Raw genomic sequence first — 144179 nt, forward strand, 5'->3', positions numbered from 1 at the left:
TGTCTAAAAGTAATGGATCACACTTTTTAGCTTTCAGCCTTGTGGTCGTGAGCTGTGTGTAATTTTTTTCCCAACCTATTTAGACCGTGTTACCATATCTTTAGGGTCTTGGACTTGAATTTTTGAGTTCGACGTATATCTAAGCCCTGCCATGCTTTGCGTGAATATAAAAACCTCAAGTACACCATCTTTAAGCAGCTAACATCAGTATTCCCAACACATTCATGTCATACGTTAGCCTTTCCTAGGCCAACCGGAAGGCTATCCCAGGATTCGCATTGCAGTTTCTGCCTGTTTCTTCCCACTTTGAAGCTTTTCGGTGATTTCTACCAGCATTACCATGGAAATAGGCAAAAACTGACCTGTGATTAGCTGTAACACCTGAAAATGCATTAAGTTACATTTTGCCCCCATCTATTAGGATCATTCTGCTATCCACCGCCCACCACAGTTTTTTTACATATACCCTTCCGTGTTATTTATTTCAGTGGCGTCAAGCAGGTCTATATGTAGACTGTGCTTTTGTTAAGTTTGTGCAGGTCTTTCACTAGGATTTACCTGAATTATCGCCCAGATAATAATGAGTTGTGCTTCTGCTTGTGGAAATGCTTTGTTCGGCGGCACTCAAGTAATGCGAACTATGCTGCAGACTCGTTCAAGGTTTGCCCAGCGCTGTGATAGATCTGCAGTGTATCCAGTGACAAGATGTGACTATAGAGTCCAAGGGGAACATATGAACTATTCCAGGGGCAGTCCCCTGACTGGCGCCTCTCTCCCAAGCTCTTTGGACATGTTCCCTGACCTGTTCTTAAGTATCAAGGTTAAATAAATATAGTCAATGTCATTATCAAACCCCAAGCAGCCGCTTCACTTATTGAATAGAACTCTTGAATATTATATCATTTATAGTAAATCACAAATAATAACAAATAAGTTTAGTTGTCGATTGCGGCCTGCTTGTCGACACTTGTAAAGAGAAGACACAGTTTCCGACATTAAGTTTTACGTGGAATCCCCCAAACCAGGATAGCGTGTTGGCGACTGCTTGTGTGTATACTGGGGTTTATTCACTAAAAGGAGAGTTGTGTATTAGCTGATTGACTTCACTATTCATTATGAAGGTCCAAACTCCAATGTGCTTCTTCTGCAGGAGAAGCTTGGAATGCCCTGTATAATGAATGGCTAAATTAGTAAAATCACCTTTTCACTTATACATGACTGCTTAGACCCATAGCACAGGTCCAGTAAAACCAAACCCCTGAAACTTCTTTGTGGGGTAGGGCATTTGCCCAGAAATTTATTAAACATGTACATTCCCCAGGCCGTCGTTATAACCAACATTCCCACATCCCCACTGCCAGCTACAGAGCTCTAAGTCCAACAGGCAGTTCCTAACCACCGATTGACCAAAATTCCCATCAGTGCCATAAACCATCCGCGGGACAAGCCCGTTATGGGCAAAACAATCCAATGTTATATGTAAACCGTGCTGGCCAGGGGACTCAGACCACAGCTGTGACAACTCAAATGACACTGGACTCATCAGAGAGGAAACTAGAAACATAACAATTTAATACACTCAAAGTCAAACATATCTAATCGAAAATACTAGAAACAACTGATGGCTGGCGGGAGGCAATATCTGACAGCTTGCTGGTGACACAGGACAAGAGGAAAGAGTCACTTACCACCATCAACGTAACCCTTCTAGCTGCAACATTGTTGCAGCTACCCAACAATGGTAGGGTAAAAATCATAATGATGATGGGGTCACCAGGTCTGTGTGTCTATGGTTGAATTACATTGTCAGATTTTCTATTAAGACATCAAGTACCACGTGGACGTACGTTCTTACAAAAGAACACAATTTAATCAGCTTTTTAGTGTAATGCATGCCAGTTGATAAGCTGAAGCGATTACTAACTTCCATGAGATATCCAAATAGGGCACAAATAAAGCCTTTATAATAACACAAAAGCACACAAAAGTGGTCTGTGTAACAAATGTTCTGTCTTAAAAATGAAACTATCCTGCTTGGAAGATGTCCTTGTGCAGATCACTTTCCTTAGTTAATCCGGCATAAACCTTGCCAAATATCTGAGAGCATTGTTGGAAGGCTGGCATTGGCTGTTACTTAAATTACACTCCTCTGTCCTGTTTATCTCAGACATATTGCACCTTTGCCAAGCCTGGAGACTCTTGGGCTCAGACCACACATATTTTAAATAAATATTAATTCATTTTTGATTCCTTTATGAATACTTCAGAGTCACAGGAGTCTTTGGTCACAAGCAATAACGTACGGATCAGCCAATGCATGTACGATACTCCATTAGAATATAAAAGATACATTTCATATTGTTTCCTGGTGTAGAATGTGTGTTGTGTTGTAGTTTAATTTGTTGTGTAGTTGTATTTGTTGAAGATATATAAATCTTCAATGGCCCATATGGTGTAGGTGGTGTCCAATAGGCTCTGTCTATTTGGCAGTTGTATGCACATGTAGACCCTTTTAATATGCCACTTATGGTATCTACTCCAATTATAAAGTTTTGGTAAAACTGCTTTTACATTTAAAAAAAAAATCTTAAAATGGGGCTTATATTTGTATAAAGTTTAATGTTTGCAAGTCTTTGTACCGCAGGGCACTGTGGGGCAGTGATGTATTTTAGGATGGTCCCTTCCAGCCCCAAATCTACCCCTGCTTTGAAGTACATGCATGTGAAGGTCAGGTGCTCCTCACATCTCAATGATACCTCGTTTTGCAGATTTGCATTACTAAGATGACTCTTCCTTTCCAAACATAGCCAGATCCTTCTGCGTCTGGTCATTGCCTACTCCGATGTTGCTCTTTGCTTATATTCTGTTTGCTGAGCTCGACTCCTTATGTCTTTATTTCTCCTGTGTTTATTTTCTTACTTAAGCTTGTTTTAATCCCATCCTAGCAGTTGTCACCATGCCCATTTTTCTGTTCCCATGATTGTGGTGCCTTAGCTTTTATTCTTTGCACTTACATTGGTTGCATTTGTTGCCTCCTCGGTGCATCCCAGGTGTACATACCCTTATCTGTTATGGCCTCAGTAGCTGGTCCTGGTCAGTACCTTTATTTAGTATATCATCGTCAGAAAATGTTACACCACATACGCTTCAATCCATCTAGCAGGTTATAGCTTGTGACATGTTTCTGCTATCTAGATCCCATTTACACAGGAGTTTGGTGTAGAGTGTTGACTTTTATCATCCTAGTCAGAACTATTTTTGTTACAGCCCCATTGTTAATGTATTTGAAATTTGCTCACTTTAGTGGGAATTCACCCCATAAAATTAGAACATTTGCAATGTGGATGTGATCATTTACACAAACTATTTACACAAAATTGTATGAAAGCTATTGAACAAGCTGTGAATGGTATTTTATCTTAGTTACTTTTAAGTTTAGTGAATTAATTATGATTGACGCAGTGGCGACTCTAGGAACAATATATAGGGGGGAGCACATAAGATAGACTGGAGGGCATTAATAATTTCCACTATTAAATCAAACCACTAAAAAACACACACACACACATATATATATATATATATATATATATACATATATACACACACCGTATTTGCTCGATTATAAGACGACCCTGATTATAAGACGACCCCCCAAAATCTGAATATTAACTTAGGAAAAAAAGAAAAAGCCTGAATATAAGACGACCCTAAAGGAAAAAAGTTTTACCAGTAAATGTTAATTCATGTAAACTATTTTTTTAAATAAAAGCTATGATTGAGAAAAATATTTTTTTTGTTTTTATTTCCTTGTATTTTCCAACCTGTCCCCCAGTTACGCACATCTGCCCCCAAGCTTGCCACACCAATATGGCACTGTGGCCCATGATATGCCTTTTAACCCTCTATATGCCACTGTGACCCATGGTATGCCTTTTGACCCCCTATGTGCCACTCTACCTCCAGAAATGCCTTATACCCCTATATCCCATTCTGGCATTTAGGGGGTTAAAATGCATATTATGGGGCAGAGTGGCATATAGGGAGGTATAAGGCATTCCAGGAGGCAGAGTGGCATTAAGGGAGTTAAAAGGCATTGTATAGAGCACTCTGCCTCCAGAAATGCCTTATACCCCTATATGCCACTCTGGCAGTTAGGGGGTTAAAAGGCATATTATGGGGCAGAGTGGCATATAGGGAGGTATAAGGCATTTCAGGAGGCAGAGTGCTCTATTAAATGCCCCCTTAACGCCACTCTGCCTCCTGAAATGCCTTATACCTCCCCATATGCCACTCTGCCCCATAATATGCCTTTTAACCCCCTAAGTGCCAGAGTGGCATATAGGGGTATAAGGCATTCCAGAAATGCCCTATGCCCCCATTTAACACGCACACGCACACACACACACACGCACACACACACACACTTACCGGTGCTTGCAATTTCCTGCTGTATTGCCGGAGCGGCGGGTTGACGTCTCCTTCTGCTGCAGACGGAAGGAGGTGGAGTTGGCAGCGGGGGTTTGTCTGCGTCCGTCGCGCATACCTTCCCCGGCTGTCAGAGATCAGAGTTGATTGAACTCTGATCTCTGACAGTCGGGGAAGGTATGCGCGACGGACGCAGACAACCCCCGCTGCTAGCCACACCTCCTTCCGGCTGCAGCGGACGTTGTCTACGCGGATCGCGTAGACGTCAACCCGCTGCCCCGGCAATACAGCAGGAAGCACCGGTAAGTGTGTGGGGGGAGGGTGTTAAATGGGGAGGGGGGACAGGAGGATCCAGGTCCCCTGCAGCGGTGCGGGGGATCTGGATCTTAATCTCATAATCAGACCTCTATTTGAGGTCTGATTAGAAGACGAGGGGTATTTTTCAGAGCATTTGCTCTGAAAAAAACCTCGTCTTATAATCGAGCAAATATGGTATATATATATATATATATATATAATGCCAAAAGTTATGTGCTATGGAATGATACTTTTGTTATTGGACTAACATAATACTTGGTCATTCAACATGGGAAGCCTGAAGCCACAATTAAGTGCGACTAATCCCTGAAATAAATATTATGGTATATAACACAATACCTTAACTTTTCCACTAAATGATTTCTAGGCCTTGAAAGTTTTGTCCCCTGAAGTGACTACAAATCCAGGAGGGTGTTTTATCTCTGGATAAGTAAAACTGAAATAGTTCCTACCGTAAATTAAGTGCCAGGAAACAGATTACCAAACACGCTCTGCCACGACGGCACACAAACACACACACCAGGAAAGGCTGTGCAACAATGACACCCAAACACACACAGCAGGACAGGCTCTGCCACACCTACACCACAATAAAATGTATTTTCTACACTGCTTTGTCATTCATTGTATTTTTGCCCCCTTGTGTATTGATGACCCAGCCAGGACCCCTTTAGTATTGATTAATGTGCCCCCCCACAACCTTGTGTATTGCCCATCTTTGTGCATGTATGCCCCCACACCCTTGTATATTGATTTATGTGATGCCCCAGCCAACCCCCTCCCTTGTGTATTGATGCCCCCACCCTTTTTGTATTGGTTAATGTGATGCCAAACCACCCTCTTGTCTAGTGATGCCCCCACTGCCATGTGTATTACACCCAGCCACCCCCCTGTTTATATTGATTTTGTAATGCCAAAACCCAGCCACCCTCCCTTTTGTATTATTTAATTTTTAATGATGTCCCAAGGCAATCCCCTCCCCGCTTGAAGATGGGTCTATTTTCTTATAACCCCTAACTATTATTTTGGTAATATTCACATTTTTGTGGGGGTTTTGTCTTGCTGTCATTCTACAGGAGGAACTCTTCTGTGAGCCCGCCCCCTTGAACACCACGTCTTAAAAGGGGCGTGGTGAAGAGCTGAGGCACTACTGCATGCCGGCCGCTTTAATTTCATTAGGCTGCCGACAGAGGCTGTCTCACAGCGGCTGCTTTGAATGTTGATCTGCCAAATTTCCCGGTCAGGGGGCAACAGGGAGCACAAAGAATAACTTAGGGGAGGGGGCAATTGCCCACGCCACTGGATTGACATGATTTTGTCAGTCTGACTTTTAATTAATTATTGAAACTTTTTGTTTAAAGTACATTTCTGTTCTGTACATTACATTACATTACATTACATTTATTTATAAAGCGCCGGCCGATTACGCAGCGCTGTTACATTCATTAGAAAAATGTATAAACACATACAAAAACACATACAATAACAAACTGGTGCAAAGGAGAAGAGGGCCCTGCTCTTGCGCGCTTACAATCTAGTACTATTGTTCCACAGTTTCTTTCCTATGTTCTTGTATATATTTCTGTCCTCCTGTCGATGGATGGGTAGAAGCCACCTGATCCTTCTGGCATATGATGTTATATACACATATAAGAAGACAAACACTGGAATGCTACCTCTGCCATTACATATAAGCCTTGCTACTCGAGAAACATTCACTCAAAGTTTGTATAAACAAACAGTGGGCACGAGGTCCATAACCTTGGCGGCTACACATCCATGGGAAGACTTTTTTGGAAGCTATTTTCTTGGGTTCTCACATTCAAAAAAACATTTGGTCATTTCCAACTTGGGCAGCACAATATTAAAAAAAAGAAGAAATAATTGACATAGAACAGCTAATATTGGGTGATATTACAAACTAGACTTACATAAAAGAGTGGGTTCTGATAAAAAGGGGAAGTAATTTATCTAAAACACGCGAAGGTCCAAGTACAATGTTACCTGGTTCCATTGTCATAGACAATAGATGTGAAAAAATGTAAAGTAGACATGTTAATTGTTTAGTTTTATTGTTTAAGAAAATGCATAGTTAGTGAACAAAACAGGATCAGTTCTTGTAGGTTCACTTGCAAACAGTTTTTTAAGGAACTCGGCGGGTAGGTTGTGTCAAACATCTTGGAGAAATAACCACAGTTCTTCTGTCACTTCTCTCTCTCCATGTAATCCCAGACACACTCGATGATGTTAAGATCAGGGCTCTGTAGGGGCCGCACCATCACTTCCAGGACTCCTTGGTCTCCTTTATGCTGAAGAAGGTTCTTAATGGCTTTGGCTATTTGTTTGTTTGGGGTCATGTGAGAGGTAAGGAGATTTGTTTTGTCTGTGTTAATATTTTCGTGCACACCTAGAGACCCAGAAGTATTTAATCTGGTACTGGATTGGTGGATGAATATAAAAAAATTAAAACATTAAGGTCAATGTGACCTCCAATATGTATACATTTATAAAATGTGCCAATATTAATTTTGTATGTTTTTTTTTTGTATTTTTATATACATAGGGCACATTTACCGCTTTACTTTCTATTAAATACATTTTTTTTTTACTAACATGAAACCAGCATGTAGTTGTGCTTTTAACCCTTTAACCTACAATTAAAGTGTTAAAGATGTTTGGTCTACACACAGAACAAAAATTCACTCTCTGTCACTGATGACCTTTGCTTTATATATATATATATATATATATATATATATATATATATATATATAAAGCAATAGCTTCTTCATATCCTGTGTAAAGTTTTCAAACTATTCCTCTAGGTAACTGTATAAGTGTGGTCTTCCTTTGCCTTTTGGGGCTTCTTGTCTTTGTTACGAAGAATCTTGATCTGTACATGAATAAGTATCCGGCCTCTCCAATAGAGCATTGTTGGTGACCTAGGTCACGCTAAGACATATATGACACATTCTCGCCTAAATCAATGACACCAATCGAATTGACAGTATTAAATGTATCACATGGAGGCTTCAATTGCACTGTGGGTATCAGCACTTAGAATACACAGAAGGACACGTTTAACATAATATTATTCCCATCTGTTATTAGTTATATCAGCAACAATATTATTGGCCGTATTTTTATACTAGGAAAGTGAGTGCCAAAACTGTAGAGTATTTCCTGTCTTCGCTGCAGTGTCGCGTTCCATTCGTTTTTGCAGGGAATAGAATAGCATGAAAGTCTTATGTTCTTATGTTCCCTTTGTGAATCCCAGACATGTTACACATCTGTCACATGTGAAAGAGCTGCTGCCACAATAAACGGAGTTCCTTTCCATTTACCGTCTCTCTCTTTTTCACTGTAAAGATTGATCTTTTACAATATGCAAAGAAAAGGTGAATTATTATTATTTTTTGTCATATACACGCATGAAGATGCAGGCTGCTTGATAAGCTTTATATATTTTTACTTGCAGCATACTTAGTATATAGGAGATGTCCTTTTTATGACGATGATGATGATGTTGAACATTTTGATATATAGGAGATGTCCTTTTTATGATGATGATGACGATGTTGAACATTTTGATATATAGGAGATGTCCTTTTTATGATGATGATGATGACGATGTTGATAATGATGAAGCATTTAGTCTCATTCAATCTGGGCAAATGTCTGGTGGACCATACACTTACCTGATGTGCTGCTTCAGGGGCAGAGGTCTGGTGCTGTGTCCATTGGCTGTATATGCCTGGCTTCTTTTATAATATGGTGGCACGCTTATACACACTTGCTTACAGATGTAAAAGCACATTTTTCAGACGTACACCATGTGTGCACCAACTTCTAGGTATAGTCAACCCCAAAGCAAACGACACACAAAACTTTTATTATGGCTTTCGGCCTGTAAGATTATAGCTTGTCACTCTCATGTTTAATCTGCCACATCCTGCTAATGTCATCCTTTTATAACCGTCCTAGTGTCAGAAGTCCTTCCTGTAGCGCCCTGAGTGAAATGCAATATGCTCCAGGCATACTATGACTCCATGTATCTGTCTGCCAGGGGCACCTGCTGCACTGGCATCATGGAGGAGGCATGTTCTGCTATGACACTCCATGGAATGCTAGCTCCGTGTTTCAGATTCACTCCGGTACACAATCCTGAGGTAATACTGACTCCTGGAGCCAATGATGTGCCCAAGAACACATAAAAGCATTGGCTTCCCTTTCGTTTTTGGCACAACTTCAAGGACTCTCCCAATGAAGAGATCTTAGCTGCATACTTGCAAACTCCGCATGCTGTGGGGGTTTAAACAACAGATTATTTATGAGCAGGTCTTCATATCTCGCATAGTTACAATGTTTAAAGTGAACATTTAAACCTTACATGCTACCAAGATTGGGTGCACCTGCCACCTGTTAATTGCTGGTGAAAAGCTCTGTTATGACTCTCTAGAGGAAGGGGCTATGTAACACTCACAATATGAAAAGCTGTCAAACCTATAATGAATGACATGATACAGAGGAATACAGAGGACAAATATTTTGCAATGTCTTAAGGGCGCACTCAAACTGTCCCCGTGGAATGACTTATGTAAAGTCTCGTCAATAAGAAAGCAGATAAATGGTCTTAAATACTATACTTTTACTGTAGATAACATACAGGGAGAATTCTTTGAATGCACAGATACTTAAATTTCAGATTACCCGATCCTTAAAACTGGTAACTCACACAAATAACAGTGACATGTTTGCACATTACTAGACGTGATCTATAAATTCCGCCTGAAGGCTTGGCTCACGAGAGAAATGGAAATTAGTGGGATTCTCACCGTCATATTAATAGACCAACCTCGCAAAAGGTTAATTTAAGACATCAGTGGTTTCATTGATAAGATGTCATGATGACATGTCAGGCATAAATAAATGTACAAAAATAACAGGAAAAAAAATAAAGTGCTTAGAGTGGGGAAGAAGTGGACCAAAAAAAAAATAAGGTGGTTCAGACACCCATTCAGGTCAATAGATTTGCTTTGCACCGTCGATTGACTTGGATGATCCGCATTGGTTAATAGGGGTTTGGGTACCCTGGTTAAATGCTGAGGTTTTCTTTTTTTTTTTTGCAGGTATGTTCGTCAACTCGTATGCCCTTTCCTGCAACCTGCCAAAAGTTCAAGCCAAAAACAAGTATCATAGGTGTTAAAGTGTGAATGTTATACTTGTATTTTGTTCATTTAGCATTATTATGAAATTTAATCTCCACTTAGTTACTTCTCTGCAATATGTTGTATAATGTTACATGAGCTGTGTGTGCGATCCACATGTATGTACAACCACATATGTTGGATACAGTTATTAAAATGGGTGGAAGATGTGAAAAAAGATTATTTCATTTTTGTTTCTTTTACTATTTGGTTTAGTATATATATATATATATATATATATATATATATATATATATATATATATATATATATATACATATATAGGGAAATAATAAATAAAGTATGTTTTTTCAATTGTATCATCTAATGGAAATATTAGTATGTATATATATATTTCATATACATTGGCCAAGTCTCTCTCTCCAGGAAAAAAAGTGAACAATGAAACCCTGCTGCCAATAGATTAAAGAAACACATAGCTTCAGTCACCCTTTGGACCATCTAAAAATGTTAATCCGACCACTGAAGCCGGCATTTGGTATGAAAAAAAACCCTAAAACTGCTGAACAAAAGTATATATATTTTTTTAAACCAAAAGAAGTTTAAAATGTTTTATTTAACCCTTTCAGTGCCAATATCTGCCAGACATTGCAGTAACATTGCAATATTTAATGTAGATTTCTTTCGCAGGGTATGTGCACGTTCACAAACAACTCATGATTTGTATTCAGCAAACCCCCAAATACAGCAATACCCCACATGCATGGAACTATCATGCTTTTCAGACATTGCGGGGTCAAAATTGAAACATGTGCATTACAGTTTTCAAATTGGGATTTTGACAGATTACTGGGTTGATGTCCCATTTGAGGCACAGCAGAGGTCCCATATTTAAATTGAACCCCATCGAACAGCAACAGCAGTGCACCCATGATCAACACAATTGTTCTGACGTGGGAACATTTTTACTCAAGACGTACCGGGTATGTCATTGGTCCTCTAGGCACATAATTTCCTCGTGTACCCGATATATCATTGGTCGCAAAGGGGTTACTATACAAATAAATCCATTCCATTGCAATTACTAAATCATCCACATTTTTTTTGATCATCATTGCTTAATTTCCACTTTCCTCCACCCATCCCTTCTTGCTTACAGAAAAATAGTGTCTGTTATTTTTGTCGCTGACACACTGCCATCTACAGAAAAACATTGCAGGCACATGGTAAGGGTGCGGCTTCTTAGAACAATTACTTCAAGCTTCCTTTGATATAAAGATACTTTTAGCTTGTTAATAGGATACACAATAAGATACACAATAATTCAAAAAGCTACCACTAAGGTTCTGTAGAAACTCAAATGCTCAGAAAAATATTTTTCAGCTGACAAGAATCATCGAACCATGATAAAAGTGTTTTTATGTGTAATATTTTAAGAATGCGTATTAAAGTACTCACAAAGCACTTTTATTTATATTTTATTACTCACAAAAATTATTTTTTCTTGACTGGGGCTTGCCGGGACATTAAACCGCCCCTTAAAGTCTATTCCATTCAAGGACAGAAAGGGCCCTGACATAAAAATGTAACCTTGTGAATTGTTAAAAGTAGTCTTTTTAAAAAAATATTTTAATAACACATCTGCATTTATGTAAACTGCCTCTTTTAGTTGGAAAAACAGTTAGGCTGATGCTAGAAACAATAGAAAACAGTTATTCAAATATTCAAATATAGCATCTAATGTAGAACTTTGCTCCCTTTGCAATGTATGAAGTGTCTAACATTTAACTAACTGTAGTATAACTACAAATCATTTATTAAGCACTATGCTTGCAGTATGCATTAAATTGTATTATTTGTCGTGACAGGTAAGATGATAACTGTAGGTACAACAACAACAACAACAACAACAACAAGTATTTATATAGCGCTTTTCTCCCAGTGGATCTCAAAGCACTTTACAGGTATATGTATACGAGAAAGAGTGAATTATCTGAAGGATTGGGAGAAAAGATGGGTTTTAAGTCTTTTTTTAAAAGTCTCTAAAGATGGAGCCTCTCTGATTGAAAGTGGTAGAGAGTTCCAGAATGTGGGAGCAGCATGGCAGAATGTGTTGGAGCCGGATTTTGTGCGCACTTTGGGTAATGAGAGAAGAGACATATTTGTGGATCGGAGGGGGCGAGCAGGGATGTAGGGTGTTAATAGCTCTTTCAGGTAACGGGGTCCCTGGTACCTGGAAGTTTCTGAGTATTATAGCTGGTTACTGGGCGTTTTATCTTCTGGTGAGGTTAAGGTTAGATCCAGTAAATGCCCACCTGTCCACCCTATAGCTAGCCATACCATTGAGTGTGACTAACACAACTTGGCTTTTACCTGCCCCCTTAATAATAATACTTACACATATACATTCAGGCAGACACACACACTTACACTTATACATTCATGCCTACACACACTTATACATAGACATTCACACACACAAACACTCACACATTTGAGGACTGGATCTGCTATACGAGCCGCAGCAAAGGTTACCAGCCCTCAGGGCATTTGCCAAGTGGGCCAAATGGCCAGCCGAGGCCTGGTTTCTGCCTCTGGCAGATGGCATTTTGTTTGTTTACTGCTAACAATAAGCCTGTAGTCAAACAGTGACATCTAGTGTCTCAAATAAGTTTTTACAGTAAAAAGGAACATTTCTACAAACACATTCTTTAGTAAAAGCAAAGCACTAAATAGTAAATATATATAGAATATATTTGACTAAGTGGTATAATAAAATCCATACATCTTATTGAAGTAATTCACATTTATTATATTTATATATAATGTATATTAATTATCATTATTAGGATTATATATTTATTGAGAACCTTACAAACTATGCACCACACTTGGTAGGGGGGCGGTGAATGATGAATTGAGCCACAAGTAGAAGCCTACAGTAGAACAGCTACTTGAAACTTCTTTTTGTTTATAGAACTATGCATTCTTTGCTTCCGGCTTATTATATATAATATGTAATGTAAGGAGGAGAGAAGAAAGAGAGGATATGTTAGACATTTAAGTACATAAAGGACATTAATAAAGTACACGAAAAACGTATATTAAAAAGGAAGGAGTTCTGTTTGTACCCCACGATGCATGACAGCTAGAGGGATGGTGGTAGACAAATGGAACAACCTACCAGCAGAAATGGTCGATGTTTATATAGTGAGGGAATTTAAACATGCATGGAATATAAACGAAAACTAAGGGAGAAGTAAGCCCTTTTTAATTAAAAAAGATCACTTATTTAACATGTCTATGTCATTGTGTTTGTTTTTTCCCCAAAGGGAAGTGGGATTGTTATAGTGTAACATCACAGTGAGGGCTGGGACCAATCGAATATTAGGCTGCCTGCTCCATGGATTTCAGCATTACTTTTATTTTACTCTTAGAGAAGCTCCTGAATGGTCTGTGACATAGATGATCTTCACCGTCCAAGGCTTTCCTCTTTAATTGAAGTCACATTTACAATTGTGCTCAAAAGTTTGCATATCCTGGCAGAAATTGTGAAATGCTGGCACTGATTTTGAAGATATCACTGATCACGCATAGTGATCTTATGAAGCCATGTATTATTATTTATTATCACATAGTTGTTTGGCTCCTTTTTAAATCATAATGATAACAGATATCACCCAAATGGCCCAGAGCCAAAGTTTACATACCCTTGAACGTTTGGTCTTAATATAGACACACAAGGCGACACACACATAGGTTAAAATGACAATTAGAGGTTTCCCACACCCGTGGCTTTTTAAATTACAATTAATGTTTGTGTATAAACAGTCAATGAGTTTTTTATCTCTCACACGGATGCACTGAGTAGGCTAGATACTGGGCCATGGGGAGCAGAAAAGTCAAAAGACCTGCGTAACAAGATAATGGAACTTTAAAAAGGATATAAAAATATATCCAAATCCTTGAAAATAGAAACTTTAGGCCTACCGCGATCGCAGGTAGACGCCACTACTACAGCCCGCGGCTTCGGCCTACTCCGCAGGCTTGCAGAGTTTCCAGGAGACCTGCAGTAACGGAGGACAGCTGAGGAGAGCAGGTAAGGGTGAGAGGGGCATGACAGAAAGCTGCACATGGGGCGCTCTTGGACTTTCCAGCATGACAATGACCCTAAGCACAAGGCCAAGTTGACCCCCCCAGTGGTTACAGCAGAAAAAGGTGAAGGTTCTGGAGCGGCCATCACAGTCTCCTGACCTTAATATTATTGAGCCACTCAGCTACGCTGCTTTTGGCCGCTACAATATGGAAACAATTTTACCGTGTATGTGGATGGGTGATCGGGCAAATGGTTATATAATGTGTTAGAATAATCATGCGGTTAATTTGGCTGCTCCCATGGTATACACATTAGGTGAGTGTTTAATGCATATGTCCAAAATAATGTAGCACTAACCAGGATTTTTTTTTTTAAAAAGGACTATATTACAAATACGGTAAGTAATTTAGAGCATACTGAATGTTTTAGTCCTTAACATGCATTTTATCACGGGTCTGAAATCCTGAATTTGGATAAAACCGTGTGCTGGGTAATTTTTTAAGCTCTCATTCTCTCGCCCACTCTTTCACTTTTCCTCACTCCTTTCTCTGTCTCTCACTCTCTCATTCCATTCAGGAAATGTGTCGTTGTATCTGAGTTCTCCATCTAGCCTCCAGGTGTCCTTCCATGATTGTTAATAAATATTTTAAATTCTTTATATTATGGATAGGTCGCTTTCACGAAGGTAAGATTTACCATTGTTAAACATATTAATGTGTATAACTGGCTAAGGAGAGACTCCATTAAGATTATTGTTTAGTTGTATTTTTTAATAGCAGAAATTGATTTCTTGTTTTTGCATTTGAGGTCAGTAACCATAATTTGAATTCCAGTTGTCATTTGGCAAGACAGAAACACCAAGAAGCCAACCTGGATTATTACCGGGTTCATAAACTGACCCCTTATCCTAACAAATTAGCTTTAACTAGTTATCGCTCATGCTTACAATAAGCTGTGATAGATGCTGCGTTGCTAAATTCCCCTTGGTGGTACTTCTCTCAGTGGACACATGGAAATCTTGTATCAACAACCTCACACCCCCATTTATATAATTATTATATCACTATACTTGGGTATTACGGAGGATTCAATACTGAACCTACTAAATACTAAACCTGCTGTGACCCAGGAGGTGCAGATCTTGGAACCAGCTCTTTTGGAAGGACAGGAGATCCTTGGGTTGCTTTCAATCTCCTCCACCCATTTTTTCCTCTATCTTTCCCTTCATTTTTCTTTTTCAGAAGGGGCTGTTTTGATCCGATGAGTGATTATGTGGAACTATGTTATTGCTAATTTTCACTCTCTCCTGTAATAGCATGATACTGCCACATAATCTCAGAGGACTCTAGAACATACCCTCATATCTACAACTACTACTACTTTTAATATTAATCATGCATGGGATAGTGTAATGGTGTGTATAAGCGGATGCCTGAAGAAAGAGTTAACTGCTTACAAGAGTCTAAGCCCAGTACTCCAATCTAGTTGATTGGTATCTGCTGCTGTAGCAGATACTGGGGCTTAAGCCCTTAAGGACAATGGGCGGCCCCTAAACCCATTGAAAACAATGCATTTTGAGCCCGTACATGTACGGGCTTTGTCATTAAGGGGTTAAAACAAGCGCACCTTCACTTGAACATTTTTTGTTTTTTTTATTTCTTCCATTTGTGGATCTCAGACAGGATGTGACAACACTAAGCAGCCTGGGTTTATGTTGTTTGGAAGCCTTTTATTTTGCGATTAAGTGGAGGGATAACCTAGTGGAGGTGAGGTTTTGTTATGTGCTTGACCTGTGAATGTAACAGTGTTGCATACTCCGTTACAGGCATAAAGTTATCCTAAATCTAAGACAAGAAAAGAATCTACATCAAGAAAAATCTACAGACTAGATGAGAAAATTGCATGATTTTACTATTACCATGACGTAAAGTCATGATTTTATTAAAGACACGGAGGCGAGTATTGCTTAACTCTTTCTTTACTGACACCAATAGCAGCAATAAAAATATGAACAGAGAGAAGAAAAAACAATATATGGCCCCAACAGCCAATCATCACACAGCACACAATATAACACCAGACTCCTCCCGGAAATCATCCTCTTTCTTTGACAGGCGAACTGGGTCAGCACCACAAACGAAACGTCCGCTGTGAGAGAAGCCCAGAAGAACTTGAACGTCTGAAGAACCAAGCCGGGAACGAATAAGTCGCATAAAACCGTGCACCAACAGATCAGGCTGTAGGGAAACAAGAAAAACAAGAATCCGCAGGTTAAATCCAGTGCATGGAACCGGAGAGGTAGCAGGACACCCATCATAGATACATAGCATAATCCATATTAAGAAAAACAGGAAACGCATGATCAAATAGTCCCATATAAAACAAGAGACAAAGAAATAAATAATAAACAAGTGACAAACATAATGATACTAGAATAAATAAAGAATAAATAAAGAACATCCCGTCCATACAAACCATAAGGAACAGGGCGGGAACAAGTCCCACGTAGTGGACAGAAGGGGGGGAAGCAATACTCGCCTCCGTGTCTTTAATAAAATCATGACTTTACGTCATGGTAATAGTAAAATCATGCAATTTTATGGCAAGACACGGAGGCTCCTATTGCAAGTTCAAAGCTGAGCAACAATAGGAGAGAAAATATGAGATGAAGGACGGAAATAAAACTCCTTAAAGGTAGATGGTCTGGACCAGTCCGCAGCCTTCATTAAATCCTCCAAACGGCCACCAAGACTGATGACTTTCGTGGCAACCGCACTCCTAGCGGAATGGGCTCCAAACAACGAAGTGTCGACCCCCGCAAGACCCAGAACCCTCTTCAACCAACGAGCCAAGGTCGTAGAGGAAACTGGACCGAAAGGAGCCTTGAAGGAGATAAAGAGATGGGGATGAGACGGGGAGCGCAGCCGCGCCGTGCGCAGTTCATATTCCTTAAGACAAACGACAGGACACAACGCAGGAGAAGAAGGAAAAGCCGGGTAAGACACAGATTTAATAGAAGTCTTAGTACGCCTGGAAATATTAAAGGTAACCCCCGAAGGATCAAAAGAACGATTATCAACATCCAAGGCGCGAACGTCTGCCACCCTCTTGCAGGACACTAAACACAGTAAGGTAAGTAATTTAGCCGACAAATCCCTGAGAGAAAGAGACTCATTAGGAGGCCAAGAAGCTAAAAAGGAGAGAACACAAGAGACGTCCCAAGTGGACGAATATCTAGGACGGGGAGGTCTGGAAAGCCTGGCGCCTTTCATTAAGCGACACACCAGAGGATGCTGCCCCAGCGGACCGCCATCGAGACCAACATGAGAAGCCGAAATCGCCGATCGGTAAACATTGATGGTACGGTAAGCTCTGCCCTCATCAAAGAGCGACGAGAGAAATTGGAGAACCGCATTTAAAGGTGCAGAAAAGGGATCCAAATCCCGAGCCAAGCACCAACCAGCCCAAACTCTCCAAGCTGATCCATAAGCCTTCCTGGTTCCTGGGGCCCACGATGCCGCCAAGAGGCGCGAAGTCGTATCCGAAACTCCGTGGATTGTCCAAGGTCCCCGGAAAGCAGTCACGCCACCAGGCGAAGCGACCCGTCCAGGATCAGAGGATGGGAGTGGCCCTCCGGACTCAGCAGAAGGAGAGGATAATGGGGCAGCAATCTGGGTGGAGCTACCGACAGCTCCAACAACGGAGGAAACCACGGTTGAGATCTCCAAAGTGGGGTGATGAGCACCAGTTGAACACCCTGGCGACGAACTTGTAGCAAGGTGCGCGGAATCATGGAAAACGGAGGAAAAGCATATTGGGTGCCGCCGGTCCAATCCTGCGTGAACGCATCCACCGCCAACGCGCCTGGATCCGGTCTCCAGCTGAAATATCGCGGAAGTTGTGCGTTGAGTCTGGAGGCGAAGAGGTCCGTACAAAAAGGACCCCAAAGCGACACGATAGATTGGAACACCGTTGGATCCAACCTCCAATCGCTGGAATCCCGAAGATATCGAGAATACCAGTCGGCCACAGAGTTGTGCAACCCGGGAAGATATTCCGCCTGGACCACAATGTTCCTGTTGAGACAGAAGTCCCAGAACTGATGAGCCAAATCCGCCAGGATCTTGGAGTGGGTACCGCCGAAATGATTGACGTAGCGCACCGCCGAGACATTGTCCATCCGGAGTCTGATGCAAACGTTGGCATGATCCTTGGAAAAACTGCGGACAGCAAAGGACCCGGCTAGTAACTCCAGAGAGTTGATGTGCAGGTCGGCCTCTTCTGGGGACCATCTGCCCCCTGTAGTGAGCCCTTCGCAATGAGCACCCCAGCCATGCAGGCTGGCATCCGAATCGATGGTGAAATCCGGACGAGGACCCACGATGGCCTTGCCATTCCACGCTTCCAGATTCCGGATCCACCAAAGCAACTCGGTCCTCGAATCCGTGTCCAGAGAAATGAGATCCGCATAGGACGCCCCCTCGCGAAGATGAGCGATTTTCAGACGTTGGAGCGCCCGATAGTGGAGCGGAGCCGGAAAAACCGCTTGGATCGAAGATGTGAGCAGACCCACAATCCTGGCCAGGAAACGAATAGAGATGGACGGGCGCCGCAGGGCACGAGTCAGTTCCTTGCGAATAGAGCGAATCTTGGAAATCGGAAGACTGAGCATCTCTTGATCCGCATCCACCAGGAAACCCAGAAACTCCATACTGTGGGAAGGCGTCATACAGGATTTCTCCTCGTTGATGAGGAAACCCAAATCCGAAAGAAACGAGATCGACAAGTGAAGATGGGACAGCAGAGTGAGACGGTCCTGAGCCATGATCAGAATATCGTCCAAGTAAATGATAAGTCTCACCCCTTGCGTGCGAAGCCATGATACCACAGGACGAAGCAACTTGGTGAAGCACCATGGAGCCGACGAGAGCCCAAACGGAAGACACGTAAAGCGCCATTTCTGCGCTTTCCAATAGAACTGCAGGAGATCCCGAGACTGTTCCGCCATGGGAACCGTGAGGTAGGCATCCTGCAGATCCAACTTCACCATCCAATCGTTCCTTAACAGTAGGTCGCGGAGCAGATGAATCCCCTCCATCTTGAAATGCCTGTAACGTACCAAAAGGTTGAGAGATCGTAAATTGATTACCGGGCGGAAACCGCCGCCCTTCTTTTGAACCAGAAACATGTTGCTGACATAACCTGGGGTGTCGCCTGCGACCGGTTCTATAGCGCTTTTTGACCACAGAGTGGTCAATTCGGTGTCTATGAGCATCTGCTCCTGTTGAGAAAACATGATGGGAGAGGGGAGGATCGGCTGACACGGGTAAGATATCAATTCGATTGAGTAGCCTCGGACACAATCTAGAACCCACGAGTCCGCTGTAACATTTTCCCAGGATTGGAAAAAATGACGGAGACGTCCGCCCACCTGAAGCGGGAAAAAAGGAATGGTTAGTGGTGTACTCACCATAGGGACGTCGATGACCTCTTCCGGAACCCCTGGACCGCCATGGTCTGGCTCGAGAAGGGAAGAATGGCGAAGGTTGTCTGAACTCCCGTCGTGGAGGGAGTTGTGTAAAGGAGCCTCTGGAAGTTCTAGAGGAACTGAAGGCATTACGGCCGGCCAGACGGCCCCTGAATCTGCCGGCCCTGGTGGAAACCCGAGGTTCAAACACTCGTTTCATGGACGATTGGGCTTTGTCTAACGCAGTGAAAGCCCCAACGAATTGCCCCAGTTCTTTAATGAAGGAATCCCCAAACAGGAGACCCTGAGCATCCTTACCCGCCTCCGACAAGGCGAGATTGGCCAATTTAGGCTCCACCTTTAAAAGAATGGCCTTACGCCGCTCAATGCAAAAGGAAGTGTTCACATTCCCAGCAATGCAGATAGCCCTTTGGATCCACCCCAAGAGGGTGTCTGGGTCAACCGATTCCTGTTTCTCTTTGGCATGGGATGCCAATTCAAATAATTTCGTCAATGGGCCAAAAACATCCAGGTGTTTATCCTGGCAGGACTTAAGGGCAGACTCCAAACCCTTCCTAGGGTTCCAGCCAGATTTGGCTAAATATTGGACCATTTTCGGATCCACTGAAGGGGTTTCACACACCTTATTGGGGACAATAGGGCGTGGGCACTCCGCTCGTAATTTATTTCTAGCGGATTTAGATAGAGGGCGTCTAACCCATTTCTCAAGATATTGGGCAATGTGAGCAGAAGGCACCCATTCGGATGAACGTGGGTGGTGAAGGCTTTCTGGGTCAAACAAGCAATCTCCCTGGGGGTCAAGAATCCCTGGTGAGGATGAAGGGTGAGAGACCCCAGGGTCCTCTTGGTTGGGGGAACCGGGTTCCAAGGAATCAAAAGGTTCCTCATCCAACTCCTCATGCGAATCAGAGGAATCCTCAACTGGCACGACCTCCTCAGCGGAGTCAGGCTCCGAATCTGAGTCCTCGGGGAGTGTCTTAGCACACTTCCACCGCCGCGCCCGTTCTGCCTGGCGCGGGTAGGCTCTTTTGCGTGCTGATGCCACGCTATCTAGGGCGGTATGGACCTCGCCATGTTCAAGAATTCTGGAGGTCGGGGGATCAAGGTGCCTTTGTTTGGCCACCGCTTTTTTATGTGCCGTCACTTTAAGAGGTGCCGAAGCACCTTGGAGAGAACAAGTGTTGATTGCTTGAGCAATTGACTGCGACAAGGTAGATGTCATAGATCCCATAGCAGCCAAGATGGCATCAGACACAGATTTTTGAAAGTCTATATGAGGCCCAGAAGTAGAAGGGAGATTACTACTCCCACTAGGCCCAGGCAAAACTGGGTCTGACTCCAAAAGAACATTATCAGCCTGAGAAGGCACTTCTTTAACAGGCTTAGGCATATTAATGAGCTTATGAGCACAGAGACCCTGCAGCAACAATTAAATAATTAAATAATGACCCGGTAACCAAAATAATAACCGGGAGGTGAATCAAAAGATTCTCCGAAAATAAGGGCACCAGGTTGGGAGCTTACCCCTGCCTGGGCGTACAAAACGGTGTCCGGAGGAGCGAGAACGGCGGAGGAACAACCCTGAGCGGCTGAGACGCGTGGAGGAAAAAACCGCGAAGAACTTGACGAGAAGCGGTAGCCGCGCGCATGCGCGGAAAAACGATAGAGCGTCAATGAGAGACGCGAGTAAGAGAAAAAGCCACGGCAAGCTAGCCGGGAGCCAGAGAGACGAGAACAACAAGGCAGGACATGCCGAGCAGGAAGGGTAAGTAGTAAGGGTGGAAAAAACGGAACCCGAAACGGGAAGAAAACCAAATCAAATAAACAAGCTCCAAATGAAAGGGAAATCTATAACGGGAAAAACAAAGCCAGATAAATGAATAACGAAATAGGGACCTGAAATATAGACAGGCAAACAAACGGAGACACGGTAAAACAATAAAGAAATTAGGCAAGATAGATCTAAAATATAATATGACCACACGGTAGAATAATGGAAAACACTGGATGATACTTATCTGATCCAGTGAGCAGCAAAGAAAGAGGATGATTTCCGGGAGGAGTCTGGTGTTATATTGTGTGCTGTGTGATGATTGGCTGTTGGGGCCATATATTGTTTTTTCTTCTCTCTGTTCATATTTTTATTGCTGCTATTGGTGTCAGTAAAGAAAGAGTTAAGCAATAGGAGCCTCCGTGTCTTGCCATAAAATTGGTTCTTATCTGACATCAAATCCTATGTTTCTATGTTTACGTATTGATTTTTAAAAAAGCATCCCTGAACTATAAATTAAATTGTTACAGATTATTTTACACAAAAGATGTTGTGTAGGTGTGAGGCTGAGAATAATTCCTTTACATGTAATACTAGTAAATACATACCTGTTTTTTGCATAGATGACGCTTTCTGTCACTTACTGCACTGATCGTCACTCACACAGCACTCACTACCATCTCGATACTTATCGCTCATAATAATCATTCGTGTCACAGTGTTCAAGTACACAACAATGTGTCGCTCAAACACTTGTATTTTTGTATTTTTGGTGAGGATGTCACCTCACTCGCGGGACATGTTCCACTTCAGGATATCAGGATGCAGCTTCCAGAACGTAGTGAGGACAATGTCACACAGCAAGTGGGAAGAACAAGCGGAGAACCCGGCGCAACATGATAAAAACTCATTGGCAAATGCTATGGGATAATGGTAAAAATATATATATTGTATTACTAATGAGAGTGTGCAAGTGCAAGAATTTATCCATGTTTAATAAAAGAGAAAAGCTTTATTAAAAAAAATCAAAATGGATACATTAAATAAATATGGAACATAAACAATACTTTTATTCATGACTGTTAATAGTTTTGGATCATAAAAAGTATGTTTTCCTCTTTACAAAATTGTTTCAGTTCAGCGATATTCTTGGGGCGTCTGGTGTGAATTGCTCTTCTGGGGTCATGCCACCGCATCTGAATCACGTTGAGGTCAGGACTAGGCCACTCCACAAGGCATATGTTTTTCTGTTGAACCCATTCTGTTGTTAAATTACGCCTGTGCGCTGGGTCATTGTCTTGTTGCATCGCCCAGCTTCTGTTGAGCTTCAATTGATAGACAAATGCCTTACATTCTTCTGGAAAAAAACCTAGAGAATTTATTTTTCGATCGATGACATCAAGCTGTCCAGGCCCTGAGGAAGCAAACCAGCCTCAAAACATGATGCCCCCGCTACTATACTTTAAATTTTGGAGAGGTTTTGATGTTGGTGTGCTGTTTTCTTTTCCTCTACACATGGTCTCATGTGTTTCTTCCACACAAGTCAAGTGTTTTCTCTCTCGACAGAATATTGTTTGTGTGGAACATCCAGGTGCTCTTTTGTGAACTTCCATGCAGCAATGATTTTTGGATGCAGCGTGGTGTCCTCTCATGAATACCATTGTTCTGACACTCTTGGATACTTCTTAAGTTTATTGAGCATTCTGCACTGTTGTCTTGCACTCATCTTTGCAGAATGCTTCTCCATTTATAGATGATTTGTCTCACCATGGACTGAGGAACATTAAGGCTTTTAGAGATAATTTTGTAACTCTTTCCACCTTCTGCATATTGTGGTTTGATTCTGACATAAGGACACAATATTTCCATGCCATACACTGGCCCGTATCCAGGATTTCACCCGCGCTGCATCCCTTTTCTGGAATTTCCTTCCCTATTCCATCAGACTTTTTCCCTTGTAAAGCTCTGTTTTACGAGAAGCTTACAATCCTTCTTCCTAATACTCTCAGCCGGTATCCAAACAATTTATCTAAACAACCAACAACCTCTACAGATCATCCTGACTCAACCAACTCATCTCCATCCAAGCTGTCCTCTCCTCCCTCAACCACTGACTAGATTGAAAGCTCACGAGCGCCCTCTTCTCCTTTTATACCAGTTTGTTGTATGTGATTTTAAATATTCTACTGACTCTGGTGTTACAGCGCTACGGAATCTGTTGGCGCTATGTACATAAATGTAATGTAATGCATATGTTTTTATTGCTGCGCCTTGCAGCGCTGGAGTTTTTGTTAGATTAGTCTGTTTTCTCTTTTAGAGGTCATTACGGCGGCTCAGTATTCTCCATCTCGCATTACTAAACAGATTGTCATTATGGATGAGACCATGTCACATTTTTGTGGATCGTTAATGTACAGAGTGGACACAGTATGGACACTGTTCTCCACACACTGATAAGCATATTATGTCGATAAAGACTGATTTGTTGCAGTAGACTTCCTGTGAATTTCTTTCTGTCTGTGCCTCGAGCAAATCCTGCCCTCTTCACCGCCATATAATAGACCATCAGGTCGCACATTTCCTGTGCTTTAGATTATCTCAATCAGCAGAACGTTCGTTAGGGACAAGACAGCAGGTCAATTCGCCAGTATTGGTATATCAAGGCAAGGGCACATTAGATATATACATACATTACATTTATGTAGCACCAGCAGACTCTGTAGCGCTGTTACAAAAGGAAAGTTAAAAATATGTAACAAAGACAATTTTTAAAATGAATAATTAGATCAAGACATTCCGGCACAAAGAGAGAACATGGCTCTGCTATTGAAAGTTTGTAATCTATTGGACAAAAGGGGAATAACAGAGGTGCACAATGCATGGAAACCCCAAATATTTTGTATCTTTTTAGAAATATTTATTACCTTTCCCCAAATGTAAAACATTTCTTTTCAAATGCCATTAAATTCTAAAATTAAACCGATATTAAAACATTCTATGAATCAATCAAAAATACCCTATGCAATGGAAAGAAATATGAGGGGTCTTACACTAAACACCGCACAATAAAATGTTAGTTTTAATTGAATTTTTGCTTTATATGTGTCCAAGTTCCAAAAAGAAGAGTAAGCAAAAATATTACATTTTTTATAGTTAATAATTACAAAAATACATTAAAGTGTAAATTTAAATATTACATTATAATGCATTTTGATACTTTTTGTTTAGTAGATGTCCCATAGTTTATCAGTCTTTCTAGTCTTTTTATGTAGGAAAACAACTGAATTCATTATAAAACACTGCAAAATATGGCTTTGCTAGTATTCTACAATTCTTCAGTCCCTACTTCTAACCCTGAGAGAGCATCTTCGTGTTCGTCTTTGTGGGGGAAATTTTCGCATTCCACGAATATTCGCCCGTTCTTGTGTTCGGTTCGGGCGAAAATTCGTGTACATTCTTCGTGGTTTTTTTCTTCGTTTTTTTTTGTAGAAGGGGTTAATGCGGTGCGCACTATGCAGCAGCTTTGGCGCCAGGATTTAAATGTCCGCACAAGCAACTCTTATGGTCGCCGGCAGGGGCCTCTTCTGCCATCAACCAATGACGTGCACCTGCACTTTATTGGTTGATGGCAAACACTTTTATTAAAAGTAAATAACACACCAAAATTGCACAGAAAAATTAAATAACAGTATTAATATATTTATATGATTGCTAACAGCAATCACACGCCTATCATGCCCAGGCAACCAGTACATGCTAGAACCTGGGCATGCTGTTAGCAATCACACTACTATCATGCTAAGTCAGCCAGTACATGCTGGAACATTCACTCTCCCGCACCCCCTTACCTCTCTTACAGATTTAAGTTGCGGGCCCGCGGCGTACAGCCCCCTCAAACCCTTTAGGTCCGCTACTGATTAAAAGGAAGGTTTAAAACTTTGTAATCTTCTGAGTAGAGACATAGAGAAAGCAACTGAAGAAGAGATTTGCTATTATGTGGGAATGTTATTCACAGCCATTCCCTCAGACATGTTGTTTTAAGAGCTCAGGAAATGTATTTGATGGCACGGTTTGCATTATTGGGATCACACCTTCATTGTTGACAATAACAATTCTGCTAAAAATGTAAACTGAAACTCAGACTGCTGGGATATACGTACACGAGCTTAGAATGGATCAGCAAGGAGCGCTGTAAATTGTCCATGTTTGCAGGTTTTGCTTTGTTACTTAGAAACATTTCCTGCATATATGTGGAAACATTATATATAATATTACAAAAGAAACAAGACAAAACGCCTGTGCTTGTGCTGGGACTCCCGAAAACGTGGCCTGTTTGTGCCCCACAAAGACTGGATTTCTGCAGCCCTGTTTTACAAATTATTCCCCAGTTGCACTCATATCGAAGTCTGCTTTTCACATCTTACCAAAAATTAGGATGCAACAAAATGGGAGTCCTAGTCCTAGGTTATGCAGTGGTCCATAAAAACCTCTGATAAAATTATTTGTTTAATAATAGTACATACTACATGATGTTTGTGGTGAGACAATGAAAAATCTCATGCAAGTCTCTTTAAATACACTGCAAGTTACCGGGGCCCCCCACCAACAAAGAATGAATGTTAAAGTATTTTGTACGTATTTTAATATGCATTCTGCAACCTGTGAAAAAAAGCTCACTTACCTTTAAGAGAAGCTGCAGCTCTAGGTCAACAGCATAACACCACTTCCAAGGGCTGTGTCAGCGTTGGCTGTGTGAATCAATAGGGGCAGAGAATCTTCTTGAACCCCCTGGAAATCTGTAGCTGGCTGGTTTATAGCATACACTAACGTTCAAAAGTTTGGGTCACTTAGAAATGTCCTTGTTTATGAAAAAAAAAAGCAGATCCTGTCCATTAAAATAACATGAAATGGATCAGAAATCCAGCACGGACGTTGTTAATGTTGTAAATGATTATTGTAGCTGGAAATGGCTGATTTTTAATGGAATATCTTTATGGTTGTGCACAGTGTAGCAGAGGAGACGCTGTTACAGGGTAGGACTGTGTGTCCCCCATGGGAGTAAGCCTGTCAGTCTCAGAAGAGTTCTTTGCCTTCCAACTAGTTCCCCCGAGGTTGAGCCTTTTGGGTTTGAGCTGCGGTTGGACTTTTGATGATCTTCTAAGACCAAGGACTAACTCCAAGGGTGCACACAGGTAGGTCCAACCTGGTCTTAAATTGGCATAAGGGAGCCAGAGTTCCGAATAGTTGAGTAACAAGCTGAGTTCAGGAAACCGGATTTCAGCAGAATAGTCAGTGTCAAGCCGGTCAAACACAGGCGCACATAGCAATAAAACAAAGACAAGATACACTATGGTGAACATAGGTACGACCATCACAGGACAAGGTGTAGTGGTTCTCTGATGGTTTTTATAGGAACATGAGGGAGGGAAAGGGAGTAACGTCGCTCAGTTCACATCGCTCCATTTATGGCGCTGCATCACAGCCATCTTGTGTGTGGCGCAGCTGCGTGCAAGGCCGTAGCCTGCCACTGTGGTCAGAGGGCGCTGGATGAGGATCCACCGGGCATCATGGAACAGTGCCTGAAGGTCTTCCTCATAGTCGTGGATAGACAACAGGCACGTTGTGTTCGCTAATCCAAGTTTAAGTTTAAAAGGTTAACTGGAAGTTAGAAAACCCTTTTGCAATTATGTTACAGCTAAAATGTCCTTATTTCCATGAAAACAGCTGAGTGACCCTGAACTTTTGAGCTGTGTGTCTGGGAAAGAGGCAGATGTATAGGGGGGTCAAATACGCACTCAGCTATCATTTTTATTAAACTACATATGATGGCTGGTGTGTCCCTTTAAATGGCCATACTGACAAGAAAAAACTGTATGTTTATTCATTTTAAGACACTTTGCAATTTGGTATTTTGTGGATAAACTTTATTTATATTATAACTGAAGAATCTTCACTATTTATTGTATGTTAAACTGTCTTGACATGTCGCAGACCAAGCATGGATGTATTTATGAGGTGCTGGAACGCTTGAATGGAAGTAATATATATCGGTAATATTTATTTTGCTTAGCGTAATATCTGCTTGACACTATCACTTTTATAGCCAATGTATAACATATGCTTGTATTAAGTGAGATTGTCTGTTTTGCCACCCGGTCTAAAGCATGATTGGAAACCAGACAAATCAACAGATCTGTTACAAATAAGATCCAACGCTTCAATCTTATGGCTTGAAAGGGAACCAAATGGTCTAAACGTTTTTATTTAATGATAAAACAGATCTAAAAAATCCCCAGTTGGCCATGTCGTAAGATTCTGGATGACATTCCACGTTCCAGACACCGATGTGTATAATGATAACAGAAATATACCACATCCTGCCTCCCGGCATCTGTGATTCATCACGGAGCTTTAGAGGCAAACAGTCCGGACTGCCAACTCCCGCAATACACACAGCGTCCAAAAGTCCAGTGCTGACATAATAAATAGGGAACCATTATATGGATCGCTGTTCGTGCATTGTTGAAAAATATGATATAAGCCATGTTTAATGTTTGTGTCTTTTAACGGCTAATAATATACAAAAATCAAGTGTTCATTTTTATGACAATTGAAATGTAATTTTGAACTCTAAGAGCAGCATAGTTTTCATGTTAATTGGTAATTTTGATGTACCTGGATGATCAGTGAATTCTTTACTCATCAACAATGTTTGTCCTGATCAGTGTTCCCTCTAAGCTGTGCGCTTGTGCGCGCGCACATAGCTTTCAGAGGGAGCGCACACGAACAAAAATTGTGCGCACAACCAGTAGCGTATCGAAAGGTGGGGGGGCGGTCCGCTACCGGTTGTGTGCAGAGGCGGCCTTAGGCGTTGTGGCGGACTACTCCTCTGGCGCCCCCCCTCACTACCCCCCCTCTCTGCCCCTTCAAACTACCCGCCCTCTCTGCCCCTTCAAACTACCCCCCCATGCCCCTTCAAACTACCGCCCCTCAAACTACCCCTTCAACCTACCCCTCCCCTCTGCCCCTTCAAACTACCCCCCCTGCCCCTTCAAACTACACCCCCCCTCTGCCCCTTCAAACTACACCCCCCCTCTGCCCCTTCAAACTACACCCCCCCTCTGCCCCTTCAAACTACACCCCCCCTCTGCCCCTTAAACTACACCCCCCCCTCTGCCCCTTCAAACTACACCCCCCCACTTACCTTGTTGCCGGAGTCCTGCGGTGAGAGCGGGAGGCATCCGTCTTCTCGCTCTGCCGCGGTGGCGGCATTTCATGTTGAGAGCCGGAATAGTCCGGCGCTCAACATGAGATGCCGGCACAGCGACGGAGTCACGGAGAGTAAGGGGCGCCGAGCGGTTCCCGAGAACTTCACGAGCAACCGCTCGGCGCCCCTGACCGGGACTTAGATTTAAGCATCGTTTTTTTTTTAAAACTTTATTTAACATGAATGATGTTAAATAAAGTTTTTAAAAAAAAACGATGCTTTAATCTAAGTCCCGGTCAGGCGCCCCTGCAACCATGGCGCTCTGGTTGTGTGCACAGCACCCCTCCAGAGATGGACAGTAATGTCCGCCGCTATAGGAGCAAGCTCGGTTGGGGAGATCAAGGATCTCCCTCCAACCGGCTTAAAATCAATCAAGGGAGCGGGAGATCTGTTAATACAGACCTCCGATCCTGCTCCCTTACGATGCGCGTGGCAACCGATGCTGTGCGTCGGGATTTGATGTCAGATCCCGGCGCACAGCACTGAAGCCACGCCCACCGTCTTTACTGCACCGGAAGGAGAGGACATAGAAGAGGAAGAACGAAGAGGAGGAAAAGTGACAGAGAAAAGGTAGGAAAACATTCTGTGAGAGTGAATTAGTAAGTGTGTGAGAGTGATGGGTGTTATGCTGTAGTTTAAACTGAATGTTTGTGAATGAGTGTGTGTGTGATAGCATGGATGTGTAAGTGTGTGTGTGGGGGGGATAGCATGGCATAGGGAGGCTGTAATCATATTCCTATCATGCTCAGGTTCCAGCAAGTACTGGCTGCCTGGGCATGATAGGAGTGAGATTGCTGGTAGCAATTATATATTTTTTTGTTCAATTTTGGTGTGTTAACCACACCTTTATTAAAAGTAAGTAACACCAAAATTGGACAGAAAAACTTGATAACAATATTTATATATATATATGATTGCTAATAGCAATCCCACTCCTATCATGCCCAAACAACCAGTACATGCTAGAACCTGGGCATGATAGGACTGTGATTGCTGATAATTTATATTTATATATATATATATATATATATTAAAAAAAGTGGGGTTTTTTTGTTTTTGTTTTTAAATGTGTGGGGGGTCATTTTCGGTTTCAGTCAAGTGAATGCTAAATTTTCAGGTCCAGAATTTTCATTTCGGTGCATCCCTATATATATATATATATATATATATATATATTAGGCCAGACACTAAAGTGGTAGGCCTACACCACATGAATGTTTGGCTTAGTATATAGTGATTGGGGTTATGCTGAATTATTGTCAATGTCTGGCTCAATGTATAGTGATAGGTGTTATGTTGTACCACGGTCAATGTGTGCCTCTCTATATAGTGATAGGTGTTATGCTGTACCACCGTCAGTGCGTGCCTCAGTATATAGTGATAGATGTTCTGCTGTACCACTGTCAGTGTTTGCCTCAGTATATAATGATAGCAGTTATGCTGTACCACCGTCAATGTTTGCCTCAGTATATAGTGATAGCAGTTATGCTGTACCACCGTCAATGTTTGCCTCAGTATATAATGATAGAAGTCATGCTGTACCACCGTCAATGTTTGCCTCAGTATATAGTGATAGGTGTAATGCTGTACCACCGTCAATGTTTGCCTCAGTATATAGTGATAGGTGTAATGCTGTACCACCGTCAATGTTTGCCTCAGTATATAATGATAGCAGTTATGCTGTAACACCGTCAATGTCTGCCTCAGTATATAGTGATAGGTGTTATGTTGTACCACCGTCAATGTCTGCCTTAGTAAATAATGATAACAGTTATGCTGTACCCCTGTCAATGTTTGCCTAACGATAGAAGCTATGCAGGTGCCAAATACTCTAGGTACGCCCCTGCGCACAACAATTTTTCCCAATTTTTTTTTTATCCTTTATGCGGCCTGGAGCCTCCGCTCGTGATCCGCTCATAATTTACTTATGCAGTGAGAATTTCACCTTTAAAAAACATTACAGCAAGTAATACTGTTGTGTAACTAATACTACATTATCACACTATAATGTAGTGTTATTAACCATGAGCGAGCTGTACCAAAAATATAGAATAACAATTTAAATTTAACGTTTGCAGAAGCATATTGTGCGCACAAAATTTTGGCTCTGGGAAAATTTTTGCACAAGAGAAATTTTCTGCGCACACCACCTAAGAAATATTGGTCCTGATACCCCCGTCTATGAGGAATATGACACATATAATGTACAAGAAATCATAGAAAGATTTAATGACACTGTTCAGTATCTAATCTGTCCACTTTTTCTAAATATCTACTACTTCTGCTGGGAGTCTGTTCCACTTATCCACCACCCTTTGGTTCTGATGTGTCTTCTCATTTGAAGTAAACAGCCCTATGGTATTTGGGGTAACACTTTTATGTGTTTTATGTTTCATATCCTCCCTCTCTTTTCCTTTGAAGAGAGTGTTACACTCGTCTACCTTTTTCAGTGTTTTGTGAACCATTTTGTATGAATGAAAACCCAAGCTGAACTTGACGCCTCTTCTGTCCTTGGGCCCTTGCTTGGCATGTGCCACATCATGGTCATCTCTCCAATTCCCTTCCATCTTGTTTTCAAATGGACTAATAAGCAATATAGTATCCAAATTTTAATGTTTCCATAAATTAGATAAGAAAAATGGATATAGTCGTATTAGCCCAAGGTCAAAAGGGGTTGAAGTTCATACCTTTTATTGGGCCTACATAGAAACAGATGTAGAATTTTAAGCTTGTGAGTAGGGCCATCTTATCGGTTAGTCTGACAATTCTAGTTTTGAATATATGTATTGTATGTGCTGCGTAAATTGTAGGTGGTCTATAAAAAATACAATAATAATAATAACAATAATAGTTATGCATGCTTTCCAGTTCTCAGAGGTATCTTCTTGGATGATGGAATGATTCCATCTGAAGTCAAAGGTACACAAAAGGGTTCCAAACACTGTATCTGCTCATAATTTGGGCATTGTTGTTATTGTCATGAGAAGGTGCCCAAAATACATCAGTAAAAGTAAAAGTATATCTTCCCACAGAGCAGGATTTCAGGTCAAGAAGATGTACAAAAAAAGCCAGGGAAAAAAACCCAAAGTGGCTCATCTACTGGTTCTCAGCCTGAATTAATTTCATGATATGGTTCTGTTTAACAAACACACTTGTTTGTTTTTTCTACCTGTACTTCTCCTTCATCTAACCGTGTGGCAGAAACCGGTCTGAAATAAATCAAGAGTGTGTCTGCACCGGGGCTCTTTGGGTTAGAAGGAAGGGATATGTGTTAGCAGGAAACAGGATACATAATGTAAATATTTGTGCGTTTTGTCTCCATACAAGCACAACCAAAAGAGCTTTTAACTAAAACCCAAAAAATAAATACATTCAATAGGGAAATAGAATTTGACAGCAGATAAGAACAAGTCAATCGACTACTAAAGTAAACTAAACATTATGTGGTTTTTGGTCTTGACTTGTATTCAGGATAACATGTCCCTCATATGTTTAAATTCACTCACCTCATATTAACCTTTACCACTTCTGCTAGGAAGCTGTTCCACTTATCCAGCACCCTCTCAGTGACGTAAAACACATAACAAGTAAGTTTCATCCATGTGTAAAACATAAATTAAGAAAACAGTTTACATTGTGTATGGAGTTCCTTTTGTACATTCTTATATGAAAATCTTATTATCACTATATATATTACCTTGGCTAAGAAGAGAACAATTAATCTTTCGTTAATCTTTCATTTTAGGGCTACCTGATGCATAAAGGGGTTGTGTATTAAAAAAGTTTAAATGTTTTATCTCCATTGTAGTGGACCGTTCCACCATACCGGTTAAAGAGATCCTCTGGTTTAGGGAGCTTTAAACTCAATGGTTTGTATATTCTAAAACTGAGAATGGCAAAACAAATGGCTAACTATTTGGGCTTAATGCCATTATAGTAAGCCATGGCCTAAATTTCATTTCATTTTGTCGTCGTAGGTTAGTAGGTCACTCAATGACAACAATTCAACAACAATTCCTACAGCAATGTGTCTATTCACAAAAAGTTGTGCTGCTGTCATGTTGAGCCAACTGCCAAGTTGGCTAAATCCGGCATCTCAAGTACCTGATCGAGTCCCTCTGTCAACTTGGTGCCCGAGTTTAGATCTAATTCCAAATCCAGACCAAACTTGTCATATATTACCAGCCGTGGACTCATTTTGGTCAGGTACAAATCTTATTTGTGTCATGTATAGCACTATGGAATATGATGGCGCTATATAAAACAATAAAAATAAATTAATAATATTAATAATAATGTAGAGCTGGATATATCTTTGTAAAGAGTCATTTGGAGAAATTCAGAGAAATGACTGAAAGATCTAGTCATCAAATCAGGCAACCAAATGGCAACATTAGCTCTTTTATGAGCTGAGAGCTGAAGAATCCAATGCATGACATGTGTAACGCAGGCGTTTGACCATTGGTGATGCTATTGAATGGAATTATCACATTATACTCATTTTATCACTATATAAGCCATCCATCCTTCTTGCGTCCTTCAGAGCTGCGTGGGCCATTCATATTCCACCAGCCCTAGTGTGATTGTTTGCTCCCTGTGCTTGCTCATGGACATAGCGCTACTAGGGTGGCCTCGCTTTATTTCTGTCATTCAAGGGCACAGTATGGAGGAGATGAGATTACACACAGGTGTATATTAAACGTATATCTCACATACACAGTGATTCACATATGCATTGCATACATATAAAATACATTTTATATTATATCAATTATTAGAACGCCTTGGGAACATGTTGATTTCATATTTATATTATAATATACATTCAATCATTACCAAACATGAGCAGTTTCAGAGAATTAGCCTCTCTATTACCAAACATGAGCAGTTTCAGAGAATTAACACCTCTATTACCAGGCGTGAGCAGTTTCATAGGATTAATGCTTTTATTACCAGGCATGAACAATTTCAGAAATGTAACCCCTTTATTACCAGATATGCGTAGTTTCAAAGAATAAACCCCTCTATTACCAGGCGCTACACACAGCCACGCAAAACAAACACAATCATATACAAGCAGATATCACACACAGCGGTTTTCTTACCAGGAGGGACTCATTCAGGAGAGACTTCTGAACTAGACTCAGAGGTCTCATTCTGGAGCAATGCATTGTGGTTCCCTGGAACCCGGGATATAAAGTCCAGGTCATGTGCCACAGGGCCATAACTTCAGTGAGGCTAGAGGGGCTAGAGCTGGTCCTGGTGCTGTAAGGTGATGGACTTAGTTGAACCACTCAGCAGCCTCATAGTGCTTCTGGAATCAGATGTGATGTCAGTGTGCGGTAGGACTTCTGGCCCTACAGTGGGTACCAAGAGCTTGTGCCATGTTAGCCGTGGAAAAAGAAGAAACGTATCATTTGAGGCGCTCATTGTTTACGTTATCTATGGCCAACATGTGCGTCATAATGTATCACTCTCTCTATTACATGTATCAACCGGCACAGTATGTCAGCAAGGCCAGGTTACCACAGTCAATAAGTACAGACAACCGTGCCTAAGTACAGACAGTTAACATTAGTGCACTGGAGCACACTGTAATAGCATGACCATCAAAATCATTTCAGAATTGAAGACTTTTCTCCATAAAGAGGATTATATTATTTAACTATTCATGATCATTTTGCATGAACACACAAAAAAGGTGTTATAATGAAAATAATAAAAAGTAAAATAGTATCATTAATGTAGGAACAAAGTGGTTGTTAGAACATTATGCATATTGCATAGATGTTATTTAAAGGTGACATGTACATGTGATTGCCGCTATAAATATGTAACGGTTCCCCATAGAATTCTGTATGATGTATTGTTCCATTTCCTCCCCTAATGAACTTGGAAACACATCCTACAGATATTATCATTTGGAAAGTTCTATTTCTATTGAGGCATGGAAACATAAAATATTGGACTGCTAAATTCTAAATATACTCTGCTTAACAGTAAAGTATAAAGTCATAGGTCACTCTTATTCATAGATTATTTTTCCTTTTGCACCATGCTGGTACTTCTTCGTGAAATCCTTTTTGATAATACTATAGCAAGCAAGTAAAATGTAATTTTCAGCTCTAATGGGTAGAATTATGATACGCACATTCTCATTTCATTAAAATGTTTACTTATAAAGGGCCAGCCGATTCGGCAGCAATGTATTCTGGTGCAGGCTGGCAGGTCCAGCGGGGCAGCAGTCCCCCCACGCCAAACTGGAGGCAGATCACCGTCTTGGGTGATCAGGTCCCCAGCCTTCATAGATTGCCCTCTTTTAGGTCACAGAGCACAGGGATATCATGTTGTATCTCCTTGGTCTGCAGTGAGGATGGCTGCTCTGGGTCAGACCTAGGACAACTCCAAGGGAACTACGGTAATAATAACATTAAAAGTGACAACATACAAAACCCTGACAATAAACAAGTATAGAAGGAGATGAAGGGGCTCTTGTTGCAGGTAAACCCTTAAATATTGTCTCAGTCCTGTACTTTTTATTAAGTTTTCAGTGTCTGTGACCTTTATCTTAATGTAAAATATGCATATTTAATAACATTCGACGTAGGTGGGATATCTTGGAAAATAGTCTTTTTCTTCACGTGCGTCTTTTTTTTACTTCCATTAGTTATTTATCCATATACCGTAGTCATCTCTAGCTCTGTCTTCACCGCGTCACTTGACTTTCACTTATTTGATTGACGCATTAAATTGACTAATACAAAATGAGCCATCATAGGCACTTTGATTGTCTACTAGATGTTTTTTTCCTTTTTTAAGTGAAATAAATCATATTAAATTACTTGTATTAAAGTAAAATTCATTGTTGCTTGAGCACTAATCTGTCCTTTTTAAAGCCTTGTCAGGAGCTCTTTTTTTCACTTTTTAACAGTTGTGGGTATTTTTCCAGCTCCTGTGTTACTGCACTATATCTCCCATGATCCTTAGCCAATATTTGGCTTCGTACTGCCTGCCTGATGATTATGGGAGATATAGTTCAAGAACAGCCAGTTAGGGTAAGGGGCTGAGTCCATCACAAGGAAGAAATTAAACGCTTATTCCTAGACTACTCCCATTGAATGTTTATAGTATGAAGGGGTTAACAGTGAGTAAGAGTCAGTTAAATCATGGGGTCAAAGGTGGTCCTGAATATCTTATGGAATCCTTTAGAAGTTTAGATAAACACCAAAGCACAGCAGCAGAAAGCTATGGCACATTTACAGATGGAGTTGAGGGTCTTGCTCATGAGCGTGCAATGTAGCCTTCTGGCAATTTCATCTAGCGTCTAGTTCCTGGCGAGAATGGGGGGCTTTCCGAAGGCCCCACTCATAATCTTACATTCTGAAAGGAATTCTATGGGTAACCAAGATGAAAGGAGCAATAAAAAAAGAATAATAGTAATAATAATATCATGTTCAGTTATGTTTCCCAACTAGGCACAGTATGGTCCAAATGAGGAATATCTAAACTTTTACTGTGATAAATGAACCAATGTAACAGTGTTTGCAAAGTAAAATAAACAATATACAAGCGCAAGAAATGTACAGTAGTGGCTTAAAATACTTAAAATTGCATGATTATTCCTCCCCTTTCTTTCCCCTGTTGTTTGGTTATTTGTTCAGGCAGTCTTGGTTGGGGTCAGGTGAGAAGAACGGAGAGGAATCCAATTAACAATCCAGGTTTAACCACCTTTTAAACTTTCTTAAGATGAAATGGTTGTTTACTTTCAAGACAAATATCTCCAAATTACGTATACTGCTAAATAAACAACAAGAACAAGTTATAGGTAGTTTTACTAATTTAGTTAATTTGTGCCAAAAGTTGACAGTTTCTCGTTAATTTATTTTCGGATCCAAATGAAAAATAAATACTAAACATTCTTAACTTTGAAAAGACAAAGGAGTCTTCAGCTCTTCTGTCAGTGGAGCAATTATGTGGAATGGCTGGTAGATCAGTGCATCCCAACACCTTTTCAACACATCCTTATCTTCACACCCTCTTCCCGCAGCACAGAGGGGATGCGTGTATCAGGTCCACCTAATCACTCTTACAGCTCCTCATTTTCTCCAGATTAAGACTAAAACAAAACACTATTCATTATTTTCTTTTTAATTACATACCAAAAACAACCACCTCCGTCCCTGAGAGAGGAACACCCTAGAGGCAACAGATCCTATGATATGCTAAATCCATTGTATGGCGGAGATTCCTGTGATTCTTATCTCATCGAGTATGCAACCTTCAAATTAGGACTAATGAGGCAAACTAATCATTAGTGCCGTAGTACATACATTCAGGCCCAGACTGGCCATCTGGCACAACGGGCAAATGGACGGTGGCCGATAGAGCCAAATACTTACAGATATTGCAAAAAATCGTCGGAGGAGCTGGGGAGCTGCGGCTTCTACCTAAGTTATTTTCTCATTTCTAAAGAATGTGTTTTAGCGGGGTGTCAGAAATCTTCAAATGCGAAAACAGAAATTTATCATCTTTTATGTTTTTTACTTTCCTGTAAACCGCCCCCCCCCAGGTGCGGTGACACAGGTAGGATCAGCGAAAAGATACTGTAACGGCTTTAAACATAAATGAAACGGTTAATTACTCTATTTGCTAAAAAATCCCACTTTTTAAAATCTGTATGTTATGGAATGCAGGCAGGGTGCAGGCTACTGACTGCGTGGCAAATAAATTTGGGTCGGATTGGGCAGCAAATATCTTTTTTTACTGTAGCTGTTTCACGCAGTCGATCGCGTATAACATTCATTCGGTGAAACCAGACCGCAGAAACCCTTATACTTTATCTCTATTGATTTCAAAAGAATCACAAGTGATGGAATTTAGCTGTGATTTATAGTTGTGATTTGCTGCTCGGTGAACCCAAAAAGTCTAAAAATTGCAAATTAACTGATGCTACAAATCTCGTTAATATAGCATTCATATACTGCTTGCGGTTTGCTTGTGGCGACACAGTAACAAGAGGCGATCTGAGCAAAGCGTATCAGGCAGGGAAAGGGTGTCTTTTCCTTAAAAGGGACATTGACAGCTTTTAACGTTGTTTCATTTTTTAATAGCCTATTGTTTTTTTTATTTGCTAAGAGTATAATTATTTTAGAGATGGTTGGTTTTACCCGTGAGATACGGGGCAAAATTGAGTAAACTAAGTACTTCTCTAAAATCTAAACCTAAAACCCTCTCCTCGCCATATAACAAATCCCGTGAGGACCAATATGCTTCTATCAAAGCAGAGCATACATTTAATGGGACTGTCTAATGTCCCAGGCAGCCTCCTCAACAAAGAATGCATATTAACACTCAATGAGTAAATGTGGGGGCCGACTGACGGTGAGTACATCGAGTGGGCACCGGCAGCGGGAGGTGGGTTCGGCACAACTGGGCAAACATTGGTAAAAACTGGGCCAACATTGGACTGATATGCCACAACAGCTGGGGCCACCACTGATCTAGTCAGACTAGACCATGGGGGATGTGCAGGATCTGGAGTGTCATAGGCTATGGATCTCTGCCTTGGATGATGGGTGATGCAGTTATCTGGAATGTCAGACACCCGCCTGCCCCAGCTAATAGTATACAAAGCAGATAAGAACCCCCTTGGCCCACCTAGTCTGCCTATTCTCCCTGATGTAAAGACTAAGTACGTACGTCACTACATCACCAATTGTTCTTATCGAGGACAACTACAGAACCTAAATCTCAAAGAAAAAATAGCTTTCACATTTTTAGAAAAAAAACAACAAAAAAAAGTATCATTACAGCCCTTCTGGACTAGTGGCGATGTAATGATTCTGGTGGGGAAAAAACAAATCACCTTTTAGGTTCTTATGTGTGTGTAGAAAACATCCAAATCAATGTTCCAGGTGGGGGGTGACATTCTCTAAGTGATCCCCTACCTGCCGGCCTGATACTCTGCGCTGGCTCTAAGTAGCCGGATCATCCCTTTGCGCTGCGGTGTCCCTTTTTTTCCGTGCCTCCTAATCCCTACATGTTGCTATATTAGTCTGAGTGGCTGGAGCAATCTCAGACCTCCATCTGGGAGATTAATTCTGATTTATCTTCTTAACACACACTCCCTGTCCTTTAGTCTACAGGGTCTGGTTTTAAAGAAGCCAGAAAAAAAGAAAAAGAAAAAAAAATAAACTTGTAGTTCAGGGAAATGTAGAGGGCAGTGTGACAGCTTGTGAATTTTGGATGTAATTTGGGGAGGAAGTGGGTGTTCTCCAGGAGACACACATTGGGAATTGCTTTCTTGTGCTTTTTGCAGCACCAGGGGATGCACTCTCATTGGGAGCCACTCCTTCACATGCTGTCTCCCCGACCAGCCCTCTCTGCCTCTGACTGTCTGACTCTCATCTGGATCACATTGGCTGCAGGACCCTCTAGTCCTTACTTTTTAAATATACATTGTTCCCCTCCCCCAGTTCCCCTCTGGTTTAAATTCCACTCTTAGATTTTTTAATCTTTTTTGCTTTTGTTTTGGATCTTTTTTTTTGCTCATTTTGTTTTGGATTGTTATTTTGCTCATTTTGTTTTCTAAACAAATGGATTTCCAGAAACACTCTTTTTTTTTTGTTACAATTCTTTTTATCTTCTGCACTGGGAATACTCTGAGCTCCAGAAAACTTACCCTTAGGAGACAAGGTAACAACAACATTTTGTGATTTTTATCTATCTATCTAGAAATGATCTGCTAATCCAATTGATGTAGGATGCAGCTCTTATTGTGTTCAGCCTCCTGATGTTGGCTGAGCTTGATTTGAGTTGCAGATCACATCAACTAACTTTAAAGATTGCTGAAGCTATGAATTAGCAGAACATCTAACACAAAGCCCTTTAGTGAAATATACATTAGAGCTATAAGGGTGACTTACTGTGTGATGAAGAAGTTTAAATAGCATGTAAGAAATGGGCTTCTCACTTCCATTTACTGCTGCATTCTGGAGCATCTGTACCCAATAAGGACAGGCATGAGAACTGAAACTTAAAATACAAGGGGGTAGAACAAAGACATGTTTGGTATTAAGCTAGTAAAAAAAGCCTTTGTCTGGAAAATATGTGCTGTTAGCATATGCTGGATACCTCTTGAAGCACAGTTTCCTGCACTAAAGTCCTTGTTGTCAGTACCCAGCATCCAGCTCATTTAGAAGTCACTGTTGTTTGGTGTTAGGGATTTATTCACTAAACAGTGTGTGACATTTCTTTAAAATAATTAACTATGCAGGGCTAGCTTAGAACTGTTTACAGTAGAAGCTTGGTAAAGGTGGACCTCCTAACAGTGACAGAAGTCTCATCACAGGTACAAGAATAGTTTAAGTTAAGAGATGCCTTTCACAAGAGATGCGGGACTGAAAAGATTGTAAGCTCTTTAGTACCATGAACTAGATCAGCGTGGAGAAAGCCCTTATATGATACGGACTGAAAGCTTGTGGAAGCTTTGAGTTCAACACCTTGCTGTTAAGTGGCCATGTGCAATGTATTATGTAAGCTGTAAAGCTGCTGCAACTGTTCCTAGAGGTAGGTTAGCAAAGGCAGCAAGGGGTAAATTACCCCCTGGACTGCTTTAATTTAAACATTTTGGCTCACTTCCTGAAGCATTGTTGTTTTCTACTTGCAATTTTGCATGTATTTACCAGCACCGGTGAACAACTTAGGGCACAATCAATATCCTGAGCAGATCCTTTCTGTGCTCCTTTTACTGTCTTTTATTCATTTCTGTAAATGTGTTCTAGACAGGACTGGACAGTGCGTATCAGGCATGTTATGTGATATTTCCTAGACTACAGTATTGCTGGATTGTCTGGTTGGATTGGCACCCCTGGCTGAATGCTGGTTCTCTCCTCAACGCATTGTTTAATGTTTCCATAAGAATAACAAAAATCCAGTTATTATAATCAACCTTTTGATTTTTAATGTAAAAGGGACATGATGAACATTTAAAGGGACCTCTCCGCTATCAAATGCATTAACAAGGATATGATGGCTGGAGTGTCCTTTTAATTGAAGAGAATTATAAAAATGTAATTATTATTACTATTTATATAGCACCAACTTACATGATGGAGTTCCTTGTTAGCAGAACTCTCTGACCTGGAGAGGGAAACGCTGCTACCTTGGCTCTCTGGGTCAGTTTCTTCTTACTCATGAAATCATGCCCACCCACATTCCACTGGCTCCACCCTTATGCACTGATGTCTCCGCCCCTATGTGTGTGCTAACCCTACCTCTATTCAAAGCCACTCCCCCAGAAGAGATTGGGGTCCGGGTAGCCTGTCCTGGAGTCAGTAAAAAAGCTTAAGAGGGACTTATCTGACCAAATGAATCGGGTTTGCACCATTTAAAACATACCATTATCTCTGCGAATGGTGGTCATATTATCAATTGTCAAACTTAGTGGCAAACGGTTAAATACAAATATGAACTATTATATTTTTATTATTTTAAAGACATTGTTACGTTATATAAGTACTTCTAAAAAAATTTGAATGGGGTAAATTATGGCTCCATGTTCGTTTCCCAGTGGAACGATGTGAGATTATTTTCAGATATTGCAACAAATCCTGATCCCATCAATAGTCGCCTAGGCTGAAAAGAACAGCATGTAAATTGTAATAAAGATTGATTTTACTTGATTTTACTTTTTGTAAAGAAAATATGTAAGTGATGTCCTCCTTGCAAATGCAAACTCTGCAGAATCCCCCATATGCATTTACCCCATTTACCTGCCCCCTGCTATCTGTCACACAGGAGATGGGATCGGCTGAACATATCTCTGACTCCTGCCATATCATAGACTTACCGCCGGTCAGCTCTGGCACTGCAACAAAATACTTGATCGTTAGCTTTCGAGGCAAGAATTAGCTTTTGCGGGCCTTGCTTTTACATATATTTAACATAATCTTACTTTCAGGTAGCTTTTAGTGAGTTAGACCATTTAGTTATCATACTTTAGAATCCCTCCCATGAACTATGCCACCCTAACTCTTGCATCAGTCAAAAGGACCCATGGTCCTTGCCCCCATCCCTGTGTACATACATAAATACATACACACATACATACAGACATACGTGCACACTCACACACTCTTACCTGAAGCCAGTCTTGCACCCTGCTCAAACACCCCTATAGCGGCTAGACCAAGTCAGACCAGACCTGTTTGAAGAATATGCACTGGCCTAGGGGATGCCCCTGTCCGGTGACATATCTTAATGTAACAAAATATCATTATTGCACCATTGTTGTATCTGGTGAGAGTTTGTAGGTTCCCCAGATAGATTTACTATGAGAAAATGTAACGCTCCTTTTAGGTAGCTGCTGAGGACTGCCTGCAGTGTGTGTGAAGTTATAAACTCATAGAAGGAATCAATTACTTAATAACATGCGTGCGTCCCCCCCATAATGCGGGGAGATTGCAATAGCTGGAACATGGAGGAGGAGGCTGGCTGCTGCAGCAGGGCTGCCTCTTCTGCTTCAGGTCACTGCTTTATTTTTTTCCATTTTGGAAGAATATATATTAAAGTGTAGAGTGTCTGGGACATTAAACTGTCTCTTTCACCTGAATTCTTGCAGAATAATAGCACTTTTCCCTATTCAAAGAGCGCGATTCTCCATAATGTACCACTGAGAATCCTTCTACTCTTTACCCAGTGACATATCCTGGCCTAGCGGTCCAGGGGGCAGACCAGACTTGGGCGACCAGACTCCCTGGTACCCTGCTGCTCAATGGACCTTCGATCTCCCCATCCGGCCCATTTTCACTATGGCAGCAATGCAGACTCAGCACAGCCTCCACATGCCCCTCTACGACACAAAGAGATGGGATATGATGTCATTTCCCGGTGCTCCGTGTCTTAAAGGCACGCGGCCCTTTTAATGCGGTGCGGACGCTCACTGAGAAGGGGGACTAGGGCGGCGGGGGAGGAAAAAATTTCGCTGTCTATACCGTAATGTAATTTTCTAAACTTGTGCCCATTAGTACAATAAGGAGTTCAGGAATGCTTTAAAGTTTACATGGTAATAACCACTAAATGCAAAAAGATGCTTAATTTTTGTTAGTTCGTGAGATTGTTGTTTTCTTGAATATTTTATTGTTGGAAAAAATGTGTGTTCTTTACTTTTATTATGTTCAGCCGTACCTCCTACCCAGCAGCTAGCGGCTGTTCCATGTCCCTTTAACAATTTGCCTTCAGATATAGATGTGTTAATAATACCCTTCTGTTCGCATACAGTACAGGCTTCTCCGAAGCTGCTACATTGGTTATTCTATGACAATAGTATCCTTTAAGCCCCACTGATCTAACATGTGTGCTTCATTATGCCCCATTGTTCTACAGTCATGAACTTTGGACTAAAGAAAGCTGGGTCTTGGTGAAGAATTCTCTTCTATCCGTGTAAGACGCGGGCTTTTACAGTATGTCGCCCCAACACAGCTGCTTCTAGAATACAAAAATAGCAACCAAACACCCAGTAACTTTTTGGAGGGCCTGTGATCGTCCAACGATACCCCGTTAATGCCTTCATAATGCTTTGTGGATTTGCCAATGTAATGTTTATGTCGCCGGTCCATGAAACTATCTTTGTATACAGACTGTCGTAGCTTCTTGTGCAGCAATAAAAATGTAATTTTAACATTTCATTTAGAAAGAATTAAAGGTAGAGCAAAGTTTTTGGAATTGTGGAAAAGCAGACTTTTTTAGTATCATTCTGTAAAACATGTTTTATGTTTTACATTATTTTTCCTTACTACGATGGATGGGGTTTTTTTTGCTGGGTTTAGAAGGTTCTGCAAAAATTATTACATTGCAAAGTTTTTTTTAATTTAATTTTATAATCTATCCTTTTGGTGATCTGATGACTTCCCCAAAATCAGTGTTTGGATGAAAAGCTCCAGAACATGTTTGACCCTTATAGGCATAAACACGATAGATGTGGCTTTCTTTCTGAGAGTAATTTTATTAGTTATACAGGGTAAGAGTAATACAAATCCAGACAAAAAGTTTTTCTATACGTATGTATAAATACATACATACATAAAATATATGGCTTGACCTAGGGAAAAATACCGTACTTTTGTATATATATTCTAGTTCACAATAGATTGGGGTTTATTCACTATATGAAGAGTTGCCAGCAGTGTTGTGTTTCCTTGAAAGGAAGGGGACCACGTGATTTTTTATATTTTCTTAAGGAGGTTGTTGTCTGTAATTGCTTTGTGACCAAAGCTTTCAGTGGCGACCTTTTATAGTCTCATATACTAGATGTTCCTTCGTTAGATGGTTGCTCATCATAGCTGGTGCTACCGTAGAAGCCGTTTGAACGACTTAGAGACAGCATTGATCTCCGGGTCCCCCGTTGAAGGATGGCGCGAGGAAACTTATGCCAAGTGCCTACAGAACCATGATAATTCTCTATTTATATGGTGTGTGTTTAGAAAATGTGAAGAAATGCAGTTAAACGTTCCCGGTGCTGGATCTGAGACGTCTGGGGCTGTGCGCCACATCAGGCTTGTGTGCGTTCCTCTGCAGTGCCCGTGGTGTTTTGTGTTGTTTTTTTTATAAGATTGAATATATTTTTGATTTTGTGATTCATGCTTTTGGAAATCTTTCCCTCTGTTGGTTAGGGCTTTGGGGGTAGGGCATTACTGAAACTTTTTATGACTTATTGTGTTATACTTTTTATGTGACCCCCATAACGGAGTAGAGCATTAAGAGGCAGAATTTTTTATTACCGTATATTTACGCAAAATGATTCTTTTGTTTCTATACATGCTGTAGAACACTGTGATAGTCGTGCCCAGCTAACATTCTGCACTCCTAGGAGCATCAGGGGAGCAAAGAGGGATTTGGGTCCAAACTAGGGACTGTCCCTCAGCCAGGGGCATTTACGAGATTTTTGTGAGGCATTTTAGGGAGGTCACAACTAACAACACATTTGGCTATGAACCCATATTTTTCAAGCTGATCAATGCGCACCATAGAGTAACAAATAAGCTTTTCATATGATCTGATAATTTGATGCTCCTACCATATAGACACCGTAGTCTGAACAAATTCATGAATTCCTTCCAGTAGCTGTGTGTATAGAAGAAGCCCTGGAACAGCCGAATCAGTTTGTATTCCTATACGTTCCGTGATTGTGTATCCGTGTGGTGTGTGTGTGTGTGTTGTGTGTGATCACCATAAGTGGGACTGTTGAGAACTGAGAGCAAACTTCTGCTGTCTGTATTATCTACCTGCTGTCCTCCTTCTCTGAAACACAAAAAAAAAAAAATTCTAAATATATAGCTTTAAATTTATACATGTGTAATGGTTTCTGATTTATTATTATTTATTTTAATATATATATATATAGCGCCATCAGATTCTGCAGCACTGTACAAAGGGTAGACAATAGAACAATTAGTATATAACACAAGATGACATACAGAAACAACAGGTGAGGAATGTCCTGTTTAAAGAGCTTACAATCTAGATGCACAAGGGTAGTATTCATGTCATTGGCATTCATGTGTTGCTGACATCCCCCAAACCATATTCACTATGTTTCTTGGTTTGCATCTTGCGCAATGTGTGTAGGTGTGTGTAGCTGCGTGTATGTGGTTTCTCTTAAATGCTGCGCAGTGCATATACACTCAGTGCATGGATATTTTCTATTGTAATTGTCAGTTTTAAAGGGACATTCATGTCATCTGTCTTGACCTGATTGATCCTTTAAGTTAAATGCCCGCCTTCTCCTGCTCTGTAAGCATGTTTTCTTTGTTAACCCTTAAAATGCCAGTTATGTTGGATTTTTAGGAGGTGTATGTATGCCATCGTGTCAGAAATGTTTTTTTTCTTGTGCTTTTATTGATCCACTACTAATTTATTTATTTTATGATAGAGCGTTTGGGGCCTCCCCTGGACATACATCTTGAAGCTTTGAATTGTACCGCATGCAGCGTACAATGGAGGATGCCAAGGCAGCACGCTGGTACCATCAATGGCTACACGGTAGGTAAAGCCATACGTTACCATCCCTATCATGAGCTCAGTATGTGCAATGGAGTCAGTTTATAAAAACATGTTAAGGTCACATAAGTTTTCAGGACCTCAGAGGTCATTTCTTCAAATTGAAACCACCATCAACATTAATAAGTATCAACATTCATTCACACCAAAGACTCTTGCAGTGAATCTAAGGAAACAGTAACTGGAGGTCACACGCTTCGGAAAAAGCCCACCATTAAAGATATACATAGAAAGCATATTCATGCTTCTGAATAGGACTCGATTCTAGGATCCTCTCCCCAAGCGTGAACCTAATGGGCGCTCATTTTATTATCTCTTCTATAGCTTAGCATGTACTGGTGCATGTACTGGTGCTCAAAACATGAAGCCAGAGGGGATTCAGAGGAGCATCCCTTGTGCCCAAAACCTCAAAACAGCTTAAAAACTTTTATCGCAAGTATCTTTAAGACTGTCCATAGTGTTAAAGATGTTAATACAACATATGGGCAGGTTTTAATGATTAATGTCAAGTTTATTTTGGCGATAGAGCCACTTAAACATGAAACAATACGATAGAAGACAAGGTTAATAAATTATTGAGCAAAGCCAATGTAAAAAAAAAGGATTGTGCATAACCCTTGGGCTTTGGAAAGCGTTTCTAATGAGGTAAGGCTATTGAATGTATTGATGAAAAAATAAATCGTATCGTATAGGTCTTCTCTGATGCCGTACAATGAAAATAATTTCTAAATGGCAAGGACTTTAAATGAAAAGCATGCTGCCGTCAGGAGTTATTAGGTATACTCAAGGGTTTGGATTGAATGTGAAAGATGCGCGGTGCAGACCACAGTCATTTATTGAAACAGAAAATGAGTTTATCCTCATGAGATAATCCCGAAGAAGGGCTTTAGGTCCCAGTAGAATGGTCTGCATCGCTTTAATGCCAATCCTGTACTCATTAGGAACAAAGGCAGGTAGACATATTAATCAATACTACTATAACGGTAGGAACCAACAGAAAGATGAAAGGAAGAGTTAGCCTGGTGTATTCATACGGGTCTACTAAAATCAATTTGCTTAACTGTATTAGTAAAGCCTACTATGTCGAGTTTGTTGACTACCATTATAAACAATGGCGCCTCTCTCCATGCCCTTAAAATAAATACAAAGTAATAATTTAGGACAGTACAGGTGGGTGTATTATTAAATTATTTTTACAATATTGCTTCCTAGATTTTAAATCATTCTCGGGCAAAAAGATAAAACCTCAGTGTTAAGCCAAATTCACTGGACGTTTCATTTAAATATACTTATCAGGGGCCTAAGGGTGGGCCACAAGGGCAGAGCTATTCATAGTCACTCTGTCTCACTAAATTAAAATTGCAGATTAAAGTAAGTACGCTATATGACCTAAAGTACGTGAACACCTGACCATCACACCTATATGAGCTTGTTGGACATCTCATTCCAGAACCTTGAGCATTGATATCAAGATGGTCCACTCTTTGCGGCTATAACAGCTTCCACTCTTCTGGGAAGGCTTTCTACAAGATTTTGGGGTATTTCTGTGGGACTTTTTGCCCATTCATGCAGTAGAGCATTTGTGAGGTCAGGCACTGATGTTGGATGAGAAGCCCGGCTCGCAATCTCCGTTCCAGTTCATCCCAAAGGTGTTCAATGTAGTTGAGGTCAGGGCTCTGTGCAGGCCGGATAAGTTCTTCCACAACAAACTTGTCTTTATGGAGCTGGCTTTGTGCACTGGGGCACAGTCATGTTAGAATAGAAAAGACCCTTCCCCAAACCGTTCCCACAAACTTGGAGGCATTGCATTGTCCAAAATGTTTGTTGCTGCTCCACGCTATAACATCTTTTAGCTATGTCTGCCTCGGCAATATAAATCAAGCCTTTATCAGAAAGAGCACAAACCGGTAGTGAACTTTTAAGACTGTAGGGCGTCTCATAGAACAATAAATTAGCATTATTTCAAGGTCGTTATTAATCACAAACACGCCGTGCAACTCAGGACCCGTTCTATAAGGTCCGGGTTAAATGTTGGAACGGATGCCGGTGCAGTATATGGGACGAGATGCTGAAACAAGCAGCAGTCCTGTGGAACTCGGGGTTGTTGTTTTGCTTTTGAAAACATGGTGCAGTTTGTACTTTTATTTACTTTTCAATGTGTTTTTTAAGGTTTTCTACACAGAAGTCATTAATGGCAAACATGTGAAGCAGCTAACACAGGACGTTCCTGTAAAATTGGATATGCTGAACTTGGTGAGCATGGCTATGACATCATATCATTTTTCTTTGAAGTGTCAATTTTGTATATATTTTCCCTGAAAAAGGACTAAATCACAGTGGCCTTTAAAAAATGATTTATGAATTTTGTACAAAATTTGCTGTCTCGGGTTTGCGCTTAAAACATTGTTACCCAGCGTGCATCTGTCTTCCTCCTCCTGACTCCTAATCTCCATAGCTTGTTTCATGAAAATACACATACAATACAATATTCGCTGCCGGGGCAGTTTGGGCGACACTTTCCTTCTTACCAACCAGAATTTTGCCCACAGCATTTTTTTTCTAGGAATTAATCTCAGTCATGGAATTACTTCCATTAAATTATTATTGGTCAGACATACATTTTTATCAGCCCACCTTTTATGCTGCATTCAGGGTAGGGAGTTCGGGACCATTTATGCAATTTGAGGGTTATTAGAAAGGATGAAAATTATGAGCCTTTAAATATATTATTATTATTATTTATTATTTTATATAGCACCATCATATTCAGTAGCGCTGTACAATGGGTAAACAGGACATAACAAGTAGTATATAACGTAACAATTTGACTTACAGAAACAACAGGATTGGTTCATTGGTGACATAAAGCAGCCACGTGAATATTAATAAAATATATTCATACTAATATAATAAAATCTAATAATATAGTGTAGACCATTTGCTTTTCATAAGAAAACATGGAGATGTGATAGAAATGAGAGTGAAGGACGAGTGCTATTTAATGCAGTAATCTGTGGTAGCAGTAAAATATTGCTAGTTAGTTTTATATAAACAGCAGTCAAAACAATTTAAATAAATAACTGGGATAAAAAAAGATACAATCTTACTACTGTTTTTTTTTTTTTTTCAGGGACATCTTGACGCTTTGGTGACTTTTGTAAGTATTTGTGATGCTCAACTGCATACTTATCGGTCGTACATTATAATGTTATGTCAAGGTATTAGATATTCAGTGGTATCGGTCATCTTTCCTTTCTTGACATATGGATGAATACTATTCCTGGTGCAGGAAATTCAGTCTCATTCATTCTCATTCACTCAAGAAGAGGTTGAACATGTGAGATGAATAGATCTGCTTATTAGAGAGGGGCATAGATTGCTAATAACAGCTGTCATTTAATGTAATAATAGCGGTGATAGAACTCTGCAGATGAACTGGAAAGACATCACCTATGGAGCGTTCTCATATAATAGTAATTGCAGATTAAAGTAAGTACATTATATGACCTAAAGTATGTGGACACCTTACCATCACACCTATATCAGCGTGTTGGACATCCAATTCCAAAACCACGGGCATTAATATGAAGTTGGTCCCTCCTTTGCAGCTATAACAGCTTCTACTCTTCTGGAGAGGCTTTTTACAAGATTTTGGGGTGCTTGTGAGCATTTGTGAGGTCAGACACTGATGTTGGATGAGAAGGCCTGGCTCGCAATCTAAATTCCAGTTCAATCTCATAGCTCAGTAAAAGTGCATTTGGAACTCCAGGCAACCCAGCTATGCTGGACACTGTTTATGTCTACGTAATGGACCATAATGCAAACTATGAACCGCAGATAATGTCTGCAGAAGGTGTATAGGATAGATCCAACCTTGAAAAGGTCGGCACATTTTTTCCAGAGCCCTGCTTTGATGTTGTAGCTGCGAATTAAATAGGTAGTCGCTCCAACCATTTTTATGGATCGGTGGAGCAAACTACAGAGAATGGAAATTTATTTCTGTATTTTTTTCTCTGATCAGGAAGTAGTCCTCGGTGATTTAAGACCTGACACCCTTCACCGTGTTAGTGTCGGAGCCTATAACTGGGCTGGAAAGGGGAGAGCAAGCATGCCAAGGGATGTCTCAACCTTATCTCAAGGTAAGAACGTTATTTCATTAGAGCATAGAAAAATGATACTAAAGTATGTGGATGACCGTTTCAGTTCTGGATTAAATTTTGTCTCGTATCTTAGATGTGACGGTTAAGCAGACTATAACTTTAAATTTGATGTAGAATTCCACATTAAGCACTATTTTTACAAAGTACAGTCTTTCGTCTTTTTATATTTATTAAAAGACTTAACAATACGTTTTGTTTGTTCTGTTTATCGTTGTCACTATTAAAAAAAATGTCGATTCTGTTGAAACCAAAAAAAAAACCAAGTGTAATCTAATTTCTATATAAACTGGTGGCAGACAACATGATGTTCTGCACTTGGCATCTGTTCCCGGTAATTCAGTTTAATCACACAGCATTCTATGAGGTTCTTGGTTTATCATCAGTGAAACTCTTATAATCAGCCCTCCAATTATTTACAAATCAGTGTTACTAAAATCCGCTTCGGAATTGATTTTTTTTTTGGTTTGTGGCGTTAAAGTGGCAATTCACAATTAAGTTTCAAGTAATGTAGATGAACCAGATAAATCAATTTTGCAATCATTTACACATCAACAGTAAGCGTCTAGGATTTTTTTACTGTTTCTCTAAAGAAAGAGTCTTCAGTAGGTAGTTCTATCTACTGGTAGTGAATGACCCGTTGACTTCTCCAATAGGGCAATTTGCCCCTGTTAGTGCAGCACAAGAGCTGCCCCCAACCCGTGGCCTGCCGCCCTAGGCCTGGACAAGAATACAACACTGGAGAATCCTTCTCTAAAGTTTTCCATCATTCGAGAGTATGTGTGTGACAAGGCTGGTTTTAGGAAAGATTAAAAAGTATAACAAAGTAAAAAAAAAAAGTAACAAAGTTATAGATGAAAAGGTATCTTTATGCTGACATATCCAGCCACCGGCCACAGATTGGGAGAGTATGGGATGCCGATGGCCAGCGGCCCACCAGATATTTGCCTGGTGTGCCAGATGGCCAGTCCGGGCTTCTATACATTTGCTAGCCAATTGGCCAATAGATTTATAGATAGATTATTTTTTTCCTTCTTTTAAGTTGATCTGTCATATTTGCCCAATATTACATTATACAGTTTAGTACACTAAATAAAAAAATGTAAAAGTGAGATAAAAATAGCTAGGATTTCAGGAACGGAAAATAATTATGATTATGATGTTCCCCATGTCTCAGTTTGCCTAAAACTATCCTCTTACTGTAAACCAAATACCTATAGAACAATTACCCCCCCAAGAAACTATGGTTAGTTATAATAAGTGGTGGTATTTCAGGATCTTCGCTCTATGACCATTTTAATGATCTTACAAGAAACGGGGCTACTGTTTCACTGTACACACGAGACTTCCATTTAAAGAAGAAAGCCTCACTTATAATTAAATGTCTCTTAGACAGTATAGAAAGCTTCTTTAAAATGGTTTGGCATATATGGGGGAAAAAAGTGTTTTTTATGTGCGTTGTTACATTGTACTTCTGTCTTTGCCTAGATAAGTGCGTGGCCCCGGACCCTCCTTTGCAGCCCCAGGTTGTGGTGGTATCGGATGAGGAAGTGGCAATTTCCTGGATGAAAGGAGCCAGTAATGGCAGCTCCCCTGTGCGCTACTACATTTTGGAATACATCCGGTGGGTTGCAGGCTACATATGTGGGTCCTAAATACAATGAAAAGTCTGGCACAAGAGGGCGCCATTCAGCGCATGTGCCTATACCCCCCTGGCAGTTCGTGTTCCTTTTATATATGCATGGGAAAGCTGCTGGTGGGTTCAGGGTTAGGGCCTGCTTCTGTATGGGAAGCATGTTTTTGACGGTGATTTCTAATCTCTGCCTTGCATAGCAATTGGCAACTTACATTTTTTTCTCTGAGGATTCCCAGGTCCTTAGCAGCTATGGAAGTTTGTTAAAGTAAAGAAGTGCTATGTGTGAAAACAATGAGTCCTATACCTACCGTCCACAGAGCGGATTTAAGAAAATTGCAGTCAGCTCTATAAAAGAATAACAAGCGCCCGACCACTGGACAATATCTTACTTTATTCTTTGGAATGTTATATTAGATGGGATAAGTAGTAGACAAGGAGATGAAGACTTTTAAATAACACTGCCCTACGCTGCCCTTCTCCTCTTTCTTGATATCAGTCATACGCCATGTTATAGATGGAATTCTGGTTCTTCCATGCACTAAGCCCTCTGGATCACAAGATACTTTCCGCATTCTCTGGGCTTAACAATGGAACTGACCCAGCTGACTGTATCTTATTGTTATCTACCTTTCTTTTAAAGCTGATGTGTCTTAGGGCACCATAGTAAATGAGAGGAGTCATTATGCGTATAATCGTGTTTATCGTGGTCAAGTTTTATTTTGATTAAAAAAAAGAGATATTCTTGCTATGTATCTTCCCGGTGCTACACTTATCATTGATGATAAACGGTCTTCCTCTGCTAGTGTTCCATTGATTAGAGTGTAAGATCATCTTATGCCTCCATTTTAAAAATGCCTACTTTCCCCAGAAAAAAGCATGGGAGGAGGGTATAGTTGTACGGAACTCTAAGCTCTGTACTGACTCTATCCCCCTCTTTTTCCTTTATTGTATCATCCCATAAGTTCCAGGGGGGAATTGGAACAAAACACCTATATGTTTTCCATGTTGTGAATACCTAGTATCCATAGACATGTCTGTTAGTCTAAAAATATCATATATTTTACGATGTAATAAGACAGGAATATGGTAAAGGATTTTGTATTAGCAGAGAGCTTTGTTTTCACGGTTGGAAGAAGGAAGACTATAAATCATTGCTTTATACAGGTTCTTTCGGATGGTTTCTGTGTACTGATCTTTTGACACTGAAACACACAAAAACTCCCTCCCTCTGGAAGCCCCCCTCCTGAGGCAATTACACACATACCAAGGACAGATTTAATGTTTCTTATAACAAACATTGCTAGAAAGGAATGGATTGATATTTCTCCACTGTAGACACTCAATGATTAGAGCACAAGAACTAAAAGTCTGCTGAAACCCTTCTTTTTTTCCCCTTTCTGCATGTGTGTAAGCAATTACAATGAGCCAGCCTCATGGACCAAAAAACAATGTCTCACAATGACCCATGAGTTACTAAAACCTGTTGGAAATATTGCCTGTCTTCATAAATTATTATTGTGCAGTGTTGGGTTTTCTCGTAGGCTCACTAGGAACATGCCATGGGGCCGTTGGATTGTGGTGCATTTACTGGCATTCTGGAAGACCTTCTTAGAATGTTACTGTTACCTTACTACACACTGATTTTTATATAAAAGAGCTCTTATTGCCTGAAGAAGCCCTGAATTTTAGAGTAAGAAGGTAAAGATAGTAAAGGTCAGCGTTAAATCAACTAATCTAAGCTTGACTACATTCAACAAACCAAACTTTAAGAACTAAAGATGAAATGTTGACAAGTTGAATTGAGTGCTGATGAGTTTGATATTTACAGTCTCCCACCGGGTTGTGTCGAGCGGCACTTAACGACCGTTGACATAGACAGGATTGGAGTTATCCGTGTCGGGGTAGTTAAGCTTGGACAGATGTGGAAGGAGGGCTATTTTGTAAGGTTGTTGTTTGACGGATGTGTTTCATTGATAGTAAGTAACTATGATACCATCTCCATTTCCTGTAGGCCTGAAGTCGACAATGCATGGGTTCAAATAAAAGAGCAAGTGGAGTTGGACTCTATGGTTCTGAAAGGTTTAACCCCAGACACCAAGTACCAGTTTGCAGTAAAGGCAGTGAATTCGTTTGGGGAGAGCGTTCGAGGACCCGCGAGTGAAGTCATCAGGACATTCAGTAAGTGGAACAACAGTCTGTGAACAACAAAAAACTTTTTGGAACTTTTCTTCAAGCAATTTGAGGAGAATTGTTCCAAAAACCTTTAATAGCTCATAACTGCTTCGAGCTCAGACATACTTCGGAGATTTGCAGAACCTTATTAAATTTGAGCTGCAGGTAATAATCTCAAGGTTTCAGAACAAATACAAATCCTTTCTGTGTACTCCCTTGTGGGGTTGCATCTTGTCTTATATTTGGATCGCTAGCTACTGATATTGTCACCCGTTGCGGTATAAATAAAGAGAATGACATTGCACAAAACAGCGTTCGACATTTTACAGGCTCGAAATTGAATGCTGATTCGCTATGAACTTCTAACATTTCACCTGTAGACGATGGAAGCATTGACCATAAGAGATTAATTGTGTCGTTATGACCTAATGATCTAGATCGAGAGAGATTTTCTCACTCAGTGAACCCAAAAGAAAGATTATTATTAGTTTGTTTTTTTTTAAACTATTTCATGGGTGTTTATCTCTTTAGTTTGGCATATATCACAATTAGGTTTTTTTTGTTATTTAGGAAAATTCCAGTTATTTTAGATGTTTAAAGAATTTGCAAAGCCTCAACATAAATTCTTGTAAATGTTATAGAAATTACCCATTGTCTTGTCCGCGTTCTAAGTTGAAGAGTTTGCATGGTGCAATATTACAAATGTTTAGTGGTGAAGCAAGAAGTTTGAGAGCGAGTCTACATCACCATGGCTGAGAGTGGTCACTGTGTTTGCTGTGAGGCTGTGGGGTATGATGAAGGTGGCGGCAGCATATTGGCGGGTAGTAGGGTATTTATGAAGTAGGGACTGAACATAATTAAACCCCACAAATATGTGCTGCACAATAATGGCACCTTGACATTTAGGGCTGGTATTCGGTTATTTCCAGGGATGCTTTTAATTCCCGTTCCAGCCCTGGAGTTATTAATGCACGTAGGAAGTGTATTGGTACAAATACCCAAAGGGCGGCTAGCTGACAGTGCCATACATTTGCCTGATCTGACGCTCTAGCCCAATCGCACACTGCATTAGTGGAAAAAAATGCAACGTGCAGCCTTTCATATCCAGCCGTTGGCCACACTTCCCTTACGAAAAAATTACTGCAGTTTTTCTGAAGTAATACTGCAGTTTTTTGGACATGAAAAAACTGCAATACTGCACTTTTACTGCAGTATTACTGCACATTTACTGCAGATTTACTGCATTTGTACTTCACTGTACTGCAGTTTTACTGCAGTTATTTTTGTACGGAAGTACAAATGCAATAAAGCTGCAGTACATTGAAGTACAACTGTAGGTTTGCAATATAAAAAAAAAAGTGCAGTAAATGTGCAGTACAGTGAAGTACAAATGCAGTAAAACTGCAGTAAATGTGCAGTAAAAGTGCAGTATTGCAGTTTTTTCATGTCCAAAAAACTGCAGTATTACTTCAGAAAAAATGCAGTAATTTTTCGTAAGGGTTATGTCATTAGGCGGGAGTTGGTCTTAAAGTGGCAGTGCTGCTTTGTTGTTCCCAGTGCGGCTCCAAAGTCTGCAAGCACTTTTTTTTTTCCTGATTGTTTTCTCAATTTAATTGTGATTATTATTATTATCTTTGATTTATATGGCGCCAACAATTTACGCAGCGCTTAATACAATACATATATTCAAGGGGTCTGACAAGACGGGAATTTACAGACTGAGACAAACCGATACATTAGGTAGAATATTTGTAAATGTACTTTTCATCTATTGCAGAAATCAGGTGGAAGCTAATGTATTAACTGTGTCCTAAATGCTCAAAGCATAATGCAGGTCATCCCAGGTTACTTAAAATGCAATTAATTCATGAAAATACAAGTCGCCTTAAAAATTAGCATGGTATATAGAGAGTTTTGTTTAATTCTAATGTAATGGTGATGTTGTCTTAGTTTTAATAACCATTTCCCAAAGAACAGAGCATTTCACAAATCCGCAAAGGTTATGCTACGTTCCGTTTAATTTGATGCAATTAATTTGCTCAACTAAGTGCATAGAATTACGGCCAAATACGGCCAAATAAAAATGTATATAAAATTAAGGAGATTTGGTATTATGAAATTTTGTAGCAACACTTTATAGAAAACACTCCCTTTATCTGCGATGAGTTTGTAACTTGGCACGTTGTGGAAATTTTGACGGTAATCTGGGAGGACTGTACTCGATAATTGTGCTCTAAAATACTGTTTTTGCCCTCTGAGACTATGATTTATATTGCTAGGGAAATGGTGAAAGATGTTATCAGTGTCTGGGGACCACTCGAACATTTCCTGCAGAGCTGTTATTCCAAACAATGCGAATATAGACGAAACTAAAAAAAAGTTTAGGCTGAGTTTCAACTGCATGTAATTTATCTAGGAAAAGTTTTTTTAGTATGCGATGCCAGAATGGGTTAAAAAAAATATTCTTACAAAAGATCTGTCACTTTCCAAAAGAACATTTTACAGCAGGGCAGACTAGAAAGGCCAAATAAATGTAGTAATATTTCTTCGTTTTTTTCTAAAGTTGGCCAATACATGATTTGTTTATTAAATCTTAGGTCACTTTTTCCTTTTTGGAGTTCAGTGAATAAACCCTTAAAAAGTAGAAAGCATGCGATTAAGTGGTCAAGCTACAGCATCGTGAAGCCAAATTCTTTGGTACATTTGGTTGAAGTGGATACATTTCTGGTTATCATCAATGTCCCATCAACGTAGAAGACAATAATAAATCTCCATGCCAGGGCAGTCGGCCCCTAGTTCCGTGCTATGAGAGTAATGGTCATATGAAGGGGTTGACTGCTTCTGCTGCCCAACAGATTATACAAGAGTAGGAAGGTTAGGTAGAAGGGCTGAACTTGATGGACTTAGGTCTTTTTTCAGCCTTATGTACTATGTAACTATATAACTCACTAAGCTCAGTACCTGGAGCCCCGAGGAATGTGACCGAGAGGCATAGATACTACCTGGATACAATGATACCAGTGATACTGGAACATGAACAATTACTCCCTTGACTATGGAAATAAGAAGTGGGAAGGTGAGTTTTGGTGGGGAGCCACCCTATTATTTAAAGCATGGGGTCCGGTTCATATGATAATGCCACGGCTCTAATCACTCTACAAGTTCATTTCAGTCAATAGAGGAAGCAGGTGGAGCTTTATCAATCCTGGTGTAATGGAGATTTTCACTATTAGTCGAGGTTGCATCGCTAGGAGCATTTGTTTTATATGTGGTACCTAGCTGTCAGTCATTACTGAAATATGGACGGCCACTGTTAAGGCTGTGACTTTGACTTTTTGTTTTCAGTTTTCTGTTTCTTACATGTCTTATTAGTCCTCCTTACTTAGCCCTGTGCAGGGGTCTGAAGTACAGTCAACCTAGGATCAAAAATATTAGAAAGTCTATAGTTTGAAAATCTTCTGCCATTTAAGATGGATGTTGATGGAAAGGTAGACAATTGTCCACCCCATTGGTGTTATAAAATAATTATTATTATATAGTGATATAATATTATTATATTATGTAATAATTATAACTCTTATATATCGACATACTATTAATATATTATTTAATAATTATCACTATTACCTTATAAAGTGATACACTATTATATTATTTGATAATTACTTCTATTATATAGTGATTATATACTATTATTATTTGATAATTATTACTATTATATCGTGATATACCTTTATATTATTTGATAATTATTACTATTATATAGTGATATACTATTATATTATATGATAATTATTACTATTATATAGTGATATACTATTATATTATTTGATAATTATTACTATTATAAAGTGATACACTATTATATTATTTGATAATTACTACTATTATAAAGTGATGATATACTATTATATTATTTCATAATTATTACTATTATATAGTGATATACCATTATATTATTTGATCATTATTACTATTATATAGTGGTATATTATTATTAGATTAAATCATTTACTATTATATAGTGATATACTATTTTATTATTTGATAAGTATTTCTATTATATAGTGATACACTACTATTGTATTATTTAATAATTATTACTATTTTATAGTAATATACTTTTTTTTTTTATATTAAATAATTATAACTATTTTGGTTGATCTGCTGACCCCTTTTCTCGCTGGGTACAGACGTATTATGTATTTTTTTTTTTCAATCTATCTGAACTACTTTAAATTGGGATTACTGGGTTGCCAAAAGCAGGATATAAGTATAATAGAGCAGCGCATGCAGCCATCATCGATCAGACGTTTCAAATAATCGTTATGTCCTTGCCGAGCTTGTAGCCTATTAAAGACAGTATAATTGAATTTGGTTTCAATGCTCATTCATATTGATCTTGAAAGATTGTTTCTCTTTGAACCTCTGTAGTCCTGATATATGTTGATTGAACTGAAAGTTGTTTCTTTTGTAACCTTACATAAATAAATTAATTGCTATGTAACATCTCGCAATAAATACCGGGCAAAAACAAATGAAAGGATAGGCACAAATTATTTTTCTCCAGGAACCCACAGATTTGTCAATAGCTGCCCAAGATGTTTTTTTTACCAGTAAATTCAATTGTAAGCTCTTGTGGGCTCACACGGGTAATGTTTCTAATAGTCTAAACGTATTTCTCATGGTTCAGCACTTTGGAACCTCTTTCAGCCATGTAAATAATAACAAGTTTATTCCAAGTGTCAGTTTCTAGTCTACATTTGACTGTTCAGCCCTGTTTAGTCCATTTCAGCCTCTTATTAAAGCTGGATTTCTTGTTTTCTCACCCAGTATGTTCTAACAGTTTTGCTGTACCATTTAACAAAAAAGGTCACATTGGTTCACCTTTGGTGGGAACTGTGAGCTAAGCCATTGGAGCTGCCAAGAGCACATGAAGTTCATGTGGGCTTCCACGTAGCTGCCCTACTGTTCCACTTTTGTAGGCAATGTGGGTCATGCACCATTTTTAAGTCCACGGAGCTTAAAAAATCAGTGGAAGTCTGTGTTGTTGGAGATCAAACCTTTATTGCAGCTCCCACAGGGCCACCTTTTGAAGCTCTAAAGATGAGCACCGAGAGGTGGCTATTAACCAACGCTTGCTTTTTAGTGAGTAAAAATGTGCACATTCATGCAACTTGCTGAGGACCTCTGAGTTGATTCAAGTACATCTCAGGATCTGTGTTTGAAGAAGACTTGGGGCCCACAAGTCGCTTCGACTTTCTTCCAAGTTTAGCAACTTAGTCTTAGTCTTTGAATTTTTGCTCTAAATTCTAGGGACAGAGGAATTAGGATCCGGAAGCGATGTTCACGGTTATATAACAGATCCTAAGCCAAGTGATGACGATGGATATAATATCGACGACTCGGATTATGACATTTATATTGATGAAGTAAGTGTTTTTTATTGGATAAGTAAAAGTATTTTCAAGGATCAAGCAACCAAGAATTATTCCTTCCAATAAACTTAATATAAGGGATATTTAAACCAGCAGTGCTATGAGTTAATGAATAAAGGAACCTTCATTTATTTGAATGCGTAGCCTAAACTGATATTATGATCCAGTTGCTTTATTAATATTTTTGCATTTTTCAGTTTAAACAGTGAAAACGCAGAAAATTTCACTTTCCTGCCCACTAAAAAAAACCTGTTTCTACCCAGATCTTCCACGTCCCATTACATAACGTGAATCAAAGTGTTTTATTATGTAGCAGTACATTAACGTCATGAGTCTTTGTATAAAGTCGGTGAAACAAAATTCTGCAATGTTTGCGTTCCTGCGGGAAGTTTCATGAAAACACTGGCGCGCTAGCAACATTCAGGCTTGGGGCAACTCCAGCCGAGTAGCCCTATACTGTAGCAGCCCAGAACACATGTCGGAGATGGTAATTGCTTTACAGTGTTGCCCAGCCACTTTTCTTAATTTCTGGATCATGCACCCTACAGGAAAGAATAGTTTGGAGAGTGGACCATGGTCAAATCAATGATATGGAACAGAAGAAATAGAGTTTGGTGCCATCAGTCATACCGCATACAGTTGTATGAAAAAAATCACATGTCCCTCTAAAAGACAGGCAAGGTGGCCTATGTGCTCAGTGAGTGAGAAGAAAATGAAATTTCACAAAAGGGAAAGTCAAGGGAAACAAGTTCTAAAGCGTTACAGTTCAATTCACAAGACCTTTCTCAAGATCATCTATTTCACAAATGAATGATCTTGTTGAAGGTTCTATGTGTTGAACTGAAACAATGAATAAATTAACTTTTACCCTTACTACGCTTTACGAGCCTGATAGAGCCTGTGTCTCTGCCTTCTTAGTGTTGCACAGAAATGTAGATTGCATGATTGCGATTAATTTCAAATGTTTATGTTTATGTTATCCCCCAGGTGAAGCCCCTTACTTCTGTGAATGGTGGGAATAAGCGGATAGTTTCTGAAACAAAGGGAACGTCTGCAACCTTCACAAAGATCATCCCCTTACGGACTACCACAACTATGTCTCCAGCCACGGCCACCGTTACCAGCAAGGCTTTGCCGCCCTCAACAACCACGAGAACGTCCACCACTACAACTAAAGCCATCACCACTCGCTCTCCCAGAAGAAACAGTATGGCTTCTCCACCAAGGTTTTTCGATCTGACTTGTGAGGAGACCATTTGCCCTGCAGACAGCTTCTGTCTCAATGATTACGACCGGGGTGGCTCTCAGTGCCACTGTAGCCTTGGAAGAGGTGGAGAAACTTGTGAGGATGGTAAGTTATTCAGTAAAGAAGCAACGTAGTGAACACGAGTATCGCTTAAAGCAACCAGATATAAAGTTTCCAGTGTATGGGTGTTTCCAAATTAAAATAAGTAATATCCACGCATAAGAAATCCATCTTATGTGTGACGGTAGCAGCCGATTTGGATGATTATTCCTTCTCATTAAGTTTTTATTCCCATATTATTTAGTTACTGTCCTTCTTGAGGGGAGCTGACTTTTTCTGGCTGCCTTTTTGAGGGTGGAAGGAGAAGGTGGGAGATATAACATCAGGACAAGGATTTCATCAATATTCTGCCACCTTTTGGCTTATACTTCCACAAGCTAAAGAACATACCAATTAATTGTATGATAGTTTGTGTGTTCAGTACGTAGTTGTTCACATAAAAACAAAGACATACAAGGATATGCAATCCTTCTGTAATATTTTTAACTTTTTATTTAACATTTTCATAACCATCTCTTGAGGTTTCCCTTTTGCTTTGACCTCTAGATAAAATGATCTAGATCCCTAGACCATCTTCCTACATTAGAATTACATAGAGGGTTAAATCCGATTTTCTTGGTCCTTTTAAAAGACATTTTTTTTCACAACATTCCTATTTTTTATATTATTATGTACTAATATTAAAGCGTGTTCCTTTTTAAAAAAACATACCAGTTTGTCTTCATTGCTAAGCCTGCCCATCTCTGACATCACACAGAAGGGGCGCTGCCTTTAAGCTTTTATAATACCTCTCATCACACCTATCACACAGAACGCCTTACTCAATCACTGGCCGTCACCGTAAATGTAGCTCTGTAAAGCTTTGCTGTTTCACATGTATGAGCATAAACTGGCGGGTGGGCGTGGCTCTAGAGGGCCAGGCTGCTGTGATGAAATACATAGGGGAGGGCTCTGGAGGATTGACAGGACTCTCTTGCTAGGCAACTGTAGTATTTCAGTAAACTTTTAAACACCGTTCTTGAGAGACAGGGAGCATTAAAAAGAAAAACAATATTACATATCGATTTCTTTTACTTCTCTCTACATAATGCAGAACTTGTATGGGGATATTATAATAATATTGCAATTCCACAAAGGTCTGGCTCCAGAAATTAAGATTTTGTGCACAGATGCTCAGATTACTTCATTTACAATTTGCATTCTATTTGAACTCTAATTTGTAAAGAACACTTCCATGGACAAATTAGGCAATTTTTATATTCTGTGGAATGTATTTTCTTTGGAATTAATATTTAAGGTGATGGGTGCCCTCTATGGAGAAAGCTAAGAATTGTCATCGGGGAGACTTGTGTATAAATGGTCTTTCAGCGGAAAGTAGCGTTTAATTGAGTAAGGGAAATTTTGTACGTATGGTAGATCTATTTGCTTGGAAATCATTGTATTATTGTATAGTATATAGTATAGTAAGTAAAATTCTCCCCTCCTAGCTACACTTTAACCCCTTAAGGACAATGGGCGGTCCCTAAACCCATTGAAAACAATGCATTTTGAGCTTTGTCATTAAGGGGTTACTACTTATGGGACAGCTGCGTCAGAACTGTGGCATGGAAAATACTGATAATCTAAATTAGAAACAAAGTTCCACGCATTGGATGTTTTTCCTATTTTTCTTTATTAAAATCTGTGAGTTTACTTATCTGCCTTTCCTGTAGACGGATGAGCGGAAGTAAAACCAATGAATAAGACAAACTATTTAACCACACATTTTTTATTCTGATAAATTGTTAAACCAGATGAGATGCAACCAGATATTCAGAAATCCGCCAACAGTTTCAGGGGATAATACCGTATGTAGACAAATTTTATAAGATTATTATTTTCTAACTAGGTAACGCTTAAGGAATATCAGTATTTAGTGCGACACCGCTTCTTTACCATGTTTTAGTCTTTAATTGTGCTGTAATTAATCAGTGAGAGTGATACTGAACATGTACAAGATGCTAACACGTGGTAGAGACAGCCAGGCAAGGAGTTAAATAGGACAGAAGCAGGCCTGGACTGGCTATCTGGCACATCTGGCAAATGCCCGATGGGCCACTGGCCCACAACACCACACACTCACCAGATCAGGCGCTGTAGTGTGCGGCCACCTGCGGGATATGCGCGACCGCACGCTATGCGGGTATAAAAACAGTGTGCGGCCGCGCATATCCAGATGTCAACCCCAATTACGTCATCAGACAGCCGCTGGCCTTAAAGTGCCAATGCCACGTCCTCTTCATCAGGCCAGCCTAACTCCAAATATGCCTGATTTGCAGTAGAATGCATGAAAAAAACACAACTTTGGGGTCCAGACGGTTCCTTTAATCTTTTGGAGTGGAGATCTTCTCCAGAGTAACTTCATACCCTGTTTTCCCACCTCCCCGTATTTTACTGTGTTAGCCGTGTCCCCAGCATTGCATGTTCATTATTTCTGGAGCATGCATGAAAAACATCCTGTATGGATACTGACACAGATGTGTGGAGTTTGGCAGGATTAAACGTTAAGTACCTGACATGATTAGTGCGTCCATGCAATCGTCAACACGTGAACAGATCAATAACCGTTAACAATCCAACTTCTTACTGACCTTCCCTGAAGCCAACGGAAGCAATCAATTTGCTAATTTATTATGTTTAGATCGCATCAAACACATGGACTCTTTCTGCTTTTGAATCGCAGGACTCGGCGACAGCAAGGAAATATTTGTACTTTGTACTATTTTGTACTATTTGTACTATTTTTTTGTAGGTTTAACTACGGTTTTGTTCTAGTCTTTTTAAAGTTCAATTGAATATATTTTTTAAAGCTTTGTATTTAAAATGAATGTGTTATCAAATGTATTTACGCAAACTGTATTTCTTGACATGATAAACCACCCGGCCCTCTCTGTGACTCTACAGTCGCCATAACATATTTTATGTTCGCAGCATGGGTTACCCCCTTTGGTCGGCACCGGGATAGCCCAGAAGAGCCTTTACCATGCCATTAACATCGCCCGCTGAACAAACTAAAAAATCCCTCTTTTACCACTTAAAATGATGGCATGTATAACGTGACACTTCGTTGCTTGATAATTTTTTTTAATGTAATGTATTTCATTTTCATGTATTTCTTCCCAGATATTAATGTGCAATTTCCTCAGTTCTATGGGCATTCATACATGACCTTCGAACCATTAAAGAACTCCTACCAGATGTTTCAGATTTCTGTAGAATTCAGGGTAAGTCTTCTAATGTAGAGGTCACAATAAAACACGCGAGTGAAACAGTGGGCATTACATATATATACATTATATATATATATATATATATATATATATATGCATATTTATATTTATTATATATATAATAAATGATTCTGGTGGTTTGAGAAGCAGTCATATAGATATAGTATAGAATGGAAGGGTCCAATCAAAAAGAATGCCCATTTCTTCCAACTAGAATCACCATTTATAGATATGCCTAACTATATAAATGAAAATAATGTTTAAAGTCCTCATATATGACCAATCCAAATTGTGCTGTATGATGAAGAAAAAATATGTGAACCCTACCTCTAAACCAGTTTCATCTCCCAGACTTTTATTTTATGGTAAATGTGCCCCTGTGGCAGGGCCTGACGTGGTATTTGTGGTATTCTGGGCACACCATGGTCTGACACCCCTATCTTTATATTTTAAATAAAATTCATTGTCATTCCCAGTCATCACTTCCTGAATTATAACCTCTCTATAGTAAATTGGGAAAAGTTATCTTCCTGGCATACTCAACTAGATCCATGATCAACTAGATCAACTAGAGTTGATCCATGGGTGAGCTGCTCCTTTAAGTCAGGGGTGTCCAACCTGCGGCCCTCCAGCTGCTGCAAGACTACATCTCCCATAATGCTCTTTCAGCTCAGGGGCAGGCTGAGGAGTATGGGAGATGTAGTCCCGCAGCAGCTGGAGGGCCACAGGTTGGACACCCCTGCTCCTCTATAGAAATGTGAATCTTGGATCTCACAGACAGATAATATTTCGTGATTCTCAATAAATGATGTTTCCACCTAAGCTAGTGCTGTTGCCCATCGGTTATTGGAAAGCATATTTTTTATTAATATAACATTATTGTGTTTTTGTTTTTTTTAACGCATTTAACTAATAACAGAGTTTCTGGAATAAGTCAGGTTAAATGAAATCCAGTTCCCCAGGTCCGTCACGTGCCGGAGTCTTTACGCATGTCTTCCTATTTTGTTCCAGGCTGAAGGAGATGATGGATTACTTCTGTACTGCGGAGAGAATGAATACGGTCGCGGGGATTTCATGTCACTGGCAATAATACGTCGCAGTGTCCAGTTTCGGTGAGCCTCCTGTCACACTTCTATATTATTTTCTATTGTTTTATATAGTGCCATCATATTCCGTAGCGCTGTACAATGGGTAAACATAAAGTAGTATATAACATAACAATTTCACGTACGGAAACAAGAAGTAAGGGGGGACCGGCTCAAACGAGCTTAAACATCTTACATCCAGCTAGGTCAGAGTAGATTCATTCTGTTTGCGCATGTTAATGTTACTGTTATTGATATTTTATCAGCTCATCGGAATCAATAAATCAAATGTAATGTAATGATGGGTCATGTGTGTGTTTTGCTTTGTCAGGTTTAATTGTGGCACCGGAGCTGCAGTAATTACGAGCCACGGTAAAATCAAACTGGGACATTGGCACACGGCTACCGTCTACAGGGAAGGGCTGACCGGGTGGCTCAGGCTCGATAACAGTTCAGCTGTATCAGGAAAATCACAGGTAGCCTCAGCTTCTCCTTATACGTCTGGAACTTGCCTTCCTGATTGTGTTCTTCTTTTATAATATTAACGTCAGATAATGATAAAGCAAGGGGTTAAAAGGGATGGAGCACAAAGAAAGTAAAGATAAAGACACGTGGCAATTGGGGAGAATGGAGGGAGATCTGGAGAACGCTCTCTCTTGTGTGTGCTCCATGTGTTGCCTTGAAACATACCTTGTCATAGAATGGATACAAACATGTGCGACTGGCTACTTAATTAGCAGAATAAACAGGGTGGAAATCCAATAACATACAACTGGAGCCTTTGATAAAGGTAATTAGCCCACAATGTCATTTAAATACGAAGGTTCCTGGTGATGGGGTTTTCTAGATTGTGATACATACATGATTACTGGCCATGAATAGCCATTAAATACGACACCCAGGAAATATCTCTTAATATTGCCAGTTAATATGATTTGATATTTGGTGGAAACATGGAGACGGGTTAGAAACAAGGCTCGTTAACGGTTTGAAATTGTTGACTTTACGCTTCCCCTGTCTTTTCCATAATGAGTGAGTGAGTGTGACTATAAGTGAAGTGAGGGTATGTCTTGGCACTAGAATGCACTTGCTGGTAGTTGCTGGTAGTTGACTGTATCTCCCATGATGTTCAGCCAAAAATCCACTAGGGGGCGCTCGTGTATTCCATTCAATGTGGATGATAATGAAAATAAATCAAAGAAAAATAATATAGTGTATCAACTCCTGATGAAGCCTTACACGGCGAAACGATGGCTGTTTGATACACCACACACCTACTGGTATTTAACCATTGGACTTACCAGATTGAAGAACATACGGACGTAACCAGACTGTCACCAGGAACTACGGGCATCTTTACACTTGCTTAAGTGTAAGTATATTTTCACTTGTTGCGCCTCTAGCGCTATATACAGTAATACACTATTGGATCCCTTTCTGTTTTTTTCCCCCTCGGTATATATCCCGTATGTGGACCCTGAGGCTATCCTTGTGATGCATTGAACAACACTGATACACTGTGAGTGTGAAATCTGCGATACGCAGGGCACAGTACACTTTTGTGTACACCTACACTATATTATTTTTCTTTGATTTATTTTCATTATCATCCACATTGAATGGAATACATGAGCGCCCCCTAGTGGATTTTTGGCTGAATTACTTCAACACCCGGAGAGTGTTGCTTAAGGGCTGCAGCTGTGGTTCCATAAGCGAAAGGAAAGTCATTACGGCTGATTATTTCATTTACTCACTATTCTACTCCCCATACTGGTTTTCTCACTTTTTTGCACATCTCCCATGATGTTCATCAGAATGCTGGCAGATCTATTGTTTGGTCCATTCTGTCTTCGATGGATTTAGATACCCATGATAACTGGTTCTAATGCAGGGAACTGCCTGATCGCTTCCGTTTCTTAGGGTCAGTACAGTAAAATCACCTTCCGAACCCCATTCTACCTCGGCGGGGCTCCCAGCGCTTACTGGTTGGTAAAATCAGCCGGAACTAACCGTGGCTTTAAAGGCTGCGTCCAGTCATTGAGTGTCAACGGAAGAAATATTGACATGAGACCCTGGCCGCTCGGCAAGGCTTTGAGCGGAGCAGATGTGGGTAAGTCATTGTTTCCGCTATTATTAATCTACTTAAAAATAATTACCCTTGAGTAATGGTTTGTTGCCAACAGGCGATTGCAGCCTTGGGGTATGTGACGATAACCCCTGTGCCCATGGCGGCTCGTGTATACCGAAGACAGCGGATTCTTACACGTGCCTTTGTCCAATCGGATTTCAGGGGAGACACTGTGAACGAGGTAAAGCCACTCGGATAGATGTGTGTGTGATTAGCGCTTTGTATATCTTTCATAGCACTTGCTTTACCGCTTGTAATATTTCTTTATGTTACAATGAGATCTAGACATCTGTGAAAATGATTATACAAATCATCTATAAACTTCTCATAGCCAGGGTCAGATTTCCTTTCCTATAATAAATAATGAAAAATTAAATATATGCCTTTAGTTTTCCTTAAAAAATTTCAATGTAAATATTAACGTTATTATTATTATTATTCCCCACAAGAGGAAAGGACAGTTCTGCGCTGTGATATTGAAATCAAATCACCACCTGGGAAAATAGAGAGAAATAAGATTTGGTACTTGCCACCTTACATTGTTTAAATTACTTTTAATATGCACACACTCAATGGTTCAAAGGTTTGGGGTCACTTGGCTGTTTTCATGGAAAACAGGGACATTTCTATCTGTAACATCATTGAAAAGGTTTTTCTAACAAATAATTAGCCTTTTAAACTTGGATCAGTGAACACAACGTGCCATTGGAACACAGGAGTGATGGGAGTGATAAAGGGCCATTGGAACACAGGAGTGATGGGAGTGATAAAGGGCCATTGGAAAACAGGAGTGATGGGAGTGATAAAGGGCCATTGGAACACAGGAGTGATGGGAGTGATAAAGGGCCATTGGAACACAGGAGTGATGGGAGTGATAAAGGGCCTCTGTACGCCTAAAAATCATCCATTTGCAGCAACAAAAGTCATTTACAGCATTAACCCCATCTGTGCTGGATTTCTGATGCATTTCATGTTATTTTAATGGACACATTTTGCCTTACCTTTTAAAAACAAGAACATTTCTAAGTGATCCCCAAACAGTGGCGTATACACATTTTTTTACTTATTTTTTGTCGTTAGATTTTTCTGTAAAACACAACTGTGTCTCTTTTTTGTCATTTTAAGCGTTCACCTTGGCCGTACCTCAGTTCAGTGAAACTCATCGATCATTTGCTGTAGCAAAGTGGCCGTTCGGAACGCAGCACTACCTTTCCTTCATGGAGTTTGATATGACGTTCCGTCCGGACGCAGAGGATGGAACCGTTATGTATAGTTACGACACGGAGAGCAAGGATTTCATCTCTATTACTTTGGTGAAGAGCCACGTGGTACTAAGATTTGACTGTGGTTCAGGAACAGCAGTGATAAGGTATGGTCAAGCTGGTTACGGAGCCTCCAATTGCACGTTTAAGAGGAACCGACGTGTAATAAAATCATTTTTACGATTTATTTCTGTGAATTTACATTAACTAAATCTTAGTGTAACCAAACATGCTGACATTTACTATTGGTGTTGGAAGTTTTACAGAGAGGGTGGTAGATAGGTGGAACAGCCTCCCATCAAGAGTGGTGGAGACTAATAAATTGAGGATGTTTAAACATACATGGGATAAACAGGGGGCTATCTTGAATCTAAGACAAGTCCAAGGACTGATTAAGATCTGAGTCTTTACATCAGGAAAAATGGACAGACTGGACGGGCCGAATGGTTCTTATTTGCCATCAAATTCTATGTTTCTGTTGGGAATAATACGTTTCTAGCTATAGTTTTCATATCTGTTTACTAAAGCGCTTTAACTATTTAATAAAATAAGCTAATCAGAAGCTTTGTCCTCAATCTTAATTCAGGAGTGAAAACCCTGTAAGCCTTGGCCAGTGGCACGAGCTCCGCGTCTCTCGAACGGCTAAGAACGGAATCCTACAAGTAGACGATCAGAACCAAGTGGAAGGAATGGCCGAGGTTTGTGGAGTCTGTCCTCGTCCCCAATGTTTTCCAATTCCCCGCATGTCTTAGATACTTACTACTAATCACGTTTTATAGATGCCATATGATTTACGGGTTGTCCTGCCCATAACAAACCCATTGCTTTGGGGAGAGGTTGCAATTTTTTTGAAGATTTTTTAATCCGAATTTCAAATATCTGTGATGAGTTTATTGTGTATCTTCCAACCTTACAACAGTAAAAAAAAAAAATAATAATAAAAAAATATACATATATATATATATATATACCATGGGAACAGCCATCTCTGGCCTCAGGATCTACATGATTATTCCTCCCCATTGCATTATGTTACATTACTCTATCTCTTCAGTGCAGGAAATGAATTGGGGTGCTAGTTGTGCCACCATTTGCCACGGATCTCAGCTTCTTTAAGATAACAGTCCTTTACTTTTAAAGCAGTATCTCAAAATGATTGCGTGGATTTCTAAACAAACTGATAACATAAAGATAATTGTAATAAATGAATTTAATGATGATAAAAGGTGTGTTGGTGACCGTTCCCGTTATGTTTTCAGGGCGCATTCACTCAGATAAAGTGTAACTCCGATATTTACATCGGGGGTGTTCCTAATTATGATACCGTGAAGAAGAACTCTGGGGTCCTGAAACCTTTCACTGGAAGTATCCAGAAGGTGGGTACTCCACAGCTGGTGAGATCTGCTTCACACGCTTACTCCAAATCACCTGTAACCAGGTTCGCACTGGCCATCTTGAACACCTGGGCCCCGACAGAGCCACATACTCAGCGTTCAGTGTGTGGCCAGATATACTACATGAGCATAAAATGTCGGCCGCACTTAGATAATCAGGTGGCCGTTGGTCTTAGGTGCGAAACCTACCCCGTCATTGCCACTCCGGCCCTGTCTGTAAGGTTAGGCAAACTAGATGGGCTGAATGGTTCTTATCAGTGTTTCTATGTCTGTTTTATGTTGTTAATCCACTAAGTACATGAGGGGAGTTCAGATAATTTTGGTAAAATGGGTAACGGATTATTTTACCCTTTATTCTCCCGTCTCATTCCTCAAGTACACAGACGCACCTGTTTGCTTCACATTTCTTTATTAAAAGCCTTAGTGCTCTGGATACTCGCTCATCAGTCAGACAATAAACTCGCTCATCAGGCAAACAATAAACTAACTCCACTATAGCGTGTTGGCCCAGTAATCAAAATAGACTTATGGGACAACTGCTGGGAGTTTGAAAGTTACGGTAAACGGAGCAGTGCTGGATTAAGACCCCTGAGCAGCTCTAGGCTGTCACATGTATACCAAAATCTTGTTCCCTCTCAGGTACATGGCGTCGCTTGTCCTTACCTGCACTTGTTCTGCGTTGCGTGGCCCTGCTGAGCACAGCTCTGCCAGCTTCAGTAGCCCACATGGTGCAGTTACCGCTACATGGCCGATGGCAGTTTGGCGGATGGATCATGCATTAGAGCACCAGGGACCACGCAGAGGTCAGGAGCCCCTGGGCATGTGCCTAGTGTGCATAATGCATAATCCGGTGTTGGCCCTAGTAATTAATACTGCTCAAGTGCTGTTAGATGACACTAAATAGTGTCCTTATTCCTTAAAAAAAGCTCCCCAATTGACAAAAAGCGCAAACATAGATGGCTATTCATTTATTTTAGGCCACAGTTTTACTCTAATTCATCTCACACAGCGAAAACTATTCATAAACTTTAAGCCTCCCGTTCTGGCCAGGAACTGTATAAAAGTGCCATAAGTCTGGATCGGAAGCTGACGGGCATAGTCCTTGGCTCCTGTTGTATCTTTGTTAATAAATAAATAGTCATAATTATAATAATCTTTATTTTTTTTTTTCGTGTCCACAGCTTATTCTGAATGACCACATCATCAACCTGGTCCATGGACTGAGCTACGGGGTGAACCTGCAGAATGCTGTCCATCCCTGTGCCACGATGCCCTGTGCCAACGGAGGCAGCTGTAGGCCCAAGCACGATAACTATGAATGTGATTGCCCTTTAGGCTTTGATGGCAAGAACTGCCAAAAAGGTAACGCTACGTGCATGTTTCTACATGAAAGGAAGGTTTCAAGATGCTCCTGCATTTTGGTTTTATATCATTCAGGGTGTGGCATTTGAAGTGCCCGTTAATGGTGTATAATAGTGAAGTGATTACATGTAAGAACCTGTTTTATGTTTTATTAAAAACCAGCGTTCTTCATGTCGCATTCGTGATTGGGAAAGTCTGTAACGCCTACCGTGTTATTGGCAAGGAAATAATGGATAATTGGGCTGTTTGTAGGGTTAGGATCAGGGGGTTAAAAGTGGAAGGTGAAATACTAGAAGCAGTGAATGTGAAAAAATGAAAAGGATAAGAGAGATGAATGGTGGTGACTTCCCCCCCCCCCGCATATAAACCAAAAATTGCATCCCTTATCCTTAAACAGCCATTCTTGCACCTCTTGTGTTTAAGTGTGTATGAATGCATTTATTACATTTATTACATCTAAGCGGGGATGTGTATTTATTTGTGTACTATGTGATACTATGTGTGTACTGTGTGACACACAGGTCTATGCATATTAAAGGTGGTAGATGGAATATATGTTATCTGTTATACAATATCAAATACTGTATGATCCCTGGTTGCGTTAAGCCTTTGAGCATCTGAATTCAACCCATCTGATACATTTATAATTATTTATAAGTTTAATGAGGTTAAGTGAGATGTTTCCAATCTAATACATTGCAGTTTTTAACCAATTTTTACTTATATGCAATGCATGCGCTATTCTCTGGCTATGATATTCCTTGTATTTTATATGGCAATATTCTGTTTTTTTGGCTGCTTACGGCAGAATGTGGGAATTACTGCTTTAATAGTAAGTACTGTTAACCTTTGGACGGCAACGCTGATCATTGTAATAACCCATCTGTAAATTGTAAAGATGCTGTATGTCCCACAGATGATCTGCACCTGACCTGCATTGAAAAGTTAGATGATTGATATAAACGTTTTTACATTTTCCATTTTTTTGACCCCTTAACTGTCCAACATCTTCTTTGCAAACCCCATGAGGGTCTGTATAAAAAGATGTCTTATCACCCCAGCAACCAATTAAATGTTCCTTTCAAACTGCACCAGAAACAGTCTCTTTATACAAAAACATTGATATTCCATTAATATGTGGCTGTTTGCTGCAGGTGTATTTACACACTTCTGTCAATAGGTGGCAGTGTGGCACCATCCCATCATACTGTAGAAGGTGCATTTGAGCACTTCGACCAGTAGAGGGCAGTGTGGTGCTGCCAACATGGGCTTATTCTTCGAAGGCAGAGGCAGATAATAAAATATTAGCCAATATTCTTACTCAACAGATGCTGTTGACTGTAGACATTTTTTGTCTTCTTCTTCTTAGTCATCACTGAAGCAATCGAAATTCCTCAGTTCATCGGACGTAGTTATCTTATCTATGATAACTGGGAAATTCTCAAAAGGCAAGTTATTACTGTTATTAATTGGTTTAAAACAGGACACGTTGAACCTCACAGTGTATGTAACGGGATGATTAAGACAGATTGTCAGAAAGGTTGAGAAGAGACATGCATGTGAACTTACAACGAAACTGGACTAGAGAACACAAGGAGAGTGGATATGATCCACATATATACCACCACTTGTACAGTGCTGCCCCCTGCTGTATCTGGAATGCATTGGTGAATAACTGATTTGCTTCTGTGAGTTTGGCCAATGTCAAACTCACATTGGCCACTACATGTCTCGTATTTCAGAGGGCAACTTTTTACAAGAACAACATAGGAAATGCGTATGTGTCATGGAAAAATGGCCAATAAGCTCACCCTAGATGATTCTGGTTATAACGGCTTGTGTTTTTTCATAAAAACAAAACATACAATTTGATGGCAGATGGGCTGAGCCCATTGACTTCCTGTTTTTTTTTAGCAGTCGTAGCGGCCCCAAAAATCCTCCTGGTCTACAAATCCCTCACAGCGTAAATGGATCTGATGTCAATGTTGGTATGTGGGCCAGATGCATCCCAGAGGATTCCCCTAAGTGACTTTAAAGCCCCAGAGAACTTTCCCTGAAATACAGAAACTAATGGAATTTTGAAAGCAATGTCCCCAAATCATTTTTGTAACTAATCAAGGGTAGTGGCTTCTAGTTCCTCTGCAACCTGTATCACAATTTGTCATGCTATCTTCTGCTGCCATGTATCAATAGACAAAGCACCAACACACTTTTTTGTCCTTTTAGAGTATCTGGATCACGAACAAACATATTCATGAGATTTAAGACAAACGTGAAGGATGGTCTGCTCATGTGGAGAGGAGACAGTCCTATGAAGGCAAACAGTGACTTCATTTCTTTGGGTCTACAAGACGGAACCATAGTGTTTAGGTATCTAGGCTTATGTTGCTAAAAACATTTTTCCTTATACTGTGTATTTGTTATTTCTAAATGTGTATTTTTTAAATCTCTTAACTCTGCAGCTATAACTTGGGAAGTGGCATGGTTTCCATAATAGTGAATGGATCTTTCAGTGACGGAAGGTGGCACAGAGTCAAAGCTGTTCGGTAAGATCTTTTTATTTTAAGACTTCATGAACGTAAGAGAGAAAACAGCAGATGCTTGTACTGAATGTGGATGACGGTGCTCTACGGCCACAATGGAAGTTTTGAATAATAAAGTAAAACTTTAATGAATTTATCCAAATATTATTTTTGGGAAGAATATGGAAATCTTCCACTTTTGATAATGTCCCATAAAAAAAGAGAGAGCGTGGTTTGGAACATACAGTCCTGTATCTTTGGTCAAACTTTGGTTCCCATCAGAGCCAGCTGATCCACCACATGGTCAAGTCTGAGACAGGATCCGTGTAATGTGCAACAAAACATACCTGCACACTTCTTAATAGCAGATATTCACATGCCTGTATGTGTACTGCATATTTCATACATTTTTGTAAGTGTATGTAGACTCGTGGACACTGACTAAATATGGTGGCCACATCAACCATTTTATTCTAGGACACGCATACATTTTGCATGTTGCTGAGTGGAGCATGTTAAGTGCTGCACCCTGCACAATGTAGGATGTCACATAAACTCACAGAAGGTTATCAGTGACTCACACAGCAACATGGGAAATGCATACGTGATGTGGTCACCCTATGACTTATTTGGGGTGGATCTCGTGGGGCGACCAAAGAAGTATATCATTAGGGTTTGAGTTGGTAACTCAACAGCAATGGCTGCTCTTTGTATTTTATTGGACTGATGGACTCTATTATCGAATTCTGTCAGAATGTGGGTGCACAAAGTCAGCATTCTGGATCCAGGCACTGTATCATCAGTACAGGTACTTCTGTTAAAGTAACAGGCCACTGATCCATCGGAGGAGATACTGTGGACAATCCCAAAATTACTTTCCAAACTACAAAACATATGAACATTCCTATACACCTAGTCATTTACCAGTAAATGTGCAAAATCATTGGGATATGTGTTTTTTTGTTAAGTTATTGCTTTCCACATGTGGTGTGCATTTGTGTTTCAGAGATGGTCAGTCTGGGAAAGTGACGGTAGATGACTATGGTGCAAGGACAGGAAAATCCCCTGGTCTGATGCGTCAGCTGAACATTAACGGAGACCTTTATATCGGTAGGTACCTCCCAACATATAGGACAAAAGTCACAATGTCTGATTTTAGATATTACTACACTGGTGTTAAATAAAAACACAAAAAAACCCCACAAAAAACAATTACGTATATAATTACGTATAATATACCTTTGGCCACATACGTCAGTTTTTTTAGGTAAAATAGTCCCTTTTACGATAAATATCTCCAAAACAATGTCCCTGAAATATCACTGGCATAAGCTACGTATCGTTTAAAAAAACATTTAGTTTGTTAAATCTGTGAAGGCGATAGTTTCTCTTTAAGTTGCTGATTAGTGCTGATTGGTCCAGGATGCATTTGTAACGGTACGGCAAGTAGAAGGGAGAGAACTTCAGGATGGGAAATTATTTCATGCAGTTTTGGCAACGCACGCTGCAGATCTCCAGTCCTCCATGGTGCAATACTTACTTTTCAAATATTGTCAAACAGATTTAAAACCAAATAGTACTAGTTACTGATAAACGTATTTATGCTAAAAGCTATTAAGCAGACAGTTCACTTATCATTAAGAAAAGTGATCGAGTAAAACATTCTATGCAAGGTTCTAATGGTACAAATGTGGCAACATTCATAGTCAGGTGAGTTCTTTCAGAAATGGCTTTTTTTTTTTTTTTTTAAATAATCAAATATGGAGACTGTGTGTTTTGTAGAATTATTTCCTGTGAAGGGGTCTGGTCGTGTTCATAAATGCTTTCAAATTTGTCATCTTGTAGGCGGAATGAAGGAAATCGCTCTACACACCAACAGGCAGTACATGGGAGGCCTGATCGGATGCATCTCCCACTTCACACTTTCCACAGACTTCCACGTCTCTTTGGTAGAAGACGCAACAGATGGCAAAAATATTAACACGTGTGGGGCAAAGTAGACGAGACGGACTATACAAGTGGAATGACGACACCTACCACTCGTCGAACTCTGGAAGAGTTCGCAAATGTGTTTCAGCGAAGCAGAAAGCTGTCACCAAAAATATCTGTACCAGATGCTTATTTTTTTTTCTTTATTATTTTGTAGAATGATCCTAAATATTTTTTATAAATGTCCGTGCTATTTTAGATGAATTTGTAACTTGAGTGAGAAGAATGTGCCTTTCTCATAGAAAGATCCCCAAATCTGTAGCTCATAGTTGTTTATTATTTGGCCCAACCCAGTCATTATGGGCCTGAAAATGTTGGCATGTACCACCAGACTCTCCTCAATAATATATTGAAGAATTTGGAAAGGTAATGTTATAAGCAGGGCCAGACCGGCAATCACAAGGTGGTCCTGGCACAGATGATGTAAGTGCAGCTGACTGCTGGGTACACGTGGCCACATGTTATGTTTTAATGCCCAATGTAGCGTATAGCCCCATGCTACAGGTGGTTCTGTAGGCCACCAGCGTACCAAGCGTTTGCCCGGTGTGCCAGATGGCCAGTGCGGGTCTGGTTACAAGCTCTGTCTGTGGCCTTTCTTGTGTTAAACTGGCGTTCATATTAATAGTTCCAGAATTTCCACTTTAACTTTTTAACAGATATCTCCACCACAATCTCATGGCAACGGGAATAGCCTCCATTTTTGTTTTTAGAAGCTTTCAACGTGTCACTGCGTTTTATGAATTTTATATTTAACAAAAAGCAAACGTTCATGATTATGAAATTCTAAATGTGACCGTTTTGTTTTCCTTGGCTAATGATAGATTTAATGTTCTAATATCTGTTAGATGAAACAGTATGTCCTATTATATTTTCCAGGAAAATTCTCACTATTACTCTCAATTCATGCCTTCTTACCCAAAGTGGGAAGAAGATATTTAAAAATATGTTGTATTGGCCATATTTAAAGTGCTTAGTATTTTGTCTACAGGATAAACATTGCTGGACCCAGGTAGGGTGCAGGCGTTGCTTTGGTTCAAATTCATCTTTGTAATGTAGCAATAACCTTCTTTCATTATTTTTTCCCCAAAATCATACAGGACACTAATATTTTGGAAGTTCCCTTTTCTATTGGAAAATATATTAATGTTGTAACCTTATGAATCAATTTTAAAAATGTTTTAAAAAATGTAATGTTCCTAAAATTTAAACAAAAAGTTAATTTTCCAAATCCAACAATAAAACCATCAAAAGATTATAAAATTGTTTTATGTTCCTAAATCTTTGACTAGTAAAAGATGAAAGTTGACCTAAAACTTCTTTTTTTAGTGTATATTAATAAAATTAATCCATGCTGGTCACAGAATTAATTTCTACCTTTGTAGTAACGATATTTTCTCCTCACTTTTAGAAATATTTGTTTAGGAACTGAACTTTAGTGTATTTTTGTGCACCAAGCCTCGCTACCCAAAGATAAAAATCTGCATAAAATGCACCCTGACCCCTTTTGTACTTTATTTTATTCCCAGCCCACTTTGTAGAAAACACTCAGACATTTTGTAAATAATTTTTTAATTTTTTTAATAAAACCAAAACATTTGAATTCTTGACCAAACGTACTTTTAAAAAATTACTCTACAATTTTTGCACAACTTATTATGTTTCTGTTTTATGGAAGTGTGTGCTTTATGGTGTCTGTGGAAATAGTCACCTATCACATCTTTTATGGTAAATGTACATGTATGTATTAAGGATTTTTAAACAGATTAAAGGATTGATCTACATGCTTTCAAATAGTTATATTTACTTGAGATTCGGACTCACTTGTTCAAGTGACTATTTGGATAATAATCAAATTTAGACTACATTGCGTAAAGAGGGGGGCACCTTGTAGAAGTGGTGGCTTTTCTAGATCTGATACCACCACAAATGGTTTTCCGCACTAGATGAGAATTCTATGGGGGCGACCCGTTACCGTGGAAATTCTTCACCTCTCTGTTGAATGTAGAACCAGTGTGATTAGCCATGCTGTTAATCCCCCCCCTCCAGCCCACTTTACTAGAAGAAAGAAAAGTGAGAGAAGTAGATTAGTGAAATTTATTTTTGTTATGAGAGGCATGGTGTGACATAAAAAATAACGTTAAAATTTGAGATTTAAAAAAAAAAAAAAATTTAATGTCATTAAAAAAAAAAAATTTGAAAAAAAAGTTTTACTTTATGGACCAGTTTGTTATAAGCAATGTATGAATGCAGATGATTTCTGAATTTTGGCTATTTAAAATTTTTGATTGAATGTTCTCTGTTCACAAAATATTTGTTTAAAAAAAAAAAAAAAAAAGATATTGGAGATCAAAGGCATTTTATTGTAAATGTCAATAGTGTTCAATAGTATACGGGCTACATGCATTCAAATGACAGAGGCATTACCAAATTCAGTTTGTAATTTACATTACACATGTAACCCTTCACGCGTCGAGAGCGATAACATCAAGGGTGAGTTTATACAAAGTAAATTGTAATAGAAAGCCGATACGCTGCTGAATTTTCCTGTAGTTCCTTATATTAAAACGAAAAAAAACTAAAACACAAAAACTGCAATTCACAAGGGACATTGAATACAAAAATAAAAATATGCATAGATATTTGTAAAAAAAATATATATATATATATATATATATATATATATATGTGATTGGCTCAGAAATAAAAAATAATTCAAATAATTCTTGGCTCAACCTAAAAAGCAGTGCTACAATCTAGTTCGTATAAGACGGGTATAATACTGTTTAGCTTATATGATGTATAGTAGGGAAACAATTACATTCAATAATCATTGGCTGGTCAGGCTGCTCATTTGCATATTATATATATGATGCATAGTGGTTTATGTACACATATACAGACGTATAACATACATATACACATAAATACAGATATACACTCGGTTTGATACACACTTTATATACACAGATTAAAGCCTAGTCACTATTGTCTATATAAAGGCTGATTTTGCAGTCCTTGGCCTCTGAAATTGCACAAGATTTGTTATAAATATTTAATTTTAGTGTTAACAGATGCATGCGCATTATCTGACAGCTCTGATATAGGTAATGCAGCCCGTGACTTGACTGGCAGTGTCAATTGCATGAATTTAAACAGTTTAAGTGAAATGTATCATAATAAACAAAAAAAAATCCCACGTCCAAAAAAAAAAAAAAAAAAGATTAAAGTTATCTGTAATGCCACAAATTATGGGACAACCACCGACACACACATTCATTCAGAAGCAACGACTATAGAAAAACCTATTAAGCCATATGAACATTTTTTTATACATTTATAGGTCATTTATTTATTTATTCTGCTTATTTTTGTGGTAGTATAAGATTCTATCTAGGAAGGAATTGCATGTATGATACATGTATGGACAATATAGAATTCACTTTAAACGTAACAAAGCAAAAGTCATTGGTGCATTTGTAATGTATGAGGGTCTAATTTTACCGAGAGGGTGGTAGATATGTGGAACAGTGTCCCAGCATAAGTGGTATATAGAATAACAAGCATAAATCTATCTTGGAGCTAAGGCAAGATCAAAGACTGCTTAAGGTCAGAGTCTCTGCATCAGGATGGGTTACCTGGGCCATTTGGTCCGTCAGAGTGAATTTACAAGATGGTTTCTAGAAATGTAGCAATGTATATTTCCTAATTGCCATTTAAAATAAACACATTTCTGGTTTAAGGCAGATTAGCCATGCCAAGAACGGCCATTGAAATCGAATACATCCTGAGAGTATGAATGTATTGGAAGTCCCTGCTAATTCGCTGACCTCTGGGTAAAAGCTCTTTGGAAGCAAAACCACACGTCGTGGCCGGAATACAATGTAATCAAAACAAGAAATACTCTACAGTCCTAAATGAATCCATGCTACAACCCCCCCCCCCCCGAAACAAAATGTATTTCACATCTACGTCCCTTTCAGTTACTAAACTGCATCTAGAACACATAACGGGAGGAACAATTAACCCCGCGAGTGCCTGGGTGTGGAATTAGTCAATTGCACTGGAAGAACTGGACTAAAATGCATATAAAGACGCAATTGTTGCAACGCAGCAGGGCTTGACAAATCGCTCCTCGATATTTAGATCCTAATTTTTTTTAGAGCATTTTATATTAATCTTTATGGGTGAACTTCCAGATTCATCTGTCTGGCTCCTAAAATCTACGAAAACGTTTGCAGCCCTGTAATAAAGTGAGTAGCTAAAGTAACGATGTGTAGCTATAATTACATGTGCCTTATAGTGTTTAACAAAATATATTCCAATATAATAATTTACAAAGGCATGCTATATATTATATTACCTGAAATGACTAAAGGAACTTTCAGTAACTTTCTTTTGTGAGCAAAATCACCTAAAAGAAAGTATTTTACCCGGTGTAGTGGTTTTCCTATGGCAGGTTTCATGCAATCCAGTGCCTGTGACTCCTGATCCACGTGTTACTGGACATTACTTCTCATATCATTCTAAACACAAACACTTTCTCTGACCCCATTAGATGGTCTCCATATTGGATAACTGACCCATAATGCTAAAAGAAAATCAAACATCATGTCTCATGTCCTATTTACAAGATGGAGTAGTCACAAATACGTGTTTAATTACCCTTGTTACAAAAGGGAAGGCTGGCAAGGGGGGCAAAAGGCCGCAATCAAGCCCATGGGTTGTTTGGATTTGAAGAATTTGGGTTATAAAACAAGAGCCAAAAGTTGAGTATTTGTTGCAATTCTACATGTAGCCACTAGGAGTAATTTGGGCAGAATCTACAACCAAGTCAGATCCAGTCTGTGTTCCTTTCTATGGACTATATGCATAAATGTATATATATATCTTCTATAACACAATGCCTTTTCAAAAAAATCCCCACCAAAATAATTCTGATTTCATACACTGGAGCATTACTAACAAGAAGGATCTGGCATAGAGACCACACAACTATTCCACGCACATTCTACTAAGAATTTCCCTTAATTACAGAAAAACAAGTATTCCCATGGCTTATGCAGAAACTACTTTAAAGAATAAGTGCAAATTTTAGTTCATCACAATTTTACAAATTATTGTTAGGTTGTTATTAAGAAAAACGTATAGCTTTGCCTGTACATTTTACATCTATTTTATATCCTGCACATATTCACAGGAAAAAAAAAAGACAACTAAAAGACACTTTGCATCTAATGTTAGTAAATTATTCTACTGCAGATGTAAAAAAAGGCACCAATATGTACAACTTCCAACAAACTGGCCCGAAACAGCTGCACAAGCTTCAGAGTCGACCAAAATGTTTCAGCTGATGATTTAAAGAAATAAACCCCTTTAGGATTCCCATACTGGCCCCATTTCAAACACCTATATATTTAGCTTCTAATAGTTGTTGCCCAGCGGTATAGATTGTTTATAACAGCTTATAGAGCATGAACTCTACACTCAGAAGCAGTTATCCAAACGCGCCTTCGGCATGCGCAAGCATCCAGTTTTAAGTGGTTTATGGGCAAACCGATGGACCTGTTACAGTATAGCAGATATTATACCGTCGGCACCAAGCATAGGTGGATTCATTTAAGTATTGCAGCTGATTTCTATATATACTTTTATATAACAGTGTAGCGAGAAGGTGTGGTACAGCATCTATGCCTACTGGTAATGTACTATCGAAGGAATGTTAACTGATTTATTATGAGTCTAGATCCGAATTACTGGCCCCTGGTTCTTTCCAGATTATTATATATACAGTGCAGAAATACAGCACTAGTCATTCACCAACAGGTCACAATCTTTTGTCTAAGAGACTCAACTGATTTGGTGTTCTAGGCCGTTAGCTGGTAAAATAAATTCCCAGGATCTCCTGTTCCAAACATTACATCAATAATACAGCAATCCAGCTCGCACAAATGCCTCCTGATCATAGGCTGAATTTTAAAACGGATGACGGCTAGGAGACGGAATAAAGATACATTATATGGACCAAAGTAATGGGACACCTGACCGTTACGCTCAGAAGAGTGGAAGCTGTTATAGCCACAAAGGGGGGCGGCAACTACATATTAATGTCTATGTATTTAGAATGCAATGTTATAAAAGTCCCTGTTGGTGTAAAGGTCAGGTGCCCAAATACTTTTGTCCATATATTGTAGTTTGACCCCCCCAAGTTGACCAAGTTTTGGACACCATCAGTTGAAGCTCATGGAGGGTATCAGGGCTCTGAGGATCAGATAGTACTGTGAATCTCTCCTTCTCATCTTGCTGCTTTTCACAGTATAGTAAACTCCATCCAGTCTGCTACTATTACACAAATCGCGGACACATTTCACAATCAAACGCAGTACTAACAAGCTGATAGTAGTTCCCTTTAACACCGAAAACATTTTAATGCTTACACTGACACCAACTGCGTGAAAGAGACAGAAGCTAATATACATTAACAACCCTAACTGCTCTGCAAGTTTGAAAGACCTCCCTGCTGAAGATCACCTTGATCAAACAGTAATTGCTTATTAATATTCATATCCTTTATGACATTTGTTGCAGTTCTTTAGTGTAATGAAGGCTGCGTGGCGACACATCACAAGAGACAATTACTGAAGGCTGTTGCCATCAAGGCATTGAATGTGTAGCTCAATTAGTCCTGGGAAAGACAAAACAGCGGGGACCCAGGCAGCATTTACACAAACAGCTTATAACAGCATCCTCCAGAGACGGCCGTCGGTGACCGTCAGACCAAGAAGCAGCGGGTGCTCGCATTGTGTGGAAATTCGGCAAGGGTAGAAGCAAGTAGCGAATCTACACATGGCTGACTTCTGGGCTTCAGCTGCCACCGATACGACGTAGTAAGCTCTGTAAACTCATTTGTGAAAACCTTGACTCTGATCTCCAGGAAGCAATATCCATAGCAGGTGGTCCATTTACAGCCGCAAGGTCTAATACAAAGTCATGGCTGCGTACATATTAGGACAAGAGTCCCTTTCTGATGCTGCGAGAGGATTAAACCAGCATTTGGAGAGGAGTCGGTGTCGCTTTGCTCCTCTGGAGAGGTAAATCGTTGATGTTCGCCACTAGCTTCCCCATGGTGGAGTCTGTAATCAGACCACTTAATTGTCTCACGATGACCAAAGACACCAAAAAGGGGTGCTCTCTGCTTGTTACTAACTCCCCCCAAAAATTAGGTTGAAAATGGGTTCAGCATTTAACTCAGTAGATACATTGACATACAAATCCCAAACAACCAAACAACCAAATGAAACAACCCAAAAAGTGGTAGATTTTATGTCAAAACAGGTTAATGATAAAACGTTGTTATTCAAACACAATTAAAATGTATATTTTCAGAAATACCCTGATAAAAACAGGAAGACCCTGGACTATTTTCACAGAAAAAAAAATAACAGCTATAAAGTTTTGTTTGAAATTTGTTTTCGCAACATTACCTAAAGTGCAATTTTTGCACAAAACATTATTTACACCAGTCACATTTACCTATGGATAAAAATTTGGGAAATATGTTTAAACTGACCTTGAAATATTACATTACATATATTTAAAAAAATTAAATAAAACGATGAGGTTATTCTGATGAATCAATGGGTTAAAAAGTGGTGCTGCCCCTGACAGAAAAGGGTTAATCTACAAGACATAAACCTCTCCGTTTCAAGGAAAAACTGAGAAATTCTGGTTAAAAAAGTGCTACACTTTGAAGAACCGACATAATATCTCATCAGTTCCTAACTTTATTTCTGTTTGCTTAAAGAGGAGCCGCCATGGAGCAAAATGTCAACCAAAGGCAAATTTCCCATGATCCCTCTGTACAGACCGCATCAGAATTCTCAGACAGGAAGTCGCAGCCCACTTCCTGGACTCTGCTTGCATTGATCGCTCGGGAACCTCGAGCTCTAGAGACCCTCTGTAATGCTATTGTCACAAATATTTTAAGGCAACAAACCAATTAACAAAGGGTGATGTAGCAGCTCGGCTGCTGCTCCCGGACACACAGAGAGAACGATATATTAATAGTTATGTGAAGGGATGTTTGTGTATTATATGTTGTATTAGTTTACATTTTAGGGTCGGGATAATCTTAAGTGCGCACTACACAAGAATTGCTCCGTGTTGAAGACGAGTTGGGGGGGGGGGGGGGGACCAACATCATATAGATCTATCTATGTACAGACGGCCATCTGATTCCGGACTCAGTCCTCCTGCTTGTTATGAAAGAGAGATGTAATTGACCATCCCGCATGCGTGAGTTTAAGGGAGTCTTTATCATCCACAGGGGGGATGAGGAAATGTCTAGAGTTCACAGAGCACGGGCTTCCAAAAGAAGCATTTTCCATGGATGTAGGGGACCCCGGAGAATCTGCAGGCCACGATGCAAGGTTTTCCTGAGGTCTGTACCCTGCCGCTTCTGGCAAGAGGTCCGCTGCGGGCTCTTGGCTGTCCATTTTCACAGTATTAATGGTAAGCTGCATTTGTGGTTTGTAACCACCATTGTCCAACCCATTTTCAACGTCGTCTTCTGGGTTTGCTTGAGGCTGATACATCGACTGAACGTCTATATATACAACTTGGGAAGAAGTCCCTGATCCATCTACCAGAACACCAGATGTGTCTTCATTGGTAGCAGACGGGCAATATGAAATGACTGTGTGACTCTCATCTGTCTCTAAACCATCTTCTGGAAGCTTGATTAGATCCACAGTTGATGGGGAGTTAAGTTCAGTATCCAGAACCTTTGGCACGGTTTGTAGAACTTCAACATTGTTGGGGGTGCACGGATTCATCTCCAATACTTTGACATTTTTGTTCCCCTGGAAACAGATAAGAACGCAACAGTCACGCTACAACAGCTACAAACACTCCATATGGCTTCCTTTACTCCCCACCCATTTTAGAACAATAAAACCAGAATAATGATACGGAGGACAGATAATAAGAAACACAATAAAATATATTTTGAAAATTAGTTATAATATATGTCTAACTTCCACCAGCTATTCTTCTTTCGGCATGATTGGTTTTAATATTTGGCGGTCTTCTACTAGGTATGGGAGAATTTGATAGAACAGATCGAACAATTGTTCTGGATTTTCTCTCTCATTTTCTAACATCTTTGGCATTTAACTATGTCATATGAACCAATATCCCATTCATTCTGAAAGCCAATAGAGGGAGAAGTCTTTAAAGGCTTAAGATTCTCCCTTCTGTAGGGTCAGATTACTTTTAGCTTGTACACAAAAATCAACACGGTTTAAATTATTTCCATTACTTGTTACACTCCTTATAACCCAGCAAACAATAAAAGGTATAGCTATGACAGAAAATGAAGGTCAAATCATCTCTACATGGAGAGAAAGAGAGAACATGGCGTTACCTCATTGGCATTCTGGAACTGTAAAGCTTTGCTGTTTTCTGGATTTGGTATTTCTGGATAAAATGTCTCCTTAATCCTTCAAAATAAAACAAACAATTTATATAAAACTTCGGTGAAGGAAAGATAAAGTAAATTCTGGAGACAGGGAGTACAAAAGAAATTTGCTTCTCTCTGTTCTGTGATATTCTATTGCTTCTGTGATTTAGAGGAAAAATATATAGAAAGTACTGAAAAGTAAACAATTTTGCTATCTTACTGTAACGTGTGATTTATAAAAATAGTGCGTTTAACCTCAAGATGAAACAGAATTGAAAAGAAAAATATTTTACTTACCATTCCCTTTTCCGGTAGCATATCGTACTTGCCAAGATACCCAATAGAACCGCAACTACAATAGGTATGAGTATCGCAAGTATAAGACCTATAGCTGGGGGAAGAAGAAGAAAAACAATGACTTTAGAAGCTTCTGCTGTGCTCAGATTGCTACACCAATGATGAAGTAAGTTTAACAGATCTTTGATACTTTTCTGGCATAAAGAATTCAATGAAAATTATTAAAAACACAACAAAATATGAATCAACAATTCAACATTAGAAACATACCATTGTCATTGGTCACCACGTTTATGAAGCTGATGGGACCTTTACCACCTCTGGTGTATGCTCGTACCCCTAGGTAATAACTTGTTCCACCTTGAAGATCTCCTATTGTCAAGTTCATTTGTTTGGGATTAGTGATATTCTTCATTATCTTCCCAGAATCTGCAAAGTTTATATTACAAAAAAAAAAAAAGTTTTTAATGACATGATTTCTCGTTAATCACTCCTCTGTGCACTAGGAGAAACAATACATATTTGAACAAAATAGTATTAAAACTACTTCAGCAGCAATTCTGTTTTATCTCACAATCCACACATTAGCAACCTAAATTGTCTCAAAGATTTAAATAATGAAAAGAAAGATTAGATTTACCCAAATCTCTAAAATTGGAGGCAGAAGTATCATTGTCCTGCTTCATAATATAAACCAAATACCCCTGCAGGAATCCTTGGAGGGTATCTTCTGGAACAGCATTCCATTTTATTCGGACAGAATTTGAAGTTGTTCCTTCCACAGTAAGATTTGGTGCTATCTTTGGACCTGCAAAAAAACCAAAAACAAATATATAGTATTCCATACGTGGAAAAATGTTTAAATCCAAGAAAACAAAGATGACAAATAACTCACTTATATAATTGTAGCAATGTAAAAAACCAAGGAAAATATAAAATACAAAAAAGAAAAAGAAAGAAAATAAAGCTTCCTATTAACACTGCTGACTAGGGTGACCATGCATTCTCAATTAATAAGAATTGTCTTTGGAAAATAAAAGCAGTTTAAAAATTAATTTATTTTTTATTTAATTTATTTGTGGACCTATAACCCTCATTTAGGCTTGTTGCTGGGCATAACCAGGCTTCAATTTCACAACGGCCGGCTAACCGTACACCAAAAAATACGCAGAGATGTCATGGGGTATGAGGAAGGGACGCAGAAATGAATCCCAGTCCATCTATACTCCAGACCCCAGGCCCTGATCACCTAAGTGCATATCAATCTAATAGACTGTAAACATGAAGCCGCCTTCTTCTCCTGTATTAGTGTGTCTTAAGGTGCGCCAATGTTATTGTCAGAATTGTATATTGTTAGTTTTCCTGTTGTAATTTGCACTTAACAAATCATCGTATTGTCCACATGGAAACAAAAGAAACGTACTCATGTATAATAATCTTAATATGGTGAAGTGAGGGATATATTGTATTCATTAAATGTCTTACTTAATTCCTGGGTGTATCCAGTCAACATCTTGAAAAGCTGATATTTGTTTTCTTTACATCCGAATACTGAAATGTTGTACCTTATGCCAGCAAGGAATTGGTCTGAAAAGTCCGATACAGAGGTGTTATTAGATTGACATAGAATGTGCGACACAAAATAGGTTCAAAACCTGAATGTTATAGAGCGTGAGCTTCTGCCATACAGAGATTACAATTTAATGGTGCAGCAAGCGGTACTAGGACTCAAAGACCTTTTTTTAGAATACATTACAAAATAATTCGAAAAACCTCTTTCTCTCTTAAAACACGAGTGTCGATATTTCACAGAACAATTGGTATATAAATAAACCCCACTCCTTCAACAACACTAGAGATAAGGATGAAAGGGACAGGTCTGAGCGCTTATTCATACCTGAATGGATAAACGCACTGGTGCGGTGAGACGGAAGTCGGTTCCACAGTAACGTCGAGGCGTGGGAACGGAACGCAGGCGTCCACTGAACGACATGCCCACAGGAGACATTTCTATCCCAATGCCAGGTGATATTAATGCCCTCCGCTGATCCAATCTGACGCTCCCTCTCAACAGCATCTGAGTTGGAAATCAGCCAGCACACGGTTAATTCTATGAAAAAAAATCCTACTCCCCTAATTAGCTTTAATCTTATACAGATATTTTAGATAGATTAGCATTAATCTGGTCAACACCTGCTCTCATTCCCCATCCCAACAGTAATGCAGAAACTGGTTAATGGCCTGTCGAGTTATACAATAGTAGTCAGCGCTGCTCTTTAGTTCTTATACATAATATACATATTTATTAATATGCCAAAGCATTACATGACCAATGACTAAGAAAGAAAAATGCACCGTGCAGACATGTTTTCCCCTTATTTTAACAATTTTGGAATGTGCTGGAGCATAACAGCAACATTCACCAAAAGATGAAAAGTGTACCATTTGGAAGCTCCGCGGTTGTTATCCGCGCAGCGGGAGAAAGTCCAGCATCATTGATGGCAACCACGCCGATTTCATAATCCTCTTTATCCCCGCTGACGTTTATCTGCGCGTGGCTGTGCATCGCAGACAGCAGGCTGGACTTTTGTTCTGCGTTACTCTCAAGTGGCTTCCAAGACACCTTGTAGGAACGTACTGGTCCATTGGCCTCGTTGGTTGATAAAGGCTTGGAAAGAAAACACAGATTTGCTAGATTACGATACGTAAAATAGGGAGTATACTGCATTTTATTTATTCCCATAATCATTTTAGTAACATAGTTCATAAGGTTGAAAAAAGACGAAAGTCCATCACGTTCAACCTATATACATATTGTGTCCCTACTGTGTTGATCCAGAGGAAGGCAAAAAACCCTTATGAAGCAGATGCCAATTGCCCCATACCAGGGGGAAAATTCCTTCCCGACTCCAAATATGGCAATCAGAATAAATCCCTGGATCAACGTTCTGTCCCTATTAATCTAATATCGATAACTTGTAATATTATTGCTTTCAAGAAACACGTCCAGGCTCCTTTTGAACTCTTTTATTGAGTTTACCATAACCACTTCCTCTGGCAGAGAGTTCCATAATCTCACCGCTCAGGGCCGGCCCTACAATGGGGCCGACTGGGGCAATTGCCCCAGGCGGCACTTCAGAAGGGGCGGCACTTTGCCGCCCCAAGCGGTTTTTTTTTGAAGCGGAGGAGAGAGAGAGGGGCACCGAGTGGTTTTCGCTTACCCGCTCGGCGCCCCTCTCTCTCTCCTCTGCGGCGAGTTTCCCTGCTCGGTCTCGGTGCCGGCTTGTAATGCAGAGCGCCGGAAGTGACGCGAATTTCCGTCGCTCAGCATTACAAGCCGGCACCGTGGCAGCACAGGGAGACTCGCCGCAGGACTGTTTAAGGGTAAGTACCAGGGGGGGGGGGTAGATAATGCCGCCCCCCCCGGCGTCGGCGGGGGGCGGCATTTTAAACTTCGCCCCAGGCGGCGTTAAGTCTTCGGCCGGCCCTGTCACCGCTCTTACTGTAAAGAACCCCCGTCTGTGCTGGTGTAGAAACCTTCTTTCCTCCAGCCGTAGAGGATGTCCCCTTGTTATAGATACAGTCCTGGGTATAAATAGGTCCTGGGAGTGATCTCTGTACTGTCCCCTTATATATTTATACATAGTTATTAAGTCCCCCCTAAACCGTCTTTTTTCCAAACTAAATAACCCCAATTCTGATAACGATTTTCTTGAAATACAAAAAAAAAAAAAAAAACACACTGGAAAATAATCAAGGATTTCAGATCAATTAGTAATGCATTTCAAGTGGCCCTTAGGGTTAAAAAAAAATAAAAAAAGTTTAAATACAATGTTTGTGGATAGCTTGTGGTGTTGCTATGTTTTCCCAGTATGTCATAACCTTATTTTGTTGTTGTGAAATTTTTTAAGTGTCTGAATGAACCACAATGTAAAGGCGCCATAAATCAAAACCACCCTTTTAAAAACTATTAAAAAAAAGTTAATTGTACAGTTAATAAGTACAGTTGGCACCAAAGGGAAACTGCTTTATGAAACCCAGTGCGGTGTTACAAGGTCTCATTCTAGGAACATTTTCAGTTCATTTTTTTGGACTTGTGTTCAGCTTTTAGTTTATTTTTGTCTAGGTTAAGATAAATCTGAAAGTTACTCCGTTCAGAACATGAAGAAAAACAACTACAGACGTTTGTATCCCCAATGTACTGCCTACCTTCCAGTAGACCGTTATTGTTCGTTGTTCCAAACCCCCTGTGACTTCCCTCCAGATATCTGGCTTTCTGGAAGGGGCTGAAAATAAAATAAAAATACGCGTCAAAAAAAATGGAGTACCGGAACTTGAATTCCAAGATATTAGCTTTTGCTTCCAGAAACACAAGGATCAAAGAACCTTCAATGAAGACAAACAAAAGGGGTATCACAGTAGCACCAACAACCAGGGACACCACTATGTATATGAATTTCCTTCATTTTAAAAATGTTGAGCCCTCTCAATGCTGCTCAGCTCTTGCCCACACACCAGTTACCTTCATACACGTGGTAGTGGGGACAGGCGAGGTGGGCCATACCAAAGGTTTAGCAATGGAGCAGAGGCACGCGTGTCCGAGTTAGGACATCTCTCTTGCCCTCCTCTCACATGTAGAGCCTCATAGAGTTGCATTATGTTGTCATAACCTAGACATGCTCACCAGCAGAGACATCCCAACAACCCATTAGATCACCAGAGATGCCTAAAAACCAGCACCCAACATCCCCGCTCCATCACGAAACGCTAACTAAATACATTTACATGCATAGCTGCTTATGTATTAATACATAATTAAAATACTGAACTAGCTTGTTCCAAGATTTTCATCATTCCCTCTAAATTTCCCCGCAGGTAGCTATAAACATATTTCCCACACTTACACAATGCACACCTGTCCAACGAACCCCATACCGTACCAGAAGTCGTGTATAAGTAAAGATACGCTGTCATTAAGTTAAATACAAGTGTATATGTCGTGAGTCAGATGTACTACCTGCTGGCGACGTATGATGCTTCTTTAAAACGCTCCAATCCCCCCACTTCCAGAATGGATGCATAGACGCACAACGGACTCGGAACTCATAGCTGTGAAACGGACGCAAGTTGGCTATAGAGTAATTATAAAATCCATCATCCAATCCAGAAAAGGTGACATTGCGCTGTCAGAGAAATGGAAACCATTACAAAGCTGAAGACCTACCGATTCCATGTAAATCTAACTATGCTATGCACTCCAGCTTCTTTTCATTACTAGGGAAATACGCTCTAATTTGTCAACATGAAGCCAACATGAAGCTCTTGTTCTGCATCTATAGCATATGCGGATTGCCTTTTTGGCCATTATACATTTGCAGCTGTCAGGGGTCTCGTTAATTGGGGCACTGATTGAATTAGTTCATGGACATAAGCTATGCCAATGAGAATACCAACTGATTAGCATTGTTGCCAACACTCAGTTTCTTTTGGTGATGTTGGCAGATCCTGCCAGCATGGACTCATCCTCTTATAGAGTGTGAGTGCCAAACCAGGTACTAAACCTTACTGTCTGTCCCCGTGGACTGAATCAGTTACCCAGACAGGGAAGTGTACAAACCCCAAGAGACCAGGCGAAGGCTGACAACTCTACAGTCCATGAGTGACGTGAATTATTTTTATTTTTTCTCTTTTTTAACAACGGCACTTCACGCAACATTTTAGTCGCAAAATATATCTTCACGTACAAATGCCGCAATAATCTAACGTTACATTAACAGAGATGGCTGTATTTACCGTTCTTGTTCCTCCGTTGGCAAGATTTGTTTGAATCTCGCACAGAAGCATGAGCAAAGCAAACCTTCCATTTAACTTCCATGACAGAGAAACTTGCGTAGGACTGCTTTCCCGTACGGTAAATTCCCTCGGAGGCCAAAGATAAACTGCAAACATAAAAAAATATAAAACATTTTGGAGTATTTAGTAGGTCCCACTTGGTGGAAAAATCCTCAGTAGCCACTCTGGTCTCCTCAGTATATTTTTATGAATAGGGAATGTCTAGCCAGAAAAAAAAAAGAGGTCATATAACCCATTGTATAGCGCCGTGGAATATGAAGGTGCTATATAAAACAATAAATAACTCCATCATTAGTAGCTGGAATATAGAAAAAGTCATTAAAGAAATTAGTGTTTTTTTGCTAAACACAAAATGTACAAAATCAGTGCCATGATTTTTTGATTTTTTTATTTTTTTTTCTTAACTGCTTTTTATACATTTTTTTTTAATCAAATTTTAATTGTTGGTTTTCTAGACATGTTTCATCAAACAAATCTGTAACTTACTTTGCTCAGTCAAATTGATAGCAAGAAAGGCCTCCGACTGCCCCAAAGGATTAGAGGCCGTTAGCGAAAAATTATACAGATTCTGATTCTTTATTGCACTAAAATCCAGCCACGTGCACTCCTCTTCATTACAAGAGACATTCTTTCCCGAGATGCTACAAAAAGAATTTAACGACACGGGTTAATACTTTACAGAAACGGGTATAATATCCATGAGCACCACCCGATCCTACGCCCTAGGTATACTGAAGTCACCCCAACGGGCACTTCCGTACTCGGCACCCAGCATATTCTGCGCATACATTTCTTAGCATTACTGTATTTTTCTAAATATTAGACTCGTGGTTATTGAGATATAACAAAGGGCATTGTACGAGTCCAACGACACCGAATGAGCTACTGAATGATAATAGCAAAATAAAGGAGGCATTGCTACACACAAACATACCACAATCATACAATGTCTTATCGCTAATTGAAGATATGATATCGGTTATTGAATACATTATATATATATATTTATATTTTGCTTTAAGGAAAAAATGTGGATACGGAAATTCTATTTTCATTTTTATTTACATTCCATTTCCTGTATTTGCATTAAATCAAACAAATGGATCAGACATTACGCACTTTAATATACCTGGCCATTCATTGCTCCAAGCCGTGCTGTATAGTTAAGCAGTACAATCATGCTTTGTCCTGCGACGTACAGAACAATTACCTTTCATGTAAGACGTAAATTGTTTTCCGGTGCCCGTATAACCCAGTTGTTCGACCGAAATCCCACGTGCAGTTAATTTTTTTGAGGTCGCGGGTTTCACAGGTGAAGTTCCTTAATTTATCAGGTGGGTCTGAAAAATATTAAAAATGAGGGAGTTTATGAATCCTAGTTTTACGGTTTGACATCATATAAGGGTCAATCATTTCTACATTCTGGAGTTTTAACTACATCTGGAAGATTATGGAATCTTGCGACCCAATCCCAGAACTTAATTTAAATATCACACACAGATACTCCAAAAGTCACAATGTGTCTTGTGTGTACTAAAGAGAATTTGGGAAAGTTTGCCAGATTACAAAGAAAATGATCTATTGGAACAATATGAGTAACACCAGACAAAAACACTTTCTAAATGTGCTGACCCAAAGTTCCTTCAAGGTAGGATAGAAACACGTTCTGCCCATGTACAAGGGGGTCTTTATAGACCCCTAAAGAATGTCATGAGCCATGTCACAATTGGCCATGCTTAGTAAAGAAACAGTGCATAGGAGAAACAACATTCTTTTCAGACACTTACATCCAACAAAGACCACCGTTCCTATGGGATACGCGCTCTCCCCCATTCCCGCTTCATACGCATCCTCCCTCGTGTTACAGAAAAGGTTATCCCCGCTCTCGATGGACATGCTCATATTCTTTAATTGAATTGCACTGGCGTTCTTGCCGAGCTTGAAAGGTGTAACTCCGTTCGAGTTATACTGTATCGAGGTGATCGTCATGCCTTCCTTCACGATGCAGCAGAATGTTACGTTTGACCCGACAGCAACCACTTTCTCGTCAGGATACATAACGTCTACTTCAGAGCTGCCTGCGGGAGACAAGAACATATCATGATGTATACATGATGGACCCAGGGGCAGTCTAAAAATGGCTAGTGTTGCCCCTAAGGTAAGAAAATGGATATAGGCATATTAGCCCGAGAGAAAACAGAGTCTTTAAAGTTAATATCTTATACTGGGCAAGCACTGAAAAAAGACAAAGTCATCTTCAGCACCTCAGGGGTCTCCTCTTAAGACAGAATGGAAAACTAAGGAGTTAGGCGTCAATTGCACACAACATGAAAAGAACAATGTAGGGGAATTAAAAACTGAAAATTCATCTTTTAAAAGGAATTCTGGTGGCAAGCAATCATTAGAAATATTTTATTGGTTGGTATGGTGATTAGACAACTTTTCAGTCTGCGCCAAAATCACTGTATATACAGAGGCAGCAATACTCTATTGAATCTGCCAGCATGTGTACATTATACATTATACATTAGCCTTCTTAGCGCGGGAATTGCCGGTGATGCCGAGAGGGGCTTGAATTAAGGTCATGCCCAGCATTTCCCACACGGATAGATGCCCTCTGTTCCCTGTGTTGCCCACTGCTACCCTATGCCCCATCCCTTACCGATCCTACCAGCACCTTTACCCATTCTGCTCTGACCTGTCCTCACCAGCAACCTTCTGCTCTGACCTGTCCTCACCAGTAACCTTCTGCTCTGACCAGGACAGGTCAGCAACCTTCTGCTCTGACCTGTCCTCACCAGCAACCTTCTGCTCTGACCTGTCCTCACCAGTAACCTTCTGCTCTGACCAGGACAGGTCAGCAACCTTCTGCTCTGACCTGTCCTCACCAGTAACCTTCTGCTCTGACCAGGACAGGTCAGCAACCTTCTGCTCTGACCTGTCCTCACCAGCAACCTTCTGCTCTGACCTGTCCTCACCAGTAACCTTCTGCTCTGACCTGTCCTCACCAGTAACCTTCTGCTCTGACCAGGACAGGTCAGCAACCTTCTGCTCTGACCTGTCCTCACCAGCAACCTTCTGCTCTGACCAGGACAGGTCAGCAACCTTCTGCTCTGACCTGTCCTCACCAGTAACCTTCTGCTCTGACCTGTCCTCACCAGCAACCTTCTGCTCTGACCTGTCCTCACCAGTAACCTTCTGCTCTGACCAGGACAGGTCAGCAACCTTCTGCTCTGACCTGCCTCCTCCAGCTCCTCTCTGATCCTCCAAGACCCATCCTGTCCCCTCTGATCTGCCTACTCGAGTGAAGAGAGGGCAAGTAAAGTGATGACAGCAGAGGTCATGTGAGGCAAGGGAAGGTGAAGTGAAGAAAGTGGGGAGACGGTAGGTGAGGAGAGTGTAACAGAGGAGGAGGTAGGTAAGGATAAGTGAGGAAATTACACGTGAGTTGGAGTGGAGAGGGAAACAATAGTAGGAGGGGGGGGTAAGATGTGAGGAAGAGAAGAGGAAACAGAGAAAAGATAGGGGGGATATAAGGAGTGGCGGCAGAGGGAAATATGTTTGGGCACCTAATTTTAATGATGGGCTAGTTACGCTTATCATTTGTATCACTCCATGATATTCTTAAATGCTGTGCAGCGGTCAAGGGTATGAAGAAACTCTACAAATACACTTTTCTAACGCATCTTAAAAAAAAAAAAAAAAAAAAACTCTGAAAAAGCCTGTTTACCATATACTGTATGCATTCCGCTCCACTGGCTCCACTTGAGGTCTCCGAAGTAATGTTCTTCATTAACAAAGCACCTAACCCGTATGGAGTGGGAGGTACAGAGCAACGGGACGTCAGAGACCCAGCTCCATGGGAATCTGGTATTATTTTGGGCGCACACGCTGATCACCGACTCCTAAAAAGTAAAAGCTGCATGTTGTAAATGTCACAAAACAGGACAAAAATAGTAACAGTCTGACTCATGGATATATAGAGTTATTCAGCAAAAAATACGCTTTTGATTATTTGTACCGCTTGATTATAATCTACTGTCCTAGGATTTTTCCTTCTAGGGAATCCTACTTCTCTTTCGAATTACGTTAGGCCCCCTTATGTGTTTAAAAGTAATTCGTCTTCCCTCTTCCTTAACATTTTTTTGTAATCATGTCAGGCCATTGTAACAAACAGCACATTCTCTTTTATTTTTATTAATATTTTATATTGTTTTTTGTATTGCAAGATTAGATTAAATTCCCTTTTTTGCCTCTCAATAAAGAAAAATATGGAAGAATTTTAAGTATTTATTGTACGTTGATTGATATTAAGATTTGTTAAACAAACATATATTTAAATTTCAAAAGCAAAAAAAAAAAGTCTTAATCAAGTATTTAAGTTAAAATATTAATTTTACATACATATAGCACTTAAACCTTTCTAAATATTTATACTGCAAACCAAGTGCCATTGAAATGAATACCAGATAAAAAAGGAATACAAAATACATTTTTTTTTTTTAATTAAAAAACAATTTAGCCCTAGATATTAATTGTGGAAACCTATAAAACTATAGCAACTTTACTTTCCTAGGTAATGCCATCCTTTTCTTATAACCAGGTGGAAATCCTTAAGTGATCTTTTTATTAAACTTTCTTTATAGTTCACCAGAGCACTCTTAGCACCGAGCCTGTCAATATTACTCATGCCTTTTATCAGTGTAGAGCTGTATCTATGAATGTTTCCTACCACTTCTACATAAAAGTGTTTACATTTCACTTACATTCAATTTGTTTTGACTGTCTCAGACCGTCTTAGTCTATGTGCTCTCCTTATAAGCATTTGCCAAAAACTACACCCAATATTACAAAGCAGATTGCACCAAGAATGTATAAAACGCTTTGACTCTGTGAACTCTTTGAAATAAGTTATTATACACCCAAAGCCCCCTGCAACCTATTATATGAACTAATATCATTCCTCGACTTTTGCCAAATGCGTAACTTCACATTTATCAATGCTGAACCTTATATGCCATCCGCTTTCCCCAGAAAAGTATCAACGCACCGTTGTTACAACGTCAAGGTTTTCACCACGAAGTATTTGTATTTCAAATTTCAACTGCACACCATCAAGACAACCGGACGTATTCCAATGCCACGTAGCATAAAGTGTGTCGGACTGGTAATTGGATGTGAGAGAGACAATCTCCGGGGCATATGGAACAAAAGCTATTAAGACACAAAATTATATTTCGGTGGATATAGAGCATTTTTCATCAAGGATTTACATATATAATTTTCTCCTGAATGTTTTTACAACAAAGCAAAATTACATTTATGCAATTTCACTCTAATTAGATGCCCTGTAACTCATCTTAGTAGGTCTGTTAATAAATCTAAACATTATAATCACAACTTAAAGGAGATTTTCCAAGGGAAAAACACATTTTACTTGAGCATAAAACCCAATGCTGTAGGTCAAAATCTTGTTTAGTCTCCTTTTGTTCCAATAAACTTTTTCTTTATCTGCAGACCTGGAGGCCGCCATTGTTGCTCAAACACCACCCAGAGCCGATTCTTTATGGCAATGCTAATGAAGTCCGCCTCTCCATAGACTTTCATTAGTTCTGTGTCTGGCTGGGTAATTTAGACTGAGCCATCGAGTCATTTACCACAAAGCAGTATGAAAGAGTTAAGATGTCTGTGTAGGACATTGGACTAAGATAACACCTAGAACACATACAGATGGCTAATATGTCGCTGCCTCCAAATATAAATGCAAAAATTGTAAGTGTTTTAAAAAACATTTTCAAATATTTTTTAAAAAGCATTTTTAATTTGATACTAGTAATGAAAAATCATGTTGGAGTTCACTTATCAAATAGTTAATTTGGCTTATTTAACGTACATGTAAAAAGGGCAGAAGATGCACATCTTTCGACAATGTTTTAATGTTTAGAAGAGGTCTTAGTCTATAAAAATACTACATTTCTTGTAAAAAATGTCAATAGTGACCAAAAGTGTAAAGAAAACAAAAAAAAGTTTTACAACATATGAGGTCTGAATTTTACAATGAACTCAGAGGTTATTAAGTAGGCCAGGATTTAAGGTAAAACCTGCATAAGCACAGCTGGTACAATTAAACATCTGTTGAAATTTTACCTTTCAAGACATTTATATTTTCTTAAACAGCAGTGTAAAACTAGAAGGTCAGGGGATAAGAGTCCATGTACCGAGCCTGTGGTAGGCAAGCGGATCAGCCTCCCAGCAGAAGTGTCAGAGGTTAATGCATTGAGTGAATTTAAAAGGCTACCCTGAATATAAGATGACTCGTTTACAGCATGAATAATGGGCAGATTGGATGATGAATGGTTCTTATCTGCTGTATTTGGGAAGAGGTGATCAGTGGCAAAGTATATTATTTGGCTTCATGTCGTGAAGCCTTATTTTTATCTTTAATACAGTGTACAGGGCTTATAATAAAGGGAAGGAGTAACTTAATCACAAACCACAGAGATTCATCCCCAGAACAAGACGTTAAATATGCCGTTCAGTTCTGTTGATTCCATTTGGAGGACTTTCCCGTCACTGATTGACCGCTTCAAGGGTAGCTGCAGCTGCTTCATATTTATTTACTTTGGAGAACACATATTACACAGAGTACTTTGATATACATTATTCTATAGTGGGGCTGTCAGGGCCAATAAACTGTCTCTTTCAGCACAGAAAGCCCACATCATGTAATGGTATTCTCTGAAGGGAGGATTCACAAAAGAAGAAGCCGGTTCCGTTTCAATGGAAACAACCAATCAGTATCTGTAGTTGCCAACAAAAAGTATGAATGGCGTTACTCTAGTTTGTAAAGATCTTTGCGTAGTTACATTGAAGTCAATGTCTGAAAGAAGGACATTCTTCAAGTCCAACATATTTCAAATTGCAAGTGGACACGTAAGAAAACCCACAAAACAAAAACATGGCACTTACGGACATCGTGCATGGTTTTCTGTAAAGTTATTTCCACAGGACCCAAATCTGTTGTGGCCTTTATCCTTATGACATTTATTCCGAAAGCCTTAAAGTCAATTTCTAGAAGGCTCTGGTTGGTTTGGAAACACACTTGAGGTTCAGAAGAACTAGAAATAGAATAAGGAGAAACCATTATACCCGGGTCATTGACAACAGACAAACACTCGCAATCCTGGTAACGGATTTTTGATGGTAAAAGCCATGAGGAACACACCGAGAGTGCGGACATGACAGTAAATACTGAATGAGCAGATATCCCGTTCCAAGCGAAGAACTATGTGTTTGACCAGCAACAAAAATGGCTTTCTAAGGAGGTTTCCTTCTCTAATCAGGTCAAAATGGTGAAGCAGGGTCTACTAAGATATGTGATTTTGGAGGCCATTAATAAATTAGAGTATGTCATACATACTAAATGCTGGATTTAATAGAACCGAGTCCTTCTGCCCTCCTCTGCGGTTTCCGGTCATATCCAAGGAGTTTCCCATATTTTACAAAATTAATGTAGACTCAGGATCCCTCCCAACTTTTTAAGACCAGCAGTGACAGCAGGACTTGGCTAGGATTTAGCCTACAGTAGTATAGACTTTGCCTTCCTCTAAATGTGTTACATCAAATTTACCGTGTTCTAATCAGGTGTTCTTTACATAGCAATATCTCATCATAATGTTGTATGGCCGGCATGCAGCTCTATGTGTTACAGCTTCTTAAACTGTACCGCACTGAAACATTACTGTTCTTACCTTTTTAATTGATTTCAAATATGGAAAAAGTGTTAAAATGTAAAGAAATGCATTGAAACAATGATGCACAACGCTGTCATAAATACGTGTGTTCTGTACATGGATACAATTGTGTAGGAAGAGTAAAAGTAAATTTCAGGGCTTCTAATGAAAGTTTCCAGTAACTTCACTTGGCAGGCATATGCGATGAGTTCACAAGCTTTTTTTTAAAAAAAACTGAGGAATGTACCGTTCTTACAAATACCAAAACAGCGAACTATATCAGCAAATATTAAAAAGAACTCCTACCTATAGCAAACATCATAGACAACTTCTGAGTCCGTAGGGAGTGGAGTATCCCAGGTGCACAGTAGATATTCTGTGTCGTGAGTTAAGCATGTTAGGTTCTGAAAGAATTCGGAAGGATCTAGAATGAAATACAAAATAAAAAAGGTAAGCCACCCAATATTGTAAAATACTAATAATAAATCAAAATATCAGATCTTCTGCTACACACTGAATAACCCTGCATGTTACATATCTAACTTAAAGTCAGCATTGGTGGGGGGGCAAGGAAGGGGGGGGTTCGGTAACTTGAACATTCCGATCTCTTTAATACCATGAATGATGTTACATCATATTGGAAACTATAGATTAGATTTACGGAAACTTCATAAAGGCGGGAGATTCGCTGAGCTGTCCAATAAGAAGCCCTTTAAAAAGGTGCGTTTTTAATCTATTTTAGAAACCATAATATTCCAATAAGTAATTAGCAGCTAGCTTCCTAAACCATTCATAACACTGAAGAACATCCAGGTGCAACCTATCCAATAAAAGGTACCGCCGGAACAGGAGCAGATGGCCTTTCAAACCAGTCTGGCACCCGCCGATGGGAGCAATGAGCTAATAGGAGATGCAGAGATTTACCCAGGAGCTTATTCAATGAGAGAACAACAAGTCTGAGCCTCCTCCAGCGTACACCTCTGTGCGCGTGATCTCAGGCAGCGCATGGGGATCGTAAAGGACACTATATACTGTATTTGAACGATTATAGGCCGCACTTTTCGCCCCACTTTAACTCTTTAAAGTTGGGGTACGGCCTATAATCGGGGTTTAGCGCAGGTGGGTTTCTCTCTTTTTCATTTAGCCATGCTGCGGGCAAGCAGCATGGTTTGGATCCAGATCCCCCACAGAGCTGCAGGGGACCTGGATCCTCCTCTCTGGCAGCCACTGAACATCTGAGCGATGCAGACAACCCTCGCTGCTGCCAGCACTTCCGCTTCTACGAATGAGTGCCGGCGTTACATGACCTTTCGGTGCTCCACCATAGAAGCCAACAGCGGCAGTACCGGTCAGAAGCAGCGAAGGTTGTCTGAGTGCATTGCGCAGATGTTCACCGGCTGCCAGAGAGGATTCCCCGCAGCCTGTGAACATCTGTGCGGTGCACGCAGACAGCCTCCGCTGCTGCCGGCACTTCCACCGGGGATTCTATGATGGAGCGCCCATAGAAGCCCCCAGCAGAAGTGGTGAGCAGCAGCAGAGGTTGTCTATGTGCATTTATGGGGGCATAAAGCATATCTGGGGGACAGAGTGGCATATTTATAAGTAAGGCACATTATGAATTAAGGGAGGGGGACTTAAACGACTATTGGTTTTCTGTTTGTATGCAACATATGCTGTATTCCTGTTCATTAGATAATACTGTTTTACTATAATTTTTTCTTTAAAATTGCACCAAACTTGCATCCGATAATCGAGCTAATACGGTACATACACACACACTATATATTGCCTGAGGATGCAGCTTAGGGGTTTGACTTCACAAGTCCTACCAGATACCATCCTGATATCGTGATATAAAATTAAACATTATTAAAAAAAAATACACAAATCACTGCAGTTGGATCAATCTCCATCTTTCATATAAAGAAGGCTTTTAAATATCCCTCCTTACACATTTACTGCAATGCTCCGTGTTATCTGCTCATAGGTTAATCACCTTCCGGTTCTCAGTCCATTATCACCATTAATGTGTTGTTTTACCTTATTTTTTTTTGCACTTTTGCTTAATTCTAATGGTTGTTTATAGCTATTATTTCTTTATGTTGCATTAACGACTGACCCTTGAGCTCTTCGAGATCATACTAAACCGAGCAATGTTTAAGGGAAACAGCTGAGCCTACTAATTATTATTTACATTTCAAGAAACGGTTATCATTATGCGACAATACAAAGGAGGTGATGAACGGGGTGTTTTCAAATCAAAGCATATAAAACCGGTAAAATATACTACGGAAGCAAAAATTTATTTGTAGCACCAGTCCACTACTTTGGGCATTTTTGTTTTTTTGTTAGTTTACAAGATATTTATGCTCCTTGGTCACACCAGGCAAGCTAACACTTTACTGATGGAACTTTGAAAGGTAAGAGGGGAGGTAGTATTATACTCACCTATGTTCTGACTGTAGATACTACAGGGAAAACAGGAGAAAAGGGTGACCAGAAGACAAAAGCACAGCTTGATCCTCATTCTCCTCTTAGTTCCCATCAGATTTTATGTAAGCCAGAAGAAAAACTTCATCTCTCACCGAGCCAAAATGTCCTGGAATATACAAATACAGGGTTGGAAGTTTTTAACGATCCGCTGACAGACAAAGCGGTTCAGCGTAAATTAGAGGAACATTATAGTTCAACAACATAGTAGACAGTCAAATGACCTCGCATGCTTAATGCTTGGTTTGCAAAATCCCCACCTACTACCAGCCATGCAGAAAAAAAAAAAGGTTTCATGTTCGGCTTTCGATCTGCTCCATTCAGATCAAGTCATGTCTTTCAAGGTCTGTTAGGGTATATGGAATCTCCCCCGTTGCCAAAACGCTATTCGGATCAGAGGTAATGACTCGTAGCACATCATCGAAATATTTTTACAAATGCTCCAAAAACAGCCTTTAGTCCTTCTCGGCGTTGAAGAAAGCTGGGAATTATCTTTAAGAACTCTTAAAGCCATAGGTGTTCATACTGACACTATTACCCCACATCTAACAAAACTTGACAGATCCTTTTAAACGGATCTGTCAAGTTCTCCGATGAGTATTTTTATTTATAGAGCACCAGCAATCTCCGTAGCGCTTCTTACAGTTCATTCATTCGAAGGGGTCCGAGAAAACAAGAGCTAAGACAAACAGATACATTAGGTGGAGAGGGCTCTGCTCACAGGATTACCGTCTAGAATACTATATTTTCAAAATCTATACATTAAATACGGTAAATGCGTGTAATGATACGAAATGTAAACAATATGTATCTCCAATTAAAAAAACCCCATTATTAAAAACACACTTATATTGTTTAGAGCAGCAATTTGCTAAATTATTCTCATTATCTCTTCCCTATTGATAAGTTGTTGGTTACTTTAAATGTTTTTAACCTCCACTTTTAATCAAGTGTTTTTGGTGAATTAATGTGGTTTTTGCCATCATCCAGGCTTCCCACGGACATAACCGACATACCAAAACCTAACTATTTAATAGAGTGTTCTTTGATGCTTCTGCAAGAACAGCTGGCAGCTCATACAGCTCTATTTAGGTGGCCAGCCCCAACCGTCCACCAATCGAAGATTTGGGCAATTTTTTTTGGTTAGTTTACAAGATATTTGGCAGACAGCAAGCGACCTTCTGAAATAGAAAGTTATTTGTGATGATATTTTTTCTCTTCAGTATTCGTGAGCAGATTTTATTGACATATTCACTGGAAAATGAAACTACTCCTAACACATGCGCAATGCACGCCTCGTGCCGGTAATTGATCTGTTTACTCGTGAATCCTTCAAAACCGATAATTCCTGTTTATCATCGGGTTTATTTTATTAATAAAGGAGAAAGGCAAATAGCATCCGCATTATGTAAGAAATAGCAACATCTGGTGTCCTGCTCAACACATTCAGGGACACAGCCAGCCCTGACTATTTATCGCTCCATCATACTCACGACTTGTAGAGCCGGGCAAGATGGTTTGGGTTAAAGCCCAAAGTCTAGCTCGGCTCGGCTCATCGATAACGGAGTGTGAGCCAAGAGAAGGAAGCAAGTCCCTCCGGTTCTCTTATCGGGTCCTCATGAGGCTGCAAGGATGAACCAGAGGAAGACTCGACTTCGCGGCCAAGATACAATTCCGCTTGTGCTCATCCATAACCTCCGCTATTACTACACTTACAATAATAGGCGTGGAGTTAGGTTAATTCTATGTATTCCCCTGATGAACATTTACATTTCTTACAATTTGTGAACAAATACGTTATTTTGTACTTTAGTAAAATCCATGCAAAACAGACTAGGAGAAAAAAGAAAAAAAAAAAATCAGTTTTCCAAACACCATTAAACAGCATCAAACACCTTCTACTGACCGGTGCTTTATTCCCAAAGTGATGAAAATAAAGCAGATATTTAGTAACATTTCATTGTATTGCAGAGATCGGGTTATGTGACGGGAGCATAAAATCTTAGCCTGTTGCTATTTTGTTATTACCAACATGAACCGTGCCAAATACTTGTTTTTCGCTTAAAATAAAAAGGTTTTTACCTTCCCGGCATAAATACCAAGCAAAGCAATGCACATTTTAAGACACCATTAATGAGATTTCTGCAAATATGTACAAAAAAACCCACACACAAAGACCTTGTAATGTATACACACACAAATATAGATAAAACGCACACACAACATATATGTTTTTAATACGTGTGTATTTGAATCACACTAGGAGAAACCATGTTATTTTTTTTGTTCTTGGCATGTGCGATTATTCCTCCCCCTTCCACCAGGTCTATGTAAGAGTGGGGAGAGAAGTGAAGAACAGGAAGCCAATTGTTTTGTTGGTTTTGCCCTCTTTCACCACAAATCTCGGCTTCCCCGAGATAAAACACTCCCTTAGTTTGAGTTAAATGACCCATCTGGCTATTATGTAACAAACTAGTAATTCTGCATTTACTTTCTGTAATATTCACGGCCGTACGTTTTTCACAGGTCCTCCTAGAAGCCGGCACGGGCAGGACCTGCTGCATCTTCTTTACCGGTACGTCTATCGGTTGCTCCATATTACTGTTGTAAATTATTAATTTTAATGTTCTTGTTAATTTTGGATCTCCTCTATTATAGTAAGGTTACAATAGATGGTCTAAATATAAAATCTCATGATGGACATGACTGCAAATATTGTATATGTTAACGCGTTAAGGGATTACAGTCCATGCCCTGCCGTTGACCACCATTCCATGGCGCGCTGACACAAACAGTCAACAGATTATACGCTGGGGATGCTGATGAGCGTGCGCCTCTGTTGTCCCACCACCATATCGGTCTCAATAACACTCTGTGTTTTTCCCCGTCTCCTGGTACCACACACACCCAGCGCTGCTACCGCTGTTTTTTGATAAACAGCCAAGATGGAAACATGCCAAGAAACATGTAACGTAGAGAATAATCCTCTTGGGCACATATGTCTGCAGCCTTTACTCCATGTTTGGCCAAACCATGCAGTCCCGGCTTCCTGGTAACGCAGCCCTGGGCTGTCATCCTACGCAGACCGTACAGACGCTGGCTCATACTGCCTGGTGGCACATATAGAAGAAAGTGAATACACTATCGTATCGTTGCCAACTGCGTGTCACCTGCGTACCACAGACCTTTGCTTCCTTTACTAGCACACAAAGGTCTTACTTATAAAACAGACAAACAGTGCCTTCTGTTTATATAATACAGGATTCCAACACGGAAACACGAAGAGCTGCAGAACAGGAGGTGCGTTTATCTCACGCTCGCTCAAAAAAAACATTTTCATCACCTGGGGAAACGCAAGCATCCCACGGGGGAAGAAAGAAGAAAAAAAAGAAGTAACCTAATATTTTAATAGGTTTTGGAGCACACAATGCCAATGATGACATAATAATAAGTCTTAAAAGCATCAAACTCTTCCAAGCATTGATTATTTGTCAATTCTTAGAATGTTCCGCTCAGCTTAACCACGTGAAGTGAAAACACTTCATATAGACACAAAGTACAAGAAAGATTGATTCACCTTATAAATATGATCTGCTAATCCGCTGATACACCCATCTAAAGCAGGGTTCTTAAGGACTTTAATCCTTTGCTAAAAGTTATCATAAGATACGAAGGGACAATTTAAAGTAGGCGAGTCCATCACAGTCACGCTAGAAAGGTGCAAAAATAAGCAAATTCAATTTTAGGATATAATTCATCTTAAAGCAGATTTGTCACTTTTTCCAAATTCTATGTTATAGTTCTATGGAGGAAACAAACTATATAAAACATAAAAAACTTTATAAAATATAAAAAACTATATAAAATATAAAAATAGGTTTGAATATGTTAATAGCTTGTAATAGAGGCAAATTCACCCAAATATCATTGCCATGTTTGTATCTACACTGGGGACATTTCTCCTGGCCGCACTGGGGAGTAAGCGGCCTTACAAGTGTTGAAGGACATCTGAGATCATAATCTAAAACTAGACTGTTAGAGGCTTCGATGTCATGTAAGAAAGTTTTACTTTAATGAGAGGGTAGTAGATTAGTGGAACAGCCTCCAGCTGAAGTGATAGAGGTAAACTCAGTAAAGGAACTAAAACATGGAAGGGCATAAGGTTATGGCAAATCTAAGGAGTGATTAAAGTTTGAGCCTTTACATCAGGAAAAGTGGACAGACTAGATGGACTGAATGGTTATAGTGCAGAAGTAAGACGAGTCCTAGAGCTAGTAATGGTCTGAATGAACATATGCATAGAGGGCAAGGGGGCTGAAGACACGAGTACGGGATTTAATAAAGGCAATATGCTGTTCCAGGTTCATGCGCGTGGGCTTGCGTTACCAGTTTGCGATGCCCAAAGCGCTCTAGCATTTCCTCTTCTGATCTAGTGGGAGCATCCAGACCTCTGCCGATTGTCACCTTACAAGTCAGGATGTTAAAGCAAAACGCTCCAGGCTGTATGCGCAGGCAACTGGCATCCTCTTACGTGACTTTTATATATTGATTATAGATAACATAATTTTAGCTCATAAACAATTAGAAAAAAAAAAGTCAAATACAGGGCTGCCAACCACAATATATAATTATATTTGGGAGCAGGACAGTTTTGTTTGGCAGTAATACTGCAATATAGTGTTAAATTCAGTAACATTTAAAAATACTAAGTTGCCATTAAAGTCAAACTGTGAAGATCTAAGCCATGCTAACAAACACCCTGAAAATGTATTTATTATTATTTCCCAGTTTATAAAAATGAGCTTCTTGTCCATAAAATATCACATTGTCTATAAAAATATCTGGATATCTGTTGTTCCCTGTTTTCTTGGGCAACCCTTGAGTCTGCATTCAAGATGAAAAAATAGAAAAATAAACCCTTTTGAAAAATATCACCTTCCACATACTTTGCTTGCTGTACATGCGGATGCAAGAAGCATGAGCTTAGTGTGTGGCCGCGTGCATCCAGCCAGCAGCTGCACATACAACATTTATCGGCTGCTAGCCTTAAAGCACCAGGGTCAATTTTAATTCCCAGTCCGGTTATGTATCAGATTATTATATATTTATTTCCCAGCTCGCAGAAAGCACCAGTTACACAAGAGATTATGTATATTTAATTATTTTTTACCCCAACTCGGGTCCCAGAATCACATCTGTTCCCATGTGCACAGATGTTCAATATCATATTGTTTTATTTCCCGTGGGAAAAGTTTCTATAACAAAACAAAAAAAAAAAAAAGTCAACATCCAGATTATTTTTTTTATTTTTTTAATCTGAATTACATTTTATAGGCTGATTTCAACAGCACACAATTAGAGAAAGGATTCAACATATTTTTTTTATTTTTTTTTACAATTTTGGTTTCAAGCTGTGACTTGAAATTAATTATCTAAAAAAATTGCTAAAAAATGCATGCACATGTGGTAAACCCCATTGGACCCCATACAAAATTGACTCAAATATGCACACAAAAACCGCAAGCGACTGCAAAATCCCAGTTTAGTGATCACCACACCAAGCCCTGCTATCTTAGAATACTTAGTAAGTATATTTTTACATATATTTCCTACAGCGAGTAAAGCATGAAGAGAAATGAGCCATGCTGAATGCTATCAGAACAAAGTAAGAATCTTAATTTGAGACTAGAGGAGTAAAATGTGAAAGAAGCCCATCTTAGTAAGGAGCCAACATTTTTTTCTCCTTCTTTCTTTTTTATTGCCATACACTAACTTAATTTACGCACTATACAGTAACAAACACACTAACATCTTATGCTCACCAACAGCAACACCTTACAGTAACACACGCTAACATTCATGCACAGGCATGTCAAAACCTGTAACAAACACCACACACACTAGCACCACACTCTTATACACATGCAAACACAATGGCTAGCACTATACATATATAAAATTACACACTAACACAATTTACACAGCGCTTAATATCATACATATATTTAAGGGGTATGAAAAGACAAGAATTGACAGACAGACAAACCGATACATTAGGTAGAGAGAGCCCTGCTCGCAAGCTTACAATCTTGAGGACACATACATACTACAACATACTGACTCTAGCACTATACATATATACACCGACACTGCACTACATACACATACTGACACTAACACTATAGTATAAAAACATTCACATATACTCTCCTACTCGATCCTTATGTTCTTCCCATGGGTAAGGCTCTCCTCCTCACTTTTCCCGTCTACAAGATTTCACTCTACTTCCACCGAACCTTCAGCATTCACCTCCCTCCCAACATTCAAGAAACATCTCAAAACCCACTTCTTCAGAGAAGCCGCACCATTTTAGCTGCTAGAACTTCCTTATAATTGATACAGCCACCACACTACCTCTCGCCCCTTTCTCTGTGCCTTATGTTTGTCACCCCATTCGCTCAAGATTGTAAGCTTGAGAGCCGGGCTCTCTCCACCTAATGTATCGGTTATTCTCAGTCTGTCAATTTTTGTCTTTTCATACCCCTTGAATATATGTATTGTATTAAGCGCTGCGTAGATTGTTGGCGGTATTTAAGTAAAATAATAATAATTCACATACACTACTCCTCTTTCCTCCCTCCCTCTCTCTCCTCGTAGAGACCAGCCACACAACTGCCTATCTTCAGCCACCATGAATGGGGCACCCCATGCTTTCCCGCTACACAACCCCGCAGGGAAGCATAGGGTGCCGGGTTCATGATGGCAGCCCTGCAAAACCCTGGGAGCCAGGAAGTGGTTTCTAGTCGCCATGGCGACCTGGCACCCAGAGTTTTGTCGAGCCCTGATTTTGATAACCCAACACACACCTGTCAAAGTGTTCCTATAAGGAGGGAATTTTTTTTTTTTTTTTATTAGCAATTTGGTAGAAAATAGGTAAAATAAAATAAATTTTAAACGGCCAGAGTGATTCGTGTTTTAAAGGGGGTAATTAGGGGCACATTATGCCTATCCCATACATGTTTAAATTGCCTCACTGTATTAGCCTCTTCCGCTTCTGCTGGAAGGCCGTTCCACTGTTCTGCTGTAAAGTGATTAATCACCGGAATTACACGTATCACGTTCTGTGCCACAAAATCCTTAATCATTTACATTTGAAGAAAAAGACCAACAAGCTATGAAGTATAGTAACCTACATATTAAACTATACTAATAGTTTTATATAGGGTAATAAATACAATATTTATAAACTAAACATAAAGCAATGACTCAAATCTGAAAGCCCTGTCCCACATAAAAATGCTAAAATTTTAAACGGTGAAAAACTGAAATAACTAAACTATTGTAGAAAATGGCAAAACAGAAGCTGGAAATAAAGTGAAAATATTCTCCCTAACGTAAAACAATACACCGGATCAGTAGTGACAGTAGTGAAAATATAACGGAAAATACTTTTTGTTCTCCGAGCTCTAGCATTCACTTTTTTTCTGGGGAAAAAAATATTTTAAATATATACGTTTAGCTGTCTCCGAAATTTTCCCCCGTGACCCCATAAGGTCCGCTTGTATACAGCAGATGTTTCAGTTTATTTTTTCTAAACATAATCTTCGACGGGGCTTGATAGGATTAAGGCTACATTCTCTAAAATATACCACAGTAAAAAGGTGGGTTTTTTTGTGTTTTGTTTTTTTAAAGCATCTGTGCCCATTTTTTTGTGTCATATGAAGGTTAAAATAAATAGAGGTTGCCAAGGTTTATCTCCTCAAAGTAATACGCCAGCCATCTTATGCGCTTTACACATATGATAGCCGTGTGGTCCCTTAAAATTTTCGTGGCGCTTTTTTTTTTCTTCTTCAGAATCCCCCCCATGTGCCTTTGCCTCTTCCCCCCACTCCCCATTTATTTATCAACAATCAACTCCATCTGTGGCCTAGCAAACACTGTGTTCCTTTAACACCAGGGAATGGGACAGCACCTTTAACCGGAGAAATACCAAGTTAACACGTGACGTCCGATTGAAATCCTCGATTAGTCTCACCCAGCACCGCTCTGTTTTCTGATTTATGTAGGCATTGTTGGGGAAAACAGGAAGAAGACGTTTGGCTCCCAGCATGCGTCCGCCCTACATTCCGCTCGAGGGAATAGAAGGAAAATTCATCTGATAGCAAGAACTTCCCAAGATGATAACTGTTTTGGAACTGGTCTCCGATAACGGAAGCTGAAATACCAACCATTATGTTCTTCAAACATTACATCATTGGAGCAAATATTTTACTGATAATAGTAAACAAATAGTAACAAATATGTCTTTATAGATCTTAAGAGGCTATTATTTTACTGAAGGGGTACAATGTGATTATTCACCGAATAATCAAAATGGGGTTTGCCATTGCGCTATATAGTAGCCAATTTGTATAATCACCCTAATTTGTCTGTCCTTGAACGTCTAGTCGCTTATAGCGTTCCTGAGCCCTGCAGAATATCTGTATGTGAAACACTTTTATGACGTAGCAGTCTATTTATTACAACAGCTTATGGTTGGTTTTAATCCTGGATACAGCCCCATAGGGAGAATGTGTTCAGGCCAAGACTGGCCACCCGGCAAACCAGGCCAATGGCCCAGCGCCAGACGACGCAGGTCTCTTCCCTTTTGCTGCCACTTCCTGCCAGCGCTTTAATGTGCAAGCATAAGAGCGCAGTGTGCACCAGCAGGCTTCTAGTTGTGGCCGCATGTACATGTACTACCCATTGGCCTTAAAGTACCAGGGCTGTTTGCCAATAAATATCACAATAAAAATATTTTAAAGGGGAGCTCCCACTTTTATTACCGTACATTTAAAAAAAATCTGTTTTAAAGAAAAAAAAAAAAAAGTGATTTTTTAAATCATATTTAAAATTTGCGTATCATACTTTTGTATGTGTTCTAGCTTTGTTAGCTTAGCCCAATCTGCTAAAACAAACAATATGACTCTTATCATACTGCGTGTGATAAACATAGAATAACTAATAGAGAGAGACAGACTAAAAACCATGGGGTTTTTTTTAACCCCTTCAATACTGAGGGTACTTTGTACTTAGAATTTTTTTTGTTTTTTTTTTGTTTTTTTTACTGCACACTATTTCCAGGACAGATTTTTCAAGTAGCTTTCTTTTGATACCACCTTTATTTATTTTTTTATAGCATACATATTGCTTTTTTTTTTTTTTAAAAACAAAAAAGGCAATTTTGTTTGTATGATTTTACTATGATAATTGTCACTAGGGCAGATGACAAAAATACCCCAAGGTATAGTAAGGAAATACGAATTTCTATATCTTTGTGGCAATTATAGGGAAACTATTAGATAATGTTAGTATATGAGTTTGGAAGAGTAATCACAAACTTAATCCATAACCCACATTTATTTCTGGAAAGTAGACAATCTGGAGTATTTCACGGGGGGGAGGGGGCATTTTGGCACTTATCGTGTAGCTATTTGGCCACAAATATTTGCCAAAGTTAGCCATTGTTTTTGTGCCCCTTCCCAAATGCTTTTTGCCGCTGGTTAGTATTCTGTGTACAGGTATGTACAGCAAGTATAGGATCATTATGCCCATTTTGGGTGCAAGGAAGTCCCCTACACAGAGAGCCGCCAGGTTGCGCTGTGTGCAGGCGTACACACAGCTACTTTAATCATGGCATGCCATGCCGTCATGATAACATGTGCCAGAAAACCTGACGCAGTGGAACATGAGAGTTTTTAATGAGTTATGCTAAACTATATAATGGTATACAGCTCAATTAATGCTTAAGTAATGGAACTTCCCCTTTAATTACATGAAAATGTAACTGTGAATTTGGGGAAAATGTGGAGGAGGAGGTCGGGGAGGGTTGGTAATATCAGATTCCCAAACAATTTCCCTAAATGTCAACACAGGCACAAGAGCAATGACAGCTGGGACAACGGTCCAAGTTCTGCTTGCCCATTCTGTAATGTCATCATTACCCTTATGACAAAATATATCATATATCATTGGGGGTTAATTAGGGATATTTTCAGAGTTGCCAGATTGCTTACAGTACCCTTTCCAAATATGCAGATGGTGTCTTAAATGCAATGTCAATGTGGTGTGTGTGTGTGTGTGTGTGTGTGAATGAGAAAAAAAACAAAAAAACAATAAAACCCATAATAAACCACATTTACCATGTGACAAAAATGACTTGCAATCACAACTGAAGACTTTGGACATTTTAAGTGTTTGTATTCATAAAACAAGCTTATAAAATCTGTTAACATAAGGGCCATTAAACGTTTTAATAGGGATAGTTGTATATCATTCAGACGCATGTTAAATGACTGATCACATATGGCAGAATACGCACCAAAGTAAAGTAAAGCCCATATGCATTTATGCATATATCAAATATAAAAAAAAATTAAGGGGCAGTTCTATTTTCCTTTAGTGTAAGATTGATCGCATGCCAAAAGGACCATAGAGTTTAATAGCAGGAAGGCCTGAAACTATTTAAAAAGCGATAGAAAATGAAATCATTTTAAAATGTTAGTTGTAAATGTCCTACATGAGGCTCCTATACTCACTAAATCATTAAAGTGTTTTCAAATAGCCAAATAAATTACAAAGGGTCACAAACACAAAAACAAGAGGGTCACTCTTGTTCAGCCATAAAACGATGTACGATTCAGCAGTCAAGTGTGATAGTTTACATAGTAACTTCATGATTTAGGTTGAAAAAAGTCCAAGTTCAAACATTTTATCTATCCTTCCTGTTTTTGATCCAAAAGAAGGCAAAAAACCCCCTCAAATTAAGCCATTTCTTGCCAGTTTTCTCAAGAAGCTCTTAAATATTTTTGTTCTATTATCAACCCTCTTATAAATTTTGTAGCCCTCATTTGCACTTCTACTAGTTCTACAATGTTACTTTTTAAAGGAAAAGTGCCCAGCATTGCCCTGCATATTCAAGGTGAGGTCTTACCATTGACTTGTAAAGGGGTCAAGATGATGATATCTTCCTATCCTTTGAGTTAATATCCTTTTTCTTTTTTACATGTCAATATGTTATTGGCCTTTGCAGCTGCTGACTGGCATTGTGCACTGTTCCCAAGTCTGTTTACAAGTTTTCCTAAATCTTTCTTCCTTAGTAGTTTTTCCAGGGAGATACCATTTTAAGTAAATGTTGCATTATTAATTTTCCCCATAATGCGTAACTTTACATTTGTCTGTATTGAACCTCATTTACCACAATCCTCTAAATTGCAGAATTAAGGTTTCTGTTTCAGTAAAATAACTTGGTTAAGTTTATTCGTTAACAGCAGAAAGTGGTTTTACAAATTAAACTGTGTAAATAAAATTGATCTTCTAAATGTCTTACATAAACAGTTAGGTCTTAAAGTCACATAAAAAATCCTCCAACTAAATTCCCTAAAATAAAAAGTGGCCTTGTTGGCCTTTTGCGATATTGGGAGGTATGTGGGGTAGCATTCCTTGAATATGATGCACAGGATTAGTCACGAACACAGGACATCCCTTCTAGTACATTCCTAAAAATACTATTCCAACGCTGCTCTGCCATTGTACGTTCAGCGGGATTATTACTTGGCACACGCTTAATATGAGCGGGATGCTTTATTGAATTGCTAATCCTATTGTACAGCTGTACGCAGCCTGCATCCGAAACCATCATCTGGCCTGTTCTCTTTCCTGACCAATATCTCCACCCCAAAGCCAATCTTAATCTATGCCGTGTAAAAATATGGGGAGCGGACATGCCCACATGATGAACAACAAGAAACCTTTACCAATGATGCATGAAACTAGGCCTGTTAGCTTATTTGTAGAAGATAAAGGAAAAGATATTAGTCTGTACGTTGATTTATGGCGCCTCTATGTCTAACCCCCCCTAGGTAACCAAATGAAGAAACTCCACTGACTACACAGCTGACCGTACAATGGCTTCATTGTATATCGGCACCAGCAGCTTCAGCTTCCAGCTGAAAGGCCGTTCTTACATAAGATTTAGAATTGAACACTTCATGAGACATACTGGTAGAAGACGGAGAAGAAGGCTCTGCGCTTGAGATCTTCGTGTCAGAATTCCGCTTCCGTGCCCTTAAGAAGTACGGGCTATGACCCAACGCTGAGAGCTACTGCCCTGCAACTGCAAAGACGTCAAACAATGGCGGCTGCCATCTCAGCCACATGGATTTCCACAATAATATGTGTTCACCTTGAAATCAATTTGATATAAAATGTGACATGATATGGACATGATATTTAAAAAAAAATCAAAGACCTAAATCAAAATTTAAAAATATAATATTGCTTGTGGTTGCTTAGCTAATAATTGTCTGCACACTTTAGCAGGCGATGCTTTGTGCTGCCAGAAAGCTTTTCCTGCAATACAAGTAGATTAAACACCCAGCTGGGAGACGTGTAAGGCACGGGCCTGAAATACTATGAGAACCATGTATGACATTTACGACCAGGGGTGCAACCGGGGGCCCAACCCCCTCCATGGTAAGAGAGCTTGTGTCAAAAGCGGGCCCTTCATGTGATGAGAATGGCAGTGTACTATGGTAGAAAGCTGGCTAAAAAGTCTTCTACATTTTTGTTTTATAGAGAAGCTGCTGAAAACTCGAAAAGATAAGATTACCTCTACTAGCTATCTACCCAGAATCCCTTGTGGTTGCGGCAGCACCATAAGATTTCTGAGGGGAAAACAAGCCTTCTGGTTTGTCTGGTGTCTGTAGATGAGTGTTTAATAATCCTTCTACTAATATAAATATATATATATATTGCAAATTAATATAATTATTTGTTCATGTTTTGTTTTTGTTTTTAATATACTTTGCTTAAATTGTATTAAGTTACACGAGATTACAAGAACTTTTGGTTACATTGAACTGATTGAAGGAGGTTATTTTCTCTCTCAGAATTAAATCATAAGCTTTAAACTGGACCAGAGCCAGCAGTTATATAAACCCACTTCCATACTGCTGGCTTTACAAGGTAAAACTGTGGATGTATTACACATGCAGGACCTCACTCCTCTGGATGGGACACATCTGGTTAGTTTCTATACGGCGCATACATTGTTTGGCTTCTACCATTAACAGAAATTTGTTAAAATGAACCAAAGTATATTTATATTCCGACTCGAGCTTTGTATTAGCCACACACAGTGGCTCGGGAAAGACATGTCCAACAACTTTGTTATCTTTAAGTATTCCTACCGTGCTGTCAAGAACCTTGAAACAGTTTGACAATGAAGCAACCACATGACAAGTGACCTTCTTAGATGGAGTAAACATGGCATCAAATGATACGGCTGGTGTGAACGAAATTACATGCTTAGCAAACAAAAAATACTACTACGGACTGACGGCTTCACCAAAATCAGAAAATATATTATACCGTGTGCTTTTTATTTTGCAGAGAAACGGCTTTATTTGTATCGCGAGAAGCTGTGAACTGGGGCAAAGCCAGCATAACAATCAGCTTCCTGTTCTGAGGTCCTCTCTTCTCTTCCCCCTCGCCCTTACAAAAGCTGCCAGAAACTGCCGCAGGCAAAGGCAGACAATAACGTAACAAAAAAGAGAGATAAATAACTTAATAGGGATGGCTGCTCTAGTGATATACACATAACTAACGCACATGCCACTCATTTTAATATTTAAACATTATTACACAATGTTTATTTAAAGCTCTGACCGTCAATCTTGCAAGGGTTGGCAAGTCTGAAGCTTCATAACACAAGCTGGAAACTACAGCTCTCCTGCATGAAGAGCCTGGTCGGCCTTCATTTAATTTTGTTAAACCAGTGAGGTTTCATAAAAAAGTCTTCTCACCAAATAAACTAGGTGTTACGCGGGACCGTTTCAGTCCTTCTTGCAGGAGATTAGACTTTCATAACAAGAACAGATATGGGCAAGATGAAACTGCAACTTTTGTGCTTTAGAGACACCCCTGACACGCACAAGTCTATTAATCAGATATTACAAATTATCTGAATACTGAATTTCCATGCACACACGCTGCCAGGGCTAGCACAGCCTCTAAATTGAAGGTCTTCTTGGCCATGGACATGTGGTCAAGTTTACCCAACCTCCAACAAGCGCATGACAAAAGCAAGCCTGCACCCATTAACGTGGACTCAAAGCTCCTACTGGATCTTTAGAACTGGAGACTCTCTCTATGTAAAGAACAACGGGAATGTCAAAACAACTGGACAACAGCCAATTGGCCAACCCAATAAGTTAAGCTGGGGAGTTGATTAAACTGTCAAACATACACGTTGAACAGATTTTATGATGGCAAATAATCTTCTACAAGAGGCATGTCATTTACAGTATGTCTAGTGTGGATCCTGGAGGGACCTTAACGTCCATCCAATAAAAGCGCAACTCGGTATCTCTAAGCAACGTGCAACAGTATAAACTATTGCGTCTGGTCTTTAATGGTGGATCTGTTCCATAATAATCCAGAAAATGTAACAGGCTAACAGAATAGTGCAAAAGTTCAAGCTAACATACCAAGACAGCCAGACCTGTCCAGCTGGCATTCTGGAGTACGAACATAAACAGGGCTTCTTTGCTAATATTTAACACACTTCCTAGGGATACGGTGGTTAGCTGCTTCATTACACACTGAAACCCGAAACTGGACAATAACATAACTGAATGCTACCTGTTACATACACTCACTATATCTCATACACGAATTCTCAGATCAGGATAATACTCCCCACAACAGACTCTCTGTTCCTGATACAAAAGGCTTCTAGAAGCAGTAACCATAGAATGTGTACCGAATACCCATTGGCGCTCTACAACCTGAAAAGTGCCTGAATGAAAAAGTAGACACATTTTCTTAGCTATTAACGGCTCATTTTATGTGTGTATATGTATTGTCTTTGTATTTTTTTTAGATAAAAAAGTGTGTATTTAGGTTTTTTACATATGTTTTAATCGCACAAAAGGGTAGTATAGTTATCCAGGATAGACTTTCTAGGGGAAGCACTACGAACACAGTAAAGGAATGAAACAAAGATTGGGGTGTGGAGAGGCATGAGGTACTGGTCAACAAAACCTGCATATCTGGATCATACGATGCTTCAAAAGTGACATTGTTACGGTTTTAGGTTTCAGTCCAGGCCTGCTATTTATTAATAATAAAAAAGTATTTTTTGGGGTTTTTTTTTTTATATATTTTCATCACATTCTAATTTCAATCAAAATTAATGGAAAAGGATAATTTGAAGCGTTCTGTGTTGCTCTCTCTGCTGTGTATATACTTAAATTGAATGGGGAATCAATATTTCACATTATACAGAGACTGAAATTATGTATTTGTCCAATTCCCCTCAGTTTTACAGATGCTCAGTCTTTCCATAAGTGCGGCCGGATCACTCAATGATTGAAATTTCCGAAAACAACACTTAGCAAGAACATTTTCTGGAAAGCAGAATGAATGAAAAGGTCCAAGAAGACACCATTAAAAACTGGCGCATCATGTATAAATGTGTATATATATATATATATATATATATATATATATATATATACAATGCAGTCAATTTCATTATCTGTATAGACTTATTGTATTAGCATATTTGTGTGTTTCACCGCGAAAAAAGCTAATGTGAGTCATTAAGGAACGAGGAACAGACAATCCTTAAGACAGATCTTCCTGGAAACAAATGTTTTTTTCGGAACACCCCAACAGCACACTCGATCCAGACGAAGCGTGTCCTCTTCATGACAAGGCATCTAGTTCAGGGCAAACGTAACACAAGATTTGTTCCGCCAAAGCGACCTGGAGCTTCATCTAATTTGAACATTTTGGATCGGCTCTAAAAGACGCGGTTCATGCTCTCACGCGCCAAAAAAGAAATAGCAACAGACATTCTTGAAAGACCTGGAGTTTGACACTAACCTGTTTGAGAATTTCTCAAGGTCCGATACCAACAGACTAAGGGCTGTGAGGACGGCCAGGGAAGGGCATGCCGGCTCCTGGCGTGTAAGCATGTGCTAAAAAAGGTTTGGGACGCGTGTCCACACTTAATGTATCTAGATCTATCTGATAAAATATGCCAGGTGTTGTAAGGAGGGTTCATATGGCCCTATATAATGCACAGCTAAAGGTGCAGTTCCACTTATTCTGCAAACGCTCTAAGAAAGTGCATTATTAGACATTCCATTCACAGTACCGCTCAGAGATTTTTTAATCACGTGAAATTTTCTCTTATAATGATATTCCATTAAAAATGATCCACAACAGTCATATACAACACACAATGTCATGCAACGCCTGCGCTGGATTTCTTATCCATTTCATGTTATTTTAATGGACAACATTTGTTTTTCTTCCAAAAACAAGGCCAGTTCTAACTGATCTCAAACTTCTAAATGGTAGTGCATATATATATATATATATTTATTTATTTTTAAATTAAGCAATATTAAATACTCGAAGGTAAAAATTCCAGGACTCTAAAGTAAGTCACCGTATAAAAGCTTTCCAGCAATTGTGGGGGAGCCCAAATTACTCAACTAATAATAGAATTTTAAAAAAGTGACTCGCACTTCAGCTCCTACGACAAATCTATATTTAGTCTACCGTTCTCTCCGGGGCAGCTATCTGATAAGGTACAAGCTCTGCCTCCCAGCTGGAACTAAAACCTTATTCACTTGCCCTGGTTGAAGGGCGAATGTTATTCATGATTTTAGAATTTCTATATATTATCATGCACTGGAAAAAACCACAAGGCTGTATACGGCGTTATATACAATACACGGTACACAGTAAACACTCGTCCATATGCCGGTCCTCTAATCCCCCTGCTCCATGATACCGTTCTGTTTTCTCATTCCTTCCACCTAACCTGCCTCGTGACCTTTCCCAGCTCTCCCATTTCGTGTCTATTTTTATCAGCCTTTCTTAATTCAAACTGTTCTGTCTCCCCTTTTCCTTTTAAAATTATCAACTTTTTTATAGCCCTGTCCGATGACAATGTCATTCTCCCTCTCCTCCATCTTGCCTACCCTTCTCTCGTCCAACTTACAACAAAAGCATTATTTCCGCCATCCAAGAACTACCATGCACCAGTTCCTCCATTCTGTCCCGTTACCCAACGCTTCTCTTTTTGCCCTTAGATCTGCCAAGTACCCAGTTCTTCCACCCAGATCCATGATCGGCCATTCATACTTTGCACCGGCCGCTGCCTGCCCTTTACAATGTCCCTCTACATCTCTTAACTCAACCAAAGCGCATTTATCCCTCCGTCCAGGAAAAACCGTACCCTACTGTATAGAGCCAAGTTCTAATGACGTTCCATTTTAATTATAGGATGACAATTATAAGCTCTACATAATTATTATATAGACATATAATGAAAAAACAGCACCCAAGTTCCCAGGCACCTGCCGGCAATAAAACAGACCGGGAAACAAACCATTTCCTTCAAACAGGTCTGGCAGACGGGTACATGCTTTCTGCCAACGTACCGGTCAGCGGAGACACGCCGGGAACACGCACGTGTTCACATTTAACTCATCGCTCTCTACAGGTAGCAGCCATTACTTACAGGGGATATGTTATTCTATGGAACCAGCTGACCCCAATAACATAAAACCACTAAAAAGTTATTACGTCCCTCTGTAGGATCCAAAAAAGAATCTCACGATGCACGGCTTGGAGGAAAGAGAAAGGGGAGATGGGATAGAAACATTTAAACACATAAAGGGGTTTCACAAAGTACAGGGGATTATTTCAGAGGATAAATGTTAGTAAAAGAGGTCAGAACCTAAAACTGGAGTGTCAGATGTAATGTAATGAAGATTTACTTTACAGAGCGGGTGGTAGATAAATGGAACAACCTCTCAGCAGAAGCGGTAGAGGCTGATACAGTGAGGGAATCTAAACAAGCGTGGTATAGGCATTGAATATAAGACGAGACCAACAACTGATCTGAGTCTCTACATCAGGGAAAACAGGCGACTGGACGTGCTGAAGGGTTCTTATCTGCCATCGCAATCTATGTTCCCATCGCATACTGTTCTATATCCGCGGCCCCCCAAAACACAATGGATGAATAAATATGTCGTAAGAAAAGGAAATAACGAATCGACTCGAAAACCTCGCAACCTGGTCACAGCAAGACGCAGGGAGCCGTAACATGATCAGCGAGGATCCAGAGAGACATCCCGGAGATCAAGAAGATGAATGGTTTGCGGAATGAGGAATATCAGGAAAGAGGAGTATTTCAAGTATAACGTGGAGGAAAAGTGAAAAGGGGGGGGTGAGAGATTTTAATAAAACGGTTAAAAAAGTACAGAAGGGATATTAGTATACATTAAAAAAATGTAAAAGAAAATATTTAAAGAATTTAAAAAAAAAAAAAAAAAGAATTAGCACTTAAGAGCAACAATGTTTAAGATATTATTCTAGAAACAGTATTCTCATTATTTTACACACTTTTTTAATATCCAAGCCGTGCTCAATGGCAGCCAAGAACACACACAAAATTATACGTGCTATTACTATTATTGTCACGGATGTATATAGCGCCTCATATTCCACAGCGCAGTACAACGGAGACAATGCTCTGAATTTTCCTTTTTGCAAGCAAATACTTTTGAAATCATATCAAAGCCATCTACAGATGAGCAACTTGGCATGAACTCCATCCCAATGCACCGTGATCTGCTATATATTAAAATAAACTATTTTTGGTCATGTTTTCAATTAATGACACATAATGGAAAATATCAGCACATACAAAAATATCACCTTCATATATTTGTACTATTTGTATTCCCAAAAATACAGAAAATTAAGTTTTAAAAGAAAAAAAATCCTCTTCCTTGGCACTTTCACAGAAGGAATTTATGAACAAATATAAAGGAAATGTGCAAAAAAAAAAAAAAAATACAAAATAAAAAAAAAAAGTCCATTTTAAATTCTCTGTAAATAGAAAAAAAAAAATACACACAATAAATCCTACATGCAGAGTAATAATATTTCAGGGGTCAAGCTTTACATCTGTTTAAGGAAGCATGAGAGATTCCGAATGAAATACCGACAATCTATATGGGCTATAAATTTTCTTTAAACCACGACTCCCTGACAGTGGGGGTTTGTCAAGCCCTGGAACAATTATTATTATTTGTTTTATATAGCGCCATCATATTTCACAGCGCTGTACAATCATGTTCCACCCAATGGTAAACACAGATAAACAATATTTCAGTATTATATATATATATATATATTACACACACACACATATACGTACATATGCACATACATCGAGGAACGCCACCAAGCTCAGGCCATTAAATAAACCAGAGTGAAAATCTTCTGCAGGGTGGTAGATAAGTGGAACAGCGCCCCAGAAGAAGTGGTAGCGGCTAATACAAAGAGGGAATTTAAACATGCGTGGGATAGGGACCAAGGGCTGATTAAGGTCGAGTCTCTGCATCAGGAACAACGGGGCGCACTAGACGGGCCGAACGGGTCTTCTCTGCCCTGTTTCTGTGTTAAATGACCATTAACCCCTTCACGACACAGTCCATACAAGCATGGGCTCATTAATAGGTTTAAGGACAACCGGTCGGGACGCCCAAGTGGTCTATAACAGCAACACAACGGCGACTATTCATTTTAAATTAAACAATAAAGATACCGTTAACACCAACAACTAAACCGCAAACACAGTCACAGGTCATACGTGGCTGCGGAGTACGGTGGCGATATACAATATATAATAAATAATAATAAGCAATATCACGTCCCGGCAGCGTATAAACCGGGGCTGCCGCTTCCAGGCATTAACGGGAAAAACTTTGCACCCTAAGGCGTTAAAAGCGTTTTCCGTTATAATACCGGGAGGCGAGGAGGGTAATCAGAGCGTATTAACGTTATTTCTACAAGCGATGACGAACTTTAAATTATAATCCAAACTTTTTAATGCCAACAGGAAATTACATTTTTCTCAAAACACACATTGTCCTGAGCTGAAATTATACATTATACATATATATATACACATATATATATATATATATACATACATATAGCGGCAAGGTTAGAGTGCAAGCTCATGGGCAAAGTCCTGTTAGAGGCTTCTGTATACTTAATTTGTACAGAGCTGCAGGATATATTATGTATTTGCATTTATTATATAAATGATTAATAGACACAGCCATTCCCAATACAGTTATGTATTGGTGTCTATAGCGCCAGCACAGTCCGCAGCGTTGTACAATATTTGGATGTAAGCTGATGGACAGAGCCTAGCGCACAAGCCGTGGGACCCGCGTGGGCACATTTCCCCGAGCGTGACATTAAAGTTTGCGCCCCACTTACTCCCGTGGGCTATTATTATAAATATATTATTATTAATGGTGGAGGGAGCCCGCTTGCTGCCCGTTACCGTCGCAGCTGGGTGTCCCGTCCGGTTACTAGGAGGAGGCAGGGCTGCTGCGTCCATACAATGGCTTCCCACCCGATCCAGCTCCCGGAGCCGCACTCTTCCCGGGGAGGGTGTGCTGGAGCAGAGACGCACTCAATCCGCCCAGGCCTCCGCATTAACAACCCCCACGCGATTACCCCCTCCCGGCCGTAGACGGTCACACACCCCGCAGGGGTCACTTACATCGCCCGGAGCTCAGCTCGCCGTCCGCGCGTATCGCTCCACGCACCGTCCGCTTCCCAGACTCACAACATCCACGGGCTGTGGAGCGCAGGAGCCGGGAAGCCTCCGTGACGTCATGAGCATCATCCAGGATCAGACTCCAGAACGGGGGCGGGGAGAATCCGGAGTGAGCGGCCCCCAGCCGTGCTCCGGAGTGGGCACAGAGCCGCGTGTGCGTGGGATTCGTAACCGGCCGCATATACTGGGCTGGATTACGGTGTTATCGTTAATATACCTCCAAACTTTCTCTATTCAGGAGGGACAGTCCCTCTTCGGGACCCATTCCTGTTTGACTCTTTTGTCCCCTCGTGTCCCTGTCTGCTGGTGGGTAGATGTAATGTGTGCCGCAGGTGCTTCTAAGTGAGATCGTGTAAATAAAGTACATTACTTACATGTTATCTATCTATCTATATATGTGTGTGTTATTAGTCTTAATATTACCTGTATCGGTATGTTTACATTTTGTCGATTGTAAGCTCTTTTGACCAGGACACCCTACGCTTTTTGTGATGCATTATTTGTCGTTTGCCTGTTGTACAGCGCTGCAGAACATGATGGTGCCAAATAAATCAATAAATTATATATATATAACAATATATATAGATGGTGCCATCATATTCCGCGGCGCTGTACAATGGGTACACAAGATATATGCTGTGCATCACGCTTTAGACAGGAACAGAAATGGAAGAGAAGCTGACAATCGAGAGGTCTTTGAACTATTTGTTTTTACTGATTTGGGGCTGGAGTCTGTTGTGTGATGAGTCTGTTACTGCCACTGCTGGCCCAGCAAACCCGGCGGCCTGTGGGCTATTCTAACCCCTGTGTGCATGCGCGGCAAGCCTTCATCTTGATTTAAATGGGGGTCTTTTCCTGCCACTGATTGGCTACTTCAAACATGGATAGATTCAGAGGAGGGCCTTCTAGCCCACAGGGCAGGTAAAGCCAAATGCCCCCAAGCCATTGCACCCCATAACATCTTACACCTATCACACATCACTCCCATCACACCTATAACACACAACACCTTACTCCCCCATATCTATCATGTATCACTCATCACTCCAATCACACATCACGTACATCACACCTACCAGACAGTCTCTTCACACCTACCACACATCACTCCCTCTCCCTTATATCGTTACTTAACCCATGGGCCTTCTTTACATCAGGGTTTCACTGGGACAGTCCCAGAATAAAGCGGTACCTTTTTATGTCCCGAAAACCACAAAGCTGGTAGCAACTGGCATTCTATTTTGAATAGAGTTGGGTTTCAGCATGGGGGTGTAACTTTGCGTAACAACCATCTTTTCCTTAGCACATGACGTATTACACTGTGTCAAGATTTATTCAACAAAATAAAGCCAAAATGGAGAAACAATGTGTGAAAAACACCCTTACTACTTTTATAGGAATTAAGATGCTAAGTAGTAGACAGGTGTTGCTAATCGAATGCCCTTGATTGATCATCAGCAAGTGTGGCCACCTCTATAATAGCCAAAGTTTTAGCAGTTTGCTGGTCAGGCGCATTCAGGTGTGTGTGTTTACACAATGCCAAGGAGGAAAGACATCAGCAATGATGTAAAAAAAAGAGAAAACATTCAAGGACAATCTTCCCAGCAATGGACATCACCCCAAGCTCAGACCGTGCAACACTCAAAGAAATTGCAAAAAAAACAAGATTTACATCTCAGATTCCACAAAGTTCATGACAGTACACTTAGAAAAAGAGTGAACAAGTATGATTCTCTTAAAATAACATGGCAGCGCGGCTGAACAAACCACAAGACTTCTGGAACAATGTCTTTTGGACAGACCCAAGTGGAGGTGTTTGGCCATAATGCGCAGCGCCAACCAAACACTGGGTGGACCATGAATTCTTCTCTATACTAAAGTATTCTAGTCAAATGTGAGGCCATCTGTCTGACATCTAAGGCTTGGCTAAAATCAGGTCATTCAACAGGACAATGATCCCAAACACACCAGCAAATCTACAACATAATGTATGAAAAAGAAAAGAATCAAGGTGTTGCAAAATCCAGACCTCAACCCGATTGAAATGCTGTGGCAGGACCTTAAGAGTGCTGCGCATAAACAAGTGCCCGCAAAACCTCAATGAACTGAAGCAACGTTGTAAAGAAGTGTGGAAGAAAATTCATCCACAACGATGTGAGAGACTAAAGTTATACAGAAAATGATTACTTTAAGTTATTGCTGCTAAAGGTGGTTTTTCACACATGGCTTCTCCATTTTGGCTTTATTTTTATTGCATAAGTCATAATTTTTAAACCTGCTAAGGACCAGATGATTGTTATTATGTCCTGATATGTTAAACCAAAGAATTCAAAGAGGGTGTACTTTTTTATCAACACGACTGTATGTATTAGTGCCAGAGTGTCTGTTAGAGTAAGTGTGCAGGTGTGTCTTACCTGTCTCTTCTCCCACTTTTCTCTGCTGTCCTTCGTTCTTCTTATCCAACCTCTTTTTATCTTCCTTTCTCCCCTTTTCCCTACCGGTTTTTCTTTCTTATCTCACTTCCGTCTCCTCTAATTCCTCCTTGTTATTATCTCATTTTCTGTTGTTCCTCTCCTTTTCTTTTTGTCTTCTCTCCTTTCTCTTTTGTCTTCTCTTTTTATCTTCTCTTTTCTATTGTCTCCCTCGGTCCTCTTACACATCTTTCATTTCTTTCCGTCTCCTTTCTCTCTGATAAACAAATTATGGAAAAAATATATATAAAACCACACCCCGGACCACAGCGAGTAGTTTCTCCCTATTCCCACAAATGGAATTGGTTTTTTTAAACAAAATCTACATAAAAATGAGCAAAATAATAATAATAATACAGTGACAAAACTAGCATTCATAACATGTACATGTGATCCATAAAAGGGATCTCTATCCATATTCCCCTGATAACAGTGAAAAAAAATAAATTAAAATAATAATAATAAAGAAAAAGCCCCGACATCCCATTTCCCTAGCATTACAGAAAAAACAAGTATAACCGTTCGCTACCCTTTAAAACCTGTCCCTTTAAAGCAAAGCAAGAATGCAGGTCCATGAAGTTTGTTTCTACCTGTTGTTAAACATTAAACTTGACTCCCTTACGAAAAAATTACTGCAGTTTTTCTGAAGTAATACTGCAGTTTTTTGGACATGAAAAAACTGCAAAACTGCACTTTTACTGCAGTATTACTGCACATTTACTGCACTTTTACTGCATTTGTTCTTCACTGTACTGCAGTTTTACTGCAGTTATTTTTGTACGGAAGTACAAATGCAATAAAGCTGCAGTATATTGAATTACAACTGTAGGTTTGCAATATAAAAAAAAAAAGTGCAGCAAAACTCCAGTACAGTGAAGTACAAATGCAGTAAAACTGCAGTAAATGTGCAGTAAAAGTGCAGTATTGCAGTTTTTTCATGTCCAAAAAACGGCAGTATTACTTCAGAAAAAACTGCAGTAATTTTTCGTAAGGGCGGTCCTTGTCAGATTTACAAAAAGATACATATTTTTTTATCAGAGTAACTTTAGAAGTATAAGCTAAGAGTATCAGGTTGCGTTTAGCAATTAAAAAGCAATGCTTACTGGCAGACGTCCAAGTGAGACATTAGCCGCAGTATGTGGGTTGGGAGAAACAGACTTAAGGTTTAGGTCAGAGCAGTTTAAGGTGGCTGTAAGTTCATTTGTTCAGCGTGAAGAGACTGTTTGGGGGCTACTTTACTATTGTAGTAGCCCTTCTCTGGAGAGGTATAAACGCAGACGGGAATGAAGTAAAAATAACTTTTTTTTCCCATGTAAGTCCAAATTGTTATTTGATTGTGATGTACTACATGCTATGTCCTGATTACCTTTGTACAGCTCTGTGGAATATGATGGCGCTAAATCAATAAAAAATAATATGTAGTTGATATGTACAGTATATTGGTGTGCCCATACCCAGTGGTGGCCGGGGAAGGACTGCCACCTTTTGGCACAGGTGGTAAATATGGCCAAGTGCCCCCTCAATGTAAGAGACACTATCCTTTCTTATACCGCGCTAATCTTTTCAGCTTTATCCCTTGTGAATATCCACTACCTCCTTTTAGATCGTAAGCTCTTTGAGCAGGGTGTAAGTGTAACGGTCCAAACTGTTGTGGCCTCCAAGATCATACTGGGCTAGACGTGCTTGAAGAATATGGACCGGCCTAGGGGGAAATTGCTCCCACAAGGTGGTGTGATAAGGTTTCAGTGTGTTTGTCTAGTTCATTAGGCTACGCAGATCAATCTTTAATTATGGCGCTGCCCCCAACTCCAGCATGGACCTTCACACCAGTTCTCCTGCACACACTGTTTAAAGTGGTGATACTGGCAGGGCCGGCCCTATAATGGGGCAGACTGGGGCAATTGCCCCAGGCGGCACTTTAGAAGGGGCGGCACTTTGCCGCCCCAAGCGCTTTTTTTTTTTTTTTTTCTTTTTTTTTTGAAGCGGAGGAGAGAGAGAGGGGCACCGAGTGGTTTTCGCTTACCCGCTCGGCGCCCCTCTCTCTCTCTCCTCTGCGGCGAGTCTCCCTGTTCGGTCCCGGTGCCGGCTTGTAATGCAGAGCGCCGGAAGTGACGTCAATTCAAGCCGGCACCGTGGCAGAGCAGGGAGACTCGCCGCAGGACTGTTTAAAGGTAAGTACCGGGGGGGGGGGATCGTAGATTATGGCGTCGGCGAAGTTTAAAATGCCGCCCCCCCCGGCGTCGGCGGGGGGGCGGCGTTTTAAACTTCGCCCCAGGCGGCGTTAAGTCTTCGGCCGGCCCTGGATACTGGGCACCTGTGTATGATGTCATAGCCTGGCACACAGCAGCACCATCCTGCCCAGACCCTTTTTTCTTCCCTTGTTTTTTTTTATGCTAAAGGACCATTTAGCAGAGATATCATTGATCTCCCGACCTGCCTTGCTCCAAACAGTCTCAAAGCAGCCGCTTGGCGCTCTAGACTATAGCCTAGCTTGTCTTTATGGCGAGGCTGTCTTTGGGCTCGAAGAACAACTGCTATGAGTGCCGTCATCAAAGACGCTCCTGGACGCAGAAATAGAACACATGCACATGACAAATATAAAACATTATATTACGGTATTTAAAAAGTAGAACTAGGATAGATACTAGAATGTTACACTAGTGATAAAATAATATGGTGGGAGATGCCTTGAAGCGCTTTATCTGCATGCTGGTGAATTCTAGAGAAGGTGGGAGACCGGGATGTCAAAACAGCAAAATGAGCTAAAATGGGCACCCCCAGGCATTTTAATTTCATGGGGAAATGACAATTTTGCTTACTTTATCATGAAGAAAAAGCAGACAAGAAATAAGTACAATAACACCATTTAATCAATGTTTTGTACATCTTGGAATTACACCAGAAAGTCTAGCAGTATTTGTTTTATTTCTTAATTTAAAAATGTAATGATTATGCATTTAAACTGGGGTGTTAATACTAGAGATAGTCAAAAGTCTCTTTTTTTTTGCTTGCTGTTTTGTAACAGGATAATTTCACCACAAAAAACCCCCACAGAATTTAGGATGAATTTGTCTATAGATCGTTATAATAGAAACCTAATTTGTTTGTCAGAATCCCGATGAAGTCAAATGACCGTATACCGGGACCAGACAAGACTCGATGTAGGTCATAGTGCATACTGCAACAAACAATGTCTAAATAACGGCTTTTGTGGCATTTAGCAATCTGAACGTGATCAATTATTCAGCAAATTATTTCTTTCTTTGGCTAATGCACATTATCTCATCCAGACAGTGCACCGTGACTTGGAGTTTCAAGTTACTGTTTGCAGTACTTTTTGGGAAGGGACACACTGTAACTTCTTGCCGTCAATATAGAGAGTATGGCAACACTTGATGCAGTTTATAGATGAAACATTTGGCTGGGGACGTATTTTTATGCAGGATAAGCATGAGCACATGTGCCGTATGGATATATTGACCCACGCTAACACATACTAACCCCCCTGGTGCCTTAGAGAAACTGGTAATAACAAATTCCTGGCCCAGAAGCTTCAAGGACTGGATACGATCAACCTTGGACCCCCAAAAACAAATTTCCTAAAACTAAATAATAAAAAAAAATAAAAAATGTTATTTTAACTCACTCAAAGGTATTTGATTTCAGGCTTAGTCATCCAGTTGGCATGTGGACAACAACTCTCTTTATTCTTCTATTTCTAGGTATTAAAACATACAATGGGTAGGTCATCAATCAACCTTGCATATTAACACCTACCACAATTAATGAGATACTAAAAAAATTAACCCTTTCTAGGGGTTGGGAAAAGGAGCTTCACCTCTAGATGCAATCATAACTTTACACATTACACAGTTATGCATTATTAATGCACTATTGAGTCTGAATAGTGGTTGTTTTTAGTTCTGCGTGTTTATATCTGATAGCTATTTCTTGGTTTTGATCCCAGTTTTTAAAAAAAATTCAATGCCATGGGAACATGAGTGAAGAAGTAGGCCGAGTTCCCAAGTTCCATTTTCTTGGGTAGCCATTGGAGGCAATATGCCTGGGTCATGGTAAAAGCTCTAGTTGGGTTCTTCCTATTTTTAATATGCTCCATGTAGATTTAGGAAACAGCAGTTTTCCATAAATTATGTTTTGGTGGCGTGTTTCCTACAACATATAAATTGATTAAAAAATAAAAACCCCAAATAGAACAGAAGCCATGAGAAAAATGAGTCCAGTACTAGGAAATGTATCCGTATCAGATTCTTGTTATCTATGAGTGGCACAGGGTTAGGGAGGTTAAGAAAACAAGTAATAATAATGGTATAATGGATGGTTTGTGCATCGGAAGCTTTTGAAGCCCACATGGTTTTACGTCATAGTTATTTTTCCATGGAAGGAGCCTTCCTTTGTATCCCACAATCTATCAAGGTACTGCAGAATTCTGGCTTCTAACACATTATCTTCGTAATTTGAGGCAAATCCAAGGTTTCCTTTAATAACACTATAATCAGTGTTATTATTATTATTATTATTTTTGTGTAATGTTCCATTTTAATTTATTTAGATTTATATTTTCCAGTTCTTACATCCACCAAAGGCATAGTCATGGCGTTTCACACAAATTTTCCACCATCTCCCATGATGATCAGGTGGTAGGATTGCATTTTGGGTTGGTGGCGTGCAGTTCATGGACATAGATAAAATGTCTACTGAGAAACCAAAGTAAAATTAACTCTCCTGAAGCAGGCATATTTGGTGTTACTGTGGTGAGTAAATGGCACATAGATGGACATTCCAGCTCTCTTCCAGGCCCCAAGGTAGGTGCCGCGAGCGCAGAGTAACCAGGGTCCCTGGTAATCAAGTCTAACCGTTGTGTAACCAAGGTGCCATTGTGTGGTAGAATGCAGTGCATAGAGAGTATATAGAGAGATGTGATTAAGGCATAAAAATAACATATAAATATGTTCAACAAAAACAAATTAGATTACAATTTAAGTATTCCAGAATCCACATAGGAATACAAACACATACATAAACTGACACTCGCGCAAACACATGCTCGATCATAGTCCCCCACAAGTTCACGCGCACACACAACCTACTTCTTTTCATGTAAAAGTCTTACTCCCCCTGCACAAATCCCAAGTTAGATTAATACTGGGCTTCCCGTAAACTTCTTTGGATGGAAGCCTCCAATGTGCACACTTACACGGGAAGCCAGGGGTTCTGGCAAGTCTGCAAAGCTGCGCTGATAGAACAGTGGCTTCACCGTTGCCCCTCGGCTTACAAACAGAAGGAACTTTTCCTTGAGGGGTAACTATTTCATGAGACCTAATGCAAACACATACTGACCACTCTTCACCACAAAACCCCACGTACCACACTCAGCTTACACCCCACTCTCAACTAGCAGCCAGGGAGCTCTCCCTTTTCTATTCAATGTGAGCTGCTACCAACACAGGTAATGGCATCATGTGACCCATCCAAGCACCCATCTGCGGGGCATTTATGGGCGAGTGATCCAAAACCTCACATAGTTCCATCACTACACTTAGTTGCACTCTGTAGCACTAGGCGGCTGGCCGCATTTGTCATGGTGGCCACATGCAAGTAAGATGATAAGGGATCACGCAGTCGCGTGTAAACGCTGGAAAGCTGATCAAACAATAGACCCACTGCATGCACGCAGAGACTGCTTCCCTAGCCTGCTGGTACCAAGAACTGATCCCTGTGTGCAAGCACGGATGATATCATTCTGTAAGAATAACTACCTTGATTGGAGCTTCTGTTTTAAAATGTGAACACAAGGCTTTAATCTAGATCAATTTTAGATGGCTGCCAATCCACCGCAGAGAGGTTCTGGTTGCATGGCAAATGTGGGTATTTAGATAACAAGTACTACTTTTGTAGTTTGACAGTTTCTGCCGTGGATGTGTGTTTGTGTACGGAACATTCTGTTATTCATAGCTTCCTGTTAGAATGTTAAAAAAAGAAAATAAAACTCCAACCATCATTAATTTTCACAATGGGAAATAGTTGCATCCAAAATAAAATCATATAATGTTATTCTGTCAAATAAATCTGAAACTAAAATAATAATAAGCATATTGACTGAAGGGAAAAAAATACATTGATTCTATTCTAACTTATATAATGGGCAGAATGGTTCTTATCTGCTAAAAAAAATGTTTTTATAGTAAAATGCAATAAACCTTCCATTAAAGTCTAGGAGGTCAGAGAACTCCCTTGTAACTGGTTCATTGAAAGTCTCATCACTCAATATTGTGATCTGCTCCCTCCAGGTTTGTGGGCGAGGGGCTGCCTTTCCCGCAGGTCTTGTTATGCTAGATCAAAATCAAATAGAATACACCCCTGCCTTCAACGGCTCCGTAAAAAGATCAACAACAATGCATAACTCAAAGAGGGGAGATAACTTAATAGGAAGATATAAACATGCAGATTCAGAGAAAGGGAAGTTAAGTTGGCCACTCCCTGAACATGCGTATAGACAAGTCCCCACTGGCCATCTGGCACATCAGGCAAATGCCCTGTGGTCTGGTGGCTGATAAGGCTGCTCTACAGTGTGAGGGCAATGGCTGGATACATGTCGCCACAAACTGCATGATCATAGAAATGTAACGTGCAGCTGTCCGTCATTTGCAGGCTGCTGGCCTTAAAGTGCTAGGGCCGCTTAGTCATCCCAAGTCCAGCCCTGCATATAGGGATGGTTTCTAATACTCCCTACCTGTGTGGCTATAACAGCCTTCAACGGGAAGGCAGGTTGTTCAACAAGATGTTGCAGGTTTTTCAGGGCCACCACCAGAGATTTTGGTTCCTTTATAGAACAAATGGTCTGTGCCCCCTCACCAGATGACTCCCCCACACCTCTAGGATATTCTCACCTACTCATCTTCTTTTGGTGGCAAAGACAATCTGTTTGGGGGCACTGACATGCTGTTTTGGGCAAAGATTGCACTGACAAGCTGATTGGTGGCTTAGATGGCACTGAGGTTTCATTACAAATTGTAATAAATAGTTTTGCACTCTCTTTATCTTATTTGGAGCTTTTTCAACCACCTTGCTGCCACTCTTGGATCACATCCACAAGATCACATACAGTCCCAGTGCACAGATGTCATCGAGGTGTCACGGGTGACTAGCAACACCTCTGCGAACGAGAGCTCCTTCTCCACCCCACTCTAACTGGTGGTCCTGTAGTATCGGGATCACCGACCTAGTAAAAAAGCTTTTTTTCAAGACAGCCAGGCCTCTCACAACTGTAATGGTTGTGGCTGTGGGAATTTGTTCCATTAAGCCCTCAGTGACTGGGGCAGATCTAGCAGGGCAGAAATCTCATAGGTGGTAACCCATGGCAGTGCCTCATTTAAAGTCACTGACCTTTCTGTACGGCTCATTCTACCGCCAATATGTGTCTATGGAGATTGCTTCCTATGTGCTTAATTTTATACACCTGTTAGCAATAGGTTGAGCTGAAACACCTAAATTCAATAATTAGGAGGGTTGTCCACATTTATTTGGTCATATAGTGTAATAACTGTAACATTTCTGATTTGAATACAGTAGCAGATCTGCTTTAAGACTTACCATTTATAGTGACATATCAAAAGAATTCTAACAACCTAAAAACATTAAATTATATACAACAATGTCCATGTAAATATGTTTTTGTGTATGAAACAACCATCATAGTGTGACATGGTAACAGAATCTGTGCTTTGATTTTTTTTTCTCTTTCTTTAACGGAGCCCGCATACTGTGCGATATCAACCACAATCTTTGTCAACACAAAAAAAGGATACTCCGTATGTTTCCTGCATCCTTCCTGCATCCTTGGTCCAGTCTTCTGCATTTTCATTAGTATAAAAATCAACTTCGACTAATGTTATGGGTGTTGCTACTCATACCGAGAATTTCAGAGACCTCCACTTAAAATATCAGTCATATTTACAATGAATTACGCAAGATGAAAACAAGTTAAAGTGTTCAGTAAACTCAGGGTTTCCCTTCTTTGTTTCACCACTCCAGACGTGTGTAAAAAAATATTTTTAGTGCACATTTCCATAGCAGCAAACTATTGAGTAATTTGAAGATATTTCTGAATTATTATTACAGTATATCCGGGAACTTACAGGTTTTACCATGGAGTATCAAGGTTTTTACTTGACCTGTACATTCTAATTCATAAAAATTTTAAGAAATGTTGCTAAATTCATTCATTTGTGTGTTTTTTAAAAAAAATCTGTTTTTTAAGGGGCTGCATTTTAGCTATTTGTATGTTTTTTTGTAAAAAATATAAGCAATAAAATTAAAATAAATTATTAACTCAAATAATGTCATCATGACATCTTAAGAGACACGGTCTGGTTGCAAGAGAGATGTAGTTATGACCAACATTATTGCCACCGTTGAAATCTTCAGATTTAAATGGAAATGTACCTACTTTGTATTATCAGAATATTTTAATGGAATGTCCAAAAGTTTTCAATAACTAAAAGCTGCCTTCTTATCTGACATGTAGTGGTTTCACAGAAGAAACACATAACTGGATGGCAGTAAAACTACCCTTCTCTAATATTTAGTTGCACAACCCTTGGCAACAATGGCAGCCTCCAAATGTTTCCAGTAGGTATCTAGTAGCTTCTTTCACCTGACTGCTAGCAGATTCTCACACTCCTTTGCAATTTGCTCAAGCTCTTGAATGTTTCCAGGAATCCTCTTCTCATTGGCAGATCCCAGTTCTTTCCAAGGGTTTTCAGCAGGATTGAGATCAGTACTCAGGATTGATGGCCTTTCTACAGAAGTAAAAAGCAATGCTTAAACAAGCCAATCTAGGAGCCAGAAGTCCTATCATTTGAGAAGTCCTAGCAAATGTCATCTAGCAAATTTATCTGTAACAATAAAGGAAACACGTAATGTATTAGCAGGAGCCAGCAACTCAAATGCCCTAGAGAATGCATATATTCATACATTTTGCCGGTTTATCAAATGTTCACCATGTCTGTGGGATTCACCTTATTAATGGCTTCTCGTATGCGGAAACCGGACTCATGTATACTGTGGTTTAATGCCCTTTTTGATATAGCGCACCAGACCATGGATTTATGTTCCTGAGGTCCTATTGTTGAGCGCTACATCTACCACCCCTACTGTGCTCTATTTTACTTATATCCAGTGGCTGAAGAATTAACCAATCTGTGCTGTACAAATCTGCGACTCATAACAAGATGTATATAAATCAGTAAATAATATCAATAATAACAATATATCTTAGCAGAGCTCAATTTGATCCAGCATACCAGCAACTGGGCATATTTCCCAATATCATTGTTTATAGTGGAATATATAAATAAACTTTGGGGCCATCATTAAGAGTGAAATGGAATCCAAAGGGATCTGTATATTTCATGTATACAAACATACAAATACCATACATTATTTTCATTTTTTTTAAAAAACACGCAATTTTATTTGTTTAGTTTTTCAATTCAAAGCACAAGATTTCATTGAATGCATTATCCAGAAGTATTTGCAATAATATCACATTAGTATCACAGTCTCTACGTTCGGTTTTTCCAGTCACAGCTGGTCTGTTATCTTATGTACTGCTCGAAATGTAAACAGTTTTGGCAAAAACGTTCTTTATGCGGAATGCGGATCATGAAAGTTTCTCCTCTCTGCTCCTCCTTCCTGTGTATGTCTTGGGGTGAAGGTCACTTACTTATGAGGAACAATAAGGGGGAAAAGGGTCAATTTAAGAGAGCATGTCCTGAGTATAAAAATCTAAACCTCTGCGTTTTTAAACTCATAGCATTCGACAAATAATAAATCCTAATGAATTTACAATTTTTTTTTTCCGGTTTAGCTACGTAAAATAAACTTGGATTATTTTCTACTCTAGTATCTGCCTTCTTTCCCAGAGAAGAAAGAAGTATGACTAGGAGTGGAATCAATCAAGATGTAGAGAATACTGCTGAGTGTCTCCACTTGTTCAGCTTAAGAGTTATACAGTATATTGGTCTGTACGTTCGCACAGTGAACAATTCAACAAAGTGTCTTTATCATAATTCAATAAGAACATTTAACACGTGGAAAGATGCATATATTCACCTTGTTGCTGATAATGTTTTATTGAAAGGTTTTATCTAGGGTAGAGTCTAGACAATGCTTTACTTGGGTGAGTAAACCTGTGCAGAGCTTCAGCTGCACTTTTTAGGTACATAGCTCAAAAGTGCCACCACTCTTCTGTAACCTTTTTTTACATTCATTGGATCTATCATCCCTATTAGAGTGAGGCCCGTGCTAAGCCAGAAGCCACACCGGCTTCTCCTGTTTTTCTAGATGAATGCACAGTTGCCAGCTCCCATTGTGTGCTAGTGTAAGGGGATATGGACTCTTTTGTATACAGAACTAAGGAGACGAGACAGAGAGACTGTTAACAATTTAGAAAAAAGTTTACACTTTTTTTTACTTATTGCAGGCATTTTGATGTGCCTAAACTCTAAGAAAAGTGATGCTTTACTGTAACCTAAAGTACTATAGCATCCCTTTGGTAATGAATGCAGTCAATTGTTGCATATATCTGTGTGTGAATATCCTAATTCTCTTTATAGAAGTAATTCTGCATGTGATTAGAAAAGAGCCTTCACAGTACAATGAAAAGGGTTGTTAAGAATTGTTTACGTGATGCAAATCCCTAAATTATTGTTCATGACACTGGATGCTTAGTGCCCAGTTTATACATTACTATCCAGCGAACAAACACAAACATCGAAGGAGAATGATGAGATTGGATTCCAAATTTGAAACTATGGATATGGGAATTCAGTAATGTTGGCGAACTGGAATAAAAGGGCATATATTTCAGAAACCCATACAGGCGCGTAACATGCAAACAATATCGTTCTTAGGGGGCTCCCATTCATGACATCCTGTTAACAACTTCCTTATTTATTTATTAACAGGCATCCTGTTATATTAATTTATTTTGTACAAAAATGTGTTTCTTTTGCACATTGGCATGTTCCTGGGACACAGCTATACGTGGGAACTTGCCGGGTTTTGCCTCGGAGACCCCGGATGAAGCATCGCTTTTCCACGTCAGACTATGTTCCTTCCTCCCATCGATGACGTCTGCCCCGCTCTGGGTAGCTGGGAGGTATGGACACTTAGATCCAAATTTGGGTACAAACATGGAGACGGGGCCTCAATACAGCTTGCAGAGGGCCCCAGAAAATGTTATCACTCTATTAACCCCTTAAGGACAATGGGTGGTCCCTAAACCCATTGAAAACCATACATTTTGAGCCTGTACATGTACAGGCTTTGTCATTAAGGGGTTAAAAACTGCAGTCAAGTGTGTTTTTTACTACGTTTATTTATATTATTAATATTGTCACAATTAATGGATCACTAATATATTATTCTTTATATGTGTTCTTCAAAAAGAAAATCTTTATAAAGCTAGATGGACTGGAACGAGTCAACGAAAGTAAGCCATATCAAATGTAAATCTGAAATTTAACACTAAATCCTTTCGCCACCACCTGAAAAAACACCCTCCTTGAAAGCAAACAAAAACTATACACAATTCATGTGTCCTTTTTGTTCAAATGCATTCAAACGGTACGTTTATCATTACTGTATTAGAGCTGTAGGATCAAACTGTTGAAGTCCTGGTGGGCTTGAGTCACTCTTTCAGAATTCTCTTTCAAAGAGGGTTATTATTACAGACTCTGCTAAATACATGTTTTTGTCAGCATCTGTACAAGACATTGATACTGCACGAAGAATTCATTTGGAAAATAATAAGACGTTTTAAACTTAGATTCACTTAACTTTAGATTCACTGCAACCGCTTTCAGCATCACAAAGTTCAACCACTGAAAGCGTTTTTGTTATTCAATCAGTGGGATTATTTTGAAGATACCTGGTTTAGAAGAAGACAAAACTTTTACGTATAGAATGCCGAGATGTGGCAAAAATTGGCAAATTGGCATTTGAATGATCTTCCTCTTCTGATTTTGTCCCCCTTCTCTTGCAATCATCCATAAAAAGAACCAAACAACAATAATCAGCAATTTAACAATATGCATTTGCCCATTCCATCACACCCCTGCTATTTTCCATCTACAAGATATGTTCAACAAATCTTCATGAACATGATTTACTTATCTCTAGCCGGTGCTGGCTCATGTAGGCGATGGTCTATTCAGACCCCCGTACACATTAATTCCCCAATGATTTCAACGAGAGGGCTTTCCTGCCACTGAGTGGCTGTTCTTTGAACACTTTGATATACATTTGTCTTTAGTATGGCTGTCAGTGTCCGTTCCTTGGTATACACATGAGGTGGGTTTCTGATATTGCTTTTATTAATCTGTAAACACAATTAAATACATTAATACAGGGCGCCAAACTACAAAAAAAGCGACAGATCTGCTGTAGGAAACATATGCAAAACGCATTCATACAAGCATGCTATTTTAAAGCCATACTAAATTTTTTATTTTCAGTGTATATGTTGGTATGTTGAGGAGTAGTTATTTATTCTTCTTTGTTTATTAATAATGACTAAATGTCTTGGCATTTCTGTAGACATGCTGCTTGAGATATTATCAACGTTGTTATTACCAATTCTCCACTTGATTGTTCAAATAAATTAAATCCCTGAACAAAACAATACAACAAAAGAGTTTCTCCAACCAAGTCAAATAATCCCGTCAACCTTATGCCTCACCTGTACATGAGTCCCTTTAGACTGTAACATCATCTTTTATTTCATAAAAATTTAAATGGGGATGCAAAGGGCCAGAACAAGGATGAAATGGCCAGTCCAGGCCTAAATATAGAAGGACATCACACAGCCAGCTTCACCAAACCTGGACCCATGTAAGTTAAAGATGACACAATAATGAATAGGTTTAGGTAAACTATAGAGAAAGGTCACTGGATCCAGTCACTGTAAACTCAACTATTGTCTGGCAATAAGAGAAGCAAATATATGGGAGTTGGTACAAGGATGTAGGGATTAAACCAAGAGAACAAATAAAGGGAAAAAGCAATACACATCTAAGGCGAACATAATTACACTGAGGACCAAGAGGAACAGGAGATCAAATTCCAACTCTTTACTGAAGTCACATTTGCCACTGCAAGAGATTTTGCCTCTCGCAAGATGGCGGAATCCTTTAAAAAAAATTTTTCAAATAGAGGGTCTCCAGTCCTTCCTGAGAACTCTGGTACTGCATTCAACCGTGCAAGTCAATGGAGACCAGCTTTCTAATCACAATGTGATTAGTAAAATTTATATATAGATATGGAAAAAATAAAAATTGTTAAAAAATACATTTAAATGTGGTAACATTTAAAAATAATTATGCGGTGATGTCACAATCAGGGGAACCATCTAGTTCCAACAAAATGTTAAAAGAAGTCCAAAAAATAAAGTTTCTTTTCATGAGCAAGTGGTAAAATTAGCGCTGTATACTCCCAAAAATCCTGACATGGAAAGAGTTCAAATACTAGCATTTCAAATACCCAAGTATGATTTCATGGGGTAAATTTAATTGGACAGGTTAAAATAGGGCATAGAAGCAGACTGACCAAAAGAGCACATTTCATTAGCTTTTGTAGATGAGTAAAATATTTTTCAAAACATTTTATTATTTTTTATAGGAAATTAGATGAAATTTGAAGAAAGCCCTTCTTGTTCTGACAAAAACACTATATATTTGTGTGGGTGCAGTTATTGGGAGAGAAGAAAATTACAGCCTTGGTCATGAAGGGTACAAGAAATAAAAAAAACAGCCTGGTTCTATTCTGTCCCTAGGTAAAGAGTGTCTTATATCCCCAAACTCACAGGTTGTTGCTAGCCTGTTGAAATTGTTAACATAGGAGTCCATTTTCTCCTGTCACTCCTGATCGCTTGGACCAAAATGTAGATTTTTCAATGGTTTCGTTCTTTTTTGGGTCACAGTATTTATAAAATGCTTATAAAATGTATCTTGATGCAATGGGCTCTCATCTCTTGCCGTTGTTGTCAGATCCACATACAGTGTAAATTCCTATTTCCAACTTCTCCAAGCTTGGTGCAAGTTAGCAGCATTGAGAATCAAGCTTTCCGGTGGTTTTAGAACATCTTCCATGATATAATCATTAAGCTTACTTACACTGCTCTCTGCTGTTAATTACTCTGGTATTCAAGCAGGCTTCACAGCGTTCTGAAGGCCTCTCTGTGTCAGCTCTATATTGATGAAAAACTCTAGGTTTTCTGTGCCGTTCAGAAATACAATAATATGCATGTACAGCAGCAACCATGTTCGCGTGCCTCCTATGCGCTGATTGATGCACTCTAAGTTTAGGCTTTAAACAGGCTTCTTTATTATGCAGAGCATCGAGACATACAACTGCCTTACTGGGCTACTTAGCCCAAAACTAAAATGGCCGAAGCTCACTGAACTCTGCAGCCTGTATAACATTGCTTAACGTGAAGCAAATGATAAAAAAATAAACATTTAATTATACGTTTTGCTACAACGTTCTGTCTCTAAAACATTTATATTCATGATACACCATATGCACTATAAGCCCTCCTAAGCCAACACTTTATTAACATTTTGATGGATATAATCTTATAAAGGACGGTAAAATGACTGATGGATACAAAAGTCACAATAGGACAAACCTGATATTTGTATTCACTGAGGTAAGGAGCCCATAGCCCCACCTGGCCTTCGGGTGAATGTATTATAGCTCTTCAAAGGATCTTAATAAGCAAAATAAAACTCCTGCCAGCCGGCACACCCTCCATAATCAGTTTGCAGGTGCAACGTACGCTGCTGCTCTCAGGCCTTTGTTGGTAGGATTTACTGTGACCATCTGTATCTGTCGTTAAGGCCTGCAGTTTCTAAACATGTTATTTTATGTGGTGTTAACTGTTAACGAACAAATGAGGATAAAAAAAATGAACCTCCATTTGGCACCCAATGCTGTACATGAGCAATCAGTGTGTTCCCTTTTATGCACTCCCTTTTACTTAAACTTCCCATCCACCTCTCCTCGCATTTGATGTACCCCAAGGCTCAGTTTTAGGACCCCTTCTGTTTTCACTACATTTTTACATGTTAACATTGCCTCCCTTAGCCCGTTTACTTCCCAGTTTTGCTACAGTACCACTAGCATGCTTATGACACTCAGGTCTATCTTTCTTCTTTCCTCCTTAATCATGTGATTCTTGATTACTGATTGCCTTGGGTTTCTAAATGAATGTCTGTATGGTTTTAAGCATTGATGCGTAAGTGTAAGTATGTGTGAGTGAGTATGTATGTGTAAGACTGAAATTCTTACCTTCGTCCTTCCAACTGTCCTCTGCTGTAACCTCTACTTCTCATGCTCACACAAGGGCTGCCACTATCCATTACTCTTCATTCCATCTTACTCTTCAGTCAGACTGTACATATGTCCAGTAATATCATTTATATTGAAAATGTTTACAGTGAGATACACTGGTCCACTTGTACTCTTCTGTATTATACCCCACCTCCTTCTAGATTCTAAGTTTCTTTGAGCAGGGCCTTTCTTACATCTAGAAACTATGTATGTTATTTGTCATAATTGAATGTAATATATCGTTGTATTGCCTCTGAGATATGAGATCCAGGAATTCAGCTCCAAAGCGTGTTACCACTTGTCCTGCTATGCACGGCATAGTTTAATGTCCTGAGGAAAATATGTCAATAATCCACCAGGTAAACACCTCTACATACTGTATCAAACCTCACCCTAAAAAATGTTCACTTTTATGGTTTACTATTTAGCTGTACAGCATAGGCACAAGAGTTTAAGAACTTTTGGTTTAGGCAGTAACACAACCGAGAGAAGTAAGCAAAAGCCCTCGAATTTCCATCAAAAAGCTGGGGAAAACCAACAGACAGCAGTAGGGGAGAGCAACAAGTTCCAGGAGACATCAGAGGTACAGGAAAAACATGTGTCATGGATGCCATGAGCGTGAAGGGTTTGAAGAAGGAGAGGGTGGTCAAAGGCTGCAGAGAGGTCCAAAGAGTATAACTAGTGAGAAGTGGCCAACTAACGTAGTTAGTTGATTATAAGTGAATCGCTCGAGCAGTTTAGATGACAAGGGGAGAAGTTTACGCAATGATACCGCATTGCCAGCCTGTGGCAGCCATCTTAGTGTAGGTATATAGTTATGCATTTAACGACAAACACTGACATGTATTAGTCAACTTTTCCCCACCATACCCGAGTTTCACCCCTCTCCCTGCTCACTTCCCCTCAAATAATGGCGTGTGTCCGGCGACGAAAGCAGGACTGTCCACTGACATCTCGGGACCGTGCACTGACGTCAGCGGGACCTCTTACCCCGATCCCACAATGGGAGGGTCCGGGTAGCCGGGCTTCTAGGTATGTTCCCCACTGGCATAGCATCGATCACACATGTGTATCTAAATATTAAAACTGAAGAATAACATTACAAAGACACTTACAACAAATGTGTGGTTATTATATTGATAAGTTCAAACATTTACATTGTTTTGCAAAATGCACCATAAACATGTACCCACTTTATAGCATAGTACATATCAGCTTGGGATCTATTCAACAATAACGTAATATAATTTAATTAAACATTGTTTTCAACCCTCTGCTGTCTGCAGACAGCACACAGCTAGAGTTTCACCTTGTATTGTACTTTCTTACACTTAACGGAAGCCGACCCTGCACATTACCCTACTGCAAGTGCCAACAGAATACCACCTCAGATGAGCTTAATATGTGGGTATCAGATAAGACAGTGTTTTATATTACCTCTATTATAACAAACCATAGTCTCCCTCATGGAGCATGACTTCAGTATTGAGCACCGGGATATGACATCATATCCAAGCTCTCAGCATCATTAGTCAGCACAGTTTGAGTGGGATCACTGAAACGGAGGTCTGTAGGAACTGACCTTGCAATCTCTTCATTTTGGGCCCGTTAGAGGCAGATCCATGATCTCCCCAAAAGGACACTGCTCTTAGCTATTAAGGAGATCCAGGTTCATACTATAGCCAGGACTGCCTCAGTATTAAATAAAGGAGCTTAAGTGATTTCTCACTCCATGGTGCAGCTAAAACCTAATCAGGCATCCAGGATGTCCACTCCCTAGAACTTAGCTTATAACCCACCCTTGTTTCTGCAAGAAAGGAAGAAATTAGCAAAAATCCCTGCTTAGTTTCCTTCCTCTAACTACCCCAAGTGGGGAGTGGCCACTTCATTAGGTCCTCTTCATTAGAACCTCAAATGAGGTTCAACCTATTAACGAAAAAATCTAATACATACTATTACTGGCTATCTGAAATCCATTGATGCATTAATATCCTCACCATCACCCCAAGGTAATAGACAGTAAAAAAAGAACTGGCTATAACAAAAAGAATGTGTCATGTAGTACCTATCATTGTGCGTCCTAGATTATATGGCAAGGATTTGGAGTTTAATAGACCTATCCTTTGAGTTATTAAAAATGTTTTCCCCTCTATGAGCAAATGAGCATGCGCATAAGAATGATTTTTGTTTGGTTTCATGCAGTTAAATGTATCTTAGATATATTGAACCTGTATGGAGTGGTATGAAACTGTATGGTTCTTTTCTAACTTTGGCAACTAGCGTATATAACCATGTAAAACCCCCATGTTTATAAGGTGGAACTGCAAGTAGGGCGAGCTGGCCCAAGGAGCAAGCGAGCAATTGCTTCAAGTATTGATTGAAGGTGCTCAGTGGGGTCATGTAATGCAACCTTGCATGTTCCTGCAGTGGTAGCATGACAGCTCATACCACATACAAGCAGAAGGGAAGAAGTAAGGTAGGTGAGCTATAATGATATTAGTGTGAGTGAGAGTGTGTCTACCCCTATTAAATGGGGCTGCTGATAAAGATTGGTGGGGGGGCTGAGGCCATTTGGTTGTACTTGCAGGGGGGCACTTCCCAGACTGCCAAGGGGGAGCTTTGTCTTAACACCTGTTTTACCTGTTTTCCTATTTCAGTCTGGGTCTGAGATTAAACCTTAATATAAAAATGATGTAGAAGAGAGCAGATTTTTGGGGGGTCCTGTACAACCATTTAAATAAACCTTGAATTCTTCCAGCCAAAATGTTTAGTCCGGGACTTTCAGCTCTTTCAAAGAAGTGTTTTTGAGTTCAAAAGCCATATCTTAAGAAAACACTTATATTATTTGTTTAGCTGCACTCAGCAGTTTCTGTACCAAAAAAATATGTGCAGGAAGTCCCATTGTGAAAAGATCTCCAACATCAGTGGAGGATGAGAAAATGCAAACAAAATAAAATACCAGAATGAAATTTTAGCCCTGACATTAAATGTTTATATACCCCCATCTAGGCAGTTGCAAAATGTTCAAATAAATTTGTGACATTAAATGTTATCAGTCTAACTTATTTTCCCACACAAGTGAAAGAAAAAATTATTACAGTCTATTTATCCATCCCAAATTCCCAAACAGTTCTTTTGGGCAGAGCTAGACCAAAATAGTTTTTTCTTGTCCCTAAAAAAATTCTAGGTTTTTGGTTTGTAACTTTTTTAAACCGGTAAGCACTTTCTCACCCATGCGTTTTGTACAGAAAAAGTTTGAAAAGAAAAATTTTCCTTCTTGTTTCACCAAATTTTATTCAACACTAAAATAAAATACACAAATAGAACGTCAGCTCTAGATCTATATAGTTATACAATTGCCGATAAATACATATAAAAACCCCTATTATAATTTTTAACAATTTCCACATTTAACAAATGGTGAGACTTAGAATGGTTAGCCTTTTCCTCTTTTTCATTAGAACTACTCTGTTTTCTTAACCCCTTCATGACCGGACTGTTTCAAATTATGTACCCTTCATGACATATTATATTTTAACATTTCTGTGATCTTTAGCTTTCTCATTTACTGTTCCCATGTATATTGTTTTTTTTTCAGGACAAGAAAGGCTTTCTTTAGATACCATAATTTTGATCATGTCATTGATTATAAGAAGTAATAACATTTGGTTAAAAATTTGAAACAAAAATATTTTTATTTGGATTTTTTACTCATCTGCAAAAGCTAATGTAAAAACCGGTTAAATTTATTCTAATATTTGTCCTGAGTTTATAAATACCCAATGTTTTCATGTTTGGGTTTTCTTGGCAAATGTTAAATACCCCTTTATTTACTTCAACAACCTTTTTACTCCGATTGTTTTCTTGCCAGCACAAGGGCACTGTCCTTACTGTTTTATTTTAGGTAAGGCTGACTATATACATCTGTTTCTTCCAGGACGCCTATACATTTCTGTCCTAGAGAATGTTGGATGTATAAACTCACTAAATCACTTAGCGCTATACACCCCATGTTCTGCTGGTCATCAACATATAAACATGAAGACATGGAATCTGACAGCAGATAAGAACCATCCAGCACATGTAGGGACTCAGACCTTGATCAGTCATTGATCTTGTCTTAGATTCAGTCTAACTTTATGCCTATTGATACATGTTAAACTTCCCTCACTGTATTGTCTACCACATCTTCTTGGAGCTTGTTCCATTTATCTACCACTCTCTCAGTTAGGTAAAATGTCCTTAGATTACATCTAAACCTCTGACCCTCCAGTTTTAGATTTACCACAAATTGAGAATTGTTTGTTGATGCAAAAAGTTCAAAGAATTAGTCGTTTAGATTAGTAGTTTCACTTGGTAAATCACATATATATATCACAGTTGTCTCTTTTTTTTCATTATGATTAGGATTTATTTTACATATTTAAATTGAATTTTATT

At 39.6% G+C, this 144179-nt stretch overlaps 2 protein-coding genes across 2 annotated transcripts; one reads left to right on the top strand and one right to left on the bottom strand.

Moving 5' to 3' along the window:
• The first annotated feature begins 21247 nt into the window (after positions 1-21247).
• Positions 21248-75325, top strand: LOC149283776 (pikachurin-like). Its single transcript, XM_089497292.1, has 23 exons — positions 21248-21263; positions 45467-45576; positions 47764-47847; positions 49616-49733; positions 51240-51375; positions 53399-53565; positions 58876-58991; positions 59985-60348; positions 63466-63566; positions 64584-64684; positions 64989-65133; positions 66578-66767; positions 66841-66966; positions 67911-68154; positions 68634-68745; positions 69307-69423; positions 70623-70803; positions 71612-71635; positions 72173-72251; positions 73030-73173; positions 73266-73349; positions 74332-74435; positions 75171-75325. The coding sequence occupies exons 1-23, from the start codon at positions 21248-21250 to the stop codon at positions 75323-75325; spliced, it is 3018 nt and encodes a 1005-aa protein (XP_089353418.1).
• Positions 75326-83554: 8229 nt separating this feature from the next.
• LOC149283777 (leukemia inhibitory factor receptor-like) lies at positions 83555-135543 on the bottom strand. Its single transcript, XM_089497293.1, has 15 exons — positions 135393-135543; positions 133000-133144; positions 97891-98039; positions 93630-94217; positions 92709-92999; positions 92132-92261; positions 90862-91007; positions 89278-89354; positions 87511-87736; positions 86966-87145; positions 85709-85876; positions 85339-85497; positions 85069-85162; positions 84736-84811; positions 83555-84172 (listed from the first exon to the last, which is right to left on the bottom strand). Exons 1-15 carry the CDS (start codon positions 135541-135543, stop codon positions 83555-83557), a joined length of 3198 nt encoding a protein of 1065 aa, XP_089353419.1.
• Between the last annotated feature and the right edge of the window lie 8636 nt (positions 135544-144179).

The sequence above is a fragment of the Sceloporus occidentalis genome, unplaced genomic scaffold (assembly GCF_023333645.1).
Source record: "Sceloporus occidentalis isolate IW3139 unplaced genomic scaffold, rSceOcc1.0.p SCAF_101, whole genome shotgun sequence".
In the NCBI taxonomy this organism is placed as follows: Eukaryota; Metazoa; Chordata; class Lepidosauria; order Squamata; family Phrynosomatidae; genus Sceloporus; species Sceloporus occidentalis.

Coding starts and splice junctions, on each gene's coding strand:
- LOC149283776 (XM_089497292.1), top strand. Junction 69,424..70,622: donor TCACTGGAAGTATCCAGAAG/GTGGGTACTCCA, acceptor TCGTGTCCACAG/CTTATTCTGAATGACCACAT. Junction 70,804..71,611: donor TGGCAAGAACTGCCAAAAAG/GTAACGCTACGT, acceptor TGCTTACGGCAG/AATGTGGGAATTACTGCTTT.
- LOC149283777 (XM_089497293.1), bottom strand. CDS start 135,543: ATGTTTGTACCCAAATTTGGATCTAAGTGTCCATACCTCCCAGCTACC. Junction 92,262..92,708: donor AACGGTGGTCTTTGTTGGAT/GTAAGTGTCTGA, acceptor AATATTTTTCAG/ACCCACCTGATAAATTAAGG. Junction 84,173..84,735: donor AGTTCCAGAATGCCAATGAG/GTAACGCCATGT, acceptor ATCTGTTTCCAG/GGGAACAAAAATGTCAAAGT.